The 144,179-nt window shown below is 45.7% G+C and overlaps 1 long non-coding RNA gene across 1 annotated transcript; it reads left to right on the forward strand.

Annotated features, from left to right (window-relative positions):
* The first annotated feature begins 18,619 nt into the window (after positions 1–18,619).
* On the forward strand, positions 18,620–111,946 carry LOC138481276 (uncharacterized). The gene is made up of 3 exons (XR_011274211.1): positions 18,620–18,662; positions 19,068–19,133; positions 111,407–111,946. It is a non-coding gene; the product is annotated as an uncharacterized lncRNA (long non-coding RNA).
* The last annotated feature ends 32,233 nt before the right edge of the window (positions 111,947–144,179 follow it).

Below are 144,179 nucleotides of genomic sequence, written 5' to 3' on the forward strand. Positions count from 1 at the left end.
CCGTCCAAACTTAGGATTCAACACAATGGGAGACCATGTTTCTTCTACACCCCGGAGGAGGCAAACACCTATCTCGAGATGTTACTGAGGACCTCACAAGACAGGGGCATTGAGGGTTGAGCGGGATGCCACTGGTGGGACCTGTGTGCTATGCCGGCGCAAGAAGTGGTATGACTTGTGAAGCTTTAAAACAGCTGTGAAACAACTGGGACTGGATGACCAGGATTTCTGGGCCCTGATAAGCCCCCAAGTGTGAGCAATGGTTATTATTAGGTGGAAGGGGAGGGAGTGAACTGGCATGTTGGGGTTGCCAGTGGGGAATGGGAGTGGTCACAATTGAGGCTGTTTGTGGTTCAGAAGGAGGAAGGTTCATCTCAATTATTGATGGGTTAGAGGCACATAGACTTGCGATCTCACTTTGTATCATAGGATCAAGGAATACCAGTTTGGGACATGCACTGCAATTGGTAACAAACGTGGTCATAATGGAAACATAGGTGAGCAATATCTGGGTCCCTTAGAAGTATCACATGGAATATGAAGGGCCTGAATTGTCCATCGAAATGTCATAGGGTGGGGTTGGATTTCCTACAGGAGACACATCTGACACTGAGCTCAGAGTGGAGATTTGGGAAGAGCTGGGGATGCCATCGTTAGGTCTCCTCTTATTCATCATATGCCAGAGGGGTGTGTATTTCAATCCGTGACTGTGTCAGGTTTTGTCTAACCACAATGGTCAAGGACAAAGAGGGGAGATGACTGGTAGTGCATGGTAGCATACACAAACTGTACACTATGATCAACTACTATGGTCCTAATCATGACATGGCTGAAAAATTAGAATGGATTGCTGCCAATTGAGGAAATTGGCACCAGGGGCATAATCTGGCCCGGGGACTTCAACGTGGTCATGGCACAGGACTTGCATCGCACCAGGGGAACTCACCGCCCAACGCCTAAAATGACTAACACACTCCAAGATATGTGTTTGGGGTTGGAAATAGCTGATGTCTGGAGGAATAGGAACCAGAACATATCACAATATGCATTTCACTCCTCATCACATAACTCAGCATCCTGGCTGGATTACTTTCCGATCTCTCATACACTTACGGGGTTAGTGACTGAGGTGTCCACTCTCTCACATACACTGTCAGACCATGCACCAATACTATTGGCTATCGAACTGTCTGGCCGGGCATCTACAAGGGCACCCTCGGTATTCAAAAGTGAAGGAATGAGCAATGCAGTATTTCAGGAGGGCCTTGCAGGGGCCATAGACATGTTTTTTAAAATAAATGTTGGATTGGTGGGGTCCGTCACCACTCTTATGGGAAAGCTTTAAATGTGTGGCTAGAGGCAAATGCATATCAAGGGAATCTGGGGTAATAACACAAATAAGAAAGGAAATAAACACTGAAAGCCAGATTTGGAAACTGCAGACACATACATCCACGTCCCATGGTAACTGAAGAATGTTCAGACTGATGGCCGCGGTGCTGCAGAATGAGCCTATTCTGATGCCACTTTTAGATGCCACAAAAGCATTCGACTCAGTGGAATGGCCCTTTATGTTTGTGGTTATGTGCAAGATGGGACTTGGGGAGCAGTTCATTTCACTGTTGTTGCTGTTATACACACTGCCCAAAGCCAAGATCAGGCTGAACGGTCAATTCACTTCCAATATTATGCTGGAGAGAGACAGCCAACTGGATTTCCCCCTGTCATCATTGCTGTTTGCATTGGCCATTGACCCTATGGTGGAGACTCTCAGGGAGAACCATATCCACAGGGGAATCCATCTGCATAAACACAGGGTGGTGCTGTCTCTACATGCTGACAACATGGTGATATTTGTGTCCAACCCTGAGCATAATCTAAAACCAATTATGCGAGATGTAATTAAATATGGGGAGGTCTCCGGACTAAAAAATAAATCCAATGAAATTGGTCCTCTTCCCACTGACAGACAGCGTAGCCCAATTTGTGGATAAGTGGGGGTTCCAATGACACACCGATCAGATACTTAGGGGTCAATATAGCTTGTGACCCAACAACCCTATACACACATAATTACCAAACAGTGCTGGATCAAGCCAAGTCGACAATGGGACGATGGATGAACCTACCACTTAAACTCTATGGCAGGGTATCCCTGATAAAAATGGCACTATTAGCGAAATTCTTATATGTGCTTCAGAATGTCCCACTGATACCACCCAGGGAATACTTTAAAGTTCTTAGGTCCATAATACTGGGATTTCTTTGGGCTGGCAAGCAAGCTAGCATCTCATGGGACAAACTGGTGGTGCCGCTGCATGAGGGGGACTAGCACTGCTTGATTTTGAGACATATCACAACGCGACTCAGGTCGGATTCCTGCTCTACTGGTTCGGGGTTCAGGAACATGTGAAGGTGGAAAGGGGAAAGGGCAATAGCAGTTCTCTTGCAGTCCATCATCCGGACAGCACCCAAACAGACATCTAGAGCAAACAGTATGGTGGAAATAACCTGTAAAGCCTGGGCCCGGATAGAAGGTGGAGTAGAAAATGGGATTATTTACTCCCCAGAGTTACCGATAATTTATATCCCCGGGGTTCCCCTTACCAGAGAGAAGTGTTATGTCACCTTTACGAACCGGTTGGAACTAACTTGCTTCTGTGACCTGTACCCAGGTGGACAATTTATATCACTAGCGGAGTTGCGAGTCAGAGGGGAACTCACAGTCCTGGAGGTATCTTGTACTTCACACTTTGGAAGTCTATGAGACAGCTGTTACGGTCCTTTTCCAGGCAGCTAGAGGTGACCCCAATACTCTATAGTACATTTAAAAGCGGGTGCAGAGATAGGGTGGTTTCAATACTGTACTCTATGAGCCTTGCCGCCAAGAAGACGAAGGGCACAACCCCGTGAGAAATTAGAAATACCACTGGGACAAGCAGTAGAAGGGGAAGTCTGGAAATATTGCTGTGAAGGTGCGAAGAAAGTGACTCGAAATGCTAGGTATAAACTGATTCATTTTAAATTACTGAATTTTCTCAATTGGTGTCCTTTCCTATGCGCCAGCGTTTATTTTTAGCGTGATTGCTTTCGTTGTTTCAAATTAATCACAATTAAGGAAATGCTTGTTGGGTAATAAGAGTCAGATATATCGTTACTTAGCACATGACAAAACAGGACAATTCACGAAAAAGTTTAATGAAAGTGTTGCAAGATCTCTATCTAGAATGGGCTTATCATTACAAAATGTGTTGGATAAACCTTTGAAATTGAAATCTATGATAAAGGCATACTACTGGGTGGGTAATGATGTTATTTTGCTAAATTCAAATATATTCTCTTGGTCTGTGTCTTTCTGGAAATGGTATCCGGAACCTGAACCGTATATTCTAAAATATCCTGCACAAACACTAAGGAATAGTATAATGAGATTCAGAACAAATGTGCTGAATACACAGGAAATCAGAAGTATTGGCTATCCAACATTGGATGAATTTTAATTTTGTAGACATTGCCTTGTTGATGGAGAAAAGGAAACCTTATACCATTTATTATTAAAATGCCCTAAATTGCTGACAAAAATAATTTAAAATTTTAATCGATTTGTAAATGATACATCTCAAGTGAACTGTGAAATGTTATGCATGAAATGTTGCATGGTAAATCAATGGCACTTAAAATAAGAAGTATTGCCTCTTTAAAGAATGTTTGTGCGCTTGAATAGGATTGGCTAATGCTAAATTCAACATGGACACATGTGCTGGTTATTTTTCGGACATAATAAGGGCATTCATACAAATTGTTAAGAATCTTGTTGTGTCCGACACTTTTTGAGATATTAAGAGCTCATATGTGATCTGTGGAGAATGTGTTTGAGCATGAGCTGCCTTAGGAATCCTATCATGAGATTCATGGATAAGGGTTGACAATTAATTATTTATATTTCAATGAAATGCTGTGTAAATAGTGGACTTTACTTTTCTTTTAATTTTCTGAGAAGTATGTCAACACGTAATTATGGAAATTATATTTTATGGGAAAATTGCTTTTGATGTATGGAATTGTGTAAGTTGTTACATTTAAGTTTTATTTAAAATTGTGTAAAGGTTTATATAAACCAAAAATAATAAAGAAAAAAAAATAACCACAATTATCCATCAATTATTATTTCAATTTACTTCTTTATTTTTTCATCACAGGTTGCCAATAGAATATTAGAATGTATTCCTTTATTCTTGATGCTAACAAACCACTCATTATCTTATCCTTTTCACTTTAGTTTCTCTCTAAAAGGAAACTAGAAATGTTAGCCTATGGTAAATTGAAATACTGCTATAATCCACCAAATGATGCTCACCAATGGAAACATCAGCGGCAGATAAGAGTAAGAAAGAGATCAGGAACCAGAAAGAGTAAGAACACATTGCGGAACAGTGTTGTGAAGGACAATAGGATCCCCAAGAAAATGTGGGTAAGAAGATGGTTCCTGCCCTTCTCCACCCATCCTACTTTCAACAACACAGTCAGTTAGTAAATTAAAAGACATATAATAAGCCTCATATGTAAGATTAAGGATTTACGATAAATGACCTCGGCCTCACAAAACAATTAGAGGGCGTTAAGAATGTCTCCCAGCCCGTGATGCCTTATGAAATGAGAAAAAAGACTTGATATTTGTAATATGGCTTCAGCATCCATTCACAACCAGTAAGCAATAGGAATGTTTCTTTGCCCATAATGTCTTGAAGCTATAGATAAAACAATCTAAAAAAACGTATTATCTAGTGTGGGGAAAAGGGGATTTCCTCAAAACTTTATTTCACTCTATATAGTCAAATATTAGAAAATGCTGAATTGATTCAAATCACTATTTTACCCAATTATAACAAAAATATAAATTAATAATTTTCAAAGGTAAACTAATATCTGTAAAAACCAACTATAAAATCGCAAGCTGATAGAAAAAGTGAAAAACAATATTCAATTTGCGAGAGCAATTCCAAATATTGAATAGGGTGAGTAACAAATATGAACAACATAATAGCCCAGCGGCTTTGTGGTTGCCTTGGATAACATGGAGCAACACAGGTTCGATCCCAGGGTCCGCGCTTAGAAACCTCTGGGTATTAAGAGCGTTATAAATAACCTACCATATCATACTGCAAAGCTATGATATTTGTTCAAGCATAGAGACAAAACTGTTTAGGAATTCTATTATGACCAATACTAAAGTCTTGAGAATGATTGATTTTGTTGATAGATTCTCTCCTGATGAACCATGAAATAAACAATGGTGAAACACGAGTAAAGAGAAAATAATGTGAAAGGATAAGATACGTTTATTACCATCAAGATTAAAGGCATACATTCTAATCTTCTATGGACAACCTGTGTTGAAAAAAAAAATGAAAAAATAAAGATGCAATTTGCAATTTAAAAAAAATTATTGATGGATAATTGTGATTAATTTGAAACAACAAAAGCAATCACGCTAAAAAAAAAAAAAAAGCTGGCGCACTGGAATGCACACCAATTGAGAAAATTCAATAATTTATTATATTGCAACTGTCACAATATAGGTGTTGACCGGGCCAACAACTACAAACTGCAATAATTGCAAAGATTCACCAAGGAAGTAAAGCCTACTTTGACCAAAATCTGTGAGATAAAACATAACTCATTTAAAATACCTACATCAGTTTACCACACGCCTGCTCGAACACACCAATTTTGCCCAGATGCCTCAGACAGATGTGTGAGATGTTGGGCGCTCCGCCAGACTTCCTGCACCTGGCATAGACAGGCTCACAGATTGCCGTATTCTGGGGATAAGTATTTGACGCCATATGTGAAATAACAGGGGAAAAACTGAACATAACCACTCTGACAGCACTACTGGGATAGACAAAACCAGTCCAGGAATGTATGAGGAGGCTGGTCGGGGTGCTCCAGCTCCTGGCTAAAAGGAGGGTGGTGATGACATGGGGCAGCACACAATCCCCAAAGGTGAAACAATGGCATGCGGACATCTTATACTTTAATCACATGGAACTAGAGTACCGGAAAACGCTCAATCGCCATGCCACTCCCACTAATATATGGGTCCCACACCCAAACTACCTGATAAATAGGTCGAAGAAACAGAAAGCCGCCTATCACAACCCTCAACTGGCTCTCCCAACACAGGGACAGGGGATAACATTGCGACTCAGGGGTAAGGGGTTAGCGAACTAAGTGGCAATGTAAATGATCTGCATTGTATGTACCCCAATGTTGCTTAAAATGGATGATCTGGCAAATGGTACCCAACACACTTAGGGGCTGATTCATGGAATTTGTGCGCCGAAAAACGGGGATTTGTGTGCCATTCTGCCTGCAAATCCCTGTTTAACAAATGGGGATTTGCAGGCAGAATGGCGCACAAATCCCCGTTTTTCGGCGCACAAATTGCATGAATCAGCCCCTTAATTCGATATAATGCATTACAGCTTAACGTAGGTAGATGAACCAATGTTGAGAAGTGTACATTGTTGGTGGCACACTGGTGCCTGTTATATTAAAAGAAAACTAATAAAAATAGTTTAACTAACAGAATGGCCGACATAAATTGGGCTATTTACTGTAAATTCAGTATTCCACGCAGAGCAAGCCAAACAGCCGTCTTAAGGGGAGTAGATAGGTTGGCTATCAAATATGCTTAAATATCAATTAGGAAATAATTGTTGTATAGATAGCATCTAAAAGGGGATTTGGAAGAAAGTAGGATTACGCTAACATGACAGTTACCTGAGCAATGTTTGACATTTAAGGATTACTGCTCTCAAGAAACATGATAGTCAGTTTACATTTTACACAGTAATTATGTCAACAAAAAGACATGACTCATATTGGAGCCACTGTACATAATAATTACAAAAGAAAAAAAAATGATGTAAGAATTTCCCAAACAGCGGTGACGCACCTTAATAGCCATGGCATGCCCGAACCGCTGCCAAGTTTATGACAACGAGTCTTGAGAGTTTATAGCACACGTCTTTACAACTGAAAACATGATTGTGCTTCCACAATGAGGGAGAGCGTTTAGACATCGTGCCTAATGTCACACGACACAATATCACAGTGTATACGCAAATCATGTCCAGCAGCACGTAGTCACGGATGTAGCTAAAAAGCTTCGACAGTAAAACTCTTTGCCCGTTTAAACGGTTCGGACATGTTATTGTTTTTACAGTGTTCCCCTTTGATAATCGCTGAAGCCAAGTGAAGCAGATAAAGATAACACGTTATTTAACTAGTTGCTAGTTTACTAGTTGATTCAAAGACAAGACTTCAATCAGTAACGTAAGTAGAACGTACAGTGGCTGACAGCAGGGTCAGACTGGGGCAGAAAATAGTCTCGGGGACCAATGAAAAATGAAAAAGTGGCACACAGTTGCGAATGGCAATTCATTCCTTTTGTGACAGACCGTTTGAGGAGTGACCAACGGCAGTGTTTTGATAAAATGTGATGCAAATCGTGCATTTTAAAGAACATGTATTCCCTAACACTGGTCAAAACCTCTAGCCGCATGGTGAAGTAACTTCTCAAACTTGCCCACATTTGTCAAAAAAAAGTGGCCCACTTTGACCGATAAAACTGGCCCACACTAGCATTTTGTGTTTTTGGTTTGGGCATTGCCCTATTTCCCAATAGGACAGTCCGAACCTGGCTGGCTGCCAGCATATAAGTTTGCTTGACTTTCTTCTGGGCATTTTGCTTGATGGATGCGTGAAAGCGAGCAATCATGCTTTAATTTCTCCATTGAATGCTTTGCCGCATTTTGGAGGAGTGATGAGGCAGAGGAGGGGCGCGGAGCGGAGATAAGCTCTTCACCATGCCAACCTAATGTGTCTCAGCAGTGCCTCCGATTGAATGCCTGCATGCGTTTTTCTAGAATGGAGAGAATTAAATCCTCTTGAATACACCTCACTTATGCACCTCCTCAAAACCAGGAGGATTTCTTCAGCATCCATTGGTAAACAAAGGCTGCATAACGCTATTTACACGCAGTGTTCACTTTTTCATGAGAGAGAAAATGGGAGGCAACAAGCGAGTTTACCTCACTTTTTAAAATTCCATGCAGGTGAACCAAAAGCACATAAGTGCTAATGTTGTTGGTCTCCTACATGCAAATTAGATTTCATAGAAAATGAGACTGCTTATGGTTGTTTCTCAGCTTTGTTCTTTTATCCATCCACCCATATCTTTGGCATGTGACTCCCATCTCCCTTACTTGAGGGGTTTTTCTGTATTTCTACCTTGAGCTTCCAGCCCACCTTTCCTCTTCTCCTTCTTATGGCTCATTAAGGGCTGAAGCCAGTGATTTCCATCTGGACAGCTGATGTTTGCTTTTATTCACCCTTGTCAGCTGAGCACAGCTGCCAATGCTTGTCCCATTTCTCAGTCTCCCCAACATACTGTAGGAGAAACAGGCTCCAATGCAGCACAGAGGGACATCTCTGGGCCTTTTCAGTTCTGTCTCTCAAACGATCCTTACATAGCAGCCATCCTAGAAGGGGTTTTCTACTTGAAATGTCACATTTGTTTCCAGTTGCCCGCACAGTGTGAACGTGTCTTAAAAAAAATGAGAACAATTTTCACATGCCCCCCTAAAGGGTGTTAAACACTATTATACTTACAGCCAGAAAAAGCTGGCATGAACCAGAAACAAAATGGCGAGTTATGATCTATGAGCCATCTTTTCTACCTCAGGCCTATCCTTTTAGGTTGAGATGACAAGTCAAGCTTCGGGGGTCTGTAACGTCTGGTATTGCCTGCTGTCAAGTGCATTACTGCTCAAGTAAATGCATTCGAATTGTGTCTCATAATGGCTTTGTAGCCATAGGGAGCTTGAGCTACACCTCACCACCATCACAAAAGACCTACAGAAAGAATCCATACTTCAAGGACCACAACCACTCCCCAATCTCCCCTGCTGCAATCCAACACACAGCACTACAGAGACACGTGGAGGAAGAGGATCAGCCAATGTTGGCATGTGTGCTTTAACCATGTAGACAGGAATTATGACACATGACATGGCCATGTATTGCAGATGTTCACCCCTAAAACAGATGCAATAGGGCTGACACAACATGGAAAATCAACACAAATGAGGGTTGCAGTGAGCAATCAATACACATGGTAAGAGAGGGACAGCCGGCGCTTGTGTAGATATTGCTCCCTTTCTTTGAATACACTAAATCTGCTGGAGCATACTTCAATATTTCTGGAACTATACAGTGACCTGATGGCCACAGATCAAGAGTGCATTGCCTAATATTAGCTGGTTTGACTGAGCAGCGATGCACATGGTAACACACACACCTGGTGGCAGGCACATTGTTCTCTGTTTACAAAGAAATCCTCTTGGACTATTTTCAAGTCCTTTGGTTTGGACTTAGTGGCGTTCTGAGTAGCGATGTCTGTTTTTTGTACGGGTGAGGTGTGAAAGGTATACGACGGTCACGGGCCTAAAAGTAATATTGGAATCTCTACAGACAAACAGGAACTGATCCCTCTGACAATAAGAATTAAGTATCACCATACTAATAGAGTTTGTGACATGACAGGCTCACTGGTGCAAAGATCCTTTCAAAATGAGTGCCGAAAAAGTAATCAGCTTTTTTGATAAATATGTCACAGAATTATTAGCCAGAGCATCTATCTTCTCAGATGAAGGTGAAGGCTCATTGATTTCAAATCTTAGTAACTGGGATGAGCTATTACAGCTCAAAAAACGTCTTATTAGGATGGAATATCATGGCTCCATCATGATCGAATATTTAAGAGCTGGCACCCTCCCACAAGGACTCATTGTTCATAACGAACCTCGGTTGTTCTTAGACAACAAGGATTTTGTTATAAAATGGAGCTATATTGCCAACAAATGTGGGAGGGATTGGCTAATTCTTATCATAGACACAGCCAGCGACATGTCAATCAAAATCTCAAAAGATCTCTTAGAGATGGAAGCCGAAATAAAAAAACGTGTCCGTTTTGAAACCTTTAAACGCAGATTGGAAGAAATCATGAAAGACAAGACAGATTTCAAAGAGTATACCACAAAAGAAAGAATTAAGAGCATGAAGAAAGATCTGACTGAATTCTCACATGAGAAAGCGTTTATGTACACTCAAGAAGGGTATGACCCCTCGAAAAACCTGGTAACTCAGTTTCAAAAACAACAGAGAGTCGATTTTGGGAACACTTCTTTCTCATCAGGGTCCTCTGGAGAAGACAGCTCCTCTAACTTCGGAGCACAAAAAAATAGTGGACGACCCATGAGACAACAAGGTAGGGGTAGCCGGAACAATAGTGAAGGGTCGAATTACAACAGACCCCCCCCCCGAGGTAGACAAGGCCGTCCACCACAAAGACAACGCACAACGAGGACTGGGACTATGCCCCACGCCAAACCAGGAGCACCAGGGGCTACTAGTGAATTTGTCTAGTTATACCCCTACAGAAACAGAAGAAAGCCTGTTGAACAAAGGTCTAGGATTTGTGCCCACCACGAATTACGATGGCTTCAGGATGCGAACAGAAATCCACCAACTATTCCGTAAAATCCATTTGAAGCAGTTTTTTCAAGATAAAAGCTGCAAAGGTGAAAAAAACCACAGCGGTTTAAAAAAACCCTCGGATTTTCATCCTCAATTCTCGAGTCCGACTCCCGAAGCAATAGTATTCGAGAAACGGGTTCTAGCAGAATTAAGATTACTTGAAAAGAATAATAGTAATACCCATTTCTTTCAAAACCTAACACGTGAAGAACGGAAAGCCCTCGATAAACTAAAAAACAATGAACAAATTTTAGTGAGGAAGGCAAACAAAGGTGGAGCAATAGTTCTTTTGAACCGAGATGTTTATATCTCTGAATGTACTAGACAGCTAGACGACACTTCATTCTATAAGAAGATACAAGAAGATCCCACCCCTCGTTTGAAATCTCTTATAGAAGTGAAAGTAAGTAAAGCTTTGGATAGGGGTTGGATCTGCAAGCAAGAATATGAATTTTAATGGCAAATAAACCATCTATCCCAACATTTTACATTTCGCCTAAAATTCATAAGTCTCTATCCAACCCACTAGGCCGTCCGATTGTGTCAGGCTTAGGATCCCTACTCGAACCGCTATCAAAGTTTGTGGCCAAGTACTTAAAGCCCTTTGTACTGGAGATGTATTCATATATACAAGATACTACGGAAGTTATAACTCTAATTGAGAACTACCCTTTCGATAGCAAACACCAAATGCTAGTGAGTCTGGACATAGTGTCTCTTTACACGTGTATTCCTCAAGATTTAACCCTTGAGGTCTTAGAAGAAGTACTCCTTACGAAGAGAACTGAAGGAGACTGTCCAAACAGCTTTATTTTATGGTGTGCTACCATGTTCTTGAAAGAAAACTATTTCAGCTTTAACCATCAACTGTTTCAACAAATTCATGGGACTGCGATGGGGTCGTCTGTGGCCCCTTCTGCAGCCAACCTGTTTGTCGGATATTTCAAAAAAAGTGTAATATATAGTACGACCAATCCATTTCTATGTCATCTCCAGATCTGGAGGCGCTTTATAGATGATATTCTGCTAAAATGGGAGGGAGACACAGCCACATTTGAAGAATTCAAGGTTTGGCTGAATGCACAAAATCAATTTCTAAAATTTACAGCGACAACAAGTACAGGCGAAATTAATTTTCTTGACATTACCATTTGGGCAGATACTATGGACAATACATTGAAAGTGAAACCGTACCACAAGACAACTGATCAAAACTCTTTGTTACAGTTCAACAGCTGCCACCCCAGCCACATCAGAGAGAACTTGCCAGTTGGCCAGTTTTTACACCTCAAGCGGAACAGTTCCAGTATGGCTATCTTTGAACAAGAAGCAGCTACTTTAAGTTCTAAACTTCAAAAAAGAGGGTATCCTGAAAGAATTGTAAAGAAAGCTTGTAAAAGAGCAAAGAACAACAATAGGGAAGCCCTTCTAGAATATCCTGTAAAACCTAAAGATAACGAACAAATTGTGTTTGTTAGCACATTTAATACACTTTCAAATAAAGTCAATGCCATTATTAAGCGTAACTGGCATATTTTGGATTCTGGAGAGTGTCCAATCACCAGACCACTATGTGCGTTTAAAAGAGGTCCAAACATAAAGGATCTGGTCACTCGCAACGATAACTCCCTGAAACCATCTCAAAGGTCCTTAACGGAGACTTGGTGTATGCCTAAACCAACTGGGCATACACTGTGTGGTGCCTGCAGTTGTTGCTCAAGTACAAAACACACTACATAAGTGGATCCAGGCTTAAATAAGCTGTGGTAACAGTGACAATTTACCAATTACAATTCACAAATGGTAGTTTATGTGATCTGGTGTCCTTGCAAGAAAATTTACATTGGTATGACAGAAAGGAAAATAAAAACGAGGTTCACAGAACATAAAAGCTGCATAAGAAATAAAAACATAACAGCCCCATTGGTGGGCCATTCCCTGGCTATGGACCACACACCAAAATCTCTTACATGGAGTGTATCATTACAGATGGACCAGAAAGATGTTACTACCTCAAATAAGAAAAGATTATTTGATAAAGAACAGAGATTAATTTATCTTTGTAGCTCTGTGGAGTTGGGATTTAACAAACTCATTGATTTGAACATATTAAAAATTTAAGCAGTAGCATATGAGATTGTACTTAGCTTACATTTAGCATGAGAATACAGAGGCTCTATATTAAACAACGTTATTGGTTTCCACAAATACAAAACGGAGTCCAGAAGCTATTCTCCCCTGAAGAACCTATGGCAGTTCAACATGAGTCGTTGATAATCAGCCATAATCAAACAAGAGCAGATTAGGAGGTTGGTTTAGAGTAAGTCATGAAGAAAAGTAAAAATAAAAATCATAAAGAAAGAATATTGTAAACAAAGGCCATCCTGATTATATCAATTACGGCTGTTTCTACAAGATACCTTACATGAATCGGATTTTGAGTCCGGAATGCAGTGAAAAGAATATTTATAAAGCATCACGATTCAAAATATAATACGCATATATTTTGGTTCTATTATGAAGCAAGTGTAGAGTTAGAATAGATTTGTACACATATAAATATACCGCACAAAACTGTTGGCAAGTACGTCTCATTCAGCGAGTAAACAATAGCTGAATAAACTCTTATTTTTACGGTCTTTTAAAATGGCGCACTGTAATACCAACAACACTGCAAGGAAAACCAATAGCTTTGTCCTTGTTTGTGTCTACGTATCCCTCCGTCATGGCCGTATAAAAAACAAGACGGAAGGGTGCGTGCAGAAGTCACGTGATCGTAATACGGACACAGCATCAAAGAGGTGCTGGGAAGAGTTTGGAGCATAAAGCTCGCGACACACTTTGTAAGTGACGCGGGAGGCAAAAACTGCACTTCCTTTTCAAAAAATGAAATTCCCATAAAATGTAAAATCGGTGCAGCACGCAGGAATAAAGTTGTCAATTACACGATTGGGCCTTTTCCTTTTTTCATCAGCTACACTCGAGCGACTGCGAGAGCAACACATCAGCCAAGAGGGAACTGTTGAGTAGTCACATGTAGCTGCAGCCATAACATACAAGCTGTGATGATCGGGGGGGCCGCCGGTGTCATGCGGGCCCCTATGGCGTACATGCCCTGCGCGCAGCAACGCCGCGCAGGAACAGACACGGAGGCGTCTGCTCGTTCCGGCGCTCCGGCCCCAACTGCCGGGCGCCGCCTTTATTATCAACTACGCATGCGCGGCGTACACGCCGCGCATGCGCATACTGTGTACTACGTACACAACATCCCTCCTTTTCCCCCCAAACAACAAACCATCAAACATGGGGCCAACGTGGCTCAAACATTGTATACTTAACAGACTTTTGTTGCTCAGGTCGCTGAGTCCATAATAAAGTCTTGGAACCTTTGTGGAGGGCGGCGCCCCTCTCTGCGGGGGTACCTGGGCGGTCCCCGTTCGACATTCTCTGGCTCCGCAGGGTCTCCGGGCGTGTCGACGTCCTCTGGTGGTGCTTCTGCCGCCTGCCTTTGGCCAGGGTCCAGTTCTTCTTCAGAGGTTACTGGTCCTATGCGTTTGAAGAAGGACACATTTCTGGTCACTGTCCCACGCGCGTTCGCCGCTGTGACCATGGATCCCTTGACGTGGGTAACACCCATCGGGTGTGTTTCATATGTCATTGAGAGTTTCCCCTCTGGCCTCCTGTTTCGGACCAGGACGGTGTCTCCTACCGCTATTTCTTTTTCCGGCAGCCTCCGCCTCACTGTCTCCTTTTCGTTCCTCGCGGCCCTGTCCGCTGCCACCTGTGTGTCATCAATCACCCCCGGGCGTCGCTCTCCCGCTTCCGGTATCAGCCCTCTGGGTATGCGCTTGAATAGTGCTTCGGCGGGCGCGATTCCGGTGGACTGATGTGGGGTGGACCGGTACTCACGGAGGAATTCGATCAGATTATGGCGCAGGTCTTCCCCTCCATTGACGGAGATGCGAAAAATTTTGTTAAGGGTCCGCATGAACCGTTCAACCTCTCCATTGGCTCTTGGCCACAGTGGGGTCACTTTACGATGTTTGATGCCTCGTTCTGCGCAGTATCTGGCAAAACGCTGCCCTTGGAATGGAGCGCCGTTGTCTGAACAGATCTCGAGCGGGAAGCCGTGGGTGGCGAAGATTTTGTCCATGGCCAGGATGGTGTGATCGCTGGCGGTGGATTCTACTAGCTCCACCTCCGGGTACCTTGACCACTGGTCTGTTACCACTACGAAGTGTAGGCCTCTGCCGGTCGAGCCGAAGTCTGCGTGGACAGTACCCCACGGCACGTCGCTCCGTGGCATGGCTTGGATGGGCGGGCTCTTTTCAGCCGGACTCGCGGCTTGGCAAGGGATGCATGCCTTTACGAACTCGGTCACTCGGTGTTCCAGGTCGGGGAACCAGACTTTCAGCCTCAGGCGCGCCTTCATCTTGGCCATGCCTTGATGTCCTGTGTGGGCTAGCTGGAGAACCCTTGTGACCAGGGATCTGGGGATCACGATCTGGTCACCTCGTAGCAGTAGGCCATCCGTGGACACTGAGAGCTCGTGTCGAGCCTTCCACAACAGTTGCAGGTCCCTCTGCGTCTCTGGGTGTCTTCTGGCGTTGTTCAGGAGGACGTCTCGCCATTCCCCTGTGGCAACCGCTCTTTTCACTCGCAAGAATGCTTCGTCAGAGTTCGAGTCATCTGCAATGTTCTCCCTCGACAGGGCCACTGGCAGGGCTGACTCGACGACGAGATGCACGGCGTCCGCCGCGTCAGATAGCTCTACCGGATTCTGGGCGTCCCTCGTACCGGGGTGGCGGGACAGGTAGTCTGCGGGGTTGTGGGTGCCCGGGCGGTATACCAGCTTGACGCTGTATTCGATGAGCGATAGCATCCATCTTTCGATCCGGGGAGGCGGCTTTGAGGAGGTGCCTGACAGGATGGGAATCAGGGGTTTATGGTCAGTGACCACGACGACGGGTTTGCCGAGGATATATATCCTGAAGTGTTTGCATCCCCACAGGATGGCAAGGGCCTCTCTCTCGATTTGCGAGTAGCGCCTTTCCGTGTCGGTGAGGGCCTTGCTAGCGTAGGCAATGGGTCTCATCGCTCCCAGTTCGTCGGCCTGCATGAGGACTGCCCCTAGACCTACGGGGCTGGCGTCAACCACGATCTCTGATTCCCGGCTGGGGTGGAAGTAGGCCATCGTCTCCTGCTCTGACAGGGCCTCTTTGATGGCATTGAATGATCTTTGTTCTGCCGCTGTCCATTGCCACGGTACGTCATTCCTGGTGAGTGCTCTCAATGGTTCTGATAGGGAGGCTAGGTCTTTGATGAATCTGCCACAGTAATTGACCATCCCCAGGAAGCTCCGAACTTCTGCAGGAGATGTGGGCGGAGGCGCATCTCTTATGTCTTTTACCTTGCCGGGGTCAGGTGAAATGCCGTTCGCATGGAAGGTGAACCCAAAGAATTCCAGCCGATCTTTCAGGAATTCGCACTTTTCTTGGTGTAGTGTAAGACCTACCGCCTGGAGTCTCTCAAACGTGCGTTCCAGCCTTTTAAGGTGTTCGCTCTCTGACTTGGCGAAGACCAGAATGTCGTCGGACATGTTAATGACACCCCTCAGGCTGGACAACGCTCCTCTTATTGCGTTCTGGAAGACCTCAGCCGCGGATGAGATCCCGAAGTTGAGTCTCTTGTATTGGTACAATCCTTCGTGTGTTGTGAACGTAGTGATGTACCTCGACTCGGGGTGCAGTTCCAGTTGATGGTAGCCGGATCTGAGGTCTAGTTTGGAGAAGACCTTGGCGCCTTGGAGTTCTCCAACGATATCGTCCAGGGTGGGCGTGAGGTGGCGCTCTCTTTTGATGGCAGCATTGGGTAGCCTCATGTCTACGCAGATGCGTACAGCCCCTGGTTGCTTCGGCTTCGGGGCCACTACGATGGGTGAAACCCACGGGGTGGGCCCTTCTACCCGTTCGATGATGTCTCGGTCCATTAGCTGTTGCAGTTCTGCCTCCACTTGTGCCCTCAGGTGAAATGGAATTCGGCGGTGCTTGAGGGCTGTCGGCCTTACGGATTTGTCGATGTGCAAGCGAATGGGGTCTGCGTTCAGCTTGCCGATACCCTTGAAGAGACTCGCGAACTTGTGTAGCATGCTCTTAAGATCTGCATGGTATACCCCAAATGTGAAATGCACGATGTCGAGCGCTTCTGACGCCGCACAGCTTAGCAGCGAATGGGGGCTGACGTCGGTGACGAAGAATCTTGCCTTGATGGAGTTCTGTCCATGCGATACTGGGGCAATAAATGCACCTTGGATGGGTAAGGGGGTGTCGCCACCGAATGCATATATCCTCGCTGTTGATGTCGACAGTTCTGGTGGGCCTGGCAGGGCTACGTAGTGTTTGGTGGCTAGCACGCAGACTGAAGCCCCGGTGTCGATGAGGATGGGGGTGGGAGTGCCCTTGATGTCGACGGTGCATTTGGGTTGGCGTTTTGTGCTGGAACATCTCGCGATGCTGGAGATGAAGAAGACTTCTTCCTCTTCCTCCTCTTCTTCTTCTGCGAGATCTAGGTCTTGCAGGCCTTGATCAATGGAGGAGATGCCTCTCACTCTGCGGGAACTGCTTCGCCCCACTCTCTCCGGTCCTCTCGTCGTTGTGACAGGGGCAGCCGCACGGCACGTTCTGGCAAAGTGACCCGGTATACCGCACCGGGCGCATGTTCTTGACTTGGCTGGGCAGTCACCGCTGTGGGGGAGGTCATACCCACAGTTCGAGCACGATGGGGCGGTGCTTGGAGCGGACGCGGTGTCGGGCTTTCTCGGCGCCCACCTTGACCTGTTCGCAGCCGACCGTCCTACTGCAAATGCGTCTTCGTTGTGCCCTGGTCGCGAGGCAGCGTCCATTTTCGCGCCTCTGGCCTCTGCTAGTTCGTGTGCTCTGCCCAGGTCCAGGATCTGCTGGAGGGTTAGGCCAGGCTCCCTCAACACTTGCCTCCGAAGTTTACTGGAGCTGCACCCCTGTAGTAATTGGTTGCGGACCATCTCCTCTTCGTCGGCCCATCTGCAAGAGGTCGCCAGGTGTCTCAGGCGGGCGCAGAATTTGTCCAGGGGTTCATCGTCTAACTGTTTCTCAGCGCCCATGACGAACCTGTCAAAATCCACATTGGACATGGGTAAGAAATGGTCTTTAAGTGCCTGCTTGACGGCGTCATAAGTGACCACGGGGATGGTCAGGGAGTCATAGATCTTGTGGACTTCTGCGCCTGCTGAATAGATCATGGTCGCAACCTTTTCATCATCGTCGTTAACCCCTGCTGCCCTGAAGAACATGTCCAGTCTTTTAACCCACAGCAGCCACCTCGGTCCTAGCTTGGAAGGGGGTCCAGTGGCATCAAACTCTGGCATGGGGGCTAGGGAGCTGCGGGCTCTGCGGGGAATCGGGGCTGCGGCACCCTCATCGTCTGCGCCGTCACCCATTTTCTTTTGCTAGGTACTCACAGGTGGTAGATGTGGCCTTGTGGTAGTGGTGGGAGCGAAATCCTCTTCTTTCTTCTTGTGTGCCACAGCCTTGCACCAGCAAGACTGTGGGTGTTCCAAAAATTGTTTTTTTTTTTTTTTCCTCTCTGCTAGCGCCGTCGGCGAGTGGCGCACGAGCACCCTGTTGGGCCGCAACCACGGTCGCCGCACGTGACGGGGAGCGGATCGAAGAAAAAAAAATGGCCGCCGGTGCGTCGTTAGTCCGTGACACGGCGGGCTTAACACAGCGTTGCAGCCGGGCACGGGAGTGGGCCGTTGCTCCTCCTCGTCGCCAGTGTGATGATCGGGGGGGCCGCCGGTGTCATGCGGGCCCCTATGGCGTACATGCCCTGCGCGCAGCAACGCCGCGCAGGAACAGACACGGAGGCGTCTGCTCGTTCCGGCTCTCCGGCCCCAACTGCCGGGCGCCGCCTTTATTATCAACTACGCATGCGCGGCGTACACGCCGCGCATGCGCATACTGTGTACTACGTACACAACACAAGCCACACTACGACAGGTGCTGCAGTAACAGTGCATAGCGGTAGGTGCATTTTGACAAACAACATATATTTAGCACTGAAGCACTTTGATTGATCTTGTTACCATTTAAATATGCCCCACCTTCCCATCCCCTCGGCTTGTAGTCACACTTCCAATGTTCCTTCTAGCATTCCACTCCTAAGAGGTTATAAATGGAGTTGTTTCAGAATGAAAACCCTGCAAATTGTAACATTGCAAAATGAGATACAATGAAACTAGATAGTTAAAGGTGTCAGTTAATAACAGTGCTTTGTTATATGCTCAAAGCATAACAAAAGGGGCAGTTTGTCAAGAGATCATTTGAAGAGGACAAAGAGCCCTAATAGCACAATCATACTAGTTTTAAATACAGTCCAGCTACCACCATCCTGACTGACCAGTCTTTTGTTGCCATCTCGTTTTTCAGAAAACAGACTTCCTACACAAGAAAGAGCTCCACTACCCCTGCTACTATTTACACGTTGGCAGCGAGGTAAGTTGTGACGTTATGAATTTATATCGTGCGTCAGACTATTTCACTACAGCAATCATAATGTGACAGGATTGAGGGGCCGACTGGCTTGTAGTTTGATCTCCCCTATGAAATGTATTAAATTACTTTAAATCCCTCTAGGTTGGTGATATCTGTCAAACGGGGACAGGAGGATGTCTTTTTGTATCTCCTCTGATTTCTGTCCACCCCCTTGCTTGATACAGTTTGCTCATGACATTCTATCTCCTGACTAAGCTTATGTAAAACAAAAATTATCAGAAATAAGCCATATCACCAACATGTTATCTGTTTCACTCAAAATAGATAATTATGAGCATTGTGAATTGGGAAGGATGTTGAAGGTGCCAGTGGCCAAAAAAGTACAAATAGAATCAGCTACATTTGATTTTGGGGTCAATTTTGAACAAACAGACACAAACGCAGAGGTGTAGAACAGTTGAGCGAACAGCATGTATTTGAGGGAGGGATACATAATTGGAATAAGATTTAGTTGAGGTATAGGTAAAAAATCAAAGTGAAATTCAGTTGGGACAGAGGTAGAAAATGAAAGCAGGATTGAATTAAGCAAGAGTACACAATGTAAGTGAGTATTTGTGACTAGTACTTACTTCACACAACATAAATGTGTGTGGCCTATCATGTAAGACAGAGGAGAGATAAGTCCAAGAATTGGTTGGTGGCCAGCAACAGATTATATTCAAAGCCCATAACTGAATGTGCCATCTTGTGGTGGTGAAACAAAATACTTGAAGTTGTTATAATTATTTTGTGTGCAGAAAGAAAATTCAGTGGTTCAAATGCGTTTTCCATATATTTTATGGAGAACCAAAATACTGGTTACTTATGAAGTTATAAATACAATTTTGTAGACTTCTATTAGGTAAGACATTTCATTTAGTGGCTGCAATTGCATTTTTCATCATTTTGTTGTGAGTTTTACATTCTTTGTCAGTAGGGGGAATATATAATCAGTGACTGTAAATCAGTGGTCCAATTTTTTTGAGGCGATAAAATAGTAGTTCCTCATGAAGAAATTATGTTGAATTCTAAGGAGGCAGGAGAGTGCATTCAGTGTTGCTAACTGAGTGTGCCTTCGGTTTGTGGTGAGACAAAAATGATATTGGATGCATAGAAAAAAGCCATATATTTTGTTTGGTCCCCAGGAGGAGATTATATTCAATGTCTGCAAATCTATGTTTAACACCCATTCCATCATCTATTTTCTACTAGTACTAGGCAGAAAGGAATCCCAGTTACCACTTCGCTTGTCATAAATATACATGGCATTAGTTGTCAGATTGTGGAGAAGAACATCACAGTATTGTTTGGCGGCAAACAGAATATTATAGACAGAATTGTGTACTTATTGCACCGAAAATGCCTAATGTTTTATAGGCAGTAGAATGGTACATTTGTTGGCTTTACATCCTTTGGGGGTCATTACGAGTTTGGAGGCAGCCATGGCGCTATCAGCGCCATGGCTGCCTCCCAACTCGTGTCCGGGTTCCCGGAATGGGGATTTACCGGGTCATTCCAACCTTGGAGAACCCTGTAAATTCCCATTCTGAAAACCATTACCCATTCCCATTGGAGCCCCTATAGGGCTCAATGAGAATGGGGAAGGAGCTAATAACAGGCCCGCAGATAGCGGGCCCGTTATTAGCTCCCTGGTCCCTTAGCGGTTCCCGCTAAGGGCGGCTGGTAAAACCAGCCGGCCTTAGTGGGACCAGGCTAAGGGACCTCAGAATGCGGCGGTAGGGGGTTAACGGCACCGGCATCCTTACAGGTTCCATTAAACCCTTACCCCCACAATCGTAATGAGGCCCTTTGTTTGTGAAAGGGGACAAAATACTTAATGGTTGCCAAAAAAAAGTCTTTGGCCAAGATTCTCATTAGCAGAAGAAAACATTGTAGAGCATGTGCTTTTTAGACTATGCCCCTTTCAGAAATGTGCAGTTTTTCTTTCACAAAGGTGACCTTTGTATTTCTAGGGGACTGGGAGGACTGGCCAATGATGTGTTAGCCAGACCAACTGCATACAATAGTTGAGGGAGCAAGCTGCCAAAATTATTGTGTGACAGGTTGACATTCCACACATGTTTGCAGCTAACCCATTTCACGGTGACATGCCTTTCAAGTTCCCTTCATAAAGCATTTCTATCCCTGTATGAAGCATTGGAATGCAACTGTGACAGCAGAGTGCTATACCTTTGCTGTCAAACCTAAGAGAAAATTCAAGATACACTCAAACCTTTTATTGTGCATACGACTGTGCCTGTTCCAAACTTGCATGGACATGTGTTTGTTTTCTGAAAATTTAAATGGGCATCCCATTTGTGAATTTGGAATGTGCATTTAAATACACAGAACACCCATACCTTTCTGAATGGGGCACAACTTTTTGTTGGCACAAGTGATGGGATGTGCTAGTGCATTACATCACTAGCATCAACAAAAAGTTTTGAGAATCTGCGCCTTATCGTTCTTTATTGATAGCAGGTAATTGAAGTGACTGAAAATCAGTCTGCCTATTTTTGTTGCAAAATAAGTGCTGCTACTGTACCAAAAGTGTAAATAAAAACTCTTTCCGTACTTTTCAGGCTAAATATTACATTCAGTGGATGTAAGTGAGATGGTCACTCTTTTGCAGTCAGACACAATACTGTCTAAAGATAAGCATTCCTATAGATCTTTGTAAGTAAGAGATTATTTACAGTATTATTCAGATTGAAGCAATCATGAAAGTAAATCAAATGTTTGTTCCTTGCAATGAAATCGAGTTTAGTTGTGTAACTGAGCTGCAATTATTTGTGGGGGGACAATATACTTGTTTCATACGTAGACAAAGATTATAGTCAGTGACTGTAGATTATATTGAAGCATTCATTCCATTATCTAGTGCCAAACAGGAGTCTCCATTTTACAAAGTTAATGTTTGTAACACTTTTGTTTTATCTTTAACATAGATTTGGAGGATTAGATGCATCAATTGAATGCACTGATGTTCTGTTGTTTGATTGTATAGTCATATGGATGCATTTGAAATAGGCATATAGTACTAGTCACTTCCATTAATAGAGAGGAGGGAAAATCAGCGACCAACCTGAATGGCATAAATACACATGTCATTTCTATTCAGGTTGAAGAGAAGAATATCACAGAATTTGGAGGCAGTAGCAATGTACATTAATTTCCTGTATATTAGTGCACCATTTTTCCAACAAAATCCACAATGCATGCGTATAAAAATACTTTTGAGCGACAGGGGGATTATATTCGGGGATTCTAAATCAGTGTAGGCGGAAAAGTAACCCTCTTGAGTGCCAACATTTCAGGTGCACCTTTGCGTGCCAAGGGAATGGGGGCATTTGTCTAGAGAGTATTTCTCGAAAGCCAATGCCTCTGCTGTTTGCAAAATGAGGCCATAATTGAGTGAGTGGAATAGAAGGCGCCCATGTCACATTCAGAAACCCCTGCTCCACAAGGGATAGCTGTACACTTCCCTCTCTGTGGGGCAGAAGAGGTTGAGGCACTGATTGCCTCTACTGATGGGCCTGGAAAAACAATACACACTCTAGAAGATTATGAGAAAAAAAGAAACAATACAATGTGTGGGAGTGTTAGGAAAGATTTCCATGTATGTGTTATTTTCCCTCCAGTTGTGTACCCTCCCCAACCTTTTGCTGTTGTCTGACCATCCTAGCCCGACTTTTGCCAGTGGAACCCAGCCTTTTGCTGTACTCCACTGGTCTTTTGCTCATTTTGTTATGGGGAAAGTGACATGGCCTTAAAGGAATGGTTCGGTCAAAATTTTCCTACGGGTCGGCCATGTGTTTGTAAGCCTAAATTGCTCGATTTTAGCAAAATTTCCTATGGACCTTAGCCAAGTTTTCATCCATTAAATGCACGCGAAGCACCAGGGAGCTGCCATTTTGTGATAATGTTATCATTTCCCCCATCGCCCTGGCTGACCTGCTTTTGCGGCACTAAATCATATCCCCCGCCCCTGAGCCTGTCATCAGCAGACGCATACCGCCCATTTCACAACGCCAAAGCACGTCTCGTGTCAACATTCGCTGCGCTTCAGCTAATGACGTGTCGCCATGGAAATGGCAGGATGCCTCTTTCCTTAATAAGTATAAACAGACTGTTTCACAACACACAGCAGCAGATTTTCGATTCCATTCCTCTCTCTGTGTTACTTTGAGTATTTTGTGACTCGTTTCTGTGCTCTGGTCAGCTACCTTCGTTGCTTGTAGCCCGTGTAGACAGATACCAGTACCACCGCTATCAATTATTTTAGTTTGTGCAACACACAATGGATACAATAATGCCCTACATGTATGAACCCGAGTATACCAAGGAGGAACTACTGGAAAGGGAAACACGCGAAAACGATGGGGCTTCGGACAGCAGTTGGCAGGACGAATCAACAGATGAAGACACTGGACCTAATCGCATGGACGGTGTTTCCACCTGGTGCACATGCAATCGGTGCGAGCTAATGCCGACTGAGGAGGAGAACTGCTGCTGCTGTGAAAACTCAGGATGCGTGGCCTACATTTCGGAAGGCGAGCCACGACCGCAATGCATCACCAAGCTGCCAGACTTCAGGGCAGCCTACCTCACACAGTCCATGTTGAGGATAATGATGGTGCTTATACACGAACTTCGTGCAACTGTTCGTCCTCGTAATTCGAGTAACGAGTAAGTATACTCTGCTTGTCATGCCACTCCCATTTCATGGTCTTCTACTATATCCAAAATTACATATACATATCATTGTAACGCATGAAAGTCTTTCAATAGTGTGCAGTGTCTAGATAGCATTTGTCCAAGCAGAATGCCATTAGTTACAAGAATTGTCATTGACAACAAACGTTTATTAAACTTATCTTGGTCATTTAAAAACAGTTTGTTTCATTCCTTTTCACAGGTGGTACAGGCTGGTGGCCTATCGTTCCTTTACATGGTGGCTTTACAGGAGGCTTGGACACCGCATTCGAAGAGTGATACCCGCCTGTGCCGTTCATGCAATAAGAGAAACGTTCCCGAGTGACAGCGGTCAGTACAGGGGATTTTCTCTCACTGTGCTGCAACCTGAACTGTACAATGTGTAAACTTTTGTATTTTTGTGTCATCAAAATAAGCTACAAAATAAAACACCACATATATTTTAACAACGGTTGTTTTGATTTTTTAAATCAATCAAGTGTGTCTCCATTCAAGGATGGACGTCAGACACCTGTGCTCGGAATGGGTGAAGTTCAGGTCGCTGTGAAGCGGGGTGGTCACTATCTAAGCTAACATAATATATTATCAATAATGCATGCACTAAATAACACTTGTTCAAAGTCTTTCAGTCAGTTATGTCTCTATAAAAGTCACACATACATCAATACTATCAATGAACATTGGATTATACAGCCTTAGGTCAAGGGTCTTGACCACTATAATACAGTGTTTGAATTGTGGGTCTGTGCTCACAAATATCTCCGATATGTGGCATTTGTTATTGATAGGCAACGATATACTGCAGTAGGGGTCTAATGTTAGTTGGGGATCTGGTAGGTGGTCATCATGGCATGGTCAGTGGTCTGGCACATGAAGAGAATACCTTGCAGGGACACAGGGTCAGAATGGCAGTAACTTTCCACTGGCAAGGGTGCGTGGGCAAGGACATGTTTGTGGAGATGAACGAGCCATGTGCTTGGTTCAGGCCAGTTCACATGCAGGACCATGTTCTCAGAGAGTGATGTGTTACATTTATTAGCTGTTGCAAATACCTCTGGAGTTTTCCAGTCAGAGTGGGAACGAGGCTGTGGGCCATGTGCTCTGCGCGCTGTACTATCGCAGTGAGGCCTGGTCACCAAAATGGAGTGGAAAGGGGGTACAAAAATGGATGCCCCGTGTCCTGCTCAGTGTTCCCATCTACGCGAATGTCTAGCAATGTTAACATCACATAAGGGCAAGGGACGGACGCAAACGGCCAAGGTGCCAAACAGCATGTACACTTCAAAAGGTATCCCACGCCCAGGGGCCATCGCTCACATGGCCTCCTCATACCCCGTGTCTCCAGGCAGGCCTCCCCTGAGGCAGGCCGCCCCCCTGCAATCCACATAAGTGTGTCTCCATTCAGCAGTCTTCCTGTGCCTTGTCTGCATGCCCACTGGCCCATCCATCCCACCCCCCTCTATCAAAGGCGGTTTGCACTCGGGGATGAGCGCTGGCATGGGGGACTGTGACGGGCGCAAACGGCCAAGGTGCCAAACAGCATGTACACTTCAAAAGGTATCCCACGCCCAGGGGCCATCGCTCACATGGCCTCCTCTGACCCCGTGTCTCCAGGCAGGCCTCCCCTGAGGCAGGCCGCCCCCTGCAATAAACATAATACCACGACATACACACGTCATTCATTCACAAACACACCCCTGTTTCTAATACTTTATAAACCACTTGATATGTCTCATGAGAACATCTTTGTGCTTTGCAAGTCAACTCCTGAACCTTGTACCTGAGAAGCACTGAGATCTATGCTAATCTGCTCATCGCCGTGCTATCTGTGACCGCTTCGCGCAAACTCGTCAGTGTGCTACCTGTGGCCATATACCTGTTCTCCTGCAACATACTGCTCGGCCTGCTGAATCCAACTGTTTGTTGGTCAAGGTAAGGCCATGTATCCTAGTCATATTTCGGTCATTTTTACATTTCAATCTATTTGCTGTTACAGTACCCAATAGAGCTATGGTCATTGGTCTCATTGCTATTGACTTGAGTTTCAATTGTTATGCTATCAATAGATCTATTTATTTAGATCTGTGTCAATTGTCATCGAATTGCATCCTTCGGGGGTCCAGTCTATAATGTAAGCACAGTTCCTTTTCGTGCAAGACAAAACAGAAATTTCTGTAACTTATGCAAATACTAAGCCGCACATGATGAACTGGTATAGTTCAGGCGACCAAAACAAACCTTGCATTGAGCATGGTATGGTTCATTTACTTTTTTATGACATTTTTATCCATCAAGGTTTTATAATAATCTTCATATTTACTTTTCAGAATTTTCAACAATGCCTGCCTGTTCGATTAGCGGTTGCCCTTCGAAGACCCATGCTAAATCTGAAGGCACTACAATGCATGTATTCCCAAAATCTGTTGATCGAATAAGAGAATGGGTCAGACATTGCGGATATCCACTGGATGAGCGGAAAGTAGAGTCCAACAAGTCTTTGAGGACAAGAGGGGTGATCGATACCGCATCTGCAGCAGGCACTTTCCCTCGAACATGTACACCACATCTTGGGTAACAAAGAAGAACAAACGATGATGAACACGAAAATTGCTCGCAAACGCTATTCCCACTCTATTCATCCACAATCCGCCACTGGTGAGTCAAGTGTCCATTTTTAGCTTTAGGCCTTGCGGTAGTGTGTAGTTAGCCGAATAGATTCATTGATATTTTAGGTGTTGTTTCCAATTTGTAATACTTTCGACATTGATATGAGTGTATAGCTTTTTGAATAATGACATTTATCAATATATTATTTTTAGATTTCATAACCCACAAACGAAATCTATATCGAAATCTATATATGGGCACAGGGAACTGTGCTATATTGTGCATTACTCAAGTATTCTGTCTCCTTACATGGCAATTTTAAATATTGGCATTTCATTATCAAACAATAATTTACCTTTACAACTGCTTGACTGTCCCTTGAATCTGAAGCAAGAACATTCTACTTCCATCACGTGCTCGCAGTTATCAACCACTTCTAGCGCGTATCAGGTAATCATACTTGGCTATTCCGCTACAGATTTGTTTCATGCATGTCAAGTAATAGTTTTTATGTATCGTGTGATTATTTTACCAATTGTTTGGTTAGTGCTTTCCAATTGATATACACCTTAATTGTCGTCCCCTGGTGTTTGTTTTCAGTTATAATTAGTGGTATCCATACTAATGCAAGTACTGTCTTTCAGGGAGATGCTGAAGCGTCCACCACATTGACAACAGCCCTACATGTTCTTCAGCAGACCGAGGTATGGATACTGACAGCTCAACTGACTGTGATCATCAGGACTGGAACACTTGTCGTTTGATTGTTCTACACCATGTTTCATTTGTGGTTAGCCGTTGATATGTACCTGTGCGGTCGACCCCAAGCATGTGTTGTGTTTTCAATATTGTAATCCTTACTAATGCAAATACTATATTTCAGGCAGTTGTTGAATCGTCAACCCACGCACTTGATGCAGAGCCTGACATTCAACGAATTCTGGTGGAAGCGAGACCATGCGGTCGAATCGGCGCAACAGCTTTCGGAAGTGCGCACCACATTGACAACAGCCTTAGATATTCTTCAGCATCATGAGGTATGGATACTGACAGCTCCATCGAGCGTGATCATATAACGTGATTCCATTTGCTATACTTTCTTCCCTATTAACGCAAGTACTGTGTTTCAGGGAGATGATGGAGCTTCCACTACAATCACAAGATCCCATTTAGATGATGCAGATGTAAAGAAATCGGAGAAATAAGTCGATTAAATCAGATCATTTTTAAATATTCCTTGATTCTTTTAGGCCATGCAACATTTGTGGTTATCTCTTTATATGCACCTGTGCCGTCAACCCCAAGTGTGTGTTATGTTTACGATATTGAAAACCATACTAACGCAAGTACTGTGTTTCAGGGAGTTGCTAATGCCTCCTCTTCAATACAATCATTTGTGGCAGTCCATGTAGAGCCAGAGGTATGGATACTGACATCTCCATCGAACTAGGTCATCAGAGCTCGAATACTTGTCGTTTGATTGTTCCACACAATGTTTAAATCGTGTTTGGCTATTGAGATGTACATGTGTGTTCGTCCTCGCGTGCGTTTTACGCTAACAATATTTTGATACACAGTAATGAAAATACTATGTTTCAGGGAGTTGATGGAGCCTCATTCCGTGCTGTCTATGCAGATACAGAAAATATAGTCGTTGCAGCGCAAGAGGAAGGGGAGACATGCGGTACGTATCGGAGCAACAGCGTGCAGATGTTGAAGGTCGAGTCAAAAAAGTTGCAAAGAAAAGAAACCAAAATAAGGTTAGTAACAAACAGTTCATAACTTTAGAAAATGTTTTGTGCTGGGGACTATTTTATGTTTTTTTTCCAGTCAATTGTACTATACTTTATCTTGTGTGTAAACTGAACATCCCTTTTCCAATCTGTCCTCTAGTTACCCGTTGGTCTACAAACTATACATGCACAGACAGTGAAGCAAATGAGAGATGTTGCTTGCCAGACCATTTACACTATGGAGGAACTATTAATTCAGACGCGGCAGGTTGAGACTCGGGATGCTCATGTCCAATGGCCAGAACATGAAATTAATGTGTCCGGAGAATCCAGCAAAGTTTTATTGGGCCATTGCTACAGTACGACCGCACCGCTGCAACAACATGATACTAGATGTATTGAAGATAGCTCTGAAGTAGTCGCAGATCAATTCACACAATCTACACCCGCCAAAGAATTGCCACCAAAAAAGCTGTCGACATTGTTGTGTTCTCCCATCAATGTTGAGGTAGCAGATGTTGAAATGACAGAGAATGAACCAGCAGCAGCATTCACCGACGCATCAGAACTTGATAGCAGCGATATTTCTTTCAAATGTGGTGATATGTCCTCAACGTCACAGGCCGAAACAACTTTGACACAGGATGACAGTCTAATGAAAGAGGGCAAATACATAGAATTTGATAGTTGTTTGATGGATATTATAAGTATGATGAAATGTGGGCATTCCGTCAGAGGGAAAGTATGTGGGAAGCCATTGATTCATGTGACTCGTCAAAAACAAGGCAGTAACGTCACAATACATGCTGCCTGTAGATTACATTTTACGTTCTCATGGTACGCACAACCGATGCTGGGGAAACTGCCAGCAGGCAATCTACTGTGTGCAGCAGCATCACTTTTTAGTGGCTCCAGGTTTAGAAAGTTAGAGTCTTTCTTTCAGTTTGTGGGACTCCATTTCATTTCAAAAACGCAGTACTACAAATACCAACATGATTATCTGTTTCCGGCCATCAGTGATGCTTGGAAAATTGAACAATTGTCTCTAGCAAGTACATTCGAAGGCAGACGATTCAGGCTAGCTGACGATGGACAGTGCGACAGCCCTGGATTTTCTGACAAGTACTGCACCTACAACTTTCAGGACATGGATAGTAAGAAGATTGTGAGTTCGGTGGTCGTGCAGGTAACACAATGTACATCCTCAGTGGCCATGGAGAAACTAGGATTTATAAAATCAGTGGAATATCTACAATTGAGGGGAATGCACATCGACCTCATAGCCACGGACAGACACGTTTCAATTGCCAAGACAATGAGAGAGCAGTTCCCACATATTAAACATCAATTTGACGTATGGCATCTTGCTAAATTAATCAATAAGAAAATCTCAGCTGCAGGGGAAAAAAAGGTTTGGAAAGTATTTCAGAGTGGTCCCAGTCTATCAGCAACCATCTTTGGTGGAGCTCCAAAACTTGTGAAGGGTCAGTTGAAATACTACTTGAAAAATGGCGGTCACTGATGCACCACTGTACCAACGTGCACCGCTGGTCATAAAACCTACATTTCCACCAATGTGAACATGGCCCTTTATCCCCAGTGGAGGCACGGAAGAAGAAGTGGTTGAATCCATCTTCACCAACACACAAAGCCATTGAGAAGATTGTTTTCGATAAAACTCTATCACACTGGAGGTTTGGAGGTGTTCCACAATATGTGCCTAAAGTACAGGCCAAAGCGCTTGCATTTCAGCATACAGGGCATGAGATCTAGGACTCTACTTGCCGTCTTGGCCCATAACGAGAATCTCGGCCGTGAACAATCTAGGACTAAGGGTAATGTCAGGATGCCTCGCTACACTAAGGCCTTTTCAAAAAGAAGTAAGCAATGGGTGATCAAACCAGTCTATGAGGAAATGGAGTTCGACTTTGTCAAAAGCCTTATTGTTGCTGTATTAGAGAAGCACAGATATGGAATTTTGAACGTTTCTGTGCAGAGCACTGATCCTTTGCCACCCAGCATTGCCACTGTGCCATGTCCACCCAAAGGAGAGCTGGTTGTGAAGTACAAATCCCGGTTTAAATAATTGTAATACGATTGTCTTTTTGTAAATAAATGTATTTGTACATTGACAATACAAAGTACGCTAACCCTAACCCCTACCTTCACCATCCTGGGTGCCGAACTACCTGGGTGTCATCTTTGAATTCTCTCTCTATTCACCTCATATTGCTGACCTTGTCTATATGTGTATGTATATATTTTTGATGATGCAACTAATTTTCGCAATCTCTTATAAATGCTGGGCACTGTTAACCGAGGGGCGGCTTGCGTATTGCAAATAATAAAACAAACAAACAATAAATCTCACTTTCAACTCAACTCCTCGGGTACTTTATACTTTCCCTGACCTTCCCCAAAAAATTAAAAGTCTCAATAGTTATGGTTCTTTGGGGCTTCAAAGCTCGCAGACAACGAGGACAAAATTGGGGCCTTAGGACGCGCCAAGCGAGCCGTTGCAGATGGGAGAGAAGCCAGTCGCATTTGCACATTGAGGCGCACTACATAAATGGATTCAAAACTTCAAGTTCTCACAGATGGCTTTACTACGGGATGTTGCAAAGAAAGAATGTATGCTAATTTCTAGTGAAGGTCAGCGGCTTTGATTTTCAGCTCGTGCCCTGAAGAGGCCCACAACTCTCACTGGTAGTATAAGGTTCTATTGTTTTTTGACCTTGAGAGACAAGGACCATGCAGAAAGAACTTCATTTGAAGAGGGGTTTGGGGGGTGCAATAACTTTTGAGACAATAAGGCAGAAAATTCTTAAACTAGACCGAGTTTCATGTTAGTTCAGTATACGAAAAATCGTTGTCAAGAGCACAGTGGGATTTACAGACTGCATTACGCAGAGACATAATGGAAATTCCAAATATAATGTAAGTAACTCTTTAGATGCTTTTATACCAGAATGAAGAATTAATGAATGGATGCATGAATAAATGAATGAATGAAGATCTTTGAAAAGGTTTGTGGGATCGTCCTTGTAGCGGGCACATGGGAATGCAGTTCCACATTCCACACGCATGTAGACAAAAAGTAATTTCTCATTGTGTACTAACCTCGATTTATTTCGTTAGTTTTCGCATTGATTTTGGAGCCGAACATACTCCATTGCACTATCCTTGAAAGCAAATAGTTTCATCTTGGCCGTAATAAATAAAATGTATATTATTAATAAAGATCGGCTGGCGGGACTAATTATACATTTTATGTTTTCAAAATAGGTACATCCTTCCCTTTTGCCCCTGCCACCAGTTTCAGACACCGGCAGATGGTTTCTTCAGCCACCAGCTGCAGCTTAATGTAAACAACTGCACCATTCTGATGATCTTATGGGACGATTGCCAAGGGCTCATATGCCCTTACGCGGTACTAGCGGCTAGAAGCAACATATCAACCTTTACGCTGGCCTAGTGCCTACTTGTTTGTACAGCCTTGCGGTTCAACGTGCGACAAAAGTGCTTCTTTGAACGAAAACCAACACCCTGTGCACCATAAAGGAACAGCGCATGACTCAGGATAAAATTGTACGGATTTGCAGACAGAGATAAAAGAAAATAAATTACTTTTGAAGTTCATATGGCAATTGCAGAATATTCCATAAACATTTAATGTCAAATAAATGTACTTTACCAAATTTACCGTGTTGCTGTTTGATTTTAAAGTACAGTTTCATATTCCGAATTGTGGCGCGCTGTGTTGTGAGCTGATCTGTGTTGGTTTTCGGGTTCTGTGTGAAGTCGCGTAGAAGACGACTGGGCGTGTTTGAATACGCAGCACAGTAACGTCACAGAGAGAGGCGGGGAATATGAATGTTTTGATAATGTCAGGCTCAGGGGCGGGGGATATGATTTAGTGCAGCAAAAGCAGGTCAGCCAGGGCGATGGGGGAAATGATAGGATTATCACAAAATGGCAGCTCCCCAGTGCCTGTTTTCGCGTGCGTTTAATGGACGAAAACTGGGGTAAGGTCCACAGGAAATGTTTCTAAAATCGAGCGACTTAGGGTTAAAAACACATGGCCGACCCGTAGGGGCAATAACAAATTTTGACCGAACCATTCCTTTAAGACAGTCAGTACTGGGAGACGTTGTTTCCCTTAGTCTTTCACTTTGTTGCTATTCTTTAGTAACATTTTATAATGCGCACAAAGTACCTTACAGTAGAGTGTGCTTGGGTCCCTTTTACAATTTCGAGGCCCTAGACACCCTCGAAGGATTTTTGGTGAATGTACAAGTGTAACAACAATAAGGGAATATAGTTGTGGGAGATACAATATCCTAAAGTGTTAGGTACAATAATAGTTATAACACATATGAACACTTACAAGGAGCATACTCAAATACATTAAAAAACTGGTTTACATATTATCATCAAATGTGTTTGCTGTAAACTTCCCTAGGCAGAAGAACACCCTATTCCTACAGCTTGTTGCTGTCCCTAGGAAGGAGGTGGTGCAACACCTATCTAAAAGGTCACCCTATAGGGATAGGCTTTTCTTCTGCCTGGGAATGTACAAATGGGCCTTGGACAGAACTGGTGGCATCTTTTATGTGTTTCGAACTCTTTTCAATGGTCCAAACCGTGTTTACCATGTTTGGACCAGGACAGTGGCCAATCCCTCAAATGGCCATCCCATGTGGTCCTTTGTTCTGTCCTTTGGCCATCTTGTCCCTTTGCCTTCCCCAGGTCAAGAAGACCCAGGAAATTCCTTATTTGGTCATGCAGACACCTGCGCAAACAAAAGATTTTGCGGGCTTCTGCATGCCGTGTGTGTGTGCCTCCAGGATGTGGGCTGGAACCGTTTAGTTCCAATATTAATCCTGTGTGCCAGGATGTCTGGTGTGCTGGGAAGACTGGGACCACCATGGCCCATGATTGGTCCACATCTGGGATGGCTGTATGTGAGCAGATCCCCTATTAGTTTCTCTTCATTTTGGCACAAATTAGATATTGAATAAGAGATGGCATCTTACACCCATTCCAGGTTGATCTTTGAGTTCACACCAAACTTAGTAAATGAGCCAAGTATCCTGAATCAACAAAGTAGATGTGTGGAACTGCTGGTGACCCGGTGGAAGGTTTGGCACCCTAAACCCGCTTTTGTCCTGTCGGACCCCCTGTTTCTGGTCAAACCTAGAAGGCCTGCAAGAGTACTTCGACCCATTGGAATAGTGGGACTAACTATTCTCAGCACCCCCAACTTAACCTGTAAACCAGCTTCTTCGGAAGTGTTCCTGGACCGCCCAGTGAACTGACAAGCTCATGTGGGACCTTTGCCCTGGAACAGACGCTGTCTCGAGTTTTTACTTGCGCCTTTGGAGACTGTAAACTCTAGGTATAAGGCACTCTCCCACTGAGTTTCGCACACCTAGCATTCCTAGGTCTGGAATTCGGATTGTACACCTGAACCCGAGCATACACAGTCACTGTTTTGCCCAGCTGTGGTGACAAACTTTGTGGGTGCCTTGTTGCTGTGCCCCCTGTGCCCTAAGACTCGCTGCAGTGGAACTGGCCTGATCGCTTCATCAGGAGCGGAGAAATCACCACTGTCCCACCACAGAAAAATTCCTGGAACACAGCCCCTGAAATCCGCAGAGCTGCACAACTGCAGGATTTGAACCTGCAGTTGAAGTGGACTCGACTGCCAAAGACTGGTCTGGAGTGCACTAAGGGTCGGTGAGTACTTGCAACCCATACCGGTGGCCCCTAACGCAGCCATCCATTTTCACACACAAGTGTCCCCTGAGAGCCACTCTTATTGATAAAGATAGTCCATGCTACTGAGCTATTCTCAACTCTTGAACCCTGTTCTGCCCTCTCAGGGAGACCATCCTCAAATAGTAGGAATTTATTCTTCACTGCCTCACCCACCATCCTGAGTTTCAACAGCCCCTTGAGGATACCCCGTTTTGAATTAACCGCACAATCATGTGCGCCAGCACCAAAAGTATTTTGAGCTCAAGGCTCCACTCATTTTAGGGGCTGGACTGCCTCTAAGTTAGGGTTTGAATTGTGAAGCATTGCCTAAATGATGTTCATACTGTGTGAATTATTTCATTACAAGTTGTGGATCAATACTGTGCACTATTTGTTTAGGCCATTGGTTACTGTGTGCATGTTTGCTAGATTAGTGTTGTGTTGGTTTTGTTATTAGTGCTGAATATTTAGTTTGTGTTTTACTTAAAAGGCCTTTAATAAATGTATGTGTATATAGAGTCATTTGTGGTATCTTTTGCTGTGTGTGCTCATTGTGTGCTTTCAATCCCCCTTAGCCCTCCTGAGACGTAGTCTTGACAGCCACCAATGCTACCATGATTGGTCTGGCTTGTCCAGAAGGTTACCCTGTTCCAAGAAACTAGTCTGGCCTTCTGCACCTCAGCCCACCAGGTCAGTGTTCAAGAATCCATCTTAACAGGGAGACCATGATGGACCAGGAGAAATGGCATACAGTGTAGATGAGGCGCAGGATGTAGGAAGTGGCTGGTCTCCACAACTCAAATGAAGCGAGTCTGATAATAATAATGATGAGGATAAGATAAAAGAGTATGACCCATCTGAGTACAGGCAGCCGCAACACATTGTTCTGAAAACCAGTGCTACTGTTGGGGGATTCGATCATCTTACAGTCACTGAGATGGGAGAGCAAGGAACCCTGGGGTTAACATGGTATTAAATGTGGTGGGAGGCTGGTGTAAATCCACATTTTTGGAATTGATAGGACCACATGGGGATGTTCTGTAGATTTGCCATTAGCAGAAGTGGTGTGTCGCAAATCCACCGATTTTTTAAGACAAAGTGGAGGATTTAACTCCAGCATTTTGAGGGAGGCAAATACTTCTCGAGACCTGGAATTTGATTTGCTGTAAAAGTACTCATAATTCTGTTGCTGCCATGGCACTAACAGAATGACACCAAACTCATAATGAAGCAAGGTGTCTTTTAAACACTATCTGTTAGCTATGCACGTGCAAAATGCCAGTGTCTGGAAGCCAGACCACCAACAACATCACTGCAAATAGCACCGAACTAGAATCTTCACATTCACATGGACGTGGTAGTCCATGTCTTTTTTTTACCAAAAATGCAAAGTGGGGATTTTCTTCAAACATGACAAAGTTTTGCAAAATCTGGCCAATTAAGTAGAATTGTGTTTCATGGACGCCTTGAACTTACTTGGGGCCACATCTTTTTGGTCCGACATGATTTGGCAACCTGCACTAGCAGGGGGAGAAGAAACAAGACCTCAGTGCAGTCTGCCCTGCCGCAAGCACTTGCCCTAACAGCCCATTCAGACTTACCTCTAAGCGCCATGTTATTGTGAAGGAGAGATTTTAGCATGGACTTGAATCTCACAGCTCACGTTATGTCTATGGTCCACTTGCCACATTCTTTTCCTAAAAAAACTCGTTTTCCATTGGCTCATGAGTAAAGTGTATCACCACTAGGAAACATCCAGTCAGCGTTCCTTTTCACACAGAGCAGTACTATATCTGTATGATGAGTTACGTTTGCAATGGAGCACGCACTCGATTATTCCAATGGTCTGAGAATGCACTTCACAATGGACTTTTGGGCAAGTGGACAGATTACTGACTACAAGGCTGTCACCTTTTGGAATTCCCCTCTGTTCATGGTGTCTCGGTTAACTGAACAATTAATTGCCATCACTGAAACAGTCCCAACTGAGCATTATATGTGGCACGTGTCATGCGAGGAGAGTGTCAGCTACAGTTTAATGTCTGTTGTATTTTTGTCAGCCTTTTGCGAAAGTCCACCATGCAAATTTTCAACACTGTCCATGACTCAGTGAGGTTGAGCCAATGGTGACACGCCACAGCACAACTTGAAAGCTGCAACTGCCACCCAGGACAATTCTACTTTGAGCATGTTTCAGAGGCCAGAAGAACAATTCATTGACATAACTGATAAATCAGTAACAGCCAAGCCTTAGATGGTATGTTCTGCCTGATGCCAGTTGTATGCTACAACCGTTTGAAGAGGACAGCAGGCATGCATTCTGGCACAGTGGCTCACTCAGTGAGGCACTGCCACTAGTGGTACTGTTAAAATGTAACCTGTCCAACAAGTTAATGGTCTTGAAGCTATCACTGGAAAAGTATCCTAATGGGCCCTGTATTGTACTGCACATGTTTATAGCTGTATTGTTTATATTTATACATACCCATTTTTTTAGTGTAACATTTTGCACACATTTGTTCCGGCCATCTGTCCTGCACAGCAAAATAACCATCCTGGACTGGTGTGAACAATAAGGCTGCACATATTCGCCATGAGGGTGGAGGGCCAATGCCCCTCAGTAGGGATCAAAAGACTGGAAGTCGACATATTACATCACAAGTGGAAGTATACACAAATGCAGAACTATTTATTAAGGCATGGTGCCTTGTTTTGGCGAGAGTTGGGATAAGTGTACCGGAACCCCAATAGTAGTGTTCTTGGATCTTCCCAGATCAGGTCACTATTATTTATTGTATGTATGTAGTATATGTATCACGCCAAAGCCTGCAGGCATCAGGCTGACCCATAAAAGCCGAGGACGATCAGGATATACCAGAAACCCATAAAGAGGATGAACTACAATGGACTTTTTTCCAAAAAAGGAAGAGTTTTCAGATGTCTCCCAAAAGTGAAGTGTCTTTCCCCCAGGTGTAAGTCCACCAGGAGATCATTCCAGGCTTGAGTAGCAGGCACTGGAAATGATCGACCATTCCCCCTTATTCTTTTAACCCGCTGACCCATGAGACACTGGGCAGTGCTAGAACGTAAGGATTGTTGTGGTTTATATTGAGCCAGGTGTTCTTTCAGGTAATGAGGAGCTTACCCGTAAATACATTTGTGAGTGTATTACTCTATGGAAGTAGTGGGTCTGGAGGGTGGGATGTGTCAGTTAGTTTGAATCCTTTTAGGTGCTGTTTTCTTGGATTGCAAGACTATGAATAATGATGCCTCTTTTTTGTCAGCACCACAGTTTGCTGCATGAGTATGGATTCTCTGACAGCAGTTTCACCCCAGGCACAAGAATCTGTTTAAAATTACATATCCGTTGGGTACCAAAGGCTCAGGATACCAATATTGAATACATGAGTGTGGAATCATACTCAGACGTGGACAACATTGGCAGTACTCTTTTGGTACCACCTCCATGGACTGTCACAGCTGCTCAGAACACCTCGGTGCTCTGAGAAAGGCTGTTCCTTTCTCAGGAAGTAGTAGGCTTTCTTCTTCTACCTCATCTTACCTCAACCACTCCTGCCACCACACCACACCAGGCTACATCTGTGGTGCAAAAGATCCCACCATCTGCCTCGCAAGGCTTAAAAGAGACTGTTGATCCATATCTTTCCAAGACAACTGTGCTCTGTATATACTGTGACACACCACTCTGCAGGGGGGGAGCAGTTTCGAAGTGCTTTCGAGGCTGCAATCAAGGAGTATAAGAAACACTGCCCCCTACCAAAGATTTAAGGCACACCCAACATCTTCCCCTGTCCACCTGCCCCTCTGTATCTGTGGTTGGTGCCCCTCCCCTCATTTCCCTCCCCCATCTCACTTCCTGGCCTCTCCTGCAAAAAAGAAAATATTAATACAAAATCAGAAAACACCAAAAAAAAGTTCCTTTTGGAGCCACCTTTCACTGTTAAAAAATAGAACTAAAAAAATAACCTTATAGAGCCCTTCTGCTTTAGATTTTTCAATAAGGTAGACTCAATGTGATTCTCCAACCTTTCCATTAGCATTTTTTACTATGCTAATGGAAGTAATAAACAAATGTATAATAGAGAAATAGAAACAAGGACTGAAACATTTTTCTGTCACAAATACTCCATGGTCCTTCACGACTACCTCCAGTCTCAGCAGTCCCCTTTCCATACCAGGCATCGTTTAAAGACCCATATGGCACGTGAACACCATCAAACAGGACATCCCGTCTACCCTTTTTACTTTAGTTTTTGTAACACCCCCTCTTTGCCTGCTTTCAAACAGTCACACATCCATCCAGCACTCATATCCTAAAACTTGGCATGTAACCCTGTCAACATATTAAACTTTTACAGACCAACTGCCACTGAACAATGTTCTAGCAATCTTTTGCATCTTTATCTCCCCTACATGTACAAAGAAATTGTATGCAGTGCAGCTATAAATGCACATATGCATTTTTTAACTCAACAAAATGCTCCCAAAAAGAAACATTTTTAATATGGAAGGAAAAATGGAAAACACACCGTTTTCCATGTTTCCTTCCCTATCAATGTCATACTTTCCAACCTTTCTCATTACATCCCTTATAGTGCCACCATTCTCCATCTGTTTACACATATGTGTATACTGACAACGTATCTATATGCAACACTTCTCATATATAACGTACTGTTCTTTACCAAGCACTAGAGGTAGAGTTAAACACTACCTGCCTACAGAACAGGGCTGCAAGACCTAGCCTTGGCCCCAAGCCCAGGGACCATGTCTCTCCAGTCCTGAAATCTCTCCATTGGCTCCTGGTGGAAGCAAGACGACACAGAGCAAAACAGGGTTGATCCCCGGGTCCGCGCTTAGAAACCTCTGGGTATTAAGCGCAATATATATATATATTTTATTTTTTTTAAATATTTTTATTGGTTTCAATACAAGAAATAAACAACAAATACAAAAAAGCATCATTGGCGAATGGTTAAGCATATCAAGAAAACAACCCAAACCCCCACCCGCCCTCTTCCTCCCCCGCCCTCCCAAGACAACGGTTACTTCACTGTTCCTCTCTAGTTCGTGCCCGTATCCGGGCAACTCCCTCCACTCCGCTCCGTATCATCCACATCAGGGTGGAGCAAGGGCACCATCAGGGCCACCCAGCGGTGTAGTTCCTCGCTGGAATCCAGTCTTTGCACATGAATAGCCGTTTCCCATGCCGCGGTTTCAGCTATGATCCACTTCGTGAGGTCACCCCACCGTAGGGGCATATGTGGACCTCTGGGGCTTTTCCACCCCATGGCAATACGTCTTTTGGCTGTGATGTAAATAAGGTCAGTGAGCTTGGATAGGGGTTTGTTCTTCCTGTTTTGCCTGTATTTGCCAAGAATGCAGGCCGTAGGCTCGTCCACCTCAACTACGATGTCTGCGCCAGCCACTCTGTCCTTCACTTGTGACCAGAACTCCCTGATTACTGGGCAGCCCCAGAACATATGAGTCATTCCCGCCCTGGGTTCATTGCATTTGGGGCATGACTGGGTTCCAGCTCCTGTGAATCTCGATATGGCTTCCGGCGTGAGGTACGCTCTATTGGTGATATACAGTTGAATGAGCTGTAAGCGGGCGTTCCTGGAGACCTTCTTATGATAGTGGGTTATGTCACCCCAATCTTTGTCTTCAAAAACGAGGCCCAGTTCAGTTTCCCACCTACTCCTACATTTGAGGTCTCCCCTGGTCGTACCCCATAACAGGGGTTCGTAGATTCGTGAGGTTTCGTGGCTACCCCTCAGCGGAGTTCAATATCATTTCAATGCATTCGTTCGCCTCGGTCAGGTCAGCTGCGACTGGCCATCTACTGCACAAGGCCTGTACAACCACCCTGTGCAACAGGAACTCTCCAGCCGGGAGGCCCGTGGTCTCACAGAGTTCTGAAAAAGTTAGTATTTCCTATTCTTGGATCAAGTCCTCCAGTGTGGCCACCCCAAGGGGCTCCCATTGTGTATGTGTTTTGACATGCCCCCAAGAGTGCGTGACCATGAGTGCAGCGATAGGGATCTGTGGGGAAAACGGGTCATCCGACCCGACCAGTTTGCAGGCCCTTTTCCAAAGCTGGATCCCGAGCTTGGTGAGGTAAGGGCAGTGACTCGTATCACCCTCCCCGGCCCACAGTATGTCTCTGAGTAATAACCGGCAGAGGGCCGGCTGAAGGAGACGGGTGTCTGTCATGCTTTCGTCTGCCATCCACTGCGTGACATGTCTCAGCTGGCTGGCGAGGAAGTACAGCTCAAAGTTGGGGATCTTAAGTCCACCCCTCTCGTACGGTCTTTGGAGAGTCTCCAATGCCACCCAGTGCCTGCCTCCCTACCAAAGGAAGCCCCTACAGAGTTTGTTGAGATCTTTGAAAAAAGAGGGGGGATGTTGAAGGGGACGTTAGTGAAGTTATGTAATAGGCGGGGAGGGGCAACCATTTTGAGGAATCCCGCCCTCCCGGCCACCGAAAGCGGGAGCCGGCCCCAGAACTCCATAGATTTCGTGAGAGAGTCTTTGGCCCTTACGGTATTAAGGATGTGTTCGGTGGCTGGGTTGCGGTGTATAGTTATCCCCAAGTATTTGAAGGAAGTAGTCTGCCTTTCGAGGTCCTGAGGGGGGAGGGACCTGTATTCGTCGGTGTAGAGAGCTGCGAGGGGATAAAGGCAAGACTTGCTCCTATTGATCTGGATACCGGTGAGCTTGTGGAAACAGTCGAGAGTTTCCAAGATGTAGGGAAGGATGTGCTCAGGGTCCCGTAGGTACAGTAGGGTGTCGTCAGCGTACATAGAGATGAGGTGGGTCACCCCGTCTATCTTAATGCCACCCTCTCCATATTCCTGTCTCAGGTAGGCCGCCACTGGTTCAGCGGCGAGGATGTATAACATGGGGGACAGAAGGCACCCCTGGCGGGTGCCTCTGTGTAGGGACCAATTAGCGGAATAGGTTTTGTTGGTATGTACCCTCGCAGTGGGGCTGGCGTAAACCATCCGGGTCCACTTAAGGAACACAGGGCCTATCCCCATTCTGGCCATAGTGGCATACAGCCAGTCCCACCTCACCGAATCAAAGGCTTTGGTGGCGTCAAGTGATGCCACTGCAAGTTTCTGTGGCCTTCCCTCAGTGCTATAGATAACATGATGCAGCCTGCGCAGGTTCTCAGTGATGGAGCGCCCTGGGAAGTATCCCGTTTGCTCCTGATGGATCAGCAGAGGGATAACTCTGCGCAGTCTATTCGCCAGCAGGGCGGTGAGGATCTTACAGTCAACATTAAGCATAGAGAGGGGCCTGTAGGAACCACAATCTGCCCCGTCCGTCCCCAGTTTAAGCAAGGGTATAATAATGGCCTTGTTCATGGAGTCCGGGAGGATGCCACGCTCAAAGGCCTCATTAAAGACCTGGGCCAATATTGGGGCAAGAGTTTCCTCATAGGTCTTGTAGAATTCCCCCGGGAGCCCATCCAATCCCGGGGTCTTCCCAGTTGGTAGCGATCTGATTACCACCTTGACCTCATCGGGGGTGACAAGCTCATCATGGGTCTCAGCCAATTGCAGGTCTAGTTTAGGTAGGTCGATGGCGTCAAGGGCGTCCTCGAACCTGGTATCAGAGGGGTGCAGGGCTTCGGAGTACAGGTTACGATAGAAGTCAGTAAAGACCGAATTGATTTCTTGTTGGGTATGTACGGCCGTGCCGTCGGGGGTGAGTATATGGCAGATGGGTGGCCTGGGGGTCTCCCTTTTATAGAGCCATGCTAAGAGTTTCCCAGGCTTGTCTCCCAGGGCATGGATTCTTTCTGTGTGTTTGGCGTAACTCAGTTTACCAAGGGATTCCCAATGAGTTAGGCAGGTTTGTCTAAGTTCGGCCACTTTTTTTAAGTGGTCAGGGGATGGGTCAGCCTTACCTTTGAGCGTACTCAGGTCCCTTTCTGCGCGCTCAAGCGAGGATGTAAGAGATCTCTGGGCTCCCCCAACCGCTGCAATCATCTCGCCCCTCAATACCACCTTATATGCTTCCCAAGTTGTGCTCAAGTGTCTAACGATATGCAGAATATTTTGCCAATATTCTTCAGTGCTATCTTTAATGCGTTACTTGAATGCAGAGTCAAGTCGGGCCTCGGACCTCAGCTTCCATGTGGGTATGGGGGGTGTGGGCGGAAATACCTCCCAGGTTACCAGAAGGGGAGAGTGATCCGACAGCACCCTAGGCAGGTAGCGCGCATCAACAAATATGGACTGTTGCGTTAGGCTGAGAAATATGTAATCCAGCCTGGTATGTACGGCATGGGGTGGGGAGTAGAAGGAGTACTCCCGCTGCTCAGGGTGCTGGACCCTCCATAGATCACTGAGTTGCAACTGTTGGATTAGTTTGGAAAGTATTTTGGCTGGGAGGGAGGGTCGGTCATGTTTATTATTAGATCTGTCAAGAAGAGGATCAAGGGTGCAGTTGTGGTCACCCCCCCATATAATAATTCTGTCCGCATATGGGCTGAGTCGAGCATGAAGGGAATGGAAGAAGGCAGTCGCGTCATGGTTGAGTGCGTAAGTACTGACCAAGCAAACCTCTTTGCCCTTTATGGAGCCGCACACCACCACCATCCTACCCTCGTTGTTTGTTTTAGTGCTAGTGAGTTGGAAAGGAACAGTGGGGGCAATCCAAATCAGAACCCCCCTGGCATAGTAAGTCGAACCTATTAGGCTACACCGCCAAGTTTTTGCCAGGGCTTCCAGTTTCTTGGATATTTAGTGAGTTTCCTGCAGCATGGCGATTCCGACCCTGCATCTTTTCAGGTAAGTATGGACCCATCGTTGTTTAACAAAGCTGTTCAGGCCCCTGACGTTCCAGGTGACCCTTATTGTGTCAGCCATAGGGGTGGTGTGGTTTATTCTGTCTAGGAGGTGCTGCGTTGCATGTGAATTGTTCCCGTGGTCTCGATGTGTCCCAGTGCATGTCCCCAACTCGTGCAAAAACGTGTACAAAAACTCTCGTATTCCCACCCTGCCTACTTAACTGTGAAAAAAACTCCAAACATAGAACTGGCCCAGCGAGGTTGCCCTCGTTATGACTGTCCCGTTTCTGCTCCGTTGGACCGTGCATCGGTCTCCAGGTGCCCTACGGGCGGGTATATGTACCCAAAAAAGAGGGAAAACAATCAGGGGGTGGAGTGAACAAGGACTCCGGGTTTCCGCGGGGAGGATCCATTCAGCTGTGTAACGGTTCAAGCAAATATAGTTCCCCCCTGAATGACAGGAGGATCGTTATCTCGGTCTCTGTTTCCTTTCCTCAATATCAGGGATCTGTAATCCGTCCATCCAGTCCCTGGCCTGGGCCGGGGTGTCGAATAAGTGCGCCTTGCTGTTATGCAGTACTTTAAGTCTGGAAGGATACAGGAGCATAAAATGCAGCCCGGCGGCTTTCAATCTGGCCTTGGTGTGTATGAACTGCGCTCTGTTCATTTGAACCTGAAAGGTACAATCAGGGTATATGGCAATTTTTGCAGAGTCCCGTTGGATTTGGCCGCCAGCTCGGGAAAAGGCCAGAATGACCTCACGGTCCCTGTAGTTGAGAACTTTCACTATCACCGGCCTGGGTGGGGCTCCTGGCGGTGGTTTCTTGGCCAGGGATCTGTAGGCCCTCTCAATGGTAAAGCCCTGGGAGAGTTTGCCAGCTCCTACCTCTTGTAGCAGGAGGTTCTCTATGAAGTTAGTGGGGTCGGAGCCTTCGGAACCCTCTGGCAAACCGAGAAGGCGTATATTGTTCCGGCGAGCCCTTCCTTCTGCCTCCTCGGCTCTGTCCTCCAAGTTTATGACCCTTTGCTGAAGCTCGTCGACGTCTCGAAGAAGGTGAGTTTTGGATTCAGTGTTTTCCCAGACTGGTGTCTCAAGCGCCTCAGTCCTGCTAGCCAGGGAGCGGACATCTTGGCGCAGGAGGCCCAGGTCTGTGGCAACGGCATCTATTTTGTTTTCCATTGTTGCCTGGAAAAGCTTGATGGCTTCGAGTATCTGGGTGTTGCTAGGCTCTGAAGCCGCGGGCGCCATGGGGTTAGATTGAGCGTCCGGGGCCGCTTTGTTTGTGCCCTCAGGATTCAGGGATTCACAGGCTGCGAAGGTGTCCATCTGGTCTGGCACTGCTGCTTGGGCCTGCTGTTCCTGCTGTACATGTCGTCAACACAGGGCCTTCCTGCACTGAAAATGCCAGGGGCACAATCGAGAGGCCGCTAGGTCTCGTTCCCGTCGCAGGGCGATGTTAAGAAGCAGCGGGATAGCAGGCCGATTTCGGGAAACAAAAAGAAATCTGGGATCAGTCGGGCGTGGTCGGCCCCCTCCGCCGTCCGCTGTGAAGTGATGGGGGCCCTAGGAGTGGGCCTCACAGTCCGCCGGAGAGTCAGTCTGCAGGCGGGGGTCAGGTGTTTTCGCCCACACCTCCCCCGGTGAAGGATCAGCCGGCGGGGGGGAGGAAAATGGCAGGGGTCACAATGCCTCGAGAAGGACAGCACAAGTTCGGGCGCAGGGGGGTAGAATAGGCCTTCCTCACCCTGCCTCCAATGTAGGTGTCCGGGGTGGTCTTCCGCCGCCCCCTCTTACCTCTGCGGTACCGGTCGGCCACCGCTCATGCCAGGGGCCCCCTTGACTGTCCAGGGCACACCCAAGCCAGGTCGCGTGCCGTGGGCAAGGCGCAGTCCAATCAGGGCATCCAGATCGGTCCTCTCGATCGATGAGTGTAGCTGTTCGGTCCCCTCCTCCGGGTCCAGCGCAAGTCGACAACTCAGGATCCTCTCCTCCCGCCAGCGGGCAGTTTCGCCAGCGATGTTAGTGCGCTCCGGCCTTTCAAGGGATCAGGACATGGGAGCCGCCATTTTGAATCTGCTCGGGGATCCTCTTCGCTCGCCGGATAAAGGTGCTAGCCGTCACTGCTTCGGTTGGGAGACGGTGCAAAAGTTGCCGAGGTGGTTCTTCGGCGGATGGTGCGCCTTGTAGGGTTCCGGAGCACTTTAAAGTCACTTAAAGACAGCTTATCATGGCACATCAGCGCAGAGCTCTCAGTAGACACGTCCGCTCTACATGGCGGTTAGCCACGCCCCCATTAAGCGCAATATAATTAACCAATTACAATTACTACATACGACTCTCTCTTCAGAAATACTTTCCTTCTAAGCCCTTCACTCTGCTACCTCCAACTCTGTGAGGGTCAGACGCTTCTCCAGGCAGAGAGTGATCTCTCTCCCCTGCAGGTGCCTCCCTGTGGAATGGCCTCCCTGCCCCTCTCAGACCTTAGCTGGACCACCTGAATTTCCAGAAGCATCTCAAGACCCTTGTTTTCTCTTCTGTCTTCTCGCTCCCTTGCTAACTTACCTGTCTGCTGCGTGGACTGATTGCTTGATTACCTCAGAGTCTCACTGGGTTCCAGGCTCCTCCACAACCAGTCTTCCTTGCACTGCCTTCTGGCCTACCATGCATTTAGGGGCTGCAACTGTAACCCCTACAACCCTATTTCCTCCTGCACTTACCTATAGCTGCACTACCTTGGCTGCACTTACAGGAGCCATGCTGTCCTGATCACACTTCACTTTTTCCTCTTCCTTGCACTTCCCCATCTCCTTCCCCTTGCACTTCTATTGTGACACTTGCACGATCTGAATGATGCAAGGCCTAGTAGGATTGTTTGTCTTGTCCTCCCTATGCCTTCCCTCCCTTGTCTTGTGGCACCTAGAAACACTCGAGTACAGGAACGTTATAAATGCCTTATATCATATAACAGATCAGCAATGGTTCCAGCTACAAACTACCACTCCATTACCACTAGGCCACAGTTTCCCAATTCTTTAAAAATACTGCAACACATTACAAATACAGCAGTCACACACTTTCTACAATTTAATTTCTTTACTCTTCTATACCCCTATCACTAACACACATTAGCACACATACACACAGTTCCTCACCCACACAATCCTCATGCTTATGCATTAAATCACAGCATTATAAGAACCACTCTTTTCCTCAAAACATCATAATGTTCCTACTTATTCCGTCACACCACCACTCCCTTACTCACTAACTCACTAACACCACTAGTGTCAACACATTCTCCTATCAATACACTATTACGATTTCCCCATCACAATATTTTATACAGCAAACGTATTGTTACTGCAATACTGTTTAAAAACTCCAATATAGTTAGAATATGCCAATGGATATCTAACTACTTTAAGCATACTCTGAATTACAACACACTTCAAACAAGCATCCTATCAAACTTCAACTCATTTAAAATATCCATACACCACACACATATATTCTGTAGCATATATAGTCTTTAAAATTATGTAAATGCCTAAAACTGTATGTAAATACAGTGGGCCTCATTACGAGTTGCCCGGTAAAACCGGGTTCATTACCGGCATGCCGGAATGAGCGTGTCCGTGCACGTATGAACCCACTAATTGCGGGTCATCACGAGTGCGCGAGCACGCGCGTTACCCCATGCCGGTAGTGGCAATACCGCCATGCCGGTAAAGGGCCTTCAAGCCCCCTATACCGGCATCGCGGGGCCCGCCCATTGCGCTACCGCCTCACACTAACCCATGAATACCGGCACGGTAATACCGTCATGTTATTACCGTGTTCGCAAAAAACCGACCCGGAAATTACGTCATCGCGCAGGAACGGGAAATGGGCCGGCGGCCATCTTTAAAAACACAATCCATTGCCATCCTCCATTACTACCACTACACCCGTGTTGAGTGCCAAAACACAACCAGGATGTCAAAGGCCACTGGAAAAAGCATGCTGCCCAAACGCGTAAAAAACAGGTGTGGCAGGAGGTTGCGCAGAGGGTAACAGCAGTGGGGTGCACCCCAAGGAGTGTCCGGGATTGCAGAAAGTGCTGGGACGACCTCCGCCTCCGTGTCCAGAAGATCCTTGCAGAGAACTGGAGGGCCGCAATGGAGACAGACGGTGGCACACACTCCCCTGTTAAACTCACCACATGGGAGGAGATTGCAAGTGGATTCATCGATCCAGAATCCATAGAGGGGATCGGAGAGCAGGAGTTCGGGGCAGCTACCACAACAGAGGAAGGTGAGTGAACCATCACATCCACCAATAACAAAACATGATGTGACACAAGTGAGGTGGGAGTCCGATTAGGCAAGGCAATTCCTTTACCCAAGGCAACATCAACTCACCAACAGAATACTGATTGCCACCCCCTGCACCACATGCATGCTGCGTGAAATATGTAAACCCAACAGAGGTGCAACATGACCCATCCATGCCCCCCCACCTAGACAATCCATTGCCACCAGCCATGCAATCATTGCCAACATGTCCCCTTAGTACACCAAATGCCACACAACAGAAATGAAATCATGCCTGAATGTATCAAGATATTACACTGCAACAAATCACAGCAGCCATTTTGCAATCTCACTGATGACCTGCATCTCTTCTATCCCCCAGGCACCGATGAGGAAGGTGGAACCCAGGACAGGGGGGCAAGCACATCCAGTGCACGCAAGGGGACCAGGGCCACCGCGACCCCCTCCTCTGAAAAATTGCCTGCGACCACTCCCAGTGTGCCACACAAGGCATCATCTCTGCAGGGTGCACCTGCTGTGATAGTGCCAGCTGTACCACCGGCCACCACGGACGTCGTGTCCACAGAGGTGGTCAAAGAGGCTGAAGAATCTTTGGGATTGCCCAGCCCAACACCCATTGGCACCCCCTCCCCCCCTGTGGAGACAGAGAGCCTGGATGACCCATGTCTCCATGACTCTGACCTAGGAGATTCGGACATCGGCATTTTCGCGGACGACAGTGCTCAGGACGAGGGCCCCACGCAGGTGCCTGCCACCACCCTGCCTTCCACCACCCTGCCTTCCACCACACTGCCTTCAACCACCCTGCCTTCCACCACCCCACCAGCCACCGGTACACCTGCGACAGAAACCACCTTTGAGGTCCGTCTTGCAAGGGTGGAGGCCCGCCAAGACGAGATGCTGCAGATTATGCGGCAACAGGTCGTTGCCGGTAATGAGGCCATGAAGGCCATAGCCAGGGCCATTGCTGCAAATATAGCTGCCGTGGAGGTGTCCACGTCTGCATTCAGGCAGTGCATGGGGTCACTGACCGAGGCCCTACTAGCCAACATCAGGCAAGTGCAGCAGCCACACTATGGGTCTGCAAGGGGATTGACAATTGACACATCCACCACGTCAACACCTTCTACCTCTGTTCAATCTAGCCCTGTGCGCTTAACGCGCAGGAGCACACGACACATGGCCATGGAACCCCCAGACCCTAAAGTCATCAAAAAGTGACTTTCTGAAAATTGGAAAAAATGTGAGGAGTAACATTGGTGAAGGCAACACTGTTTGTTGCACACATGGGGACATTTGGGATCTGTGGGGTGGGTGAGGGAGTTTGTTTTGGGATTGTGGGAGGGGGGAGTGGGCACAGTTTTGCACTTTCATATAATACACAAGTTTTCTGGAGAACAATCCCTGGCTGGACATTGTAATTTTTGGTGTGCATCCATTTAATGTGTTACGGTGTTCAGTGGCCAAATTACAACATTCCCTTTGTGCATGTTCACATTGGCCCAGTGTCTGACTGACAAAAGTCATTCATGGTCCCTGTGTCTTAAAAGTATTCGTCAATTAGTGCTTGGCATACAGCATGGCCGTCCCGTGCATCACGTACTGGCAGGGGGGCTCCTTCGCCTCCATCTCCATCCCCTTCATCCTCACCCGGGCCATGCATGTCAATGTCGGGTGGCAGTGGTAGATTCCTTCGGACGCACATGTTGTGCGGCATGACACAGGCCATGGTGATCTTTGCCACCTTCTCAGGCCTATACAGGAGTGCCTCACCAGACCTGCTTAGGCAGCGGAACCGCGCCTTCAACAGGCCAAAGGTCTGCTCAATCACAACACGGGTTCGAGTGTGCACACGATTGTACTCCTCTTCATGGCTGTTCTGCGGGTTCCACACAGGGGTAAGTAGCCACGGCCTCAAGGGATATCCTCCATCACCTGCAAGCAGATACAAATAGGTGTGTGTCACTCTGAACCTACACCTTCAGGGAGCAGGGTCATGGCAGCAGCTATTAGGTGTGAGCATGCACATGTCCCTGTACGTGTACCAAATAGTCACCTATATGGAATGTATACTGTAAAGAGGTGTGGAACTCTGGATGGGGTTGAATAGATGATGCAGGGTGTAAGCATGCATGCTGAGGCAGATGTGCTGTGGCAGTGCGACAATGTTTAGCCTCCAATTCATGCAGCATACTCTTTGCTATGCATGGTCACACTGGCCGTATTGGCACAGTTGCCATCCTATTCAGTCATGCATTGCTTGCCATCACCATGGTGGCCTGGTTGTGCCTCTTACTTGTTGTCATCCATTTGCATCATTTGTGATATGTGGAACAGTGATGTGTCATTTTCAGTTTGGCTGTGTCAGGTGAGGAGTGTTTAGCTCTGCATTCATTCTACACTCACTGGCTATTGCCACCCAGGTGTACTACCCCCCCCTTTCCCACCCAGGTGTACTATCCCCCCCTTCTGCATCCGCACACATGAGTACCCCACAGCATGGCCATGGGCCTGTTGTGCAACTCACCGAGCAGCCAGGCACGTGGTCCAGCATGTCGCTCCATGTGACGGGGTAGCGTGGAGTTGCGCAGTACCATGGCATCATGTGTGGATCCAGGAAATCGGGCGCAGCAATGAGTGATGATCTTGCTGGAGTCACATACCATTTGCACATTGATGGAGTGGTATTGCTTGTGATTGCAGTACACCACTTCTGTGGCATGGGGGACTACCAATTCCACATGGGTGCAGTCGATGGCACCGACACAATTGGGCATGCCTGCCAGTGCATGGAAGCCTTCTTTGGTTTCGGCTATCTACTGGGCAGTCCGTGGTAGGGATATGTGGGTGCTTGCGTGCTTCAGGAGGGCATCCAGCACTTGGTTCAGCATGTGTGAGAATAGTGGTTGTGAAATGCCATGCAGCTGGCCCACTGTGTGTTGGTAGGTGCCTGTGTCCAGGAAGTGGAGCACAGACACCACCTTCAGTAGTGGGGGGATGGCAGTGCGTATTTCTATGTGGCTGGCAATGTCGTTCTGTATCATGTCCACTATGGTGGTGATGGTGTCACGGTCCAACCGGTACAGGGTGTGGATCTGCTCAGGGGTTATATTGAATGGGCTGGGTCTAGTGCGAGGGATTGGTGGCTGCCTACGAGGCGCTGGTGGCTGCGCTGGTGGTAATTGCTGGGCCTGTCTCACCCTCCTTCTCCTCCTGCGTCTCCTCTGTGCTGCCTGTTCTTGCTGCTGTTGTTGTTGTTGTTGTTGTTGCTGTAGTTGTAGCAGTATAGGCATGTCCTCCTGCGCCATGATTGCAAATACTAGTGGTAGCATTTTGGTGTAGGAAGGGGTGTGGTGTGTGGGTGTGCTCCTTTTGTACTGGCCCACTCTGCATTGCCTACACCTGGGGGGGGTTGTGGTGTGTGGGTGTGCTCCTTTTGTACTGGCCCACTCTGCATTGCCTACACCTGTGGGGGGGTTGTGGTGTGTGGGTGTGCTCCTTTTGTACTGGCCCACTCTGCATTGCCTACACCTGGGGGGGGTTGTGGTGTGTGGGTGTGCTCAGTTCATACTGGCGCAGCCTCCTTTGACTCCACCTGTGGGGATTGTGTGCACCTGTGGCAGCTGCCTTGTATCTTGGTTGCTGTTTGCGGGTGGTCCGCGATGCCTGTTTTTCCGGCATCATGCAGCCCATTGTTACCGTGTTCGCGATGCCGGTATTTGCATGTTTGCGTGGGTTGTGATTACCCCCTATTACCGGCATGCCGGTATTTACTACCTGAAGAGGCGCGTGTACACGCCTATGCCGCTATTAGCGGCACCGTAAATAACGGTGCCGTTCATACCGGGTTTGCGGGTCAGAATGCTACGGAACGTTAAATGATGCCGGTATTTACATACCGGCATCATTTTTCCCTTACCGGCATGACTCGTAATGAGGCCCAGTAGGTTTTCCCCAATCACCCAATAATTATAATTACTTCATGTTAATACACCAACAGTGTACCACACACTAATGTTATACAAAACATAATACATAGAATGTGCTATTTATGAGGGTAAAAAAAGTAAATCTATATGTTCAATTGAATGCAATTAACACATTATACTATTGTTTTCCCTAGAAAAAAAACAGAGATTCACAAAGAAAGAACTACAGATTCCAGAAGCACTATCCTCAATTGTACTATGATCATAAATACCACATACAGTCCAATTATATCATTCCACCATATTACAAATACTGTATACTTCCACTATAGTACCTATAATTACTATTTGCAAAAGCATGCTTTCAAAATGAATGCACTGCTCCTCACGCAAATTTGTTAAAAATACATACATCTGTTTGTGCTGTAGGGGCAAGCAAAATGTTTTTTCCATTATGTCTATTATGATTTCCAAATTTATGTGACCCCCCCCTATAACTTTGCCCCCCTGAACGAAACCGCAGCAAACTTCACAACATCATTCCAAGGAGGCCATATACTTTTATTGCAAACTTTGAAAAGGATTGCCACACAGTGCCAAAGTTATAAACCACCCAACAAATTATCTTTCTATGACTTGAGAAACTTAACTATAACGACACAGCTGCGGTATCACTACATATTATCCCCACCAAAAATATCGCCGTATATATGGTCGTCTGGAACGGCCCTAGGTGATATTTTTGGGGTGGATAATTTTTGGGGTTTTTGGGAGCGGGGGTTGTGGGTGTGTCCCCTGCTCCTTTAAAAATAATGCAGGGGTTGCGGGGGTGTCCCCTGCAGGTTCCATGACTTAATATTGCTGCAAAAATATGGCGATATGTTTGTACGGCGATATTTTTGCAGGGATATTAACACATGGAACCCACAGCTGCTACCGTAGGTAGTGTAATAAACATATTAGTGCCGATGCTTTATAAAACGACCTTCTGTCCTACCATATTATATGGCTTGGGAACTTTATGTATGAGTGATCTCAAATGGTTGAAAATCATTGAAAGAAAGATTTGGAGGTGGGTCAAGCACACTGACTGAAACTATTCACCTACAGTTGGACCTTACTTCACTTCCCTCTCTTGCATTGAAAAGGAGGTGTCTCTTTTACATAAAAGCTAAATCAAGTCCCATGTGTCCGTTACTGAAGTTATTGGGCAATTGCGCAGATCCAGTGGACACATATTCACAGTTGGTGACAGAAACTGTTAAAGTAATAGCCTGGGAGCCTGAATGGGACCACCAACTTTTCTTTCTGGAAGAGAAATTCGTGCTCAAATTGGAGAGATGAATCGGTCACAGAACTATGAACATAAGGCACAACTCAAATCTGTGACACACACATATAAGGCACCACAGGGTTACCTCATGGTGTGTCCTTTCCTTGCATGCTGACATTTTTTTTGCAACTAAGAGTAAATAAATGACTGGTTCTATCAAACATAGGTAGTTGGCACTCAATTGAAAAAAGGATGGAATATGCCGTATGTGTAAGCTGGAAGACAAAGAAGAAACTGCTCGACATATTTTGACAGAGTGTCGCACAAATGGCCAATTATATAGGCTGGTCTCCTTTGTGAGTAACTACTCGAGCATAAAGAGTGAATCATTCTGAGCTTACTGCTTAAACACTCATAGTAAATCTTTGCACATTGCACTTCATTCTGTATGGGGGCATTTTGAACCTTTGCTAAAAACTGGTTAACTCATCTGTACTGACATGTGATAATGTCTTAGTGTTGTACTATTGTTAATTATTAACATGCTGCGGTTTTTACAATGCAGACAATGGGTTTTTATTTTTATTGAATTTTACTATCTATTAATGTACTTTAGTATGACCAGTTTGAATTCAACACTATGAAATTGTGCATTTGCACATATTATGTCAGTGTTGGCTGTGTGACTACACAATGTTTAGCATATCATGAAATTTGATTTTTATTACAAATTGGATTGTCATTGTTCTTGTCCTATATATGTGTAATGATGTCAAAAGTTGTATGAACTGAAATACATTACAATAAAATAAAAAATAAATACAAATAAACATATTATTATAGTATGTCTGGTCACTGGCCATATTCTTGGGGACACCGTCTATGGCCATGCACCACACAATCAACCCACTGGCCACAATCACCACAATGCAATTCAACCATAGAAAGAGGTTTTTTTTGCAACCAGAACTCACACCACCACCGTGTACTATTAAGACTAACACCCAGGACATCAAAAATGACATCACAAATGTCACTGATGACATCACTGATAATGCCACATATCTAGGTCTCTTGTTTTTGTTCTCTGCCATATCTAGGCCAGCTGTTTTTTTTCACTAACAGAGAGAATTTGAAAACTCAAAAGATGCTATTTATCTACACGTTAACCTTGTCATATCTTCTTAAACTACTTTCCTTAGGATTTGAGATAAGCTCATGGTGCACATACACAGGGCAATAAGCAGGCCTCAAACACACAATTCTTTGTATACATGATGATGAACTTTAACGTTTGTGCCATTTTCTGGTGATCTTTCTTTCTTCCTCACTGTAGTTTTCCTGTATGTGTCTGTGATTTTTATGCATTAGGGGTCTTCATATGTACAGTTTATACTCACACAAGTATAGTGGGTCTTCAATTGCTAGATATTTCTTCCATGTTTGACATTAGTCAAAATTCTGATCGGGTTGCATTTATCACTTTACTGGCCAATATTACAAGAATAAAAATGCAAAAAAATAATTATTTCTATTTTTTCATATGGTACATAGTTTACATGAAGAAACTACACCAAAGATTAATTATGGCGAATTAAAACAATCTGAAAGACAAGCAAAATCCCAACCTTTACATAATAAAATCATATCCTTTGGCCTCATTTCGAGGTTGATGGTAACCCGCTGGTGGAACCGGCGGGTCTCCGCCAACCCCATAACAATGAATCCTGCACCTAACATCCCGGTGCCAATGGGACATTACAAGTCCCGGCGGTGGGGGAAGTCAGGTGCCAGATTTTGTAACTCCCAATTCCCATCCTATAGAACTCTATGCGAGTTTGCAGACAGAAGCACCAGCACTGTTGCTAAACAGTGCTGGCGCTTCCATGAAGAATCTGCCTACCGAGGCCGCTGAAGAGAAATATGTTGGGATGGTCAAGAAAAGTCCCCACAAGCATGAGGGGTTCATGCTGCATGCACCATATTGATCACCCAAGAGGCGGCGATCTGAGCACGATGTTGCCATTTCACATGCATCCATTGTAGATAATTATGTATGAGATATGTTACTGTTAGTGTTACTTTTTGTATAGAACTGATACATATTAGATTTGCACGCGTGCAGAAAGATAAAATGTTAGAACAACCAAATGCAACCTGACCACGATTCATACACAGCGTGTTCTAAAGTATGTAGAAACTGTAAAATGGGGGGTTTAATGCCCATGCGAAAAGGGAGCTTGTCCTGAAAACCCAAGGTAAAAGAGAAATAATGTTTATTAGACATGCACACTGCGGAACATACAAAGGGAGTTTAAATAAATCGGTAAGTAAGTGGCTCTTCATAAATTAATTCGGATTTTGCAGCTAGTAGTTTGTGCAATATTTTTGGTACTGGGAATTTCTGTTTTTTTGACGGTTGGGGGTTGACTTTTGAGAAACTGGTACAGAGGCCAGATGATGGGTAAATAAGTCACTTTAACCTTTGCGATGGTCAACTCAGCTCAAGGAGTGGCCACGGGTTTTATCGTCTGACAAGCATTGCAGAAAACCGATGTAAATCTCTTGGATGCTTGGGTGCTTGACAGAAGGGTTTTGCTATTTGTTTTTGACCAGCAGTAAAACATGGGGTAAGTCAATGCTCCGGACGAAAGTAATGGAAATGCAAGAGTTTCAATTGTAAATTCAGATGTGCTGTGTTCAATTAAATGGCAGCTAATTAGATTAGAATGTTCCAATGGTGATGGAGAACAGGGGGATGAGATAGTTATCACTAGTTCAAAGAAGAACTGGTTTACTCAGCCTTCTTCATATCCCTTGAAGTAGTTATGAGAACCATGTGCAAATAGAAGTTAAGGTTAAAAGGCCTTAGGCCAGTTGTTGCTAGTAATGAATTATGTTTGTATGTGAATGTTTTATTATGTCATGATGTCACAACCTACCATGGACGAATCGCAAGCAAGGGAGGACTTTGGACCCTTGCTTGAGGTGAGGCTTGTGTCACCTATACATTTGTAATCCTTTGTGTATTGATCTGTTTTCCTGCAAAACTTTAAAATTCAGAGCATTAAGCTCTTTTGCCACCTGCCACTCTGTTCCTCAGACACCTGCTTCCCAACCCGTAGTCTCGCCTCCTTGACCGCTCCTCCCCTGATTGGCTAACAATCAAAACACTGACACACCAGAGGCCTAGCCCCAACCCTTGCTGCTCCCCTCAGCCACTTTGGACCCTGGCTTGAAGTGAGGAATGTGCCCCCTATAATTTTGTAATCCTTGTGTAGTGACCTGTGTTCTTGTTTTATTAAGCTGTTTTGCCGCCCGGGGCTTTGCACCTCAGTCCCCTTGCTTCCCGCCCCTTGATTCTATCTCCTTGACTGCCCCCTTCCCTGATTGGCTAATTGTGCCAGATCCAAACCATGTTAGCCTGTTAGGCTTGCAGCCGTCAACCAGCAGCTACTTACATGTAAGTGAGGTTAGGGAAGGGGGTACAGCCATTTTTGCTCCCCACTAAACTGACCAACCCAATATTATCTTATCTCATTCTCTATTCGCTCATATTCTGATGCGCATAGTCCACAATTTGTATGATAATCTTATCTCACATTTAGCCAGATTGTATTAATCAGCAATATCTTGCATTAAGCCAGATTGTATAAATCAGCCATATCTCAAATTTAGCCAGTTTGTATTAGTCAGCCAAATCTCGCATTTAGCCAGATTGTATTAGTCAGCCATATCTCACATTTAGCCATATTTATCAGTCAGCCATACCTCGCATTTAGCCATATTGTATTAACCAGCCATATCTTGAATTTAGTCAGATTGTGCTAGTCAGCCATATCTCGTATTTAACCAGATTTTGCTAGTCAGCCATATCTTGTATTTATCCAGATTGTATTAGTCAGCCACATCTTGCATTTAGCCAGATTGTCTTGGTAAACCATAATCTCTAATTGTTACTGCATTTACTGTTGTGCCCCCATATTAGACCATTCTCCTTCTATTCAGGTGTCCCAAACATAGGTTCTGCAGCATTTACTCTTATACCCCCAGTTTATACCACAATCCCTCTATCCAGGTGTTCCAAATCTAGGTGTTACTGCATTTACTGTTGTACTCCATTTTAGGCCATTCTCCCTCTATCCAGGTGTTCCAAATATAGGTGTTACTGCATTTACTGGTGTACTCCATTTTAGGCCATTCTCCCTCTATCCAGGTGTTCCAAATATAGGTGTTACTGCATTTAATGTTGTTCTCCATTTTAGGCCATTCTTCCTCTATCCAGGTGTCACAAATCTAGGTATTACTGCATGTAATGTTGTGGCCCCATTTTAGGCCATTCTCCCTCTATCCAGGTGTCCCAAATATAGGTATTACTGCCTTTACTGTTGTGGCCTCGATTTAGGCCATTCTCCCTCTATACATGTGTCCCCAATCTAGGTGTTTCTGCATTTACTATTATGTCCACACTTTTGCCCATTCTCCCTCTATCCAAGTATCCAGAATCTAGGGTTGCTGTACTTATTTTTGTGCACCGATTTTGGGCGTTCTACTATCCAGGTGTCCCAGGGCATGGGTCGCTACATTTCTGCTGTGCCCTGACTTTTGCCCCTTTTCCCTCTATCCAGGTGTCCCAAATCTAGGTAGGTGTTACTAGATTTGAGATAGCCATATTGCAATTTATCTCTGGCATTCAAGCCATCTGTGTTTGTTAGTCATACCTGGCACTGTCGCTGTGTCCTCAATCTAAGTTTCTCTCCCACCTGCTAAGTACACCAAAGCTAGACATCAACACTTTTTTGGTTGTGACCGCAATACTATACTCTCACCCACTTACTAGGCATGCTCAAGCTAAGTACTACTGCTCTGCCCCAGCTTGGGCCCCACCACAACCCCTGGCAGCTAAGGTACAGGTGCCCATTTGAGTAATTACCATTCCTCCAACCCAGTCATCTCCACTCACTGTGGGTTTTGCATTGGCCCAGCTCTCCCACCTAGCACACCACTCCACATCTAGGTTGTCCCCACCCCATCAGCAGTGTCCCCATACCAATGCCCTCCCCTGCTGCACACACACCACCAGGTCTTTCCCACCTCAACGACCAGCTAGTCACACAACCTGCCATCTTTCTACAACATCAATAAAAGGAACGCCAAAATAAACACCAAAAAATGGAAACAAAACACATTATGGCCAAAAAGAAAAAATAACAGCAAATGACCGAACGGTGAGAGTTTACTACACCTGGTTCAACAACTAGAACCAAAAGACACACAAGATCAACACCAAAAACCACATCACAACCACAAATGAAATAGCAGTAAAAGAAGGCCTACCGAGTGTTTCAACAACCGCAACCTCATCAATTACAAACAACAACTAACCACAAACAGCAAAGACTAAACCCCAATGACCAGAAAACATGCCCATACAAAGAGGACACCCACTCAAAGAAATACAACTCACAACCAAAGCACCATGTCTCACCACAGGAAAGCCAAAGCAGAATGGACAACAGAAATAATAAGGAAACCCCAAACACCCAGGAAGGTCCCAACCAGCAAAATTACATAATTCAGAAAAACTGGCTAAAGAACAGGCCAGATGGCCTAAGGACGCATACAAAGAACAGAGCAAAGACGTACTACATTGCTTGCTACCTCACCACATACGACTGCTTGGTAAGCAAAGACAGACCAACAACAAACAACCCAACAGGCAATAAGCATTACCAATGCAGATCCCACTGGGACGCCAAATGTAACATGACAATTGATAAACTACCCCAACCCAGACTACACTGAGGACAATACTCACCAGAATCAGGGACAAACTGGAATTCATTACACTCGGCATGCCCTACATCACCAAACACTGGAACAGTGGATGGGTACCAGCACAATTCACCAGCCAGAACGAACCAAAACCAACCAATCCCGACATCAACCTTATCAGTCTACTCGACGAAGAGACCGACCACTAAATAACTCAACCTCCCAACAGGCTCAACCAGGAGAGAACCACCAGCAATGGAAATCTAAATGACAACACACCAAACCAAACCAACAATAAAAACAACGACCCAAAACGAAAATCAAACAAATTACATTGCAGCCTTCTCAAAGCTAGATCCACTGCAAAACACTCAATAGAAATCCATGACCTACTAAGCGAAGGAGGCACAGACATGCTCTTTCTTACAGATACTTGGTTATTAGACAACTACAAAGCCATTGCGAATGAAGCCATAGAGGACAATTTCAAACTAATACACACCAACAGAGAAAACCGAAGAGGAGGTGAAATCACAATCAAACATAAAGAACATATATGAGCACCTCAACTCATCCCAACGGATGTAGAGGACTGTGAATCCCTCCTCATCAAGCTAGAACTCAATGACCAAACCAACATAGTATTCCTGCTGATCTACAGACTATCATCTTACAACACCATCATCGCAGCAAAACAACCTATTCATACTGGGAGACTTCAACATCTGGTTCTAAAAAGCAAACAAATACAGAGCAAACTCAGTCTGCACTCCTGGAAACTTTGCACTTCAAGAAAATAGTAAATGGATCAACCCACAACATCTGACACACCCTGAATGCAATTTTCTGCAGAGAAGGACTATGTGCATATGTGCCACCTACTCCAATGGTATGCAGCGACCACTACTTGATACTATTCTACATCACATACCAAACCTGCCTACAGGCTGGAAAGGATATACTCCATGCCAGCAAGAAAAGGAACTGGAAGAACCTAGACCTAGAAGTCTTACAAACCTTCTAGACTCAACCTTGCAAGAAGAACAGAACCCACCAAAACAACCCTACACACTCAAAAGGTGGATCACCAAGGCCCTAGACCAGATGGCACCAGCAAGAATTATCAAAGCAACACCAAAAAAACTCACAGCAAAATGGTTCACAGAAGAACTGAAAGAACTTAAAAACAACAACCATAAAATAGGAATAAAATGGAGAGAACAATACAACCGACAAGACAAAATAAAATACCAAAGACAGCTTCAACTATACAAATCTACAGTCCTCAAAGCAAAAAAATGCTTTTACGCCACAAGTATAGAATCAGCAAACAATCCTCAGAAAGAATTCTTCAAAATCAACAAAGAGATAAAAAACTCATCCTGCTGGAATTCCACCATCGCGACACAAGCACTTTGTGACAACATCACCAACCACCTGAGATCAAAAATAGACACAATCCAAGAGACCATCAACAGAGCCCGGGGCAAATTCAACTACACCTACCGGAGCACAGACAGAGAGAAATGCAGACTGCAGCAAAACCTGCCTAGAACCAATCACAGATGAAACCTTCACAATACTGATCAAGAACACCAACCTTGCAGGATCTTCAAGGGACCTTTGCCCCCCTAATACCTTCAAAGCAATCCTCAACCACAGAACTCTGCCAACTCACTTCCAAAACCTAATTAATCTATCACTCTAAAGAGCAGTAGTACTGTCTGCCTTCAAATCAGCATACATCAAACCACTGACAAAAAAAGGAATCCAACTACAGACCGATATCCAATCTGCCCTACCCGGCAAAGATCCTGGTGAACCATGTATACAAGATCCAACTTAAATCCGTTGAAACAAAAGGAATATTCAACCAGTCACAATTTGGCTTCAGTGCTGCAAATACTGGAGTGGTGAGGAGCACACCTAAATTCAATATGGCTTCAGACCAATGAGAGGAACAGAATCAGCACTCCTATCAATAAGGGATGACCAGAAAATAAACACAGACAACAATGCCCAATCAGCCCACATTGTACTGGACATATCAGTGGCATTTGACACAATCAGCCACGCAACACTAATAAACACTAATAAAATGATTGATGGAATGTGGCATACAGGAAACCTCACTAAAGTGACTTGCCTCATTTCTAACAAAAATGAACCGAAAGAACCTACCTTTGATCATTCACCTCTAAAGAGCCTCTACCTAGGAATGAAGGAAAGACTCACCAGGAAACTCCAAAGGGTGCGAAATACGCCAGCCACGATCCTATTAAGACTAAACAGAAGAGAACACATCACTCCAGCATTGAAAAGCTTACACTGTTTACCTGTAAAAAATGCATCAAATTCAAAGCACTCTGCATTGCCCACAAAGCCTTACACAGACGAGGAGCTGAATTCCTCCAAGACAAGATTAGCTGGTACACCCAGGAAGGGGCCTAAAAACCAGCAACACTAGATAGTCTTACAGCTATGCCCACCCGCAACTCTGGATCCCACATAGACACTATCTAACCAGGGCACACAACCACAACCCACCCCAACACCACACAACACACTAACACCAACATTAACGCTAGCACACAGTGGAGGCACTGAGTCTCACCCTTACGGTTACAAACTACAGAGCCTTCCGCACCATCTGCCACATGAAAAAAAAACACTCACAGATGCCATTTCTTCCTGGTTCTGAACCTATCCTCTTATCCTATACTAACTAACCTCCCCACCCCACTTTTCTTCCAGAGAAACACGCAAGCACCTGGAGACTGCCCCTGGTTGGTAGCGGTGCATGATATAAATTAACATAGCATAACATAACATAAAATAACATGAATATGATCTAAAGATGATAGTTAAGAGAAATGCTGACCAATGAGAGTGTAAGAACTGGAGAAAGATGGTATTTATTTGATGAGGTTTTGTCCAATCACATATTGGGGCTGGATTGTAATAACGTATCTGGGAGTGTTTTAACTATTGTAAAAATGTATAAAAGGTCCATTCAGACTTGGGTTAGTTTGGTCCTGCAGGACCATCTAACTGCTCCCTGGACAATTGTACAATAAACTTACTTTACCTACAAAACGTGTACTCGTTCCTTAGGGGGTGGACCCGTTTTGGGTTGAGGTAATAAGGGGTCCACCCCAAAAGATACTATGCCATTTTGGCGAATCTCAGGTCAGTGCTTACGGCTGCTAGATCAGAAGTGGAGATAGAATTGAAAAGACTGGAGGAATAAGTATGTATGTAGCTTGTTGATGTAGCCGAGTGGGTCAGCCCTAGAGTACATTTCTAGAATGCAAATGGAGCAGTGAGGTTTTGCATTGATCGGAGAGTACCGAAATATGATGTGGTTGCTGAAAGGTCCCTTCTAGCAGACATCTCTGAACTCATGGCAGATATTTTGGGAGCAGAGATGTTTTACCTGCTGGGAATATGTATATGGATGGCTTGTCATGAAGTGTGCCTTCAATTGATGTATCTCACTGCTATTATTACACTGCTTGGTTTGGTACAGTGCAGGCACATGCATTTTGGATTAGCTTCAGCATTAAATGTCTTCCAATGTTTTATGCACACACGTTTGGGTAGAATAAAATGGGTTCAATGTTACCAAGTAGATATTCTGGTTTGGGAAAGAAATATGTCTCAATATGACTCTAGAGTAAGGTAATTTCTGCAAATTTTGTGTGATGCTAGTCCCACAATAGTCCTTGAAAATGCACAATTCCTACAAAACAAGGTGAAAGACCTTTACCATGAACTATCCTTCCAAGGTGTCCATCCAAAACATGACCCTGTGCAAGCCATTAGGTGTATGTCAATACTCAATTGTAAAGCAGGACTGGCTTCCTTTCTTTGACCGGTCAAATGTTACACCAAGTTTGTCAGACAAAACCAAGACCCACAGTGTCTTCATAAAAATGTGTCCATGTTCTCCGGTCACAAGACTGTGCACTAGAGTCCCACAGGATCATGGGTGGGATTTTCAATGTTCCTGTTCTCAAAAGTTGCAAGGAAGACATTCAAATCATACTTTATAGTGATACCAGCGAAATAGAACTGGGTGCTGTTCTGATGGAAACTGGTGGAAGAAAGGAGCACATGATTTCATCTGCTTCTAGGATGCTTATATGGACTGAAACTGCATAGCCAAACAGCAAGAGGCTCAAGACTGTGTGTGGGCAATAGGGCAAATATTCAGATCTTTCCTGTGGGTATGGGACTTCATAATTAGGAGTGATCACACACCACTGGTAGCCCTCTTCAACAACCATGCTTTGCATGATATTTTAAGAGGAATGTTCAGATTGATTTCAGGAATTCAATGGTTTGATTTTGGGATTTTGCATGCAGTTGGGTGGAGGAATGCTGTGCCTGGTGCCTTGTTGAGAAATGCTCTCTCGAGCGTTGTATGTGGTGATGCCGATGTGTCTTGTCATGAGTACAAAGACATGAAGGAGATTTTTCAGATCACAAAGTGAGTCAATAAGGATGATTTGTATCATGCCTTCTTTAATTATTATTTTTGTATGTTATTGGGTATTTGGATTTAATTTGTAATTTATATAGCGCTTTACGTGAAAGCGCTGAACATAGTACACTTACAGTACAATCAGAGTAAAATCACAATATATCCAGAGTTGTCTTAAGACTGAAGAATGTTGTTTGTAAGAGAAGTATGAAATAAAGAATTAGAAGTAATAGAGTGAAGAGAAATAGGAAGAGAATTCCAATGGTAAGGGGCAAGCAACAAAAAAGAACAAAACCGTGTCTGAGCACATGGGGGGTGAAGAACTGATAACAAGAATTGAGTCTGAGGACATAAAGTGTGAGAGGGGACATGAAAAGAGACAATCGATGAAAGCTACAGAGGCACTAGACCATAAAGAGATTTAATACAATACAAAGAAAATTGAATTTAAGGCGTTTGTGAAAAGATAGCCAACTAAGGGAGGATAGTGACAGTGAAACAGTATCATGAGGCGAAAGTACAATTTGACAGATGAACAGAAATATTAAAGACCCACTTTAATGGAGCCTGGCGAGAGACAGGGAGACCAAAGAGTAAAGTATAGCAATAGAATAAACTTAAACAAATTAGTGAAATTTTCAAATATTAAGTGGCATTAAACATGTGAAATGAATTAGCTTTCTGAATAGTGAAAGGGTCATAAGGATGCACGGAGGAAGGATGGCCATTATGAAGAGATGGATGAAGGAATCAAAGCCTTCAAGAAGATGAAGGAAAAACTGGCTGTACAGGAAGGGTATATATGCCGGAGACATCATCTTATACTCACAAAAGGAATGCATGATAAAGTAGTGGCGTTAGGTTGTGAGGTACATTTTGCAGTGAGGAAAAACAAGACTCTGATTAGTTCTAGGGGTGTACCAAATAGAAAATGTATTATTTGGCTGAATACCGGATAGTTGGCTTAAGTATTCGGCTGAAGCTGAATAGTGATCCAAAATGTAGTTCACTACTTGAAAGGGTAACAATCAGTGCTTTCAATGGAAAAAAGAAGTACAGGTTCTCATGAAGCTACTAAGCAGGACATTCCAGCACAGCACTTTCAGCACCGGGCATTCTGGTTTGGCATGTTGGGCACAAGTCTCTTTTAGGTGCACCCTGTTTTTTGCAGGCAATGCCCAGTGAGATTAATGTATGTGCCAAACATCACACACATTGGCAAAACAGTGTATTTGGGATCCTTTCACACAAACTTCCAGTTTGTTGCTATGCATTGTGTTAAGAGAATTTGAATACCCACATCAAATTAGGAAACAGTATGTTTGAGGTATGCCAGAATGTGTAAGCGCTTGAGCTGTGTATTTTAGGTAATTGTTGTCCTTCATTAATCACTGCGTACTGGGTGCAGCACCCAAGGCGGACTAGTGGGTAGATCAAACCCACTAAATCAATAAAGAAAACAGTGGAGTGGTTCCACCTTTGGGTGTGCTGCCAGCTGATATAAGTTATGCAACCAAAGCAACAATGATCATCGGAGTCAAATTTAGTCCAAATCCAAAATCAATTGCTCGTCAAACATGGATGAGTGTTTGGGTGATTTAATTATGATCGCTTCCAATGGCATTAGTAAAATCAGGGAATATGAGTATTCTCAAACCAAAATTAGCTAGTGAGACTTTTTCCCAATACTTGTTTGTTTCCCACTTAGCCAATCTCTCACGCCTTTACTAGCAGTAGTTCACAACCAGAGACCTTTGCTAATAAATTTGTTAAACTTGAGAGATTGGCTAAGCGGGAAACAAACAAGTATTGGGAAAAAGTCTCACTAGCTAATTACCTAGAGCACAATATGATACCCAGAGGTTTGAGAATACTCATATTCCCTGATTTAACTAATGACACGGATTAGGATCTTGCTCAAGGGTGGGAAGAGAATCTTACATTGAGCTCAGAGAAAATGCTGAAACTTTTGATAATACATACATGCAGTACGGGAACATGAACGATTTTCCATTCAAATTGAAGCCTTGCATAAAGAAATTGAAACAATGAATAATCCCACGACAGTGAAAGAAAAGAATTACCATACCATGCATAACATTCTGAAAGACTATCAGAATGAGATCAAAATACATAAATTTCGAAAATGGCACGCTACTCTGCCATTGCAAGCGATCATAATTAAATCACACAAACACTCATCCATGTTTGACGAGCAATTGATTTTGGATTTGGACTGAATTTGACTCCAATGATCATTGTTGCTTTGGTTACATAACTTATATCAGCTGGCAGCGCACCCAAAGTTGGAACCACTCCACTGTTTTCCCCACATCAAATTAGACTTTCTTTTTTATGTATCAAACTAGCAGATATCATAGCTGTAGTTAAAATATTTATTTTGAAGCATTGCTCCATGGAAGGCGCATACAATATAACAGTATAACATTTAAAACATTTTGCAAACATTCTATTTGACCACAAACTCTGCAAGGAGCGACAAAGAAGATTCTAAAAACCTATAAACGGCCACTACTAAATCTTTAGATGGTAAAGAGAATTCTGCCATGTATTGCCTCTTTACTCAACATATAATTTAATGTCTTAAAAGCTGGTAATAAAAACGTTTTCCTTGGTTCATAAAAACATGGACAGTCGAGCAGAAGATGAGCTATGTTGTACATTAAAATCACGGACAACTAATGATATTTTTTTGGTTAAGGTGTGCACTGCCACAAACCTCCTGTAATGATAGAAGGGGACTGATCCTCAGATGGAGTGGAAGACACTGGGCCTCATTACAAGTTGGAGGTAGCATGGCTACCCCCAAACTCGGGTCCGGCTCCGGGTCCCGCGAAAGGGGAATTACCGGGCCATTCCGACCTTTGCGGGACCAGTAATTCCCCTTACGTGGGACCCGGAGCCAGTATGTCCCCATTCCCATTTGAGCTCCCATAGGGCTCAATGGGAATGGGGAGGCTGCTAGCAGCGGTACCGTTCATAATGGTACCATTGCTACCATCCTGTTCAGCTTGCGGGTGCCACTCTGCACGCCTGGTCTGACCAGGCGTGCTGAGCGGCCCCTGCGAGCAAAACTCGTAATGTGGTGGCATTGCCACAATGGCGCCGGTAGCACTACCAGTGCCGTTGTTGCCTTAATGCCAATTTTGTAATGAGGCCCACTGTATTCGTTTACGATGAAATCGATACATATATTCAGCATTAGACCGGTTGCACCCATAGTTGAAGTAGTTTGAGACTATTCGATTCTTCATTTCTATAAGGGTGCGCTGCTCCCTTCGGTACTCCAGGTATTTTGTCCTTATTAGATTCATGTTAGTTCTAGAAATAGTTGCAGCAGCAGTAAAAAGCCTGGTAAACCAGGGCTACGTAGTGCCCTAGCAAGTGCATTTAGCTAATTGATCTCTGTACGGCTATTCAATGTCATCAACTCCTTAAAAATGTCATGTGTAAAATGGGTTTCAGTTGCGTCCATCTTCTCAGTCAGATCAGCACCGCTTTTAAGCTTATGGGATCTTATATGTAATGCAGGTTTACTTCCTCGATGGAGCAAATAAATAGAGGAGCTCCTAACAGCCCCTAGAATGCTCCACAATACATTGTTTTCTTTAAGCTGAAATGATTTAGCAGGACACCGGCCCCACACATAGCTGTAAACTAAGCTTTAGAAGGGGAGTGTTGTTATTGCTTGCTTTCCATGTCTAATAAGAAATTCGTAAGGGAACTGGGGCTGTGTGCGGGTTTTCAGTGGACAACTTTACATCACAACTCCAATTATTTAAACATTTAAATATTAGAATAGGCACTGCTATTAACTAAGAAACAACTTAAAAAACGTACTATTCCAGTCTTTCCAAATCAAGCCCTGCTCCATAAAGTAAAAGGTGAAGCCCACTTAGCCAAATAGTGGTCCACCCCATGGTGTGCAGACAGCACAGAAGGTGCATGTTTTCCTATCCTTTTGTTCTGCAGGGCGGGCACTGAAGGAGGCATTACGGGCACTGTGGGTGGTGGATACAGAACGAAAAGGTGGCCTTGCCTAGAGTGGCATTTTAGAGGAATGACTGTCCTTTATGAGAAGGGAGGTACAATAAATGCTGAATTACTTTTGGTGGCAGTGATTCTGGATGGTGAACAGCTTCTCATAAAGCCGTGCAATTAAGAGCATGCTTTCCGTGCATGCTGTGCAGCATTAAGTGGCATGGAAATTATTTCTGTGCTGAGGTGGGCCGGGAAAAGACACAGTCCAATGAAACCCACAGCCTCACTCTAGGCTACACAACCAGAGAGCAACTGCTCACATGCGTCCTCCACCCCAATCGCTGTGGTAGATTCCTCCCTTCTGGATCCTGCCCTTCCCTGAGCCTGGGATCTAGCATCTTAATGCATCAACTACTTACACACGGTGTCTCCCCCTCCCTGCCTGCAGGGAGGGGGGGTTCAAGTGGATGGTAATCTGTTATCACCACACCCGAGCCCTCAAGGCAATAAGAGGGTGGCAGAGATGTACTGTACAGCAAGATGGTTCAGTGGATTTAGCACCTGCTGTGTCAATCTTGGTTCTGATCCCAGTAGTTGGTTGAATGTTTGAACAGTCCGGAGTGTAGTAGGAATGAGTAATGCATGTTTACGGACATCATGTTGAATCCTCAAATCTGATAAAAGGCACACTGTAAAACAAGATAATCTGACATTCTCTGTTGCTTGAACTGCATGAACTGTGTACCATCTTTATTGACTCTGTACTTTGCATTTGCTAATTTCAAAACAAAACACGGTTGATTTCATTGATTATGTGGATTGTATATCAACGCCACTGATTCAGGGTACTTGACATGTCCTTTTATGTGATATTCTCTCTGCAATCCATAAGGCTCAGGAACAAGAGGCATAGACCTCGAAACGTGTCAGCCAAGACACCGGACATGCAGATTGTTTAAACTAAAATTATGTATAATCAAAATTGTATTATTTCTACAAAATCTATACAAGCATGACCTAGTGGATTTATTTACTGAATGAATATATGAAAAGTCTTTGAACTGATTTTCTAACTGTCCTGTACAGTATCTAAAAGTGTGCAGAGGATGGGAGGATTTGACTTTTCAATCCTCTTTCTTTCTTGTATTGTGTGGTGGTTCTGTGCCAGGACCATAGTTACTCCCCTGCACCTTAAATCTCCCCTAATTGAGTGGTTAAGTTGCTTTAGAACATTAAAACTGAACATTGGTGTGCACCATTCTTGCTTGTATTTTTCCTGTCATCACTGAAAAAAACTTTTCAAATTTAAATATTCTGGGATTGATTTATGAGGTCTATTAACCGTGGGTTAGATGCAGTATTTAAAAGAGAAAATAAATTAGAGCTAGTTAATCTCAGCAGTTAACGAGGCCATTGCAAAAGGAGAACTTGAAAAGGCCTTTGTGGGTCCATTTTCAATTTCACCATATTGAGAACGGGATACCAGATGGGGACACATGATCTCCCATCTGAGGCTCTGAATTGTTGGAAACCGCTTCTACAGCTTAAGGACACACCATTCTGCTGTGACAAGAAACCAAAATAAACATACCGAATGGTATTGGGTGCAGTACATCATGCAGCTACAAATAGTATGTGTCCATGCTAAAAATATTAACTGAATGAGACGGTGTGAAACTGTATTATTGAAGGGTAAAGGCAGTGCGAGACATGGGATGACCTGAAGATAGGAAAACATAAACGGGGGAGATGCACGCCAAGTTCCCATGTCATTCTTTTTAACAATACATTCTAAATCGTTTTCAGCTTCTGCTTTCAAATCTGACAGAAAAATGGAAATGTGGCTTTGAGTAAGTATTCCATTAGGTATTCGGCCGAAGTGAATAGTTCGTTTTAGGCTGAAATTCAGTCAAATACTTACTTGAAGCCAAAGTTCGGTACACCCCAAATTAGTTCAGACATTTGGTGGGCAGAAATTGATACTCTTATTGAAAGAATCATATCTGAAAGTCTGAGGTGCAAAAAGCAACAAGATGCTGAGTGCCAGAATGTCCCGATGATTATTTCATCATTACAGAGTAAGCCCTGGGATAAGATCACAATGGATCTGTTGGTGCCTCTCAACTTTAATGGGGGCATGTTATGCATAGGTTGTTTTAGTTGAAGACGTTCTCCTGAAATGGCAAGAAGTATTTGTGTTGAATGATACTAGCTACAGGAGTATAATTACATTCCTGGAGCCGGTATTTTGGCAAGTAGGGCTTCCTTGTAGAATTGTCACAGACATGGTCCACAAGGAGTTCACAGATTGTATGGCAGGCCATGGAATTGCACATAGAATCACCTTTTGCACCAACCCACGGTATATAGAACTGTAGAATGGTTTAACCACACTCTCAATAATGATTGATGTAAGCACTGGTAGTGACTGGATTAGGGTTATCACAAAGCAGGTTTTACAAGATAGAACTGCACTCCATTTACCCACTGCTGAAATCTGGGGTTCTGGGAAAGTGCACACCAAACACACAGTTGTGGCCTGGGTGCATAGGGAAGTTTATAGTCAATAATCTTGATTTTGAAGGACAGTAGAGGGCAATTCATGACCAATCCCTCAGTTCCAAAACCTGGGATGGTTGTCCAGGGAGTGAGATCAATATTAGACTTCACACATTTTTTTTGCAAAGTGGAGTCTATGTTTCTGGAAGGGATGTTGTGCAAGAAGTTCTCATTAATGTGCATGTGCGGAGACACAAGAAGAGAGTGGTGGTGGCACATTATTAGGAGCTCTCCCTGGTCCCAGCACTGCCTGCTCACAGCACCTGTTGCTGGTCAGTGTGAAAAGATATGAAGTATGTTGTGATTGTGTGTGTCCATGTGTTATTCAGTCTCCCTGACTATGGGTACCGCCGGCGGTATTAGCCCTACCGCCGAACTCCCCGGTGCTAATAGCGCCGGATCACGAGTTCGGCAGTAATGTAATTCCCCATTCCCCATGAGCCCATTCGGGAATGCCCTATTCCCCATTGGGTTCAATGGGGAAAATGTGTACTCTTACCGCCGGCGGATTTCCCGCCGGCGGTAATAGCGTGAGTTTTCAGCGGATTTCCCCCCAGCCAAGAGCTGGGGTGAAATCTGCCGAAGTCCTGATTTGGCAGACCCTTAAATCCGGCAGTAATAGCGCGACCGCCGTATTTAAGGGTTACCGCCAAAGTCGTGATGAGGCCCAATGTGTCCATGCCTCATGGTCTCAACTGCAATTCCTTGTTTATTTTTCCCATTGTTTGCCTCCAGCGTCCACATCCTGGTCCTTATCCGTCAGCCCTCTGTTATGTACCCCTTTTCACTCTATCACAGAATGTTTCCCTGGATACCAGTGAAATTCTGTTAGGTCAGTAGATGAGAGGGCTGGAGGGTGGAGGCTGCTCTGGAGTTGTTGGAAACTATCAGTTGCTTACTCTAATATAAAGGTATGCATGTACCAACTGTGGTAAGACAGGAGGAGGAGAGAGATTATCATGTTTCATGTTCAACTTACTTTTATTAAAATAATAATGAAAATGCCTCACTGACCCTAATCTATCGGATGCCCTACCTAACAATACTAAAAAGGGAGCTTGTTGTCAGGTGTGACATCTACAAAATAGTCCATCCTCTGTCAGAACTAGCCTAAACAGACCCTACCACTATTAATACAAAACAAAAGACCAGGAGAATGATTCCCTTCTCCTTGCCGGATGCTTCTCAGCACAGGTCGCTTCAATAGGATATATTCAAATAGTCTATCGCTATTCCTTCTAATTGCTCCTTCAATTCTTTCATTCGGTCTTCCCAGACCTTTGGGTGTTAGTTTGGCCTGTTTCTCCAAATAATTGTCTTCTTCTGAGGATGCATAAACAAAATCTCTCTATGACACCTATTCCTCTCACAGGCTTGTCATTCACAATAGAATGTAGTACATATGTCACTACTACACTTTGGCCATTCATTGTGACAAATATATCTGCCCCAGGATGATCTTTCCTCTCCATACACTTTTGCCATTCACTGGGAAGAGGATGCAGGGTCCTCGAGTGATGGTCTGCGATGATGATGCAGGATCCCCAAGTGTTCTTCACATACATTTCACAACTACGGGGATGAGTATGAGGGTCCCTAAGTGTTACAGACTTGATGGTCGTGCAGAGTAAGAATACCTCCGTCCCCAAGTACCGCACAGACAACACCAGAAATACTGCCTGTGTGGTCTTTGAGGCCACAGGTGAAGTGGTTCGTAGGCCTGGATTCGGGAACAGCCGGAAAAGGACCCCTCGAACGCTGTAAGGCAATGGGTTATATTATAAGCACAGAGCAGTTGACAAGAGCAGAACCCCAGGGAAATGATCCGAAATGGCTTACCTAATGTGTTGGCACAGATGCTCAATAACAGCAGAGAGGCGTTGGGAATTCCCCAAATGGTGGAGGGCAGATGGTGGGTATGTAGACAGGCAAGCGCCCAGCGTGAGACCAGAGACCAAGAATCCAGGACAAGAAACAAAATCCGTAGGGCAAACCAGGGACAGTCCAATGGTCAGGCAGCGAGAAAACCAACAGTTCCAAAACGAGGTAACAAGAAGCAAAGGCAATAGGAATCCGATTGGGTAAAGGTAGTCCGATAACTGGTGATCCAAAGTCAATACTTGGGCAAGGCAAAGGCAATCCGTGATACAAAAAAACGTGGTCGAGCAAATCCGTAGAGTCAAAAGCGAAACGAGCGTCACGGAATCCAGGTGGAAACAGCTGTGAAGCGACGCTCATTGTTTCCCGGAAGCCTTTAACCAATGAAGGCGTATCACGTGATGGGGATGGCAGAAGTCACGTGATACGGAGTTGTTGTGAGGACGTATCACGTGATGGGGATGACAGTAATCACGTGATACGAAAGTATTGCTGCAATGGAGAGTCACGTGACGCGTGACGCGCGGATCCTCCGAGGTCCATTCAGGACACCATGGTGATGTGGAAGCCTCCAGTGTAACTGCCAGGAGTGGGAGGGAAGGTAAATGCCAGGTCTATGAGTAAACCCCCGGGTATGATGACTGAACGGGCGCATGCACGTGCGTGCAATCGGGTGTGTATGTGAGCGAGTGGGACGGCAAGAGGCCGAGGGTGGGGGTGTGGCACTTGCAGAGGGGATGTTAGGTGTAGGAGACGTGACAGAGTCCCCCCTCAACGGCCCACGACCCCGTGGGCAGGCAGGGCAATCCTTATGAAACCGGGCAACAAGGAGAGGGGCATGAACATCAGAGGAGGGAACCCAGGAGCGATCCTCAGGGCCATAACCCACCCAGTCAACGAGATACTGAAGGCGACCCCTGTGAAGACGAGAACCCATGATGGCATTGACCTCGAACTCATCAGGGGAGGACAGCGAAACGGGAGCAGGAGGTGTAGTGATACGGGTAGGAGCCAGACAGGGTTTTAGGAGGGAAGTATGAAAAACCGGGTGGAGCCGCCAGGCAGAAGGGATCCCAAGGCGAAAAGCAACAGGGTTCAGGACGCGAGTGATTCTGTAGGGACCAATAAAGCGAGGCAACAGTTTGCGACAACCGGGGATGCGTAAATGCCGGGTCGACAACCATACCCGATCACCCACGTGATAATCAGGGGCCGCCGCCCGCTTCCTATCAGCCTTTGATTTCATAACTGCCTGCGCCTCATGTAGATGGACAAGGGTTTGAGCATGGACATTGGCCAGATCGCGAACACAGGCGTTAGCAGCAGGAGTGGCAGAAGTGAGGTCAGGTAATGGGAGAGTGCGGGGATGTTGACCGTACATAGAATAAAAAGGAGAGAAACCCGTAGCAGAATGTCTGGCATTATTGTATGCAAATTCAGCGAGATGGAGTAGGTTAAACCAGGAATCCTGATACTGGAGGGTCAAACAACGCAGGTACTGTTCCAGGGCCTGGTTTACTCTCTCCGTCTGCCCGTCGCTTTCTGGGTGATAGGCAGAAGAAAAGTGAGCATCAATGCCTAAGAGCTTGGTAAGGGCACGCCAGAAGCAGGAAGTAAACTGTGACCCACGATCCGATACTATAACCTGCGGAAGACCGAAAAGACAAAAAACAGCCTTAAAGAACAGACGGGCAAGGGTCGGGGCTGAGGGAGTGCCGGTACAGGGGATGAAGCGGGCCATCTTGGTGTAGGAATCTACTATAACCCAGATGGTGTCATAGCCCTGTCTGCGTGGTAGGTCTGTAATAAGATCCATGGAGATGGTATGCCAAGGCCTGGGGGGAACAGGTAGCGGTTGGAGTAAACCCAAGGGACGTCCTCTACGAGCCTTACATTGAGCACATACTGAGCAGGTGTTAACATAGTTTTCTATGTCCCGTCTCATGGATGGCCACCAACACCAACGGTGTAACAACTCAAGAGTACGTTGCTGCCCTGGATGGCCGTTGATAGCAGCGTCGTGGGACCAAGCAAGCGCCTGATTGCGGACGTCGCTCGTGGGAAGGTACAATCTACCCTGGACGAATGGCAACCCCTCCTGAAGTACGATATACCATTCATTGAGTGTATGTGGATGTTGGGAAACCCATTGCTTGATGGTCGTAAGCATGGGTGCGGATGGTGTGCATAGACATATGACATGGCCCTTTCCTAACACCGTGTCTGGGAACAGAGGCAACGTTTCCCCCCCAGGGGAGCGAGAAAGAGCGTCAGCTTTGCCATGGACTGAACCCGGCCTGTGCTTAACCACAAAGTCAAAAGCAGCAAAGAACAAGTGCCAACGCACCTGTCTGCTATTTGCACATTTAAGAGAGGCCAAGTCCTGGAGGTTCTTATGGTCTGTGTACACTATCGTCTGGTGCCTTGCCCCCATGAGGTGGTGCCGCCATACCTGGAGGGCATCCTTTATGGCCAAGAGTTCCTTCTCAGTTACCGTGTAATGGGATTCGGCTGCGGAGAACTTCCGTGAATGGTAAGCAACCGGATGTAAACAGCCCGTGGCAGGGCATGGTTGGGACAGCACGGCACCGAGGGCGAACGAAGAAGCATCTGCTTCTAGTACATACGGTAAGTCTGGGTCAGGGTGTTGCAACACAGGGGCTGAGACAAACCTAGATTTAAGAGTATCAAACGCCTTCTGGTGTATGGAGGTCCAGATAAAAGGGACAAGAGGGCTAGTCAATGCTGTTAAGGGAGATACAATGGAAGAAAACCCAACTATGAATCATCGGTAGAAGTTAGCAAAGCCGATAAAAGATTGTAACTGTTTGGTGTTGCCAGGGATTGGCCATTCTGTGACAGCACGGACCTTAGATTGATTCATCGATAGCCCCCCAGGAGAAATATGGAAACCCAGGAAGTCCACCTCTCTGACATGGAACGAGCATTTTTCGGGTTTGGCAAACAATGCGTTCTTTTTGAGGCGTGATAGGGCCTCCCTGACATGAGAGACATGGTCCTCCAAAGAGGAAGAAAAAATCAGGATGTCGTCTAGATAGACCACCACATACGTATCCAAGATATCAGAGAAAATGTCATCGATGAAACGTTGGAACGTTGCAGGTGCATTACAAAGCCCGAAGGGCATTACGGTATACTCAAACAATCCCTGTCGGGAACAAAACGCGGTTTTCCATTCGTCACCGCGCCGTATTCGGATCAGGTTATATGCCCCTCTTAGGTCTAGTTTGGTATAGATCGATGCCTTAGTCAGCCTATCCAGGAGCGTGGAAATAAGTGGGATGGGATATCTGTTCTTTATTGTGATGGAATTCAACCGCCTGTAGTCCACGCATGGGTGCAAATCGCCCTCTTTCTTTGGTACAAAGAATATAGGACTAGCAGCCGGAGAGCAGGACGGCCGAATATGGCCCAAACGTAAGGCCTGTTGTATATAGTCCTTTAGGGTTTGTTCCTCGGATGGTGATAGCGAGTAAACCCTTCCCTTCGGTATGGGAGCTTCTGGAAGGAGGTCGATAGGGCAATCGTAGGGCCTATGCGGAGGTAGGCCTTCCGCTACGGTTTTATCAAAGACCATGTGGTAATCATGGTATTCCTTGGGAATGCCTGCCATAACGGCTCCCACGGTGTGTGCTGACGTGCCGTCAGGTGTCGTGTCACTGATATGGGAGGAAGCCATAGTGCCGAGAATAGAGGCAGGAGATGAGAGTGACTCAGGTTCTATGAGACAAAAATGTTGGCATTCTTCTGACTCAAACAGCACTTGTCCCGTACCCCAGTTGATTAAAGGGTTATGGTGTTTCAACCAGGGTATTCCCAATATGACCCCGAACTGGGGTGTGGTAATGAGGTCGAACGACAAATGTTCCTTGTGGGTACCTTGTATGACCACCTCTAAAGGTGCGGTTTGGTGTTTTATCGGGCCGGAGGCTAAAGAAGTGCCATCAACAGCCTGTACCGGTTCAGGGTGGTCCTTTTGGATCAGAGGTAGATTAAAAAGATGTGCTAGCGCAATGTCCATAAAACAACCCGTGGCTCCGGAGTCGATCACTATCTGAACAGCGTGAATGATGTCTCTGGTGGGTTTCAGTAGGGCTTTTACTGTAACAGGTCTAATAGGACCAAATGCAGGGTCAGCGGGGGTCGTGAATGGGCTCGCCGGTGCCCCCGGTATCATGGGCGAGCCTTCTGAAAACCCGGCACTTTGTTTCTCGGTCGGCGGGGGCATTCTTTTACATAATGTCCGTTTAGACCACAATAGAAACAAGCGTTGTTGGTTCTTCGACGTTCACGTTCTAACTGTGTTATGGGACTGCGGATTCCGCCTATTTGCATGGGCTCGGAACCGACGGAAGATGGTGCTGGAGATGGCTGCCCAAATGTGGATTCCATCCTTCGTTCGGATTTGCGGGCGTCCACCTGTAGGGCAAGGTCTACAAGGTCTGTGAAAACAGAAGGAAGGGCAGGGACCACCGAAAGAGCGTCCTTCATAGCACCACTGAGTCCTCGGTAAAACACGATCGCCTTCTTTTCCTCAGGCCAAGAGGTTTCAGCGGCGAGTTGGTTATACCGGGTGATGTATTCGATCAATGTTTGTTTGCCCTGTGTAAGGTCCAATAGTTCCAGGTCCCTTGCCTGGGCCTTGTAGCGGGTATCAAATACTTTAGCCATCTCTGTGACCAGAAGCTCAAAATCGTACAAGACGGGATGGTTGCCCTCTAAGAACGGATTTGCCCAAGTGGCCGCTATGCCAGATAGATGAGACAAGAGAAAAGCGGCTTTCGTAACCGAATCGGGGAAGGCCTGAGGTCTGCACAAGAAATGGAGTCTGCATTGATTTATGAAGGTGCGGTAGGTCCGTGGGTCTCCCTGAAAGCGTTCTGGGGCAGCAAGAGGAGAGGAGGTTGGGATCAATACAGGGGCAGGAGCGGGAGCAGGTGTGGCCTGGACTGGAGGGGTGGTATCCCTAAGCTCGATGTCCGCAGACGGGGAAAGATGTACGCTTTGTAGGAGGTCTAGGCGGTGGTGAATGGCGGCTGTGGCTGTGGCCATGTCAGTCCTGAGAGCCGCTACGGCCTGCATTAGAGCGGTCACGGGGTCCCCGGCGGAGGGATCCATACTCCGACGGCCAGTGGCTTCACAGTCTGTTACAGACTTGATGGTCGTGCAGAGTAAGAATACCTCCGTCCCCAAGTACCGCACAGACAACACCAGAAATACTGCCTGTGTGGTCTTTGAGGCCACAGGTGAAGTGGTTCGTAGGCCTGGATTCGGGAACAGCCGGAAAAGGACCCCTCGAACGCTGTAAGGCAATGGGTTATAGGATAAGCACAGAGCAGTTGACAAGAGCAGAACCCCAGGGAAATGATCCGAAATGGCTTACCTAATGTGTTGGCACAGATGCTCAATAACAGCAGAGAGGCGTTGGGAATTCCCCAAATGGTGGAGGGCAGATGGTGGGTATGTAGACAGGCAAGCGCCCAGCGTGAGGCCAGAGACCAAGAATCCAGGACAAGAAACAAAATCCGTAGGGCAAACCACGGACAGTCCAATGGTCAGGCAGCGAGAAAACCAACAGTTCCAAAACGAGGTAACAAGAAGCAAAGGCAATAGGAATCCGATTGGGTAAAGGTAGTCCGATAACTGGTGATCCAAAGTCAATACTTGGGCAAGGCAAAGGCAATCCGTGATACAAAGAAACGTGGTCGAGCAAATCCGTAGAGTCAAAAGCGAAACGAGCGTCACGGAATCCAGGTGGAAACAGCTGTGAAGCGACGCTCATTGTTTCCCAGAAGCCTTTAACCAATGAAGGCGTATCACGTGATGGGGATGGCAGAAGTCACGTGATACGGAGTTGTTGTGAGGACGTATCACGTGATGGGGATGACAGTAATCACGTGATACGAAAGTATTGCTGCAATGGAGAGTCACGTGATGCGTGACGCGCGGATCCTCCAAGGTCCATTCAGGGCACCATGGTGATGTGGAAGCCTCCAGTGTAACTGCCAGGAGCGGGAGGGAAGGTAAATGCCAGGTCTATGAGTAAACCCCCGGGTATGACGACTGAACGGGCGCATGCACGTGCGTTCAATCGGGTGTGTATGTGAGCGAGTGGGACGGCAAGAGGCCGAGGGTGGGGGTGTGGCACTTGCAGAGCGGGTGTTAGGTGTAGGAGACGTGACACTAAGTGACTGCCACTTGTTACGCTTCCTGGGTCTCCTGTTCTCCCCTGTTCCGGTATTGAAAGGGTTCTGCATCACTGTTTCAGTGTTCTCTTTCTCTTCTCTGTGGTTAGTCAGGATGATTCTCTGGTTTCTCCCAGTGTCCCTATTTTGACATGCTTCACTCTTCTTTGGCAGTTTTGGTGATGGAAGGGTTTCTCCCTCGGCTCCGTTCCATACCACCGACCTCCTCCTTTGCGCTGATGATTTGGTACTCTACCCAGGAACAGACCTTCTTGTGTTTGTTAATGGCGTATTGACTACCCCGCACGCCAATGGCACAGCTCTTCTTCAGTAGCCCCTCTCGAGCGTCCCCCCCAGGAATTCTTATGGGCTTCCACCGTTCTGGTCAGGCAGCATGCTGCTGACCCTTCTTCTCCATACCTGCTTCCCGACAAGCAAGGCAGAGTCTCCCATGGTTTACCAGCCTCCTAGATCTGGCTGGTTTGAAATTCCCCGGTCTCACTTCCTTGATCTCTTGGCCCTCCTCTTTTTATGACATATTGCTGGGGCTTCCCCGGGTTCCATGGAAAGTCCTTCCTTTGTGTTGGGCCTGATTCACCATGCCTCCTGTTGGCTTCTTCATATCATTACTTGACAGACGACCACTCTTTATTACAATTACGTTCCTACTCTTCTTAGGTTGATGTTTTCCTTCTGGGATTATATTACAATGACACATGCAAGAAAAACTTAGTGGTCTGTCAGTTAATACTGTTGTACTGGTTTTTGAGGGATAGTAATAAGGGGGATCCTTATGTGAAATGGAGTCCCTATACCTGTAAGAGGAATTTCTCCCTTTCAGCACCCACTTACTGCCACTGCCAGGGGAAATATTGCAAAGCAGACTCACCTTCCTACCCCCATAGGAAGTGGCTCCCCTAGTGGCAGAAGGGACTTAATCCCTCATTTTATCACACTACCTGCCTGTGTTCTTGTCATGATCCTGGGTCCATCTGGCATTGTAATACACATGAAACAGAAGAATATTCTAACATCTAACAAGTCCTAATGTGCAGATTCAGCTTCCAATGGCCCTTCTTTTAAATCACACTTCAGTCGTGTGGTAAGCAATGAGGGAGTGTCCGCATGAGAGGAAAAGAGACACAGGCAGCTTTCACAACCTCCATATGCATGCCTAAGCAAATCTTCCCTTTCTGCATACTTCAACATTGTCACATCCACAAGCAAGGACTTGTTAACACCACCAGCACCCTTTCCGTCGACTCTGCAGTGTGCTGTTGGTGGTGTTAGCTATGTTGGTGTGTTGCTGTTTATGCAAGCATGGTGGGACCAAATGATGCATCATACGAACATGCATTGCCTTAGTGCCAGATGATCATCAGTCAGGTGCAGCCGGACCAAATGATAGGAAACCATGAAGGGGGACCAGCCTTGTTGCTGACTGACTGAACACTGCGCAAGAGGGTAAATAAAGGGCATGTGCAGTGATTGCCCTCTGACTTGGCAACACGGGATAGTCCCCAGTACTGTAGAAATGCCTCTCAAATAGTTTGAGAGGGTTGCAGAAAGTTGCAAAAACAGCCTCGTTTTCATGCAAGCATGTAAAATGTTCCCTGCTAAGAATGCGTTCCTTTCCTTGTTCAACATACTTTCTTAGATGTGAGATAATTCAATGTGTATTTAACAAGAAGGTTTGAAGGAGTCTAGTAAATGCATCAGTCCAACACAGAACTGGATGTCAATTGCACCTGCTAAATATGTATATCTTTGAATAAGATGTGAGGAAATCACAAAAAGATGTGCTATTGGAACTACTTGATCACCATCAGGTGGTGTGCTTGCTATAGCAAATGTTTAGATGTTTTCGATTTTGGAAAAGCCCAAGAAAGCAGGCCCTCCTGTAGAAAATGAACATGTTATTGCATTGGAAACGTGTGCTTCTGGCCATTATGCTCTCATAAAACTAGAACTGGGGTAGTCGAAATACGTTCCTTTGTGCAGCTCTTGTTTCATAGGGAGAACTAGAAAAATGTCTGCCAGTGACTGGCTACCCTTTTGGAAGGTATCCATACATTGCGTATTACAGTTATTGTGAACATAGCAGGAACCGGGTTTAAGACTATACCACTATTTGCACAATCACTAATGGCATCTATATTTAAGGAGACATCACTGCAGCCATTCATTAGAGTTATGGCCCAACAGCAGGAACATGAACATGTTCTGGTGGGACAGTATAGAAAGGAGGCGGTATGGTGACTGGCTACTATTGAGAACACAGCAGTGCAGGTTTTCTGGGTCCCCCCAAGTCGTAGCCATAGCTTTGCAGAATATGTCACCAAAATGATTATCGAACTTCATCCCATACTTTCTCCCGCATACAGTTTGTCTTTTGCAGAATGCTGTTGCCATGCTGTTGTGCTTCGTCTCATAGTGTTCGTAACTTAAAATCGCTACACTCTCCTTCTGGAGCAAGAGTCCTCGTTCACTCTTCCAGCTAAGAATGTGCTGAATGTGAGTTGCTGCTGTCGCTGCTACATTGTGAAATGTTCACTTTCATATCTGGAAGGCTGCCTTTGAAACACACTGTACAAAAGTGCAAGGGTATCTTTGTTCTTACCAACTACCTCTGCTACTGTGGGATACTTCTACTCGGTATCACTGGTTACAAACTTCATATGTTGTGGCCAGGACTTGGTTTATGTCACACAACCAAACACTTTGCCTGAACCACCGGTCAAAAAATGCCCAATATCCAGGCTTTTTGGTTACTGGAGCTGTGCATTATAATTGCATTGCACCATGACTGAAGTATAGGTTGGAGTTTTTTGTTATTTGTGTCATCATTCAATTACTGGAAAAACCTATTAATTGTCTGGATAACTGCTAGAATTTCTGAAAAATGCTTTTTTTTGTTTCTCTAAAAACAAACTGCTTCTCTATAACTACTTACAAAGGGCTGACTTAGTAGAGAGACCGTGGGCCTCGTTCCGAGATTGGAGGTAGTCATGGGGCTATTTGCGCCATGACTGCCTCCAATAACGGTACCGGCACCGGTCTCGTTCAATGGCGACTTACCGGTGTAGTCCGACCTTTGCGGGACCGGTAAATCCCCATTGAAAAAACCATTCCCCATTCCCATTTGAGCCCCCATAGGGCTCAATGGGAGTGGGGAAGTAGCTAATAACGGTACCGCGAGGGACCCGCTAAGGGAACTCGTAGTAGGGCGGGAAGGGATTACCAGCACCGGTCTCCTTACCGGTGCCCGGAATCCCTTACCGCCCCACTCAGAATGAGGCTCTGTGTTAATTACTAAGAAAGAGAATCTTATAAGATGTTGTGTATCAGAGGTAAAATACATCCTCTTCAAATATAGATATATTCATAGCTTTGCCGACCATTTCAACATGCCTAGGAAGTGTGCTATCCCAAGTAAAATTTGTGGCAGGAACAGGAGGTTCCAAATTTAAATCTTTTAAGTAGCCCGCATTACAAGACGTATGAGAGCTGAAACAACATGGAAACGCTTTGAATTCCACCCTTCCCGAATTTCCTTTCAAACGAAATGCCAAGTGGAAGTTGAAACCAGAAAAACAGAAACTATTTCTCAAGTGTTTCTTTTGTTGCTATTTATTCAAGAGAATACAGTACAGCCTCGTTGTAAAATGCCAAGAATGGCACCAGCGCTTTCAGAGGGGCAGCATTCAACTTTGTAGAACGTATTCTTTCTGCGTTTCCACAATTCTAAACCTTATATTTTCTAACATAGGGACGGTATATGTTTATTTCCCACAAACATGAATGCATCATTTTGACATGTTAATCTATGTTTGTTTAAATTATTAACGTTTCTATGTATGGTAATCAACACATAAACGCAAACCTTTAATGTGCGAGGCCAGGTTATCTCACGGAATTGAATGCTGGCGTACTGCACTAGAACCTGCCAAATAAATGTGATTTTGGGTGGAGAACCTGCACACGTGATCAAAGAAAACACTGCAATCAACACTTTGGAAATCGTGTGCCAGAATAATAACGCATTATGTTGACATTTTAAATTTAAGTCACGGATGCATGTGTGTTTACGCCATCATCAGTGTGCATTATAATGCATGCATGTCACAATAGCATCTTTGAATGGGCGCTGGGGGCTTTATGCCCCAAAGTCACAACAACCTATGGGTGAGAGCCCCTAGAAGTGAGTGATTGGTTATGCAGACATATGTAAAGGAAAATAGGCGTGCAGAGTAATTACTGTCAGATTTTCGTTATCTGAAATATGTGAATTTTGCTGGAGTCACAACCGCATTTTTATTTAGATGTACGAGTCTACATACAGTTATTAAGCACCTTTGTGTTGGTTCAGTGCAATTTCACCACATCCGACCAGGTTTGGCAGCAGGCATTTTTCATTTGTGCCAATTATTGTATTGGTGTGAAAGTGGTACAAAATCCACTGCACCAGTGAAATATGCATGTAACACAGGCACCTGTGCGGCATGTCCCTTCTGATGACAAAATAATCTGGGGAGAGCCAACAAATGAGATGCACCAGGCAGAGGAAAGAAACAAGGTATTGCAATAGCCTGCCAAGGCAGGGAATTATCTGACAAATATTCACATTCTAATAGAGTGAGTATATACTTATATGATGTTCTCAAAAGCAGAAACAATACATTTGTAACAGTTCACTCTACTATGAGTGCCTAGGAAGTATTGCACTATGCATGGATTGATTTTTATTGGCTTATTCTAAACGGGCTGGTTAGCTCATTGCACGGTGATGTCACTGGATTTCTCATGCGCTCAAATTGGCACGGAAGCAGTAGACACATGCATCAGTACATCCTTCCTTCTCATTGGCTTTTCCAGGGTGAGTGGAAGTGAAATGAAAAATGTAGACCGGGCAGCTTGGTTACAGATGACAGAATATAACAATTGACTTCCCTTTCTCAGGGAACTTTGCGCAATTTGGCACTAACAATCTGTTTTCATTTTATGAACTCTACCTATCAGTATACTAACAGGCCGATTCATGGAATTAATGTGCGCCAAAAATGTCGGTGCAAGCTTGCGAAAACGTGCGATTCGCAGTGAAAGAGCGAAAATCGCAGTGCAAGTGCGAAAATCGCAGGGAAACCAGCGCACATCGATTCATGGAAGTCCGTGCGCGAGAAAAATATTGGATGTGCGCTGAAAAAGTGTGCTTCGCATTCCGGCGCACAGGTCATCTAACGGCGTGCGCCACGGCCACAGCGAAATCGCACATAGCGCGGCGCACATAACAAAAGTAGGTGGAACACGGGGCGTAACACTCGGAATGGGGAACAACGCGTGAAAATATGGGCATCACGGGGGAAATACAGGAGGCAAGTGCGCAGAACGCCCACAAGCTCGCCTAGAACACGTATTCATGGAATCGAATAGGGCAAACCAGCGCACGGGCAAAGACGCGCACAGGCCCAAACACGTCCGCCACAAGAATGCAGGCAATAGCGTCCCTGAATCTGAAATAAATGTGCGCCTAAATGTGTGCTAACAAAAAGCACCTATATACAGCTATGATGAATGTCCCATACAGTGGGCCTCTAGGACAAATGACGTGCAAAGGGGTACGCGACAAACACGGACACCCGCTGCGGGAAAAATCGCGTGTGCGTGCATTTCGGGGTGCGCGGGAAGTACCACACACGATTGGCCTGGGTATGTGTATTTCGGGGTGCACGTGAAGTGTCACACGCGAATGCAGCAGGGTACGTGTATCTCAAGGTGCGCGTGAAGTGTCACACATGAATGCAGCAGAGTACGTGTATTTCAAGGTGCGCGGGAAGTTCCACATGCAAATTCAGCAGGGTACGTGTATTTCGTGGTGCGCGTGAAGTTCCACACGCGATCACAGCAGGGTACGTGTACTTCGGGGTGCGCGGGAAGTTCCACACGCGAATTCATCAGGGTACGTGTATTTCGTGGTGCGCAGGAAGCTCCACACGCGATTTCAGCAGGGTACGTGTATTCCGGGGTGCGCGGGAAGTTCCACACGCAAATACAGCAGTCTACGTGTATTCCGGGGTGCGCGGGGAGTTCCACATGTGATTTCAGCAGGGTACGTGTATTCCGGGGTGCGCGGGAAGTTCCACACGCGAATACAGCAGGCTACGTGTATTCCGGGGTGCGCGGGAAGTTCCACACGCAATTTCAGCAGGGTACGTGTATTTCGGGGGTGCTGGGGAGTACTACACGTGAATTGGCCATGTGGGTCCTCCCAGGTGTTCCCTCTACACCCTCCATGGCCCCTGCAGGCAGCCCACACGACAGGGGACTACCCTGCCCCCCTGGTCATGTCCCGCAGGCATCAAATCCACCATGGCCATGCCCCCCAGCCAACCCACATGTTACCTTGCACTACTGATCACCAACGCATGTCTCCCAGCACCCCCAGCCCCCAGCATCCAGGGGCACCCTCCACCAGGCCCCCACTCATGTCCCACACGTGTCCCCCTGCACCCCCCCCAGCAGTGCAGGGCACACTCCACCAGGCCCCCACTCATGTCCCACACATGTCTCCCAGCACCCCCACCCCCCAGCAGTGCAGGGTACCTGCCAGCAGGCCCCCACCCATGTCCCCCTGCACCCCCACCCCCCAGCAGTCAGGGGCACCCTCCACCAGGCCCCCACTCATGTCCCCCTGCACCCCCACCCCCCAGCAGTCAGGGGCACCCTCCACCAGGCCCCCACTCATGTCCCCCTGCACCCCACCCCCCAGCAGTCAGGGGCACCCTCCACCAGGCCCCCACTCATGTCCCACACATTTCCCCCTGCACCCCCACCCCCAGCAGTGCAGGGCACCTGCCAGCAGGCCCCCACTCATGTCCCACACATGTCCTCTTGCACCCCCACCCCCAGCAGTTCAGGGCACCCTCCACCAGGCCCCCACACATGTCTCCCAGCACCCCAAACCCCCAGCAGTCAGGGACACCTGCCAGCAGGCCCCCACTCATGTCCCCCTGCACCCCCACCCCCAGCAGTCAGGGGCACCCTCCACCAGGCCCCCACTCATGTCCCACACATGTCCCCCTGCACCCCCACCCCCCAGTAGTCAGGGGCACCCTCCACCAGGCCCCCACTCATGTCCCACACATGTCCCCCTGCACCCCCACCCCCCAGCAGTGCAGGGCACCTGCCAGCAGCCCCCCCACTCATGTCCCACACATGTCCCCCTGGACCCCCACCCCCCAGCAGTGCAGGGCACCTGCCAGCAGGCCCCCACTCATGTCCCACACATGTCCCCTTGCACCCCCACCCCCCAGCAGTGCAGGGCACCTGCCAGCAGGCCCCCTCTCATGTCCCCCTGCACCCCCACCCCCCAGCAGTGCAGGGCACCTGCCAGCAGGCCCCCACACATGTCCCCCCAACACCTCATGACGATCCACAATCATGGTCCCCATGCCCCCTCAATACACCCCCCACGCCACCCCATTCCGAACACACCACCAGGTATGACATCCACCCCACCAAGAAATCACCACCACATGATGCATCCCAAATGGCTAGCCTGCACATCCACATATATCCGTCAAACCCACACAATGAGAGCATGTGAATGTTAAAACACACATTGTGACATGCATGAAACCAAAGAGAGAATACCACACATTGAATTACCAAATGATAATGTATTAAACAGAAAAACAAGGGAATGAAATGGAACAGAAGAAAATGGAAATAAGAAATGAAATCCTGCATGTCCAATAAATGCAAAAGATGCATGAAATCCAAATGAAAAGCAATCCAAAAGCAAGTCTCCAAAGTGTTAGTCTGAGAAAATAAATCCAAGGTGCAAAAATAATAAAAAACCATTGATCCATGAAAAATAAAAAATAATAATTCAAATCCATTGTCAAACTATTTACAAATTGAACATCCAGGGTCCATGTACCCAATCCTTAAAATGAAACCTATGAAATAAAACCCTACCTAATGAAGAACTATATATAAGAAGTTTGGGCATTGTCCAACCGCCCCAAAAAAACAAAAAACAAAAGGAAACTTAACCCTAAAGACTTATTTACAAGAGCAGCGGGCTAGTCCGACGGCTCACTTCTGGATGTTCCGGGCCAGGGCATCATCGAACTCCTGCTCAATGTCCCGGAAGCGGTCCTCTTCTATGGCCCCGAGGGTCCGCAGGGACGACGACATATTCTCCTTCAACTCCCTGCGGATTGCCTCAAGGCACTCGGCCTGCCTCAGGGCCCTCCGCATGGAGTTCTCCGCCCTGACCATCGTGAGCCATGCCTCTTCCGCCCGCTGCCGCTCCGCATCTATGGTGTGGCCCAACCGCTGCCACACGGAAGACACTTCCCGTCCTGGGTCCTCCTGCCCTCCGGCCGATGCCTGCCCCTCCGATGTCGAAGGCCCCGAGCCATAATGGCTCCCACCTCGTTGCTGCTGCTGCTGTGCCTGTGCCCGTGCTCCTGCTGCCTGCACATCCTCCTCCGGGTGGGGTGCAGTCAATGATGTGGCCACCCCTGCTGGACGTCCGACACCCGACTGTGGCAGGGATGTGTCCTCCACCAGCCTGGCCGCATGGTTAGAGGCAGCTCCAAAGGGTACCCAGGTGACAAATGGGTGGAAAGATGGCACGGAGGAGGACTGGCGCATAGGGTGTTCAGTTGAGGAGGGTGTTGGAACAAGCTCCAGAAAATGGAGGAATCCAGCCTGGGTGACCCGTCCCAGTAGGCCAACGCGGTCAACGAGCCATTCGAGATGACGTGCAGTCTCCTCACGAAAAGACTGCAGGTCACTTCGCATGGCCCGTTGACGCAACGCCACACCAGTCAGGACAGGCTCAACCCATACCTGGATAGCCACGTCCGCAAGCAGAGGAAGGCCAGTTGACGTGAGCTCATCCCCTGCCTGAAAACAGGTCTGGACGTAGGCATCCCTGCTGGTGCAAGATGATGCAGTGACAGGATCAGGGACAGGATTGCACACAGGCACCTCCGCGGCGGCCTGTGCTGCCTCCTGTCCCTGGTCCTGCACTGCACCACTAGCACCAGTGTGATCCCTACCTCCAGACCCAGTCTCTGTCCCTTGCACGGCCTCCTCCTCCACCAAACCCCCTACCAATCTTCCCCCGTCGGGCCCTGTGGGGTCCCAGCTGCCCCTTCTGCTGCTGAGGAGTCCAACTCCGACCTCCGCCTCTTGGACCTGCCCTCGGCAGCTGCGGCCTGGGACACGGCACCGGACTCCTCACTCCCCGACGAGATGACAACCTGGGAGGGGAGCCGGGCCTTGCGTCTCCGGCTGGCGGTGCGATCCCTGCTGCTGTGCTCCACAGCACCTTCTCCGCCCTCTTCATCAGTTGACGCTGCAGACAGGGAGAAATAAAACACAGGCATCAGGGCACTGTACAATGGACTCATACACACATGACAGTGGTACATGAGTGGCATTGGCAAACCTCAGACATGGCATCACAATCACCAACACACATGTCATTTCAACTCGCACACATGAGCTATACCACAGCCATATCGCAACAGCCAGCACCATCCATACACATACAACAGCATGAGCAGGCAAAGGTGAGCCAGACATCACATGCAACAAAGGGAGTGGACTACACATGCACACACACCACCACACTTGCATGCATGTGTACACCTCCGCCAACTGTCGCAGTGTTGCGATCGGCATCCATGTCACATCTGCCAATCAGTCTTCCACATCCCGGTGTCCATGTTGCATCACTGGTGCACCCTTGTCAAATACACACACATGCACATGTACACGGTGCAGAAACATGCAGCTGAAACCAACATCCATGTGTGACATCACGACCATGCCTACTTACATACACATTCATTCAAACATGTGTGCACACACATCTGCATTTGGCATGCAAGCCTACACACACAAGCACCATCCATGTCTCACACATGAGAGCCCTCGCATGTGTTAGCCTCACGGCCCTGTACACACCCCCATACTTGGCCCCATAAAACCAACCTGCACACTACTGGCACACCACCACACGCACAGCTTACAATCAGTATGCATGTACACTTACCGCTCGACTCCAGACGGGTCTGCCTCTCAAGGACCTGGACGTGGAGCGCTGGGGATATGCGTTCCAGGACCCTCATCTGATCTTCCGACAAGTGGCCCCGGCGCCCCTTAGCATCCGCTGCCTTCAAGAGACACCGGGCCTTGTTCAGGGTCCTGGACCTGAAGTCCTCCCAGCGCTTCTTGACATGATGGAATTGTCGGACTGCCACCCCCTCCGCGTTGATGGCAGTCACGGTGTCCGTCCAGATCCGAGTCCGTCCTTCCTTGTCGGCGCGCAAACTTCCGAAGAGGGCATCGTACTGCCCCAGGACTAGCTCCACCAGGACACCAACTTCGGTGGCAGTGAAGCTGGTGCCCCTCTGCCTCTCTGGCTGGGGGTTGCCAGTGGTGCCAGATGGTGTAGTGCCCGACATGGCAACCCCAGAGGCAGGAGTGGGTGGGCAACTGGGTCCTGGGGCTGGGCTGTTGAGCGATGGAATCCCAGTCGGGAGTCTTCGGTTCCAGCAGGGGTGGTCACAGCAACAGCACCCCTGGCTAATGTGCAGGCAGCAAATGGCAGGGCACGTGGGCAGCAGGCAGTCAGGCAGCAGCAGATGGCAGGTGGGAGCGTGCTCGGTGCTCTGGGGGGCAGTGATTCGGCCTTCAGGGCAGGAGCGTGGTCTTCCGTGTGCTTACGCGTGGCCAGCTTGATACGGAGTGATTTGGCACGTGAAAATCCAGCACGTCTGCGTGTAATTTGAGGAAAGGCCCTTAGCGCGTAAGCGCGTCAGCACACGTACGCAAATTCATTGGCCCAAAGGCCCCCAGCGTGTAGGCACATCTATGACATTACGCGCACGGGCGTTTTCCATGGCGTGTGGAAAAAATAAGCACGTCCGAGTGTCAAAGCGTGTAATTGGTGGAAAGGGCCTCAGCGCGTATGCGCGTCTGTGACATGCGTGCGCGGGCGTTACCCTGTACACGGGTGCATGTTACACGTCCAATGACTGCACGTCAGAGTGTAAGCTCGTGTAATTGGAGGATAGGGCCTAGTGACGCTGGACGTGTGGGCATGTTTAAAAGGCACGTGTAGGATGCCATTTCCTTGTACGTGCTTTTCGTGGAGAGCGAGTGGGTGAAATCTGTACTTCTTGTCAGTTCACATGCAATTTACTTCACAGCATTTCAAGTTCGTACTCCCTGTTACCTCTGACAGCTTTTTCTATTTTTGTCTTTTTTCTGGGCCTGTTTCGTCAAACAGCGTACACTTCTTCTGTTGTCCTGTCTCCTCAGACAGCGTACAATTCTTCTTTTGGCAAGGGTGTTGCCAGCACGCACACGCGCGTCTTTTTCACGCTATTTTTCCAGGCAGACGGTGAGTCGCGCACGTATTTAACATCTGTGCTTGCCCCGTGTGTTGCGTACCCCTTCAGAGGTCATTCTAGGCTGCGTGTGACACGCATACATTCATTTTTGTGTTTCTGGGTGCCACAGCGTAGTGCAGGTTTATTTTTCCACGCATGTGGTCTAGGAGGGGTTGCGTGCACGTTATCTCCCTTTTTTGGGGTGCCTGTGCATTGCATGACCCATCATCTTTCCCCAGGGGTCACATACAGCCTTGCTGGAGCACTGGGGTACGAATTCCATCTAGTACCTTACCCCTTTGACCCCCAATTGCCCAGGACAATAGTTTACTGCAACTCCCATACGCACAACAACATCAATGCCATGGTTGGGAGGCGAGCACGCGGTAAGGGTGGCAAAGGTGGTCGAGCCTCAAGAGGTGGGCGTGGTGGATACGGTAGGGGATGTGGCCGGGACTTGCAGGGTGCCCCTAGCCCCCCATGTGTGGAGGACCAGTCAGGGACACCCATGCCCCCCCGGTTGAGGGTAACGTGGCTGACACCATCCCTGCTCAGCCCTTGTTGGACCAGCCCATTGTGGCACCAGACCTGGCACAGGGTGACTCCCAGGCTGACTTCCAGGTCAGCAGGTCTAGGCCACGTGTGGCGGTGCACGTTGGTGTCACCAGGCCACGTGGATCAGGGGCAGCTATTCATCTGCTGCCCCAACTAGGCAGGGTATGGAGGCTGCAGGGGCAGCTGTGGCTCCATCCACCCCAGCTCTCACTCACCCAGCCAGGACAGTTTCGGTCCTAGTCCATGCTGCTGACGTTCCCCTTGACTACATCACACTTCAGCTAATGCCTGCACCAAGTCCCATACTCAGTGTTCATTCCCACACTCCTAGTACACAGTCCACCGGGGCTCCTGCCCCTAGTGTCCAGAGCGGCGTAGGACACTCAGGATCCCCACCACCTTCCAAGCGGAAGAGGAAGAGTGCTCGTCCAGTATAGGCTGATGCCCCAGACACGGCTACACAGTCCGGCACCTCGAGGAAGCCTAGCTTCAGTGAGGCCGAACGTGATGCACTTGCAGAGGAAGAGTGCTCGTCCGGTATAGGCTGATGCCCCAGACACGGCTACACAGTCCGGCACCTCGAGGAAGCCTAGCTTCAGTGAGGCCGAACGTGATGCACTTGCAGAGTATGTGTCCGCACATGACCGGGAAATGTTGATTACTGCAGGGTGCAAGACGACACCTGCTCAACGTCAGGCACACTGGCAGACGATCGCGGACATCATAAGTGCCCTTGGAATCGTGAGGCGCACAGCTAATGAATGCTACAAGCGCTGGAATGACCTGAAGCGCAGGGCAAAGAAAAAGCTGGCCTCAAGTCATGCCGCTACTCTAGTGACTGGAGATGGGTCTCCAGCAGAGGACATTGAACTCACTCCACATGAGTATGTTGCTGGGACCTACGTCACGGAGGAAGAGATCCAAGGTGTGGGAGACCTGCCAAATTACGAGGCATTGTCTGGTGAGTGCACATGCATGTGTGTGTCATCCATGTGCATTGTGTGTGTGTGAGGGCTTCTGATTGACTGTCAGGTGAGGGTGTGTGTGCCTGAGTGGTTTGGGTCACCCATGTGCTTCATCCAATACATTCTGCGCACCAGGATTTGGGTAGTGCAGTATCCCTTCTGGCAACAGTAGACATTTAGCCCAACATCACGCCAGTTGCCCTTGAAGTGTCATCTTGCCACAACATTGTTGCATATTTTTCTGTGTTCATTCAGGCTGATTGTTTGCATTCCACCACTTTCACTAGGCATTTCTCAGGCCTATTGTCAGATGTGTGACATGGCTATGGTACATGCCATCTGTGTGATGGCATGTGTCATGTATGTGTATTGGACATGCCAATCACAGGCCAATGTGTGATGGCACTGCTAGCCAGCATGCAACAAATGTGTTGATCTTCCATCTTGGTGTAATCAATGTGTGCCATTTGCCTCCCCTTCATATGCAGTGACGGTGCATGCATGGGAGGGTTATAGTCATGTGGGACATGTGTCAATGAAGTACTGGTTCTGTTGCTTCTCAGCCCTAATTGTGTGCCATGGTGCTAATGCCTGTTCCCATTTCTTTTCTTTCATGTCTTTGCAGGGGATGATGCACTTGATACTGCTGGGGTTGTGGAGATGGTGCAGACCCAGGAGGGGTCTCAGGGCCGACCGGGCACCAGTGAGGGACATGGTGTGGTGGTGGGTGAGAACCCACACTTGCTGCAGACCATTCTCTCAAGGGGTGACTCTGGGTGCACCTCCCCCGAGCTCTATTCAGGTGTCGATTCAGATGATGAGACCTATGTGCGGTCGCAGGTAAGTGTTTCTGTGAGGGATTCTGTTCTGTCCGACCCACCTGCATCAGGGGTAGAACCCTCAATGGGGATGTCAGTGTTGGTAGGTCCGCCTTTGGTGGTTATGGATGCAGGGTCACACTCCGCAACATCTGATCCTGTTCCTGGGCCAGCAGATCAGAGGGGGAATGCAGTCCTGCAGCCTCAGGCAGTGCCGGCACAGCAAGGCGCAGTTCGCCTTGCCCCAGACAGGTGTGGTGCCCGCCGACGCGGTGGCCGTACACCACCTGGCAATACCGCATGGGAGCAATCCATATATGGTATGGCAAACCCACAGGCAGCATCAGCTGAGATGATGGCTCAGGCCATGGATAGGGTGGCCACTTCCATTGTCCCCCAAGAAAGGCTGATGGAGCAACTACAGCAGGCAACAGACTCCATTTGCCAGTCACACAGGGAGGACATGTTGGCGTCCAACAGGGACAGACGGGCGGCACTGGAGACTCTGCAGGAAGCCATTTCTATAAAGTCCCAGGGCCACAGGGAAGCCCTGAGGGTGGAACTCCGTCATCTCAGGGTGACTCTTGTTGAGCTTGAGGCTTCTACTGACATGAGGACAGAACAGCAGCTGGGGCGTCTCACACGTACGCTCTCAGCTGAGATGCAGGCAACTCGGGAGGAGGTCCGGGCATCCCGTGAGTTGTTGCATGGGGACCTCCGCACGATTATCCTCCAGAACCAGACCTTCCACACCTGCATGCTTGCTGCCATGGAGGACCAGACTAGGGCTTTGCATGGGCTGCCTCCCATAGTGCCACCACCTCCTGATGCAGCTGCGGAGGGTGGGGAGAGCGACATCAGCGATTCTCCCACAATAGGGTAGCCGTGCAGGCCATGAGCCCATGGAGGTGTTTTTTTTCCCGCAGAAACCACACAGGTGGGTTTTGGTGTGCACCCTGTCCTCGGACCTCCTTGGTGGCCTCCCCCCCCTGGCCCATGCATGGCCATTTTTGATTTTTGATTTTTGATTTTTGAATTTTGATTTTTTTTTCAGTGTGTTGCCTTGTGTGGCTCCCGTGGGCATCCGCTGTATTGTGGCTGGGCACATGCAGGCTTGTCCTGAATTTGGATTAGATGCTTGGGTTTGTGAGACACACACCCCTCCTGCTTCCCTTTTCCATCCGCTTGCAAAGGGTGTGCCCAAGTGACATTGACTTACATAGTGACGTTGGACCCCCATGTGCTGTGTGGTTAGTCTGTAGTCAATACTGTGTATACATTCCTAGTGCATATTGTTGTTGTATTGTGCACTGCATGGTGTATTGATATGTGCCTCTGCATCCATCTCATCCTCCTGATTTGCAGGTCCATTCCTCATTTCTTCACAAGGCCGTCTACTTTGGAGATGGAGTCCATGTTGTAAGCAGTGCACCTACACTTTTGCGTGGCGCCAACACTGTACAGTTGGAAGTGGTCGAAGTGCTGGCATTATCAGGTAGTGAAACTACAAATTCTTTGAAATTCGTACTGTCATGTTTATGGTAGGCTTGAGGTTGTGTAGCTGATTTGTATTATTGCTAAATATTTGCTCATGTGTGTTGTTGGTCCTGCATTACTGTGAGCATTTCATGTGTGGCCAGTTTCCATTAGGGACACTGAACTTTCTGACACTTGTGACATGTTGTGGGGATTACTTTGTTTGATCTCACATTGCATGACATGCCATGGTGTGTTGTGTGGCGGTGCCGGGGAGGGGTTGGGTGACATGGCACTGTTCTCATGTTGTATTTTGCAAGTGGGTATTCATTTTTGCTGCATAGAAGTGTGTGTTTTGATGACACTGCATTGGTGGTGTTTGTGTAGGTAGGGATGCACACATTGTAACACTTCCAGGTGAACAATCTCAGGCTGCTATGGTTGTGACAGTTGACTGTCCCTTCATTCATCATCATTGTCTGATTGAGGCATCATTGATTGTCAGATGGTATGTGCCAGGGCTGTGTGCACTCCACAGGGGTGTGATTTCTATGTGAAGTAATTAGCCACCAGCTGCGTACGGGCTGCCTCACCCCGTGCCCTTTCCCCTCCCATGTGCAGCGGGCGTGCATGTGGTTGGGGATGTGGGGGCACCACCATGTCCACAGCCAGGCCCCGGCGTGTTGCAACATTGTGCAGGACACATGCTGCCTCTATGATCCTGCACACTACTGGGGGAGCGTATAACAGCTGCCTGCCAGAATGGTCAAGGGAGCGAAAAAGTGTGCGCTCCACTATGCCCCGGGTTGCAATATGGGCTGTGTTGTATCTTACCTCGGGAGGCGTGATGGGGTTCCGAATTGGCGTCATCATGTGGGTGCTCAGAGGGTAGGCACTGTCCCCTGGGGAGGTGGTGATGGGTATCATTAGTGGGGTATTGACATTACTCTGTATCTGACATGCATGCATGTGCAGTGGCATTTATACTCACCAAGCAGCCATGCATAACCATGCCGCCCAGCTTCCATGTCCCGGTTTAGGGTTGACATTCTGTAAATGAAGCTGTCGTGGGTGGACCCTGGATAGTTGGCATATACTGAGGTGATGATTCCCTTGGCATCACATACTACCTGGACGTTGATGGAATGCCAGTGCTTGCGGTTTCTATAGATGTGCTCAGATGCCCTGGGGGGACGTAGAGCCACATGGGTGCAATCAATGGCACCTAGCACTTTGGGGAATTGTGCCACCCCATAGAAATCCTGGGCGGCAGCCTGCCTTTCTGCAGGTGTTCTTGGCAGGTAATTGTGCTTGCGGACTGATGGGTGTGCAGTGATGATGGCCAACACCTGGTGTAGGCACCGGGACTGCGTGGCCTGTGACACCCCCCCCCACTATGGCACTAGGCCGCTGAAATGATCCTGGGAGCCAAGAAGTGCAGTACATTGAGGACCTTCTCCAGGGGGGTGAGTGCTTGGGAGCAGAGGGTGGGTGATGTGAGGTCATCCTCCTACTCACTGACCAGGTCGAGTATTATGTGAGGTGGAAACCTGTACCTCCCATACACCTGGTCATCAGGCATCCCAAAAAGGCTGGTTCTGGGTGTGAAGATTCTGGCCCTGACTATCCTCCTCCTCCTCCTGCGGTATCCCACGGCCACTTCTGCTAGGAACGGTATATTCATCCTGGTGTATTAGCTTGTTTGTTGTTTGCACGCACTTTTATGCTGCGCGTGTCGATGTACGCCTGCTTCTTGCGAGTCGACGTACGCCGGCTTCATGCTGGCGTACGTGTTTCCGGATTGGACCGTCTTTTTTGGCGCATTGTAGGCGACCGTGTAAATCTTCCCGCCCACCACAGGAATACACGTAGCCCGCTCTCCCAGGCCCAGTCGCGTGTGAAACTTCCCACGCACCCCTGAAATACACGTACCCAGCCCAATCGCGTGTGAAACTTCCCGCGCACCGCAAAATACACGTACCCTGCTGGAATCACGTGTGAAACTTCCCACGCACCCCAAAATACACTTACCCTGCTGGAATCGCTTGTGGCACTTCCCGCGCACCCCTGAAATACGCGTACCCAGCACAATCGCGTGTGAAACTTCCCACGAAACCCGAAATACACTTACCCTGCTGGAATCGCGTGTGAAACTTCCCATGCACCCCTGAAATACATGTACCCAGCACAATCGCATGTGAAGCTTCCCGCGCACCCCTGAAATACACGTACCCGGCACATTTGCGTGTGGAACTTCCCGCGCACCCCTGAAATACATGTACCCAGCACAATCGCAAGTGAAACTTCCCGCGCACCCCTAAAATACACGTGCCCAGCACAATTGCGTGTGAAACTTCCCGCGCACCCCTGAAATACACGTACCCAGCACAATCGCATGTGAAACTTCACGCGCAACCCTGAAATACACGTACCCAGCCCAATCGCGTGTGGAACTTCCCACGCACCCCGAAATGCACGTACCCTGCTGAAATCGCGTGTGGCACTTCCCGCCCACCCCTGAAATACACGTACCCGGCACAATCACGTGTGAAACTTCCCGAAAACCCCTGAAATACACGTACCCGGCACAATCGCGTGTGAAACTTCCCGCGCACCCCTGAAATACACGTACCCAGCACAATCGCGTGTGAAACTTCCCGCGCACACCTGAAATACACGTACCCAGCCCAATCGCGTGTGGAACTTCCCACGCACCCCGAAAATGCACGTACCCTGATGAAATCCCCTGTGGCACTTCCCGCGCACCCCTGAAATACACGTACCCAGCACAATCGTGTGTGAAACTTCCTGCACACCCCTGAAATACACATAACCAGCCCAATCGCGTGTGGAACTTCCCGCGCACCCCTGAAATACACGTTCCCCGCTTGGTGTTTGCTGTTTGGCAGCCCTGTAAACTCGTCCAGGGTTAGCGCAGCCCTTTGCGCTGAATTGGGACTTTTGATGGATTTTCCTTGCGCGAGGGCGTTCTTGGGGGCGTAACTGGCGCTGCTGCAGGGTCGCTGCGCCACTCTGCACCACCGCAGATTTTGGAGGCTAAAATCCATGAATACGCTGTGCGATGAAATGGATTTTATCGCACGCAGCTGGTGCAGTCTATCGCACGGGAACACTGTGCGCCAGCCGCATGCGCCACTTTTGTGCGGATTTCCATGAATTACCCCCTTAGTAAACTCACTCGGTGGGGCGATTACTTCATTCTGCATGAGTTGATCTGCCCTGTGTGGGACCTTATGTTTAGAGACTCTGGGCCTCATTACAACCCAGGCGGTAAGGTGAGTGGGGCGGTAAATCCCCATTCCCCATTTACCCTTCCCCATTCCCATTTTTGCCCCATAGGGCATAATGGGAGTGGGGAAGGCGCTAATTACGGCACCGTAAATTACGGTGCCGTAATTAGCACCAAGGCGGGCTAGCGCCTTGCATTTTAACGCCTGCTAAAAGCAGGCGTTAAAATGGTAATCAGGCGTTAAGGGTTAACGGCGCCGACGGCGCCGTTAAACCCTTAACGCCTGGGTTGTAATGAGGCCCTCTGTTGTTCACAAACATTTACTTTTGGCCATAGTGCTGCTATGCATATGCAGAAATGTTGTACATTATTTTGATAGAAGCTGTATTTAATATTATCAGCTGGTAATGTGTTTTCATTATGCTAGTTGCAAGGCCTCTGATAATTTAATGTGCAGCAAGTTCTGATCATTTTTACGAAATCCCTACTGCTACTATTAGCTCAATTCTAAATTGTTTAGTGGATATCGACTCTAGGATACAAAAGCCTCTATAATTGTAATTCATCTTGTAGGCAATGTGCCACTATGTCTGCCCTGGCTTTCTGATCATATTGCTTTGCATTGAGACATTCACTTTCATATGTTACATTTCAATTGCTCTGCCTACAAAATGGTTTAATCTATGCAGATACAGATTGTGAGAACTGAACAGGCCTGCATCATCTTTAGCTAGTGATTGCACACCATGGGCCTCATTACAACTCAGGCGTTAAGGGTTAACGCCGTCGTTAACCCTTAACGCCTGATTCCGATTTTAACGGCTGCTTTTAGCAGCCGTTAAAATCCATGGCGCTAAACCGCCTTGGTGCTAATTACGCCACCGTAATTTGCCCTATGGGGCAAAAATGGGAATGGGGAAGGGTAAAATGGGAAATGGGGATTTATCGCCCCACTCACCTTGGAATGGGGCGGTAAATCCGCCATCCACCATGGTGTAAACGTAGTTTACACCATGGTGGTAAAGTTGGCGTACTTACCGCCTGGGTCGTAATGACCCCCCATGTCTTGTCTTTGCCTACCGTATGCATCACTGCCATGAGCTAATCTCCTGGGGAAGCGGCCACTGACCTTGCACGAACCTATCAGTGTGTAGCATGCAACTTCTTGCGAGCAGTTTTAGCAATGTTTGGAATGAACTGTCTGATTTTCTGCTCTGAGAGAAAGGTTTCATGTTTTTTGAAAAGCTGACTAAATTCGGGCATGTGTGTGCTGCATTTAGCTGAACTAAAATAATGGAAACACTTTTCCTATAGATTTTGCTATATTGTAATACATATTTCTAACAGTGGCCCTCATTACGACCCTGGCTTTGGACCATGGTGCTAATAGCACCATGGTCCATGCCGGTAACTTACCGACTCCGTCATGGCGGAATGGGGAATTACCGCCCCATTCCGAGGTTGGCGGGGCGGTAATTCCCCATGCCGCCATGGCCCTTCCCCATTCCCATTTTTGCCCCAAACGGCTCAATGGGAATGGGGAAGGCGCTAAGTACGGTGCCGCAATTTGTCTACCCTTCTATGGGCCTCATTAGGACCCTGGCGGATTTCGCGGTGCTAAATGCACCGCGAAGCACGGCGGAAAGCCGTCGATAGCGCCATGGGGGTTGGCGGATTTACCGCCCCATTCCGACCTTGGCGGAGCGGTAAATCCCCAATCCCCATTCTGCCCTTCCCCATTCCCATTCTTGCCCCATAGGGTATAATGGGAGTGGGGAAGGAGTTAATTACGCCACCGTAAAATACAGTGGCGTAATTAACAACGAGGTCCCGTAGCGCCATGGTTTTCTCCGCCTGGTAAAACCAGGCGGAAAACGGCGCCATGGCGCTACGGGAACTCGTAGTACGGCGGACGGGTCCGCCGCGATTAGCGCTGGCGGAAACCCACTCCGCCAGGGTCCTAATGAGGCCCTATGTCTTGTCACACCTAGAAACACTTGTGTACGGGCACATTATAAATGGCTTATATCACATCACTTGTGTGCAATCTTAAAAGCATGGATGACATGAATACGTATACGAGGTATTTCTCAAATTTAGAACTTTTTCTTTTCTATATCCTTTAACCAGAACCTTTTTCATTAACAATAGCTATCACTGAAAGGTTTTCAACAGTGTTACAGTTTGTTTTCTAGATCATTTGATTGTTGAGCTAGTGTTATGCTGGGAGCAAACGCTGTATGCAACTTTTTATTGTGCGCTTCTCTATTTTATACTAAATAATATATAAACAATTGAGACAAAAAAAACTGTCTTAGCAACCTGCACAACATTCTGAATTGTGTTGCTAAAAGAAGATACTAATATTCAACAAGAAACAGGATGAGTTATTTTTTATTAGAAAATGCAATTCCATGAACTACTCCATGCCAAAGGGAAAAGCTTAGTAAACATCTGTGAAGCCCTTAAAAAGCAGTTGGATTTTTTAATTAACATTTCCTGTGTGATCATACGCAATTGTGTTGTGCTATAATAAGTTATGTTATGTGCATTTAAAGACTTCTAAGGCCAGCTGAGCTTCATGCTGCTTAGCAGGAGCTGACCAGTATAAAAATCAATAGGCACATCATTACAAAGGCCCTATCACTAGATGGGCCCCATCTATGCTTGCAACACGTTCCTCTTCATTAGTCTATAGAAGGCTAAGTGATTTTGGAACGATCGCAGAGGAAAACCCAGGCCATTCCTTTACAAAGTAGCCATCAAATAGAATACCCTAACTCCCTATTGAAATTAAGCGGAGTCAAGAGCATAGCTTGGACAAACGCAAAGGGCAACTACAAATGAATTGGTGAATTTCTGTCGGTTGAACACAGGGTTTGGTTGTATACAATGCCATTGTGCACTTTTCACTAAAATGTAAGTAAGTGCGCCCTATTTTTATCCTACTTCATATTGGCAATTAATTTAATTCACCAGTGAATTATGCACTACATTTTCCTGAAGCATGTTATCCTTTCTTTTTTACAGATATAGGCAACAAGTCCTGATGAAAACTATCCCAGCAAATGGTTGGGAAATTGTTGAACATAGGAAGAAAGGGAAATTGTGATACCCCCTTCTTTAGAGCTCAAGACATCCTATTGTTTGAAGACAATCAACTCAACCCTAGATTGCCTGACCAAATCAACAGTGTTTTTTCTTCTATTTAAAACAGATGCACGCATAATGTCAAAACATGGTTGATGACTCTTGTGTATGCACATTATCTGTCCCTTTGGATTGAATCTTCCAACTATGCTAGATTGTGAACCAATTGGGAAATTCTCCCTTTATCCTCTTTGAGCAGGAAGCAACTTTTTAAATGTACTTAACATATTTATCTCCTTATCTTTCCCCTAAATTAGGTGATGCACTCGTGCACATTCTTTGCACACTGCAATATTTATTGTGATTTGGGTAATTGCATATGTTTATTACCTGTTTTTTCTTTACTTTTTTCTACAAAAAGCAGCGTTAGGTAGCTATACCAAAAAACCCAAAATGAAATGAATACATATTTTTTGATCTTACTTAACTTTCATTCCCATTTTTTGTTGTTATATTGTATACAATGCCTAGACATTGCTGAACATTGTTTTGATGTACCAGAAGCAAGTGTACTGACGAACATGCTTGAGCCATGCGGTCTCTGCACTTCACCTGCGACAGAAGCCGGGAAGCAGCATTATGCAGCCATTGAACATGCCAAAAAAGATAGTGTGAGAACCCAAAAGGGATTCTAGTTGTATAGCCAGTGTAGGGGGAGAAGAGGGAAAGGATTCCCTGAAATTGTGATTGAAATATTGTGATGCAAAGATTCCTGTCAAAAGCCTTGGAAAGGCAACTCCAATATAAATTGTTTCTGGAATCCAGGAAAGAAATACATCTATGTACTGTAGACTTCCACCTTTTTACTATCAGCATATTAGAGGGACTGATGAAGACACCTGGAGGCCAGATTTTATGAGGCGAAGCTTCAGTTCCAGCTCCTCATTTTCAGCAGCATTCTAGATTTACTTTTAATCATCTCTATTTTAATGGGTGTAAGTTGTTGCAATAGATGGTATATTAAATTCTGAAAGGAGGTTTGTTTTAATTTGATATAGGATGTGTTTTTGTCTGTATACCTGAGATGGTCAAAGACAAATGAAGTATTTAAATGTAGTTGAAATCAGAGATAGATGCTAAAATGTAGAGTTGAGAGCAATGGAGCAGTAACAGATGTTATGTGGGTATTTCAAAGGATATTCCTTCTTAGAAAATCAGTCCTGAGAAAAGCCACACATGCCATTTCTTGTACGTTGGTTGATCAATATACCTGGGCCAACAGTGCCAAAAGGCACGAGCAGTTCAAATAACTTAGGGTACCAACACCATCAGAGTCAATAACATTTCGAATGAAATCAATAGTAGACACTATGGCGGATTGTGTGCTATGGCATTGCCAAAAGTTAGCCTATGTATGATGCAATGATTTTCAACAAATAACTGACGTGTGGGTTGCAAGATCCTCTGGAAGCTGACAATGATAACTGAGTTTAGAAAATGGTTGATCATTTGACTGGTCAGTTTGATCAACCTACATTTTCTTTAGCAATGTTATTATAACTGGTATGTTTGCCATGGGTGGATATATAGCCTGTAGAAAAATAAGTCTTACTATCTTACTATTTCTGCAACCAGCTTAAAGATTGAGGGTGGACAGAGGTGAAGAGGGGATCCTGATAACTTACTTGATTTGATTAATATATCCTGTTGGGTATGTGAAAAACGGTACGGAAATGTGTTATCACAAGCTATGATATCTATGGAATTGTGGAGATATTGCAAATTTGATGGCTTTGACAATGTGCTTATTTCAATGTCCATGCAGGTATTGGTGATTTCTTTCCTATAAAAATGACCTAAGAGGATGACACAGTGCCCGAGAAAAGTGAGATTGGAGGTTGTATGGGAAAAGGATTTCTAAAATTCTGTAAATATATGATTATTTTTGAGGTGATGTGGGTTCACCTATTAGTTGATGTGTGGCTGCTTACTTGGGGTTATTCATTTATTTAAAGCTCTACATGCTAGTAGTCATTTGAGATATGGAAGCTTTATCTGAGAGTCACTCCATTATTATCTTTCAAGTTAGTGTTCAACACTTTATGCTTTGAGTGAGAAAGTGTATGAATGAATGTGATCACTTCTACAACGCCAACTGTAGCGACAAGTACTTTTCGAGTTGTCCATAAACCATTTGTTTGTGGATTTCTTTGAAGGTGATTTACTTATTCATCTACGAAAGCATTTTTTCGATGCCTGAAATCAACCAGGAAAGAAACTTATTAATGCCAGATTGAGCAGAGTGCCTATCATGCAAAGCCAGGTTGTTCTCCGCAAGGAGTTAATGTATGCTCTCTGCATGGAGGAAACTGTTTAAAACTGTTTATTAAATATTTATTCATTAGTATTTATTAATCAGTTACTAAACTGTCTCCTAAAATGCTAAACATGTATGGTTTTAAATGATTGCTTTCATGGATCATTCAAAGTAACTCATGATTTGAGTGAGCCTCGTTGAGCTTCCACCACTGTAAATTTGCAAGAAACCTACATCAGATATTCATAATTTGGCAGACTTGCCTGAACTTTCAACTCCTTATTCACAACAATATGGCTTGTGTGTTGCACATTTTATTGTATTCACTAAATGTAATCTCCTACATTTGTCTCATAAAACAAATTGGGCACTCCGGTATACACCAATACAATGATTAGTGTAAACCCTGGCCCGTCCCCGGACTCGAAATATGTGCACAAAACATGCTCCGCCCAAAGAACAACTATAAAACTACAACATTTCACAGATAATGTCCCAAAAATATTTTTTAAAGCCTTTTTAGTTACTTCATTATCAAATCTTCACAAACATAGAAAAATCACAATTATAAAAAGACAATTCTAAAGATATAGAGCTGCAGTGCAAAGTACACCACATTGTGTTCAACTCTATCCTAGAGCAGTGACTAAAGCATCACAATTAATAACATGTCTTTTTAGATTTAAAGATTAGTTGACCAATAATGGATACTCTGTACATTGAACACTCTATGATCACATGCACAAAATGTTTCAGTTCTTATGCGCACTAGATGCTGAACATTCCTCGGGAGTGACATTCTTACAGCCTCATCACAAGTTTGGTGGTAATCCTTAAATGCGGTGGTAACGCTATTACCACTGCATTTAAGGGTCCGCCAAATCACGGGTTTGGCTGCATTTACCCCAGCTATTAGCTGGGGGTAAATGTGGCGGGTATTTGCCGCTAATACTGCTGATCGTAGTTGCGCTGAAAATTCCCCATAGGGGCCAAAGGGTAATGGGGAATTCCCAAATGGGCCCAATGGGGAATGGGGAATTACAGTTCTGCCAAACCCATGATCCGTCGCTAATAGCGTCTGGGGGTTTACCGCCCAACTAGTGATGAAGCCCTTGGTATAATACAAACATATTTTCACAAAGAAACATTCTTAATTACATTTGTGACCATGCGTTCCTCTTAAAAATTGCATGAAATCCCTAACTGCAAAAACAACACATAAATAGCTATTAGCGCTATCAGTTTAGAGGATTGAGGAAACCTTAACCACCCCTTCCCTCATGGCAGTTCATATTACCTTTGGGGATGATTTAGCAGTTTCTCATGGACTCTGCATTTTAAATTGTAGCCTGCCTGATAGACCAAATCACTCTTGTGAAAATACACAATTTGTGTATTCAGAAACCACAAACACTTTTAGTCTGCCATGTCCTGTAGGGATATTCATGCAAAAAGAACAAAAGTGGGGGTTTCATTGGGTAGTATGTAAATGTGTACTGTATTAGGGGAAAATTTCAATGGGTAATTCTAGTGTTATACCAATGTGGTAAATAATTTTGCTACTTCATTTACCACATGGGGCAAGTTTAGGACAAGAGTAAATATATACAAATAAGCAAGACAGAAGGTTGTGTGTGTGTGTGTGTGAATGCACTTTTCTCTGCATGCTCTGAAGAGAAAGTGGTGTATCAGAGCACATAAGTTACTGAATGTTCATAAGTCAGTAACACAGGTTATATACAATAAGTGGCATTCTGAATAAACTCACTAGGTTCCCTAAAGGTGCTAACTCCACAGAGTACTTGCAGACAGCCAAAAAGGGGGTCATAATTGTAACAAGGTAGGGTTTGTTCTATGATGGGGCGGTAGTATAAAAAAGATATACTCACCACTATACCACAAATAAGGTAATTCTAAAAATACCACAAAAATAGGATACCATTAAAACATTACTGCCAATATAAGCTAACACCATGTTATCACCAGAATAGGGTAATAATGAACTATTTCTAATGGTAAGGCCAGTTTACCACCAGTTTACTGCCAAAATATCACGGTAAGAAAATACCACCAAATCCCAAATTTACCCCAAAAGACAAAAACCCCCACATAAATGGTGTGTTGGCCCTGTGGGAACAGACTGTAGAGCAACTACTGGGCGTGGCAAGTGTGTCCCACTCCACCATACGTGCATTAAAGGGAACTCAATTTGTGAGAGCAGTGTGACACTGAAAGTGAATATCAGAATGTCTCAAATTGGTGCCACATTCCCAGAATTGGGGAAATATTTAGAGACAAAACTCTATGCACATGGAACATGGTCATCAAATGATGCCACAAAATGTCATGAACATATCTATGGGGAAGTTCAGAAAGAACCATTGGATACATTTTTTGAAGAGGGTAGCATAATTCAGGTCTGTCTTCTGAGATTATTTAATGCTGCTGACAAACATTCAGAGAAAGACTGTTTGATACAGCTCTGTGCCAAAACATGGTTCATTTTAAATAGGTCTCTGCGAATGCAAGAAAATAATGCTAAGCTAATTAGCAGACTAAAAGTCGAATTAGATGGAGCTATTGAACAGGAGAAAAAGTTAAGAGCAGAACTGGAGGTATGTCTAAAAGACATGCAATCAAAGTGTAATCAATTTGACACTCAATTGTCTCAAAGGAGAAAACAATTTGATGATAGTGAACAAGAATTAAAACACCTGAAAGGTTGGTAAGTCACATTAGACAGTCACATTAGACAAGATAAAGAGGAGGCTATTTTAGAGATGCAAGTTTTACAAAGAGAGAATCTAGAGAAAGAAGGTGAGCTCCAAACTTTTGAACAAGAGATAGCTAAAATGTTTCAAGAAAGGGACAAGTGGGACAAAGAGTTTAATGAAGGTCAAATACAGATAAGCGATATGCAGAATGTGATTAATAAAATGGGCGATGAAAACACTTACCTGCGTAAGGAGGCAGACCGACTCCTTAAAAAGTGCAAAGATTTGTAACAGCAGATGTGCGATTTCAAGTCTCAGGACAAGCGACAGGGCACCACATTCAATGGGATTAAGGTGAATTCAATTTCTACATGGGGAAATAGCATCCCAGTGGCTGAGCCGGTATCTGGACTTGGTTCTAGAGCCTTTTGGTGGTTTGACTCACCCATTGGGGATTACCACCAATCCCATACACCTGAGACAAGGGTTGAACCATCAAGTAATGCAATTCCAAATATAGCGCCAAGTTGCCCTATCAAGATAATGGAGTCAATCAAGGCCCTGATCAAACCGTTAAAAAAAAAAGGGAGTGCTGTATAGAGGACCACTTAGAAGTGGTGCACAATATATTTAAAGCCCTAAACATACCCAAAGAACAATACAGACAATACTGTCTGTATTACAGCGAGCATCATCAGAGGTTTGAATGAACAGGAGAACATGTCATGGGCAGAATATGAAAAAGAGGTTAGGCATAATTTTTCTCCATTTCAGTCATTGCAGGATGCAAAGAAAGATGCATATACGATAAGAGCAAGGCCAAATAGATCACCTCGCCAATGTCTTCAAGACTTAAAAAGAGCCTTTTCTTGTTTTGATGTATCTTTTAATCTCAATTCCAATGAGTTTAAAACTGCCTAATTTCATGGTTTGCAGAAAGACATTGGGGGTCATTACGAGTTTGGAGGTAGCCATGGTGCTAATAGCAGAATATGAACTATGTTCCACGTCAATACCATCAATCACCACCACCAGGGGATCACAACCAAAGAATGGGTACACCCCGCTCCCCGCCTCACATAAATCAAGAGTCCAGAAACAAATCAAATAGGAACCAATCTCTTGAGAGATATCAGAACAGATTTAACCAGGGGGAGAACAACCAATACCGGCCTAGGCAGCAAAGAGAAGATTCTAGAGAAATGGACAGATTTCAGTGTCTTGAGGCCCAGATCAAAATGTTGGCTGAACAAATAAGGAAACTCTGTACAGTTCAAAAACAGTCAAAAAATGAGGGGGCAAGAAGGACATGGAAGTGACCTGGTGGCTTCTAATAATAAGTGACTAAATATTCATGTCACCTGCAATGATAAAAGACAGATTCCCACAAGCCGGTTTTGCATAATGACCTGAGCTGCTTGATGATTTAAACATGAAAATACCCCCAAATGAACATGAGGCAGGAATTGCAACCACATCTAAAATAGAGGTTTGGTTTAACCTAGCATTGAATCAAATGTTGGAAGTCTGTACAAATGAAAAAGGAAAAGGAGAAAAACATAAAGTTCCAACAAAGGGACAGATTAAAAAAAAACAACAACAACCTATGCACTAATAAATACCTGATGAGGGAGTAGATGTGAATGTTAGAACACTCTCCCTAGACAATCAATATGATAATAAAATGCAGACAGGAAAAATAAGTACTAATAAGGAAGGCACAGATAAGTCACCTGAAGAGTCCATTGACCCACATATTTTTGAAGAAATTAAAAAGGCTGATATCATGCCAAATACCAATAAATGTCCAGGATTAGAAAATGACAACCTATCATGTGATGTTTATCAACATATTCAGTTGGAGAATTGCAGTGTGAACTCTGATGATCCCCGGACAGAAGGGGGAGATGAAAGGTTTCTCAAATGGAAATGGAAAAAAAAGGGAAACATGTCTTTTCATTTACTGATGTGTTTAGCCAAGAGTGAGAAGGGTCTGAGAAAAGTGAGTCCTGAAATCAGTAACAATCCACACTTTTTGTGTGTATTAGAGGAAGTTGATGACAGATATTATGCTCCCATTACTGTGGAAGAGAAGTGCAATACATTAGCAATGATTGACACAGGTGCACCGGCCACAATTATGTCCAAAGAATTGGTAAAAAGTATCAATGAGGGGAGATCCCCACAGAATCAGATCAAAGGGAGACAAAATGAAGGCCCAGTACATAACATTAATGGTGAGGAGGTGCTTATTGAAGGTGTCACTGACGTTGACATAAAGATAGGAAAACACAGAATGAAACAGGAAGTATTGATCAAATCTATTTGTGAAATTCCATTCTTGATGGGAACAGATTGCCTAAGGTCTAAGAAAATAAAGTCACAAAACAGCAGTGTAAATGAATGCCATACTGTTACCAAATCAAATGATGCAGTGGAAGTGTATCTCCAGAATAGCTGTGTGCCTAGTGTCACTGTTATTTTAATGTGTCAGGACAAAATGCAAAGTGAAAAAGAAAAACAATCTGTGCAGATGTATTTGGATCCTAGGAATAAACGGCACACTGAAAAAGATGAACACATATTGCACTTCTATTTAAAAGAAGAGAAGTCCAAACGAAACACCATCCCTAAAGCAGACACAGAAAAACACATCACCACTCTTGCTGAAATACATATGGAAGATGAGCAGCCATGGACTCATATTGGTATAAATGGCCACTCTGAATGATAAAAGCCACTTTGGCACTTGAACAGAAAAGGAGTTTTGTTAATGAGAAATTACGTCAGAGAATAATGGAACGGCAGGAGATCCTGAAGTTTAGAATTAAAAACCAATGCATCTCTGGATTGGAAATCCAAATTTTGAAAATCGAATTGCAGGAAGGTGCATGCTAAAGATCACTGTTAGACAAAAAACCATCTACAACAATGTGTGGATAGTCAGTGGAACACAAAATGATTTTTACCTGGGCAATGATATGATGCACAGGATGTGTATGGTGTTAGATTTCCTAAACCAAAAAGAATGGTCCCGGCTAGGCGGGCCTGCACCCGAATTTGAAGACAAAAGAAAGGCTTATCATTGTGCACAATTGGTGGCATATGCAATTGAACTACAGATGAAGAAGGATTTTCCTATTCCTGCATTCACCAGGCAGGTTGCTATAACACTAAAACGCAAACATGAACAGAAAATGAAGGATTCTGATGCATTTGTGTGCTTGAATAAGTCAATGAAACAGCAAGGGCTGGACTATGAATATACCCCATTGGTAGATATTGGGGAGGGGTCCGTCAAAATCATGGTGGATAATAAAGGGTGTCAAGATGTTAATTTAGAAGAGAATTCCGTGCTAGGAATGGCAATACAAAAATCACATTATAGTGCAGATTTCAACACTATGGTAATTGGAAATATCCCTGACAGATATGTAGATGCACAGGGTGTGTTGCCAGAGTACCTGGATTCTCAACCCAAAGGGATGTTCAAAATTCAGTCTGTGTGCCCTTATGATTCCAATGAGACAGTTTGCTGTCACCAAGAGAATTGTATATTATTTGATTTAAATGAAAATCAAACAGGAAATCAGCACATTGAAATGGGGGCTGATATGCCAAAATATATAAAAGTGGCAACTCTGCAGAGAGATACAGCCACACAGTTGGAAGAAAGCACAGAGGTTCTTCCAATGGAGGATTTGCCAGAATTTTCAAAAATGCAAGAGGAGCAGATTCTGTTAGCAGATGCCTGTGATAGCGAAGAGGATAAGATTGAATTGAGAAAAATATTTATGGAATTTAAGGAGGTTTTTGCCAAAGACGCATATGATTGCCGCTTAACTGATTTACATGTTGCCACATTACCAGAGGGGTGTGGTAGAAATCCAGTACATGTGCACCAAGATCGATTGCCACTGGCATGCTTGGAGTCATTGGCGGAGATAATTAAACACCTGGAGTCTAGGGGAATTATCAGACCTATTCATAGTACCTCCAACACTCCCATTTTGGGTGTATTAAAGCCAAATGGTAAATGGCATCTGTATGCAGACCTGAGGGAATTAAATAAAAGAATGCCAGTGTCTAGATGGCTGCTGCCATTCATTGATCAAGGCCTTGATCAGGTGCATGGTTCAAAGGTATTAACCACATTACATCTTACATCTGGATACTGGTGTGTGCCATTGGCAGAAGATATTCAGAATTTCTTTGCATTTTCATTTGATAAAATGCAATACGCTTGGTGCAGAACACCATTTGGGTATGTCAATAGTGGAAGCGAATCTGGCATATTCTTGAGAAAAGCTATGCCAGATGCAGTAGAAAAAGGGACCATCGTTTATGTAGATGATGTACTGATAAAAAATGAAAGTCTGAAAAGACATTTTGATGAAATTAGACATGTACTTGACCAATTGTAGAAGGCGGGTGCCAAAGTATCTTTACAGAAAGCCCAATGGTGCAAGACAAAGGTAAATTTCTTAGGCCATGAAGTAACTGAACATGGGTTAAATCCACAAAAGAAAATGGTGGAGGCCATACAGAAATTGAAAGATCCTAAAAACATGAAAGGTTTAAAAAGTCTATTACGAATGACAGGATATAACAGGACATTTATTGAAAATTATGCTGAAATCACTCAACCATTGACTAAACAAATGAAGCTGAATACACCCTGGAAATAGGAAAAGGAGCAGTCTGAGGCAGTTGATAAATTGAAGGAATGTCTCATAAAGAAAACATGCTTGGCCTATCCCATCAAGAATAGATTTATTTGTCGAAATAGGATTCACTGGGCAGTGTATGTCAGTAGTGTTGTCTCAAAAACTTGGTTTGAACCATAAAACTATTGCCTATGCGAGTAAGGAATTTTCTCAGGTTAAAACTAAATTCAGTGAATGTGAAAAGGCCCTTCTGACCACTGTACGGGGATTGCAACATTTTCGTCCCATTGTTCAAGGGGAAAGGTGATCATTGAGACAAATCATCAACCATTGCAGTTTTTATAGAGTAAAATGATTATATCAGGCAATCTAGCACAGTCCAAAATTACTTCATGGACATTAGCATTGCAGAGGTTGCTCAAGGGTTAGCAGATCTACATGACTGTGCAGCTGAGTGTGTATCAGATGAGGTAGAGGTGGAGTCCAGTTTGCAGGAGTTTGAACAATCACCACATAAAGCTTTTGATGAAAATACATGCAAGGATTGCCAATCGTGTATGTCGATGGGTGTGCTTTTCACATTGAAAATGACAGCAATAAACAGTTGGTGTCAGGGATAGGAAACGTCTGGTTGAGATATGAGGACATTCCTAGTATAGGAATGAGAATTGAGGCTAGGAGTAGCCAGATAGCAGAGTTAGCATCATTTTATAAAGCAAATACTACTATAGTTGATAACAAATTCAGTGAAATTGTCCTGGTGACTGATTCTGATTATGCACAAAATAGCTTTGTAGAATATTTGCCTGGCTGGAAAGAAAGGGGCATGCTCACATATAACTAAAAGCCCCTCAAACATGGGAAAATGATTCAAGCTATAGACAAATTAGTGTCAGAGAATGATTTAACAATATACTAGAGAAACATTTGTGGACATTTGAAAACACAAGGAGGGATAATGAGGGAAATGATAGAGCAGAACAATTGGCCAAGATTGGCGCTTTTATAGGAGAATTGTTGCCTATTGCACACCTAATTGGTAAAATACAAGTAGATGACGTTACTTGCTCTAAATCTAATAAGTTGAACAACCTGTAGTGCAATGGAGCTATGATACGCCAGGTCAGGATTTGATTAAGTCTCAAAAAGAAGATCCAGTATCGGGGGTCTATTATAATCATATGAAGGACCCCGGAAAAAAATCCTTCAACTGAAAATGATTGTACAGGAAAAGAAGAGTTGAGAGTGGTATTAAAGAAAAAAACACAAATTAAACTACAGGATGGTCTGATGATCAGGGAATCCATAACATAGCAGATGCAGCGGGTGGTACCTCTTTCATTCAGAGGGCTAATGTTACACCATACCCATGATGTGATAACTGCAGGACACAGAGGTTCACAAAAGACTTTAGAAATATTGAAAGATTATGCTTATTGGCCACACATGTCCCAAGATGTGGGATTATATACCAAGGGGTGTCTGGTATGTGCACAATTTAAACCTGCTTCACCAATGCAAAGAGCTCCATTCATGAAAAAGGTTTAACCCTTCCATGGACAGATTTAAAAATCGACTATGTAGGTCCTGTAAAGAGATCGGGTAGGGGAAACCGGTATTTATTGACGGTGGTATGTTTAATGTCGAAATGGGTAGAATGTATTCCTGCACCAGATTGTAGTGCACAAACAGCAGATACATTGCTGGTAAATCACATATTTTCAAGATTTGGGTTACCACAAAGAATAGAGTCTGACAGAGGAAGTCATTTCACGAGCACCTTAATGAGCAAGGTGTGGCAGATATTGTGGGTAAAAAGGAAATTGCATATCGCAAAACGGCCCGCCTTTTCAGGGAACGTAGAGAGAAGCAATAGATCTGTTGTGGAAATACTAAAGAAGTTTGTAGCAGAGGCAGGTTCTAGTTAGGATTCACAATTACCTTTAGTGTTGATGGCCATTAGGTTGACTCCTGCTAAAGCAACAGGTATCAGTCCTCATGAGGTGTTGACAGGAAGAAAAATGGTACTGCCACAACATTTATTGTAGAGGACGCATGAGCAAACACTTGTGAGTGCATCTTCAGTTCACAAGTATGTGAAGAATTGAGGAAGCATTTACAACATGCATTTGCATTTGTACAGCGAAATTTGGAAAGGGCTGCTGAGAGCGCAAAATTCTATTATGATAAAAAGACATCTGTGAAAGAATATAAGATAGGTGATCAGGTATATAAGTTCCATTTTGGTAAAAATAAACATAAAAATTCAGAATTCCTCGCAGCATGCCAAGAACCATTTAAAATTGTAGATAAAATATCCCCCGTAGTGTGCAAAATATTAAAGACAGAGGGTGAAATAGTGGCAGAGAAATGTGTCCATGTCAACCAAATTAAGCCCTGTCATCTAAAGCATGAAATCCAGAGACTGCAGCAGGTAGAGACAGGTTACGTGTACTGATTGCAGGGAAAAGGAAGCTGAATGTAACCGACAAAAGCATAGTGAGCTGGTATTGACAGATGCATTGAAGAACCGTTGACTATTTCATAATGCATTTGAGTAACCTAATATTAAGGTGGTGTTTTTACTCCATGAGAAACCAAAAATATAGTAGTACATTAGCGAATGAAGAAGCAAATGAGATTGTCATATTTAGCCTGTTAAAACAAAAAAGATTAGCCTATTATAGTGTAATGTTGTAAAGTTAGTCTACATCCGGATTGTAGTGAGGTATAATAATGTGAGATGTAAATATTGTTTGTTTCTATAATGTGTGTTTATTTGCAGATCCAAAAGTGATAAGTCATGATGACTTAAGAGAACATTTTTATTTTTGGTTGAGTGGTGAAAGGGATAGACAATTGTTTTGTATTATGTACTTAATCTGTTCCTTTTCTATTTGATTTAGATCCTACTAACTATTGTCCTGATAGTGAGAGGACACCGATGGACCGGGAGTCCACGGGAGGCCACAGAACCAGGGACCCAGCAAAGCCTCTGGACCGAAGTATGGAGGTGAAGATAGACAGTAAACAGTTTTAAATGCCAAAAGAGATGATTTCTATGGAGGAAAGCCCATGAGCGCCAAATCGGATGGATTACACTGAAAAGGATACAAGTATGAAAGTTTTGTGATCAGGACATCTCAGAGATGCAGTCATGAAGATGGTAAATTCCATCAATGGAACAGTAGTCAGTTAAACTTAATTTTGCAGCGTTGTTGGTGGGGCATATTATTGTCCTATGCTTTACCAATTGAGAGTGAAAATGGGAACATTTGAGAACCATCATTTTATTATTTTATTTAATTGTTTTAGTTAGTTATGTTAGCCACTTATTTTATTTATTTGTTTTATTTTATTGTTTTGTTGTCATGCATACACATTAATGAAGAATGTGCATTTCATACATATATAGAGACTATAATTGAAAAAGACATTGGGCCTCATTACGAGGTTGGAGGTAACCATGGCGCTATTAGCGCCATGGCTGCATCCAAAACCTTACCGACTCTGCCCTGCTGAATGGAGCTATTACCTCCCCATTCCAAGGTTGGCAGGGCTGGTAATTCCCCATTCACCAGGGCCCTTCCCCATTCCCATTTCAGCCCCCATAGGGCACAATGGGAATGGGGAAGGCGCTAATAACGGTACTGCAAATTGTGGTACCGTTATTAGCTCTAAAGTCCCTTTGCGGGTCCTGTCCTTAACGCCTGGTAAAACCAGGCGTTAAGGGAGGACCCGCAAAGGGAACTCGTAGTAGGGCGGTAAGGGAATACTGGCACCGGTGCCCTTACCGGTGCCGGTAATCCCTTACCGCCCGCCTCGTAATGAGGCCCATTGTAGCCATGGACACTTTGGTTGGAAGTATGCACATACAATGTTTCATTATACATGCACATGCACATGCGTCTGCTTCACTTTTGCTTTATGATTAAGCAATGGTTTGTTGGGAAATGTTTAAATCCTAATTTTATTAAGATGCTATTATTTCAACCGTGATTAGTCTAACAACAATGGAAAAAGAGAAATGTAAATTTTGAAGTAATGTGGGTTTCCTCCAATTATGGGTTTATGAGCCAGAATTGTCGGTAAAAGGAGGGTAGTATGTTCGGATATTTATACAAAAAGAGCAAAAATGGGGGTTTAATTGGGTAGTATGTAAATGCAGCCATTTCAGAGTATGTGTGAGGCACAGCTTTCAGCAATAAAAGCATTTAGCCGAACCAGCAAAATGGGTTTCGTTTTAGAAGCATTTGGTACAGTGTGCTGTCATTTTAAAAATGTGCATATTTTATAATTGGGATGTTTTCACTGTGTGGGACTGCTTTAAAAAAAAACATAATTAACTAATCCGATACTAATTTGTCCCACTAACTCATTAACTGTTCATCTAACATATAATGCAGTTCTAAACACAGTGAGATTCATTCCATGTTAGTTTTTTCTATGGTGAAATATGCACCAGCAGGAATCAAATGAAACAATTTCACACTGAAGTCTTCATTGTTCTAAACAGGTGAAGAAATAGTGCAGTACATTCTTGTAATTTGATTGGTAAATGAAGGGGTGGAAGAGCTGATGTCAAAAGAGGGCTGACGTAAGAGTGACAGGCAGAGAGAGTTTTTTTAATGAGCTGGGCTAAAAAAATATGCAGAGCTGCTTCGGATCTGAATGCAAACAGTTCTGCCTGACATTCAAGTGCTGTCTCGCTGGGACATGGGATTCATTCGAAACCTTCCACCCATCACTTTTGTGGTGAGGTCGCTGGGACGTGGGAGCTGGGCTTCAGAGATGTGGTAATGAAGACAGCGGATATGCCAGGCAGACGAGTCTGTGCCGGGTTGATGGCTTCAAAGTAGAAAGAATTCCAGAGGTGCTGTCCGTGGGCTGAGCTATGTGAGGGAGGTTTGCATAGATAAAGCTCCAGTGGCAAGTGCTTCAGAATTCGCACATTTTGAAGACGAGGTTATGCTCGCTGTTGGTAAGCTTATGTGTAATTGTAATATTTTGTATTGTGTATACCAAATATATTATAACAAAAAGCAAAGCTGGTTCAACTTTATTGGTTTTATTTTATGTCTCCCATGTTTCTCCTACTGTATTAGGGGAAAAAGTCAATGGGTAATTCTATTGTTATACCAATGTGGTAAATAATTTTGCTGCCTCATTTACCACATGGGACAAGTTTAGGACAAGAGTACATATATACAAATAAGCAAGACAGAAGGTTGTGTGTGTATGTGAAAACGCTTTTCTCTGCATGCTATGAAGAGAAAGCGGTGCATCAGAGCACATAGGTTACTGAATGTACATAAGTCAGTAACACGGGTTATATACAATAAGTGGCATTCTGAATAAACTCACTAGGTTCCCTAAAGGTGCTAAGTCCACAGAGTACCTGCAGACAGCCAAAAAGGGGTCACAATTGTAACAAGGGAGGGTTTGTTCTATGATGGGTCATAGTATAAAAAAGATATGCTCACCACTATACCACAAAAATAAGGTAATTCTAAAAATGCCACAAAAATATGATACCAGCAAAAAACTACCACCAATATAAGCTAACACTAAAAACCCCTACAGGTCCATACCCACTAGGGCTACCATAGCTTATAAAACTCACTTAGCCATAGGGGTCTGTTTCTTGACCTCTGCATGCCAAAGCATCCCCAGAGGTAAAACACCCACTTTATTTGTTCTATATTTAGAACCTTTATTTTAGCACTAATTAAGTGTAATGCCAATTTTCCTGGAGTAAGATGTGGTAATAATGAAAATACAATATCTGCCTATGTAGGTGATATGATATTTGTATGAGAAAACAACAATCTAATATCAATAACCTATTAGACTCCATATCATTATTCGCTTCAGTTTCAGGTTATAGATTACATTGAACACATTGCTGCTTAATTCATTTTGTATTAAACATGAATTAAATTAATTTGGGGTAAAATGTTGTCACAATATGATTAAATATTTAGGTATCACCATATCATCTTCTATTTCAGACACAGTAAAACTGAATATGGATTATTTGCTTGCTAGACTTTGGAACCCAGTAGCCTCTTGGTCTTTGTTATACTTGACTTGATAGTGGTGATTGAAATCCATTAACATTATGATATCCCCTATAATTGTGTACTGTTTAAGCATGCCTCCTGTGAATTTTCTATGGAGTAAGAAGAAAAAAAAATCTGTTAAAAACTTGAAATATGCTTCTGGTACTGAGGGAGTTTCGGACATCAAATGCTACCATAAAGCTTTGATTCTGAAACAAGCTCAAAACTGATTTCTCCCTGATGAATATATGGGTCTCCAGTTGGGGCTCATTGTAGAAAGGGAATTGGTGCGCGCAATTTCTAATAAAGACATATTTTATATTTTCAGTTCTATTAAATATATAACTCCCAAAACTATTTATTTCACTACATCTGTACTTAAACCACATATTGATAACCCGCCATGGTCCTTCTCACTTTAATTATAGTGTAACAAAAATATAAATGGGGGAATGGTATTATGGAAACCATAGTTGGATAAAGGTTATACATTTGTGTCAACATTTGTTCGTTTGCCACTAATGTTTCATGTTTTGAAGAATATTAAAATCAACTGACTCTGCCTTCATACATTTTTTAAATTACTAAATGCTTGTGTGGATAACCTCATTTCCTTTACAGAGAACAATATAAATCCAGATACTACCAGACTACTATTATTGGATTTCATTATCTAAAGCTTCGAAATTGTATTTGATGATAACCAAGATATGAAGGGGTCTTCTCAACTGAAATAGAAAACTGTTCATGGAATGGTTTTTGATTAACATAATTGGTTCTCAATTTGGAGGAAATGTAATGTTATTTCTACATCTGCTAATGTCACCCACACCCTCCTTTTCTTTACTCACATAGCCTTTCTTACCCCTCTGAAATTGTTTAATCCTAAATTGATAAAAGATGGGAAATGCTGATCTCTAGTATGGCATTCTGTAAAAGGTGTACTCGATGTTAATATTTTTATTTAGGAAGCTAATCCTTTGTTTCAATGAATGGTGAAATCACCGAATAAATTAATAAATGTAATAAATACTAATACAAATTAAGTGTTATTATATGTTTATCATTTTATTCTGGAAGCATTTTGCATAATAACAGTGAACTGGAAAGACTTGTCAAGATAATTTTTAATAGATGATGGAATAATATTTGGAAATATGAAATGTTATGGCATATTTTATTAGCTACTTTTCTTCTCACAATGTTGTTATAAAGGGCTCATTGGTTGATGAATAACACATTCCAACTAAGTTTGTGATAATTTGATGTAGCATTATGCATTTTCCTTGCATATTAGTTTATTATCTACATGCAGTAATAGATGCTCCCTTTCCCTTTTTTCCTTGCTGGTCTTCCCCTTCCCTTGTGTCGTTATTTGTCTTTGTATATGTGTTTTGTATGTTTATATCCCTGTTTATCTTCCTATAGAGTTGTATGCTACTTAGATGGGATTGTATTTTTATAACTTATCTTTTGATTATTTTGTTTTCCATATTTTAACTAAATTATAGTGGAATCATTCACACTCCAATCAATGTAATTTATATAATAGGTTAAGAAATTCTATGTATAACAAAAGATAAGTAAGGTGATTCATGGAATGATTGTGCGCCAAAATGTGTGGCGCAAGTGTGAAAAACACAGTGCAAGTGTGCGAAATGCATGTGTGCACCTGTTTCCTGATTCATGGAAGGCACTGCGCCTGGCTTACCTGGGACCAGTGCTGAATCCATGCGTGGCACACACGTCACTGCGACATCCCTTAAACTGTGCGCAAGTCGCCCAGTGAAGGCGCACAATGTCCAGCGCACACACCTAAAAAGGGGGTGGAATTTGCAGAATGGGCAACAACTGCGAAAATGTGGACGTAACGGGGGAAGATCAGCAGCAAAATCCCTGCAAAACCCACACACGCGCTAACAACACGTATTCATGGAATTGAACAGGGCAAACCTGCGCACACCAAGACGTGCAAAGCTGGAAACACGTCCACCACGCGAAAGCAAGCGGAGGAGCCCCGTGCAGTATAAAAGTGCATGCAAACAACAAACAAGCATATACAACTATGATGAATGTCCCATTTCTCGCAGCAGTGATCGTGGGACACCGCAGGAGGAGGAGATAGCCAGGCCCTGCATTTTTTTACCCAGGACCAGCCTTTTTGGGATGCCTGATGACCAGGTCTATGGCATGTATAGGTTTCCACCTCATATCATCCTAGACGTGGTCACTGAGTGGGAGGATGACCTTACATCACCCACCACTGAGCACCTTGGAAAAGGTGCTCAATGTCCTGCATTTTTTGGCCACTGGGTAATTTCAACGGACAACTGCCATAGTTGTGGGCGTCTCACAGGCCACGTAGTCACGCTGCCTACACCAGTTGTTGGCAATCATAACTGAATGCTCCTCAATCCTCAGGCCCATATACATGTCCAGAAAACCTGCAGAAAGGCAGGCCGTGGTCCAGGACTTTTACGGGGTGGCACACTTTCCCCAAAGTGCTTGGTGCAATTGATTGCACCCATGTGGTCCTACATCCACCTAGGGCCAATGAGCACAAATATCGCAATGGCAAGCACTGGCATTTCATCAACTTGTAGATTATGTGTGATGCCCAAGGGAAGCATCACCTCTGTTTATGCCAACTATCCATGACAGTTTCATATTCAGAATGTCAGCACTACACCAGGACCTGGAAGCTGGGAGACATGGCAACCCATGGCTCATTGGTGAGTACAAATGCCAGTGCACATGCATGCATGTCACACACAGACAAATACACAAACCCAACTAATGACAACCATTATCACCTCCCCAGGGCACAGTGCCTACCCTCTGAGCACCCACATGATGACGCCAATATGGAACCCTACCACACCACCCCAAGTAAGATACAACACAGCCCATATTGCAACCTGGGGCCTAGTGGAGCGCACATTCAGAGTGCTCAAGTCACATTTCCGGTCCCTTGACCGCTCTGGTGGGCAGCTACTATATGTGTCCCCAGTAGTGTGCAGGATCATTGTGGCAGCATGTGTCCTGCACAACGTTACAACCCAGCAGGGCGTACCGATGGACATGGTGGTGCCCCCCACATCCCCAACCACACGCACACCCGCTGTGCATGGGAGGGGAAAGGGCACGTGGTGAGGCTGTCGGTACCCAGCTTGTGGCTACTTTTTCACCTAAACTCCCCCCGCTGCGGAGTGCACACAGGCCTGGCACATTCCAGGTGACAATCGATGATGACAAAGGGACAGTCAACTGTCACATCCTTAACACTTGTGTCCTTGGAATTGCAGCATTGTGTGCATCCCTAGCTACTTAAACAAACACAATCTTGTGTGACCAAATGTCACAAATGCAAGCTACAGATTCCACCTCCCCCCATTGAAAAAATCACATCCAAATGCTGGTATGTCACATAAACCTCCCTCAACCCCATGTCACCCACCCCACAAACCATGCCATGGCATGCAATGTGAAAACTACAGTAAAAATATCAACACACATAACACAACTGTCACAAAGTACACCATCACAAATGAAAACAGGCCACAGACAATCCCCTCAGACACGGACTCTGAAGACTCTGAACCTATACTAAAAGCACGGAAATGCCACCAAAGGTGTGCACAACAAAACCTCGAACCTTTGGTGGCATGCAATTCAGGGAATCCCAAAAAAGAAAAGAAAATGCAGGTGCTGCGGGGTTGTCCCCTGCAATACCCCACTCACTACACAACACAGAACAGTGAGTAGTGTTTGTGGTCTGGAAACCCCTGCAGCTGCATAAAAAAAAACTAAGCAAAACAATTAGCCTGCAGCACCAGTTCATGATCACGAAAGTCAATGTGAACTTGTGCAGCAGGGACACAGCAAGTAGTGTGTGTGTGGATGGATGTTGGGGTGGTGATGAGGGTGGGGGTGTGGGGGTGTTTGCAGGGCTATTCAATGCATGTTAGCATGGCAAATGCATGAACCTTCAGTGTTGCGTACATTTCCCATGTGAACCACTCTGTTGTGGACAAATCTGCAAGAGAAACATATTGCCGATCCCATGACACATCATAAGCAAAACCAACACAGGACTATCAATTTACCACCATAACATATCATGAACACAGGACCCAACAGTGACAATGCCAGACAGCGAGGAAACACCATAGCACAAGTGCCTCAATGTGACATAGCCAGCACATGTCCCCCTACCATCATGAGAGTGGCTCCGACAGCTAAAGGGGGCATGGGACCGCATACAGTAGTAATTGCATCAACAATGTATACAGTATACAGTTAAGGCAATACATGAATAAGCAAAATGAAATCATGCACAGTCAACAATATACTCACCAAAATGCAGTCCAACCATGCACTGGAGAAACCATAATGAATCCCCACCAGGGGTGTATAGACAAGTTAGACTTCAGACTGGCCACAGATATGACAGAAGTCCAATGCCTCTGTCTAAGTTACTGTCACACAGTGCCATCCTTGCGAGCCCATGTAAAGGGGAAGCAGGAGTGGCATAAGTAACCGGACCCCAAGCCACAAACTCAAAGATGAGACAAGCCTGTATGGGCCCAGCCGGCGCACATATCGGATGCCACATAGCACCACACTGTAACATAAAAGCACAATAGACAAAAAATAGAAATGGCCATAGTGGACCTGGGGAGGGGGCGCACCCAAGAGGCGGGAGGTGCAGGGTGCGATGATGTTGAGGCTAAATAAAAAATCTTCCATGGGCTCTTGGTCTTCACGGACCGAACTGAGTGAGAGAGTCGTATTCACCCCCTGGTTGTACATCAGGAGGTGCACGTGACACAGGTGCCTGACCACGCATAACCCCAGCAAGCCCCTCGAAGCCAGCAAGCATGCAGGCTTGGTGAGCCTAGTCCTGCAGGAATATGACACGGAGGTCACCATGCAGCACCTCACGTGTAACACGGAGTTCCTCCTTCAAGGACCCACGTGGAACACAGAGCTCTGCCAGCGAGGCCTCACATGACAGAGAGACCTCCTCCCAGCTTGCATGGAGTTCAGCCGAGATGGTGTGTTCCAGCTGCTCCATCCTCTGTTCTGCCCGTGTCCCCTGGGTGCAGCCCAGCCCATAATGAGTGCAGCCAGAGTACTTCTGAGGGAGGTGTTATCTTCCCTCAGGTCTTCCCTGGGTCTGTCCCTCAGCAGCCATAGCTGAACGCAGAGCCACCAGTTCAGCCCGGCGGACCCTGTTGGAGGCCACCATGCCCAGTCTGAGTGAGCGGCATGTGGACTGTGTTGCCTGCTGCTGTAGCTCCACCTGCCTATCAGGTGGGAGAATTAAATCGGCCACACGTTCCATGCCTTGAACCAACATCTCAATCGCTCCCCCCTGTTGCTGAGCAATGGCATTCATGGCATTCTCTCACCCAGTGTTCCCTGGTGGCGCGCAGCCATTGCGTTGCTGGACACCACACGTGTTGGGCCCAAGGAGACGTGGGCCTTGCTGTGCTGGCCCTGCCTGTGGCTGCAGGACTGCATTCCTCCGCCGATCTGCTGCCCCAGGAACAGGAGCAACTGGTGTGAAGCATGACCCTGCATCCGTAACCACCACAGGCAGACATTCCAACACTGACTGGCCCCTTGAGGGCTCAACCACCACAGCAGATGTGGTGGACAGAACAGGATCCACTGCAGAATCACTCACCATCGGCAGCACGGATTGAGGAGCATCCGATTCATCATCAAAGTCAAAGAGATCCTCAGAGCCATACACAGAGGCAGGCCTGGAAAGGATGGCCTGGAGCACCAATGGATGTTCCCGGCCTACCACCCCACGACCACCACTGGTGCATGGTTGTTGACCTGAACACTCCACCGTGTCTGCCATCTCCTCTTCCTTTGCTTCTGGTGCATCATCACTGGTACCAAAATAAAAAAAAACACATGAGCACACATGTCAGCAGCACATACCACACACATACACGACACAATATTGAGGGCCAATAAATGAGGCAGCCATGTCACACACAACACAAACTCTGGCATGCATGCAGTGGCAATGAAATGGAAGGGGACCCTGAAAGCAGACATGGATGTGTGTCAAATGCAAAACTCACACATGAACTTCATGTTGCATATCACCTGCATCACACACAACCTTCTGGCAGGCATAGATCTTAGCCAAAAATGATAGATGTCAGCACAGAGATGGCACGTAGCATATCCATGGCACAATTCCCAAATAGCCACAGCAGTAAGTCAAATAGAACTGTCTATGACACATGTAAAATGCATATCAACATGCACTATAAGAAAATAAATATAAAAAAAAGTACACGTGGCACAGGATGCAACAACGCAAGTGCATAGAAATACAGTGAAGGGAGGCACATGGATACATACATGCCAGGTCACTTTGACATCACACAAGTGAATAGGCATGTTGAAGGGTGAAACATGGTTCAGAAGTGCGTGGGTTCAGTGCAGCAGATGTGTATGTCCTAAACTATCAACAGAACCAAAAACGTAGTGATGTCAATCTTGTGACATGATGGCACTGCAAGGGCGAGTGCAGTCATCATATGCAAAGTGTTGGCACAGGGTTGTAGGGATGCAGTGAACCCTCCCATCCACCTGGGGAATGGCAGGAAGGCAGTGCATGGATCTGAATGGCTAACCAGAGTCCCGTGAAGTTGCAGACAGTGTTGGCAGGTGTCAATTGCATCATCTCAGTCAACTGAGACTAGAGCAGATGAGAGGGGGACAGTAAGCAGGACACATGAGGAACCATCACAAGTGCATATATACATGCAGAAGCCACAACACCAGTAGCCTAGAGGCAGGTGGCTGTAAAAGAGGGAGGCATGTGCTCGACACAGACAAGGACACCCTAAAGATGAGGAAGTGACCCTGATTGAGCATGATATCGATGTCCAAATACCATGAGACGGATAAAATATCGGATATGTAGTACAATGAGTAGCCTGCCACAAACCCATAGGGGCTTGCAGGGAATGCACATGGTCCATGAATGAACGCTAATGTCCACTCAAAGAGACGGTGTCACCTGCACCGTCCAAGTGAGACACCCTGCATTAAGGACAAAGGATGTACCCCACAGCAGAGGTTTGGCTGGGTCGAAGAGGGAAGTGTGCATGTACACAGGAATGGGGAACAGGCCATTGCAGCAGGCCAACACGGAAATCACCAGTAACATGGAGACAGTGAGTGCAAGGTGGTGGAGAGGCAAGGAAGTGTCGGGGGGAAATTCTGCCGGGGTCGGCCGGGCCGTCCGCATACCTCCGGGCAGGGAGGCCCCAACTCCTCCCGTATATCCCAAAAGAGATAGAGTATGAGACACACGCAAGAAGCAAGGTGATTCTGCTGTTTATTAGACAAAACGGCAGGGATGGGTCAAGGATCGTACGCGTCCTTCCTGACACACACACAATCGTGGGGCTCGCAGGCCCTTTTTACCTTAGTATGACGCGCTACTTGCGTCACCTTAGAAAGTTTAGCAAAAAACCTATCTCCACTCTGGATTGGTTACTCGAGTGGTAGGGTTAGTATAGCATACGTATAGAGAACGGTATTAGTGGTTGAGGGTTAGTCAGGTGATATACTTGGGTTGTCCCTTCAGTTTGATACATGAAAATTGTTACATGAAGACCCCTGAGGATTGGTCAATATTAATGGCATCAGTGATAAAAGCCCCATGTTCTGATTGGTCCGCTCGCGAGCCTCCCAGTCTGGGACCATCGCCGTTCCCAGCTCGCGGTGTACCTGTCATTTGCAACAATGTTTCACTATGGGTAGGTGCAGACAATGTGAGGATTTATTCATATGCTGGAAGGCCGACTACTCCCACTGTCGCAGATGTCCATTGAGTCTTTTAATTGTATCTGCCTGTGTCTTGAAACGTGGGATTCAGGCGTCTCTTTCCCCTTGCTTTGGCATCCTGTCAGGTTTGGCTTGGTCACGTGAGGTGGGACCGTGTTTGAGACAGAATTCTGCACAATTAATATTGTTTTTCCCACTGTGTGCCTGGTTTAGTTTGCAGGTGCGACCTTGACGTCGGCTCGCGGCGTGCGAGATTGCAACATTGTACCCTTGGCTGTGTGCTTTCGCCGGGCTCATTCTGCAGGGTCAGCAACTGAGCTCTTGCTCATTTAATGTTCATGGGAGCTTTTGCTTGCGGCCTACTTGGGCCTAGTGCATAGGTGGAACCGTTGGTGCACTGCGCTTTAGGTTATGGTATCATATTTCTCTATCCCCAGTATCGTGTCTTCGTTATATTCTTCATTATGGTACATGGTTTTAGAAGAAGCGTGAGCAAGCCTTTTTAGATAAGTTCATTATGCGTCTTGCGTTTCTGCATTTTGAGAGCCTATGTGGAAAATAATAAAGATGCACGTCCGTGGGTGTGTCCGTCGCCTACGTCATAGCACTGAGTATGTTCTTCGTGTGGATTGGTGTGGGAGTGTCCGGTGTGTATGTTTTGCACAGGCGTGCTGACCGTTGGCTAGGTCGTCATGGCATCTCTAACGATGTGTTGGTTTAGTCGAGTTGATCTATGCCGCAGGTGTCGGCATGGGCAGGTCGGGCTGCTGGGCAGGTGGGTGGGCACATCCGTATGTTCCTGTAACAGGGTATTTGGTCGTCTGGTAGATAGGCAAACTCCTCTCGTGGCGGGTGTCTAGGCCGTGATCCTCTAGGCCAAGCGCAAGAGGGGATTGGCGGGAGCTTGTTCTTCCATTCTCCCACTTCAGTCCCCCCTCTGGTCGACTTGTCGACCACAAACTTATCCTTTTCTTTATCTCCTCTCACTCTCCATATTTTAGTTATTCCTCCCAAATGCCCATAGTGGTTAACATGGTCTTCAAATGACCAATACGTATATGCACAGGTTCCTCCAGGAGTGCAGTATACCCACTTCCCTATGTAGCTCCTTGGGTTTCTTGGGTTTTCGAGCTTCACAGATGGTGGGTCCAGATGGTTGGTGATTATCTGGTTGCGCAACTTCTCTCTCTCTTTTATGATTGTGCCTGTGTGTTGGCCGTCATCTGTTGGCATCAAGGGGTGCATACCAACCATTTCGATCATCTCGTCTGTGGTGCGTGCTTTCCGGGCCTTCCAAAATCTTATTATGATCAGTGTAGCTCCAGCCAAAATAGTACATCCAACTATAATCTTCAGTCCATCCGACAGCCAAGATGGCATCCATGACCATAATATTGAAAACCAGCTCTCATCCTTTTTCACACCTTTACTTTCATCCATCATTTTGGAGTTCATCTGGGCCAATTGTGAAACTGCTTCTGTCAGTGTACCATTGTCAGCATCGTTGGCAGGGTAGAATGTGCAGCATGATTGTCCTATCTTTGCGCAAACTCCTCCTTCCATTGCTGTGAGGAGGTCCAGTACATATCTGTTCTGAAGTGCTAGCATCCTCACGGCTCGCAGTTCCTCTTTTATTGCGTTGAATCCGTTTACTGTAGAATTAATAGTCATCATTAGTTCCCATCGAGTTATCTGGAGCCACTTTGCGTTTGCGTAAGCCTGCAGTCCTGGATGTATTATTGAGGAGAAGAACATTGCTGCTCTGCTGAATAGTCTGTGTTCTGGCGGAACTGAAGTAAGTGCTGTTTCCGACCTTCCCCATAGGTAATTTCCTGTCAGAGGTTCTCCTTGTCTTTTCTTTCTATTCAGGACAGTATTATTGCCGTTGTTTTTGTTCTCTGGCCCCTTCTGAGGTTGTACAGATCTCTTCTTCCTCTTGTTCCCTTCATCCATTTTGGGGAAGTTCGCCACATTGACATGTTTCTTGGGTACCACTAGTGATGGTACATTAATATGCACCATTGTGCATATACCATTCCACAGAGGGGGCAGCGTGTGGTATGCTTTTTCTCCACAGGCCCAGTAATGGTCCATTTTACTGCTGTTCCTGCTCCCCCCTCAGGCAACTCCATCACGCTTGCACAGTTGGTTTTGTATCCTACGTCCACCTCTCCTTTATGTTGGTAGCACACCTTAGGCGCAGTTAGTGGCAGTATTGTTATTGGGTCTTCATCCTTCTCTATCCACGTGAGCATGGGTACGTACTTGACCCAAGTCATCCAACACCTATGGTTGTGTCTCTCAATAGTTGAAATATTTTCTCTTGTTACCATGTTGCTGCCAACCACTCCTATGTCCCATTTGTTGTCCATGTACACCTTCCCTGTTATTGTCACCAGTGGTCTTTCCCAACATCCTTGTTTACCAGGAACTTCAGTGGCGTACCAATCACATGGTAGGTACTGTAGTGTTACTTTCTTTGTTTCTCCTTTTTCAGGACCACTTGTTATGTATCTGAATGCTTCAGCATGTAAACTGCTCTTGTGGTAACTCAAATAAGTCTTGAGGAAGTTGTTTTCATGTGGCTATTTATCTCGTGTTTTCCACACCAGCTGCCCCACTGTCCCTTGAAACCTTCCTTTCGTCTGGAACAGTGCCAGGTATATTATACATCGTGCTACCTTTTCATCTATTTCCGTGGCAACAAATGTTCGAGAAGCGCTCATGGCGTATGGGATCAATGAGCAAACGTAGCAGCTGTCTTCTGTTGTCTGCTTACCTATGTGGGTCATGTGTTGGTACCATATGTTGTTTGAGATGTGTGCTGAATCTTGTATGTAGTTGTCAATACCTTTATTATCTGAGTATGTGCTTTGTTTAACTCTATTTTCCTTGTGTGAGATTTTACTAGTACCACCTGACGTAACACCTGTTGCAGCTGGGGGTGGGGGTGCATTAGGTTTGGGTACAGCAATAATATTGATAGCATAGCTGTACTGCCATACAGAGGCAGCCAAGAAACCGGTGATCATTAAAATCCCTATCAACTTTATTACATATGCTAATTTCACCGGCATTTTGCTCTTACCTTGCTGCGGTCCGGCAGCTTATTCTTGCGACGTTAAAGTTGCCCGCCTGAAAATTCTCAATATGCTTGTTATTATTGTTAGTTGTTGTTTATTAAGCTCTCCCTATCAGATAGTCATTCATTGCCCAGGCGAAGAGCTGTTCCCACGCCAATCTAAGCGATCTATCTCTTAGGGCAGGCAAGTATGGTTGGAGGTGGGGCATTGAATGTTCTATGGCCAAGAGGAATGTTGTGTAGTAGACACGTACCCTCCTTCTTTTCAGGTACGTTGGCCTTTTTATTTCATATACAAATTGGTGTGACAATTCTTCTGGGTAGTTATCATCTGAGGGTAACATCTACACCCGGGCAATGAATTTGTTATTTATCTACTTTCTTAGCAGTACAATAATACGCTGTACCTGCATGTGCGAGAGAAAAGAAAGAGAACATTCAAGTGTTTATATGTGCAAGACAGTGTCCTTCAGTTCAGTTATTACTGCAGTGGGTAGGGGGTCAATGGGCAGAGGGTTTGGGCTCAAATGGCGGAAGTCTCTTTACTCTTTGACCGTGTGACCATGGGGTGGGCGGTATGGGGATCACCCCTTTCTTTTCTGGTAGTTGTCTCTGGGGAATCTGGGGGGTGGCAGGGTATGGGGACACTTTGGCCGTTAGTTGTGCTAGAAGTCTCTTCCTCCGTTGGTGACGCTGTTGTTGTTCTTCCAGTGGCCCTGTCGGTGGCGCTGGGGCGGGTCTGGGGTTTGTAGATCTTTACGTCATGTAGGTGATTCCAGGCACGTTTGTCTTGTAGTTTTACTGCTGTTGTTGTTACCTCCTCTACCAGATGAGGGCCAGTGAAGCGTGGGCTGTTCCACTTTCTGTTGAAATTGCGTAGTAGTACGTGGTCACCTTTAGCAATTTTGCACAGTCTTTCCTTTTCCAGTTCTTTGTCCGCGTCTGCCTGTTGATCGCTGTTAGACCCGCCCCGCGAACGCTCGAGCTGTTGAGACACAAACACTACACTAGTAATCAAAGAAGACACATATTGGTACATTTCATCACCAAGAACAGTTGCAGTATTCTCGTGATCTGTGAATGCTCTTGATGTTGGCGTTAGGGGAAGGCGCATTTGACGTCCGGTAATCACCTCGTGAGGAGTGAGGTGGTGGTCGGAACCTGGTCTATTCCTTAGCTCAAATAGGGCTAGCGGGAGGCAATACAACCAACTCTTCTTTGTTGTTTGCTGTATTTTTGCAATTGCCTCCTTTAGTAGGCCATTCAGGCGTTCGCATATACCGTTGGCCTGTGGGTGATATGCACATGCAAATTTATGTTTGATGTTCAGTAAGGATGTGATGTGCTGGAACATTTCGTTTGCGAAATGCGGGCCATTATCTGACCGCAGTACCTCGCACACTCCCCACCTGGGGAAGACCTCCCTCACTAGGAATTTAGCTGCTCTGAATGCATCTGGGTGTGAACAGGGCCCTGCTTCAATCCACCTCGAGAATGGGCATACTACTACAATCATATACCTATTTCCTTGACATACGTTGATCATATCAACATAGTCAATATGGAGATGTCGGAAGGGTCCCTCTGGCCGGGGTATAGTACCTTTTATCACCTTCAGCATGTGACCGGCCGTGAACTGTTGGCATGTGAGACAATTGCTGATAAAATTTGACACATGGGAATTTAACTCGGGGCAGAACCAATCTTCTCTAATTCGTGCTGCAATTACTTCCTTGCCTGTGTGGGCTGGGTGGTGTAGTTGGCTCAGGGCGGTGTTCAATAGTGCTAGTGGCATTACAATCTTTCCAGTGTTACCCTGGCGCCATAGTGCGTCAGTTGGTGACATTGTGCATCCTCTTTTTACCCACGTTTCTTTTTCTGCCATTGGTGCAGCCGCTTGTAGCTCCATTATCTGTGTGGCTGGGAGATGGGTGTACCCTTCTCTTATCAACATTTCTTTAGCCATTCCCATCCCTCTCCCTCTCTCTGACTCTGGGGGGTTCCATACCTCACCAAAATATGCAGCATACTTCACATGTGCGTCTGCTGCTGCATTCCCTCTCGAAATGGGGTCTTCACCATTAGTGTGTGCGGTACATTTGACCAAAGCCAATTCTTGGGGGTCATTTATAACTTCAATTAGTTCAGCCAATAAGAGAGCATGTTGCACTGGAGTGCCGTCAGCTCTCCTAAACCCTCTTCTTCTCCATTTCGACAGCCCTGAGTGGACAGTGGACGTAACATATGCGCTGTCAGAATATATGGTCACTCGTTTGTCAAAGCTTTCCTGTAACGCCAAGATCAGTGCGACCAACTCCGCTGCTTGGGCAGAGTAATGCTGTGGTAGTTGTACACATTTCATTGCCACACACACCGTTACCTCCATCATTTTTACCACCGCTGCCCCAGTCCTCCTTATGCCATCCCTTTGGTCAATTGTTGATGACCCATCAATGAACAGTAGCTCACCACCCTCTAGTGCGTTCTCTTCAACCTTTCTAGTACATGAGTACATTTCAGTGATTTGTGTACAATCGTGTGCATAATCTCCTTCCTCAATTACTTCTGCTAAGAACCTTGCAGGGTTGACCGTGCTACATCTAACAATTGATAGTTCAGCTCTAGATAAGATGATCTCATAGCCTGATACCCTTTGCGTGGTTAGGGTGGACTTAGGTTTATTCAATATAGCAAATAGTGCATGTTCCACAAATAGCGTGGTTGGGCACCCCATGGTGATCGCTGACGCTTTCTCTACCGCAAAAGCAGCTGCGGCGAGAGCTTGTTCGCAACGGAAATGACCTAACATCACAGGATCTAAGTGGCCGCTGTAAAATGCAACTGGTTTGTAGCCCATGCTTGTTTTTTGAGCCAACACTGCTTTCATTACTGCTGAGTCGCAATGTGAAAATATAAAGAATTGTCGCTCATAGTCTGGGGTTGCCAGTACCGGAGCAGTTGATATTGCATCTTTTAGTTCATCAAAAGCCTCATCCATTTCCATTGTCCACCCCAACTTTTTCTCCCCTTTATTAGCTTCCTTTAACGCCTCAAGCAGGGGTCCTATGTATGAGCTGTAATCAAATACCCATGCTCTACAGTAGTTACACAACCCTAGGAATTGTTGCAGTTCCCTCACTGTTTGTGGCACTGGTGTTTTTGAAATGGCCTGTGCCCTTTGTGGGCAATCTTCCTTCCATGTTGGGATATCAGCTGACCAATGTAAAGTACCTGTTCCTGACAGTACTGTAACTTTTCCATGTCTACCTTGTAACCTTTTTCAGCCAATATTGTCAGCATCTTTAATGAGTCCTCTCTGCATGTTTTTTCATTTGTGCTGCAGATTATTATGTCGTCGACATACTGCAACACTGTGCTTTCTACTGCAATGTTACCCAAATCCATCTGTATTACTCTGTTGAATATTGAGGGTGATTCGCAGTACCCTTGTGGCAATCTGGTGTGTTTCCACTTTGTGTTTCTGTAAGTAAAGCTTGTCAGATCTTGTGAGTCTGGGTGCAATGGTATTGAGAAAAAAGCATTTTTAAGGTCGATCACTGTAAATCGTGATGCTTCTGCTGGAATGCCACACAATATTGTGGCCGGGTTTGCGGCTATGGGGTATTCTGCTTCCACTATGTTGTTTAAGGGCCTGAGGTCCTGTATGAAGCGCCAAGACCCTCCCTTAGCCTTGCGCACTGGGTATACAGCCGTGTTACATGGTGATTCTGAGGGGACCAATATGCCATTATTTATAAGGGCCGTTATTGTTTCATATATACCTTCATCTGCCTCTTTTGATAGTGGGTACTGTTTCACTCTGGGGAGTATTGCACCTTTTTTCAATTTTATCCTTACTCCCCCTATACTTTTTATGCACCCCACGTCGTAGGGGCTGGTAGTCCATAATGATGTGGGTACTTTTGACATATCCTCCTTAAAGAAGGGAACTGGGGTGGATGTGGGTGCCTCAAGTGCCATTGCCATTTTCTGTGCCACTTGCTTGTACGCTACTCTTAGCCATATTTCCACACTCATCATAAACATCATTTCACCTTCCTCCTTTTCTTCTGAGAACAGTTCCTCATCTGACACCTGGGTGAGTCTACATCCCTCTGCTAGTGCTATCACTGCCCTCCATGCTCTTCCTTCTCTGTCCTGGGCATGCACCGCAATGTAATCAGCTGTTGCTATAATGCTTTCTATGTCCACTAAAATCACCTTTCCTTCTTGTTCATTTGCTGGTGTTTCTGGTCTGAACAAATAGGCTGCTGGCCTCCTCCAGATCTTTCCTTCTATCCCTGGCATCCATGCAAATGCCATGTCTGTCCCGTACTGGAATAGTTCACCATCTACTGGCTCAGCCCTAATCGCTGTCTGTCCGCAGTATGCTTGCATGATTTGTCGTGCTGTGAGCATGTTAATTCCTGGAGTAGAGCAAATTATGCCGTCCTCCGTAAAGGAGATCGTCATATTCAACCTGTTCATGATGTCTCTCCCCAGTATATTTACTGGTGAGGCACTAGAGTATAAAAGTGGGACTGACATGTCGTAATCCCCTATTGATAAGGGAATGTTATCAGTAAAGGGAACCAACCCCCTAGCCCCAGAGAATCCTTGGGTGTTCATGGCTTCACCTGACATCTTAAACTTACCTTCCCTTATGCAAGACCGGGTCGCCCCGGTGTCAACAAGGAATGATAATTTTTTGTCACCTATCGTTACCTCTATGCGTGGTTCCTCCGCACTATTAGGGGTTACTGACAGGATGGGACACACCAAGGCCGTCTGTGGGCTGTCCTATTGAGGGTACAACGATTGGCCGTTTCCTGTGTAAGGGTTATGTCCCAGGACCGTCACCCTACCCAGTTGTGTTTGTTGTGCTTGGGGTTGTTGTATTGTCGCTACCTGTTGTTGTGGCAGTGAAAATGCCTGTGGCTGTTGTTGTGTTACTAGTTGTTGCTGTTCATTTCCCTGTTGCAACGTCTGTTGTTGCTGTATCTCCTGCTGTTCCTGTGTGGGCCTTAGTTGTCCCTGCTCGCTCCATGATGGTGTTCCTGGTCTTACTCTACACGTGCGTGACATGTGTCCTACTAATCCACAACTCCAACACACCGGTGGTTCCCTACTCTGCCATGGGAAGCCTCCTGTGTTGTCCTGGTATACTGGTTGCCCGGTGGGGTAGGAATTTCTAAGTCCTCCCACCTGTTGTTGTGTGTTATATCCGTATCCTCTCCCTCTCATTATTCCTCCTCTTCCCCTGTTGTAATTATAATACCCAGCTCCTGGCATTGAGTATCCTCCTCCCATGTTGGTCGTGTATGGTTGGAGTGGCGGCACCTGTGGTGTTATAGTCTGTGAGGATGGTACTTGGGAGGGATCTTGTGCAGCCACTACTTGTGTGGGGCTTTGGGTCATTGTTGTAGGTGTAGTTATTAGTGCCTCTTCCATTGTGTATTTAGTAAGTTTTTTCTGTACTAGTTTAGCCTCTTCCGTTTTCCTGTCCTCCTCCTTTTGTTTCATTTTACCTTGCCATGCCCTACAATGATGTACTATTGTCAGTTGTATTTCTGGCCATGCTTTTGCTTCCATTCCCACCACTTTCTTCAGTTGTTTTTGAACTCCTTCTGGGAGCCCTTGTACTAGTATATGATAGAATATTGCTGGTGTTTTGTCCCATTGTTCTCTAGTTTCCATGCGCCACTTCTCTTGAATTTCCTGGATATAATCAACAGGATCTTCGTTCTCACGCATCTTGCGTGAGGTAATTGCTCCTATGTCTGATGTGTCTGGGTACTGTACCCTCAGTGCCTGCCATAGTGCATGTCTGCAGTTTGCGAATGGTGCCCCATCGTGCGAAGTGTTGGTTATTGTTACCCCAGTGAATCCCGCTCTCTTCCAAATGTCCTCCGCTGCATCCCCTAATATAGATATTAGAAGGCCCTTTACATCCCCCACTGCCAGTTTCTGTCCTGCGGTGTGTTTTTCCATCTCATATATCCATTTACCTGCACCTCCACTTAATGATGGGAGCCTGCACTTTATATTTTCTTTGTCTGTATGCTTCCAAGGGACGTATTGTGGTCTGACCCCTCCCCTCTCCAGAAGTGGCATTAAGTTGTGTCTCGTTATATCCCTTGGGTTCCATAAAATTGAGTCCCCACACCCCTCCTCTTCTTCCGTCTTTCTTACATCATCAATGTCGTCCGTGGTTCCCCTGCTCGTAACTCTTTCTTCTCCATCTTTTCCCCTTATGTCATCATTTCCTGTATTTAATGTGGGCGTGTGTATTCGTTCTTCCTGCCTGCGTCTAGGGAGGTCTCTAAGCCTACTTACATAGGGTGTCATTTCGTTTGTGAAGGGTGCGAGTTTGGTTGTACGTAGTGAGCGTGAGGTGGTTGACCATGTAGGGTGGGACGGTGATGGTGTGGCTTCAAGTGTCTGTCTTTCCGCTATTCCTCGCTCTTCCTCCTCACTTCTTTCCAGTTCATCCCTTCTCATACAGATCCATGATGAGTCTGTATTGGTCCGAGTGGTGTATAGTTTATCTAGGCTTTCCCTGTCACTGTTTCTTCCTTCCTTCTCCATTCCTTCTTCTTCCTCACTACAAAAGTCATCTGTATGTGGCGGCCCCAACTCTGTCTTTCTCCCCTTGATCGGTACTGTTTTTAAGTTATTAGGTCCGTGTCTCCCTTTTCTCCTTTACCAACCGCTCCCCTTTGTGCTGATGTTGTGGCTACTTCTGTATCTCTGTATACATACCTCCTTACTTCACTCTCCCCTCTCCTATCTTCTCTTTCCCCTTCATTTTTCCCCTCCATCTCTCTACCAATTTCCTCCCTTTTCCTTTTTAATTCGTCCATTACTTCACTACTCATCTTTCCCAAAGCCCTTTCATCCTCTTTCTTCCTTTCCCATCTCACCCTCTCCCGTTCTAATATACTCTCTATCACCCTTCCTTCTTCGTATTTCCTAGTCAATTCTGATAGTAATCTCTTCTTCCACAATGCCATTTCCTTTTCTTTCTCTTCTTCTTCCTTTTTCCTCTCTCGTAGTACTGCTCTTGATACCCTTTCTGCTGCTGCGTTTACCCTTTCGGCTTCTCTCCTTTGCTCCTCAGTTCGTTCCCTTATTCTTTCCAACTCGTTCTTACCTTCTTTCCTTTCCCTTGCTCTCTCTCTTTCCCCCCTCTCGAGCTGTTTGATTAATTCATTCTGCTCATCCCTTAGCTCTGCTAGTCGTTCCTCCAAAATCTCTTCCTTTTGTCGTATCAGCTCTTCCCCCCTCATGTCACTCTCCCTGGTATTGTCCTCGTCCATTTTCCTCACTACCTCCCTCTCTTCTCCTGTTAATGTACCTCGTAATTTTAATAGTATCTGCGCAGCTACCCACTCATCATGTCCTATTTCCTCAGTTGGTTCTTCTCCAGTCCTCCCCTCCCCCTCTGGCATCTTCCTATAGGCTGATCCCGTCGTACTAGTCCGCCCCCCTCCCTTGTGGACACCTGTCACTGCATATGGTGGCGGGCTGTATGTCGGGTTCGAGTACCCCTCAGCCGCCCTTAATTGTTCTCTTCCTATTTCTCCTAGTTCTCTTAAAGGGTACAACCCCCCTCCCTCTGTTTTCACTACCTTTGCTAGGGTTATATCGTCGCTCTGTTCCTTTTTTATTTCATTTTCTTTTGGGTTGTTATTCTTTTCTCCTCCCTCTTGTCCGTTCCCCGTGTTCTTTGGGCCTTCACTCTCCTTTTCCCCATTCTCTCCTTCCTCCTTGATCTCTTTTTCTTCCGGTGTTTCCCCCACAGTGAACATTCCATTTGTTCCTGGTCGGGACCCCTGGAACATCCTCCATAAGTTAAACACCTCCACGTGGTGTGTCAACTTCTTCCCCTTGTATGTGTTATGCAGATGGTTTAATAGTGAATGTTGGGTATATGGATCAAAGCTACCGTTAGGCAGCCATGGTGTTGTCATTTTGTTGTCCGTCCCCTGTGTCCATTCTATGCTATATTTGATCAGTTTCTCCCTATGGGGTGACAGTGTTTTACATATGTGTTGTAGTGGGGTAGTGAGGGTGTTCCCCCACCCTCCTGATCCTGCCCCGTATGACATGGTAGCGCTCCACTTGTTATCTTTTCCCTATCTAGTAGCTATTACTTTACTAACACTTACGATACACAGCCTTATACCTTTTACCTGGCCCCGTAAGTTTGGGGACTTGCGATAGTCCGCTGAGGAAAATTATTAAAATATGGTATTTACATTTGTATATTCTTTTCTTTCTTTTCTTCCTTATAGAACACCCTTACGGCCCCCTGCGGCCGAGGCGCACGTAGCCCCCTGCGGCTGCGTACCCCTTGTGACGTTCTTATATAGCCGTCCTATTTTCATTTGCTCCTCCTCCCTCTTCTACACTTGCCGTGGCCGGCGTTCTCCGTGCGCAGCCACGTCCCCCGTTTCGCCTTTCCCCGATCAACTCATTACCGTTTATCTCCGTTTCCACTCCCTTACCACAATTCTCTTCCCCACCACTCTCAGAAAGAAAGATGCCTTGTGCTCGGGATATCCTATGAAAGCCCTACTGGTGACGTCACCGATCTCTTCAAATTACTAGTAAGTTCTTAATACACTCGCACCCTACCCCTGTTAACCCCACAGCTGTCTTCCTGTCACGCCTGGAACAAGGTAATCAACAATATATAATCGGACTGCGCACACTGCGTCGCCTCGCGTGTGATACGCCCCTCGACAGGAGGGCTTAACCAGCCAATTATCTTCCGTATTGGGCAACTAACTAGCTACCGCCTACAGGGAAACGTCATCTACCTATCGAGTTTCTCGCTAGAACAATAGGGATCCTCATCTACTCATTGATCAATAAATGCCAAATCGTAGGAGACCGCACACACACACACCCTTACACGTAGTCGCGACCCAGGCCAATCAGTGTCTACGAGCGGCCGCACGTGATGTTTTCGTGCTCCGCCCCCCTCTCTCGCGTAACGTAGCCGACTGCTCTTGCACTTGTTCGGCTACCATTCATTTCATTGTCAACACTAAATTGTCAAACCTTCGCCGCGCACCTGTGCAACACCTCCCACCTCCCGTGTTTAATTCCTCCCCCCTCCCTCACAATTTCACATTGCTTGTTGTGCGTGGCATGCTCACCAAGTTCTCTTGATGCGGGGCCGCTCGACTGCGTACACCCCTCCAAGCGGCTCGCCACCTCCCCTCGTCTGGACCACGTCTGGACACTCGCCAACCGCGGGCGGGATACTTCTCAACCGGCTCCCGAAGGCCAATATCCGGATTGCGCTGTCCGGTCTTCTCGCAGTTCCGCGATGGTCCTGTAGTCCTCAGAAGGGGGCAGCGGCAGAGGGGGCCGCGCCGCCGGACCTCCTCGCAACGGGAGTACCTGGAAAAATAAAAAATAAAAAGCAGACCTTAAACAGATCTCAGCAGTGCCTCCAACTTGTCGGGGGGAATTTCTGCCGGGGTCGGCCAGGCCGTCCGCAGACCTCCGGGCAGGGAGGCCCCATCTCCTCCCGTATATCCCAAAAGAGATAGAGTATGAGACACACGCAAGAAGCAAGGTGATTCTGCTGTTTATTAGACAAAACGGCAGGGATGGGTCAAGGATCGTACACGTCCGTCCTGACACACACACAATCATGATCGGATATGTAGTACAATGAGTAGCCTGCCACAAACCCATAGGGGCTTGCAGGGAATGCACATGGTCCATGAATGAACGCTAATGTCCACTCAAAGAGACGGTGTCACCTGCACCGTCCAAGTGAGACACCCTGCATTAAGGACAAAGGATGTACCCCACAGCAGAGGTTTGGCTGGGTCGAAGAGGGAAGTGTGCATGTACACAGGAATGGGGAACAGGCCATTGCAGCAGGCCAACACGGAAATCACCAGTAACATGGAGACAGTGAGCTGCAAGGTGGTGGAGAGGCAAGGAAGTGTCGGGGGGAAATTCTGCCGGGGTCGGCCGGGCTGTCCGCATACCTCCGGGCAGGGAGGCCCCAACTCCTCCCGTATATCCCAAAAGAGATAGAGTATGAGACACACGCAAGAAGCAAGGTGATTCTGCTGTTTATTAGACAAAACAGCAGGGATGGGTCAAGGATCGTACGCGTCCTTCCTGACACACACACAATCGTGGGGCTCGCAGGCCCTTTTTACCTTAGTATGACGCGCTACTTGCGTCACCTTAGAAAGTTTAGCAAAAAACCTATCTCCACTCTGGATTGGTTACTCGAGTGGTAGGGTTAGTATAGCATACGTATAGAGAACGGTATTAGTGGTTGAGGGTTAGTCAGGTGATATACTTGGGTTGTCCCTTCAGTTTGATACATGAAAATTGTTACATGAAGACCCCTGAGGATTGGTCAATATTAATGGCGTCAGTGATAAAAGCCCCATGTTCTGATTGGTCCGCTTGCGAGCCTCCCAGTCTGGGACCATCGCCGTTCCCAGCTCGCGGTGTACCTGTCATTTGCAACAATGTTTCACTATGGGTAGGTGCAGACAATGTGAGGATTTATTCATATGCTGGAAGGCCGACTAATCCCACTGTCGCAGATGTCCATTGAGTCTTTTAATTGTATCTGCCTGTGTCTTGAAACGTGGGATTCAGGCGTCTCTTTCCCCTTGCTTTGGCATCCTGTCAGGTTTGGCTTGGTCACGTGAGGTGGGACCGTGTTTGAGACAGAATTCTGCACAATTAATATTGTTTTTCCCACTGTGTGCCTGGTTTAGTTTGCAGGTGCGACCTTGATGTCGGCTCGCGGCGTGCGAGATTGCAACATTGTACCCTTGGCTGTGTGCTTTCTCCGGGCTCATTCTGCAGGGTCAGCAACTGAGCTCTTGCTCATTTAATGTTCATGGGAGCTTTTGCTTGCGGCCTACTTGGGCCTAGTGCATAGGTGGAACCGTTGGTGCACTGCGCTTTAGGTTACGGTATCATATTGCTCTATCCCTAGTATCGTGTCTTCGTTATATTCTTCATTATGGTACATGGTTTTAGAAGAAGCGTGAGCAAGCCTTTTTAGATAAGTTCATTATGCGTCTTGCGTTTCTGCATTTTGAGAGCCTATGTGGAAAATAATAAAGATGCACGTCCGTGGGTGTGTCCGTCGCCTACGTCATAGCACTGAGTATGTTCTTCGTGTGGATTGGTGTGGGAGTGTCCAGTGTGTATGTTTTGCACAGGCGTGCTGACCGTTGGCTAGGTCGTCATGGCATCTCTAACGATGTGTTGGTTTAGTCGAGTTGATCTATGCCGCAGGCGTCGGCATGGGCAGGTCGGGCTGCTGGGCAGGTGGGTGGGCACATCCGTATGTTCCTGTACCAGGGTATTTGGTCGTCTGGTAGATAGGAAAACTCCTCTCGTGGCGGCTGTCTAGGCCGTGATCCTCTAGGCCAAGCGCGAGAGGGGATTGGCGGGAGCTTGTTCTTCCATTCTCCCACTTCAGTAGCATGCCCGTGAGGAGGAGCAGCTTGCAGGGTGACCTCACATAGCCGTCAGTCATGTGACAACATAGACCAAGTGTTGAGTGGAATTACACCACAGGCTATATGCTAACATGTCAGTGAGCTTGAACATGGACAGGAGAGGCCACCGAGTGACTTGCATGTAAGTAGGGTGCATGTGTGCTGATGAGGACTGCCCTGCGTGCAGCTCATGGCCTCCATGCAAACTGCATCACTACAAGCACGCATCAGTCAAGCAGTGCATGTTTCACACATGGCACTCATGAATACATAGCTTGAACTGGAAGTCAATCACAACACATTACACAAGCAACACACACATGGGCTGGACACACAAGCATCAACACTCACTGGACCTTGCATCATAATCCGGCATCTCTCCCACTCCCTGGATAAGTCCCTGATCGATGAACTCCGCAGTGATTTCCTCATGCGGAGAGACTTCATCCTCCTCTGGTGGTGGCCCACTGCCAGTTACCAGAGTCAGGGAATAATTAGATGCCCGCTTTAATTTTGCACAGTGTCAGCGGTCAGTCCAATGCTTGTAGCAATCCTGAGCTGTGCGCCTCTCATATCCCATGGCACTGACAGTTTCCGCAATGAACTGCCAGTGGACCTGACGCTGGGCAGGTGTAGTATGGCAACCCGAACCTACCAGCATATTGCGGTCATGTGCCAACACGTAGTCCACAAGGAACTCCAGTTCCTGTTTATTGAAACACTTCTTCCTTGCCATGCTTGAGGCCGAAGCCGTGTCTGGGGTCCCAGCCTCTTGCGCAGAAGCACACTTCCTCCTCTTGGCCGATTGTGCAGACCCTAAGTGGCTAATGCCGCTCTGGTCAGTAGGGGCAGTGGCAATGGTGGACTGGCCAATGGGAGTAGTAATTGGCATGAGGACAGAAGACCTGGATTGTGTAATTGGCTGTTGGGTGCCGTTGCCAAGACCCAGCGGCATAACTGCCTCAGTCCCAAGGGTTGTGACCGATACAGTCCTGGCTGGCAGACTCACTGCCGGGGTAGTGTTGGCTGCATCTGCTCCCACCACCTGACTGATCGGGGCAGCAGATGTCACCACTGACCCAGATACATGTGCCTTGGTCACAGCTACCTTAGGCACATGTGGCTTGGCCTTCCTCACCTGAACATCTGCCTGGGAGTCCTCCTATGCCAAGACAGCCTGCACCAGCTGACCATGAGCATGGGTGGTGGTTGCTGCAGCTGCACCTGCAGCTTCCACTACCTGGTGGCCCGTGCCAGCAGATGACACTGGCTGCGGGGTCAGATGTGCACTGGGGATGTATGCAGCAGCAGCATCTCCCTGAGATGCTGGGTGGGGTGGCATGGCTATCCCAGCATGTGGCTGGACATCCTGGCCCTGTGGAACAGCCTGCCAACATCCCCCTCCGCATCCACCTTGGTCTCCCTTGACTCCCTGGGCTTGCTTGCCACCCCGGCCACGTGCTCCACCACACCCATCCCTGGGAGGTCACCCAGCTTTGCCATCCTTCCCTTTTGGTGGCCTCCCAACCATGTCACAGATGGACTATTGCCAATGGGAGGTGCACACAACAACTGTCCTGAGCAATTGTAGTGAAGGGGGCAGGGTACGTGATGGTAGACACACACATGTGCTCCTGCGAGGTTGTATGTGACCCCTGGTGAATAAAGATGAGTCACGCAATGCTCAGGCACCCCAAGTAAACATAACAAATGGGCATGCAACCCCCGTTAGCCCACGTGTGTGCAATAAACATCCTGCAGTACGCCATGGCACACAGGGACACAAAAAAGCATAAACGCAGGCTACTCTGACTTCGAAAACGGGGTACACGACACACAGGGGGAACCGCAGTGGGAAAAATTAGCATGTGCAACTCACCGTCTGCCTTGCATGGAAAAGAAATGTGCACGTAGGCAACTCCTCCACCAAAACAAGATGTACACACTCTAAGCGCTGTGAAGATGTTGTGTGTGAGCCCACAAGTAGAAACACACGTGTCGGTCTCCATGAAAAGCAGGTACAGCAAACTGCTGTCCCGCGGGGACCTTTAACCCATGCCGAAGGCAGCGCCCGTGCGCGTCACGTCACTTATGCGCTTACGAGCTAAGGGCCTTTCCTTGAAATTCACGCTAACCTGCTGTTTTTCACGTGCAGAGTCACTCTGCATCAAGCTGGCCACGTGACTACACACAGAAGACCACGCTCCCACCCTGAAGGCCACTTACCTGCCCCCCAAAGCCCCGAGCAGCCTCCTGCAAACCATCTGTTGCTGCCAGCCAGCCTGCTGCCAACCTGCCCTTCTATTTGTTGTTTGTTTGTTTGTTTGTTTATTTATAGCGCACGCCAGACATAAGGGTATCTGGGCGCGTGTTCAAGAATACTTTAGGCTTACAAGTTACAGTTAAACATTCCAAGTAGTTACATGATGCATTGACAAAAGGATGACAATATACAGGGTTATATACACAGGTATTTCTACACAGAGGTGTATACACAGTATACATTGAAAGTCAAAGAGCAAGGTGGAAGAAGCGGGGGAGATTAACCTACGGGTCAGACGTGAGTGGTTCTTGTGTCGGTCAGTTATAGGTCATTTTCTTTGAGCCATTTAATACAGTTAAGTCTGAAGTGTGGATAGGATTGGTCAGACCTTAAAGAAGATGGGAGGGAGTTCCACAACTGGGCCGCTTTGACAGGGAAGCTGATGCCTCCGGCTGTGCTCAATTTAAATGGGGGCACAACTAGCTGGTTGGTAAATGCTTCTCTGGTAGGTCTATTAGATGTTCCTCTTTTGAATCTTTCTGCTAGTTGTTTGGGGGCTAAGCCATTAATACTTTTGAAGGTTAGTGATACTGTTTTAAGTTTCATTTTGTCAGCTATAGAGAGCCAATTAGATTGTCTTCTGACATCTGAGATATGCTCTCTTCTTGGGATTCCTAGGGCAGCTATAAGGGCATTGTTCTGCAATGTTTGGATTTTTTGCAGCATGCTTTTAAAGACCCTATGTATAGTGTGTTGCAATAGTCCAATTTAGATAATACGAGAGCTCTAGATAGGGTGAGGCAGCTGGTAGTGGACAAGTATGGTTTAGCTGCTCTAATCAGCTTACAGGTGTATGCAGTGCTAGAGGCCATCGCATTCGCCTGTTTTGTTAGAGAGAGGCAAGAGTTGAGGTAAAAACCTAATGTCTTTACTTCTTTTGCTACTTTAATGGTGTTGCCATCTATAACAAATGATGAATAGTCATCGTTTAGGCTTTTGATATTTTGTGTATTCCCCAGTATGTTGAGTTCCGTTTTGTCATCATTCAGGCATAGACCATGAAGGGCCATCCATGTCTGGATGATGAGGTATATCTTGTTCACCAAGGCCAAATCTTGTCCAAAATCCCCCAAAGTGGGATGAGAATCTGAGTGTCATCTGCATAGTTTGTGTAGGTGACATCCAGAAGGTCCAGATAATCAAACGGGGGCTTCGTGAAAATGTTATACATGGTCGGAGAGACACAGGATCCTTGGGGAATGCCATATGTGATAGGTACTGGGTCAGCCACTGCAGAGGTAGGGAAAACCCTCATGGTTCTGCCATTTAAGAACTACTTGATCCAAGCAATGGCATGTGTGGAGAAGTGGGCCGCAGATTCCAGGTGGGTGCAGAGCACATCATGATCCACCAAGTCAAATGCCGCTGAGAGATCCAGTAGGAGGAGTAGGGCAGTTTTTCCAAGAGCTCTCAGCTCATCGACTTGGGTTTTGAGATCCATAAGCACAGTTTTGGTACCATGTTGAGGCCTGAAGCCTGATTGTCTGGTACCTAATAGTTGATGCAGCTCCAAATATTTTTGGATCTGTAGGTAAGCCACTCTGTCTAGTATTTATAACAAAAATGGTACTGTAGTGATCGGCCTGTAGTTAGTCGGGAAGGAGGGGTCCAAGGTTTGCTTTTTAAGAAGGGGGAGGACCCATGATTGTTTAAGGTTGTCTGGTATCATGCCTGATGCAAAGGAAGCATTAATGAGTTTGGAAATAAATGGGGATAGGTCTCTGGCTGCATCTTTTATCAGTTGGGCTGGGCATATGTCGCCTCGACAGTTGGTTGGTAAGTATTATTTTTTAATCTCTAAAATGGTTACTTTGGTGAAGTTGAATTTATGTTCTGGTTTGGTAGAAGTAGGTGGTTTACCACTTTGATTGGTAGAAGGAGGAATATTTTGTTTCTTTTTCTCAATTTTGGTTTGTAATGTGGACATTTTGTCGTTTAGAGCTTTTTGGATTTTAGAGCACCGCGTTTTATTTTTGTTGCAGTTGTCCAGAACAGGGATAGGGTATTCCAGTTCCTTTATATAATGAATAGCTCTTTGGTTCCAGATTTAGCCTGTAGTATTCTGGTGTTAAAGTTCTCTTTTTTAGCTCTCCGTATTTCATTTTTGTGTAAATATTAGAGGCATTGATGAGAGCTACTTTATAGTCTAAGAAGGAGTTAGTCGCCAGGCGGATTCACATTTGCGTTTTTCAATCCTTAGGGATTTGAGGTGAGGGGTGAAGCAGGTGTTTAAGTGTGCTCTGGGCTTACTTTTTCTCATTTTCAAAGGGGTGATAGTGTCCAAGGCTATGGCCATGGTTGAGTTGAATTTGTTCACTAGAGCTGATGGGTTTAGTGATTCAGATAAGGAATTTAGAGTTGGGAGGATAAGTCATAGCAGTTTGTCTGTAGTTTTTTATTTTTATTTCTGGTTAGTAAGGGGGGCAATATAATTTCCTTAGGTTGGGTAGTGATTTCATTTATGAGGAAGGTTATTAGCGCATGATCTGTCCAGATTTGTAGACAGAACAAGAAACAAACCAGACTGACTACCCCTCTCTCAAAGGCCTGTCGAAGACACAGGTGCAAGTGCAATGGAACTGCTTCGTAATTCTACAGTAACACAAACCTATAGGGAGCCAATTATTTGACTAAGTCCGGTGGGTACAAATGTATAAATCCCTTTAATAGTTGCTTAAAACCACATCATAAAAACATTAATAGGCTTTTTCATACATCAATCATACCTTTCATTCCAATTCATGTATTCTGTGAACTGAGGGTTCAACAAATTACAACTTTTTGAGCATATTGGCTATTTACAGTATGCATGACATCGGAAAACACATTCGATTTTCCTCTAGGTCATTTGACCCTATAGGTTTGTGTTACTGTAGAATTACGAAGCAGTTCCATTGCACCTGCACCTGTGTCTTCGACAGGCCTTTGAGAGAGGGGTAGTCAGTCTGGTTTGTTTCTTGTTCTCTCTAAGAACCTCCCTGTTTACAGATCTGACCCCCCGAGAACAAAAAATTTGGGAGGACCCATTTATATTATCAGATTTGTAGACAGACATCAGTGATTGTTACATTACAGTTGTGGTTGGCTACCCAGTCAAGTGTTCGACCTTTTTCGTGGGTAGGTTGGGATATTCTTTGGGTAAATCCAAGTTCTGTATTGGCTTTGGCGATATTAGTTGCTTGCAAATCTTTGTGGTCATTGAAACCTAAGTTCATGTCTCCCAGAAAGATGGCTTGCGATACATTTTTTAGATTATTTGAGAGAATCATACAGATGTCCTCCTCAAAGGTTCCAAAGGGACCTGGTGGCCTATAGATGAGGTGTATATTGATAGATTGAGAGGATGATGTTAAGAGTTTAGACTTAGATTCACAAGATTTGGTGATTGAAGGCGTTTCTATTTTTATGGCGAGATTGTTTTTAGCGATGATGGCTATGCTGCCTCCTCGAGAATTTGTTCTATCTTCTCTGAGAATGTTGCAGTTAGGGGGCAAGGCAAGCATCAGAGCGGGTCCTGCTGCTTGGTGAAGCCAGGTTTCCGTTATGGCTACGAGGTCATAATCACCTATTTGGATGAGATCGGCAATTTTGGTGGCATGTGCTATCAATGACCTAGCATTAATAAGGGCACCCTTCAGAGGTGTGTTTGGTTTAGGTGTTGCAGGGTGACACAGCTTTTCTTTTTGGTAGGCCTATTGCTTGATTTGCAGTGATTGTTAATAGGACTGTTAATGTTGGACTCTCTTTTGGTGGGGGAGGTGTTTAGTTTGGGGGTATTACGTTGAGGTCTTTTCTATTACTAGGTTTGGTGACTAGTCTGGCTGGAGGTTCATAGATTTTAGGTAATCTTGATCGTAGCTTATAATTTCTGCATAAGGTGTTGCACGGGATGTTTGTTACAGTAAGCATAGAATGCGGTGGGTGGTTTGCTGTTATCATTGTGGACCAGAGGGTCGTCAGGAAGATGAGGGTGGAGATTATTCTATCCTAGGTATAATTGTCTATGCCTGGTGGGGGGCCACAGTCATGTCTAGGGAAATCACTAATAGGTTATTGAGCTCATAGTTTCTAGCATTATAGTAGTATCATATTAATTAGCTACAGCAGTGGGCTAAATCAGGACCTATCAATAAGAGTGTATCAATTAGTAACATCAGTGGGCTAAATCAAAGCCTATCAATCAGAGCATATCAATTAGTAACAGCAGTGGGCTAAGTCAACGCCTATTAGGTAGGGCATATCAATCAGAGCATATCAGTTAGCAACAGCAGTGGGCTAAATCAAAGCCTATCAATCAGAGCATATCAATTAGTAACAGCAGTGGGCTAAGTCAACGCCTATCAGGTAGGGCATATCAATAGGAGCATGTCAGTTAGCAACAGCAGTGGGCTAAATCAAAGCCCATCAATCAGAGCATATCAATTAGTAACAGCGGTGGGCTAAGTCAACGCCTATCAGGTAGGGCATATCAATCAGAGCATATCAATCAGAACATGTTAATCAGTGAGAGCAGTGAATCAGAACAACCAGAAGGAAATTCAATGAAAGGCTATAGCTCCGTATATTTAGCTGAAACTTTGACGTGAGCCCGCCAAAATGTATTGTCTAGGCATGATTTTAAGGAAGTTCATTTTGTTATCTAAATTTGCAGCGCGGCGAACGGTCGTGGCAGGAAGATAGATAATTAGGGGACGGTCGGGTAGAGTGAGCAGTGCATATGTGACACTGCGCGTAGAATTTCTTGTGGGAGTTACTAGCAGTGAGAGTTCCTACACCAAGATGGGTCTGTGTCACGCTGGTTCTTCAGCAAATAGTCAGAGGCATGGGAGAATGTTGGATTAGCGTAGGACTCACCGGGTGATAGGGATACCAACTCCTAGC

The sequence above is a fragment of the Ambystoma mexicanum genome, chromosome 5p (genome assembly GCF_040938575.1).
Source record: "Ambystoma mexicanum isolate Mex_15411 chromosome 5p, UKY_AmexF1_1, whole genome shotgun sequence".
In the NCBI taxonomy this organism is placed as follows: Eukaryota; Metazoa; Chordata; class Amphibia; order Caudata; family Ambystomatidae; genus Ambystoma; species Ambystoma mexicanum.